Source organism: Macrotis lagotis, chromosome 1 (genome assembly GCF_037893015.1).
Source record: "Macrotis lagotis isolate mMagLag1 chromosome 1, bilby.v1.9.chrom.fasta, whole genome shotgun sequence".
NCBI classification, from domain to species: domain Eukaryota; kingdom Metazoa; phylum Chordata; class Mammalia; order Peramelemorphia; family Peramelidae; genus Macrotis; species Macrotis lagotis.
Window position 1 is genome coordinate 366,498,652 of NC_133658.1, and position 117,497 is coordinate 366,616,148.

Consider the following 117,497-nt stretch of genomic DNA (forward strand, 5'->3'; position numbering starts at 1 on the left):
AGTAAAGTGACTAGCCCTGGGTCACAAAACTCCCAAGTGTCTGAGACCAGATTTGAATTCAGAAAGATGAATCTTCCTAACTCCAAACTCAGTGCTCTATTCACTGTGCCTAGTTGTCCCTTAAAATGTTTTTTTAGTTTTTTTTTTGTTTTAGTTTTTGCAAGGCAATGGGGTTAAGTGGCTTGCCCAAGGTCACACAGCTATGTAATTGTTAAGTATCTGAGGCTGGATTTGAACTCAGGGACTCCTGACTTCAGGGCTGGTGCTGTATCCACTGCACCTCCTAGCTGTCTCTAAAACTGTTTTCTTAAAGCAATAATAGTATATCATGTTTAATACTTAGCAGTTTGCAAAGAACTCGTTCCTTCAGTTATCTAATTTGAGCTCCCAATAATCCTAGATGGGGCAATAATTATTATTCTTATCTTCAAAGGAAGAAAATGAAACCTAAGGTGGCACCTAGTAAATGTTAAAAGATCAGTTGAAGGGACGGCTAGATGGCATAGTAGATAGAGCACCAGCCCTGAAGTCAGGAGTCCCTGAGTTCAAATCCAGCCTGAGACACTTAATAATTACCTAGTTGTGTGGCCTTGGGCAAGCCACTTAACCCCATAGGCTTGCAATAACCTAAAAAACAAAAAAAAAACAAAAAAAAAAAAGAAAAAGCTAAGACAGCTTATAGAAAAGAAGCTATGATGGATGTTTTTAAATAAGATGGATGATACTTGTTCTTTTTACCTCCAGAGGACTGAACCAATGAGGAAATGTGCAGAGAGGTATATCTAGCTTTGATATAAGGAAAAACTCAACTAAATTCATTCACTATTTAAATGAGCTGCTCTTAATTCTCTGTCACTGTAGGTTTTCTATTGGAGGTAAGTTGTTAGGGATATTGTAGAGAGAATTGTACTAGATGCCCTTTAAACTGCCCTCCAATTCTGAAATTTTCTGATTTTAGGATTCTAGAGTTGAGACTTGAATTTGAAACTTCTGATTTCAAACCTATTGTTCTATGTTTCCTTTCCATTATATGATTATCCCTTAGAACAACAAATTAGAGTTGAACAAGTTATGGTTTTATTTTAATGAAGAGTTATATTTTAAAGAAAAAGTTTGCTTACCTCCTCTAAAAAGGATTTTTCAGACTATTAAAGACCTTCCCCTTGCAACTTCACAAAACATTTTCAAACCTCTCTGATTATCTACCATATGATATGATAGAGTACAATTATAGATTACAATTATCTATGTCTGTCAACCTCCTAATAGACTATAAACTCTGTGAGGATAGAAATTATATATCTCATCCAAACCTTTACTTTTCCCAATGAATGCTTGAAGAAAAGAAGGAAGGAAAGAAAAGAAGAAGGTGGGGAGTTGAAATTGAGAAACTGCTATTTCTCAAAATATGAAATAAAAACTCTAAGGGCTTCTAACAACATTTCAGGGAGTTTAGAAGGTCACAACTTCTTTCATTTGTATCACTAGCTATTTTCTATAATACTTTAAATTTCAATAGGTATAATTCACATAAACAAAAATTCTTTAGGGAGATCTTGGATAATTTTTAAGAGTGTAAAGTGGTTCTGAGACCAAATCAATTGAGAATCTCTTTCTAAAATATAATCTGCAGTCAACATGTTGCCTGGTGGCAATTTATTAGATTGTGGGCATGTTGATTTAGAACACAATTAGGCTCTGGCAAGCTAGCCCCACAAACCACCACATGTCCCCTGCCACAAAGAAAAGAACATGCCCCACCCTATTCATGCTGCTATGTCTTGAAAGGGTCAAACTGGGTAAGATCAATATTGTATCCCAATGAGCAAAGAAAAGTTGCCAAAGAACAAGGTGAACCAGAAATCAACCCTACTTGAGGATGTAAGGATGTATATCTGGAAAGGAAGGTAGTGTAGTGTAAAATTCTCCACCCAAAGGCAAGGTCAGTAGGGACGGAAGGAAATCATATTCAAAGGGTGGAAATAGAAATTAGATGGAATTGTGATTGAAAAGGGTTCAGAGTTTAATTAGCCAGAAAAGAAAAAAAAATTATAAAAGATAGACACAGCATGGTGCAGAGCCCCTGACTGAGAATCAGGAGTCTAGGATCAAATCACAGCATGCCTCAAAGTCCCTATATGATCTTGAACGAATTATTTCCTCTCTTGAGACCTTATTTCTTCATCCACAAAATACAAATAACAGTCCTTGTAACCACCACTCTCTCAAGTGTCCTATCAAAAGACATAATAGAAATGGTGTTCTTTGTAATCATAAAGAAAACAAATGTGAGCTACCCTAATGTCATATAGAGGGAAGGTCCTGATAGAGAACATACTGTTCCACTTTCAAGTCTCTTCTAGCTCTGACATGTTCTAAGAACCCATCCAATATTGACATTCTGTGTTCTATGTGTGTGACTCACTTCCACCATGAAATTCCATGTTCCAAAATCTTTTAGAGTTCTGACATTCTTAAATGTGATAATTGAAAGAAAAAGTGCTTTGTATAATAGTGAAATGCTAGAATTATATAGCTTTATTATTTCTATATAAATTTGTCACTTCAAAAATAGCACTTTGACATTGATTTAAAGGTTGAACTAGATATTTGGGAGTTTTTTGACCATGAATTTATGAGTATTAAAAAAGGTATTTAAAAAAAGAGATCATGCAGCTGTAATTTTTAGATGATATAAAATAGAAATTCTCAGTACCTTCCTCTCTTGTACCTTATTCTCCAATCAAACTAGTCTGCTTTCACTCCAAATATGTGCCTCATATCCTGCTTCTATTTCTTGACTTAAGCTGCTACTCACAACTGGAATGCACCCCACTCTCATCTCTTACTGTTAAAATCTTTCTCTCCTTTAGGCATAGCTCCAATGCCACTCCTTCCAGGAAGTTTCTCTAGCATGTCTACCTCTAAGTGACCTTTCTTTCCTAAGATTTTTCACAACGTTAGTTTTTGAACCATTCTTCTTTTCTTTCCATGTTAATAGTGTGTTAATATATTTGTGTTCCACTCCCTGACTGGATTGTATGCTCCTTCAGGATGAGAACTATGTATATTTGCATTGTTCAGTGATGAACAATTATGCTTCTCTTATTATATGCTAATTTGTCTTATAGTAACTAGAGTTAATGCTGAATGTTCATTAAATGAGTCAATGGGTGAATAAAGGAGAATTGAAATCAGAGATTCTGAGTTTGAATCTTGACTCTATTGTTTGCTATCTGCATGACTTTGAGCAAGTTGCTTCCTTGATCTGCACCTCAGTTTATTAATCTGTAAAATAAGTGAATTGAATTTGTTGATTGATAAGACCCCCTTCTAGTCTTAAATTCTTTGATCTGATAATTCCTACTAATCTATAAAATCTACATGATTAGAGGAACTGCTGTCTGGCAGTTAATTTTGACCAATGAAAGTAAGGATGGAGAAGCTTGAAGGAAGCTACCCATTCCATCCAAGAATATATAGAGAAAAAAATTAGTGTGACATATGCCCTAAATTTTCAGAAAATAGTTTTCAAAGTGTTCTGAGGAAGGTAAGAGTCCACAAACTAAGGTAATCAGGGTGATATAATGAAGAGAAGGCTGACTTTGGAAAAGGAGATTGTTGATATTCAATTGTTCATGCCTGATTCCTTGTGACTCTATCTGGGTCTTTTTGACAAAAAATGTTGGAATAGCTTGCCATTTCCTTCTCCAGTTCATTTTATAAATGAGGAAACTGAGCTAACTAGGGTTCAGTGACTTGCCTGGGATCATACAGCTAGTGAGTGTCTGAGGCCAGATTTGAACTCAGGAAGATGCGTCTTTATGACTCCAGGCCTAGCACTCTATCCACTATACCACTTAATTACCTGCAGCTAGAAGTCCTAGGTTTAAATCTAAGAGCTATGAGGTCTTACTATCTGTATGACCTGGTATAAGTGACTTAACCCTTCTGAGCCTGAGCATCCAAATATTTTAAATGAGGGGAACAGAGTAGATAGTCCCTTCTACCTCTAAATCTATTATCCTATGATTGATCTATGATCCTTTAAAATTCTTTGTGGGGGGGAGGCCTCCAGAATAAAATTGTAATGGAATGAAGTGAGGGCTGTGCCTCACATGTAGCACAGGGATGTATAATCAAATGTCTCAAAGTAAAGTAAAATAGGCTTCTTTGAACTTTTTCCTCTCTACCCTTCTCCAATGAAAAATTCTTTTCCTCCCAGAAGGAGGTATAGGAGGTGAGACCAGATGGTTAAACCACTCTGCTTTCTCCAGATAGTGGGGTACTGGGTTAGAATTATAACTATCTTCTCCCTTAAATATTATTATGGTAGGGGAATGTAATTTTCAGGTTTATGGCAAACATCTGAATATTATTTCATGGAAAGGGGATGGCTCAAGCTTTATACTCAAGACTTGATCCCATTGGATGCTAATTTCACAATGAACAAAGAAATCCACTTGTTCAAGTCAATGGCAAAATCAAATCAGGTCAAGTATACATGGGAGAACATATCCAGGCAATAGAGAGTGTAGAGGCTCACTCATTGAGAGTGAGGAAACTTTTCAATCAAGAGAAGGTATCTCAGTCTCAAGGAGAAGTTCCTGACATTTCTAGCATCACAAGCTAAGGGTAGGAACGTGATGGAAATTGATAAGCTCTTCTTATGTCAACTTTTTCCTAATCTTTTCCTTTAGCTATCTAAAGTGGACTTGATATTGTCCATATTTTCTCTCAAACTAGAGATCAGGAATATCCAATATTAGGCTGCAGAATCCTTAAGACACTGAAAAAACTTTAAGTTCTAAAGAGAATATAGCTCTCCTCTTTTCTTCTCTTGACAACTCAACTCTGCCCCCATGCAGGAATGGCCATTACTCTCCATCAATGAGAAAACTCTATATTAAAGAGTTTTGGGTCACAAGCTCAAACAGGAGGAAAAAATTATAATGAGGTTTAAAAAAATCAAAAAGTAGAGTGGAGGAATCTGCCTATGGAAACCAATGTGAATAATAGTAACTGGTCATAGGTAAATACTAACAACTGGTCATATAACCTGGTTTGGGAGGAAGTTACATATGGATTCAAGTTCTACTTCTGACACATCCTGGCTATGTAACACTGGTCAGGTCACATAACCTTTCAATGTCCTAAACAATTCTAAGACTATTACTGATATTTTACATTACCATTACTTACATTCATTGGTAAAGGAAATTGCCTTTTAATTTTAAATATAATATAACTTAAAATTTTTGGTCTGAACTTGCAATTTTCCTACCTCAGTGAAATCACAAGTCTAGACCAAAGATTTTAAATTACATCATATTTAGCATCCATGAGCTTACATAAGCATCCTAATGATATTATGTGATAAATGCTACATGTATTCACATACCCATATTACACATGAGGAAACTGAGTCTGAGAGGTGAAGTGATATGCCTGTGATCAAAGAGTTAATCTGTGTCAGAGATAGGATTTACATCCAGACTTTTCTGACACCTTTCTAGCACCCTATCAACTGTCATATTGATTCAGAAAACCAATTGACCTGTGTAGATTTTTTTTAAAAAAATACACATATTAAAGTTGAATTAAGAGCAAGTAGTAAGAGATGAATACAAAAGCAAGTTAATTCCTTTAAGAATATTGTTCAGAGGGCTAAAGCTCAGATTAAATTGAAGCTTGGCAACAAATAGTAAAGATTACAGAAAGGATTTTCATAGCTGCATTGAGCCAAGAGAAGAGTCAAAAAAGGGATAGGACTATTACCCTTCTCTCTCTCCATTTTCCCCTTAGAATAAATTATTTCAATTTTTCCCATAGGCTCAATTATCATTAATCCCTAATCTTTCTCCAGTATGTGAATCCCCAAGTCTCCAACCATTTGCTGGACAGCTCCACCTAAATGCCCTGCCTGTACCTCAAACTCAAAATAAAATACAATTCTTATTTCCCTGTTAAATGTGTATCTCCTCCCAACTTCTCTATTTCTGCTTATGGCACCTCTATCTTTTCAATTTCCCTTCATGCTGAGAATCTCAAGACTTTTGACAAAGAATCTTTGACTGTTCTAATTCCTTCATTTCTCATAATCTAATAAATGACAGGTTCTACTGCTACATGCAAGAGGATGCTCCAGCTCATGAGAGCATATTGTTAAATTTTTAGTGTAATTGTTCATACCTTAGAAATAAGCAAAAACTTAGAATTTATGACACATCCTGGCTATGTAACACTGGTCAGGTCAGCTACAGTGGTATTATTGTTTGATGATTGGTGAGACTTAAAGCAATGGACAAAATATTAATACACATTAATTTTATAGTATGCAAAATTAACTTTATTCCTTATTCACTATTCAGAATATTCTTATTATTTTCTCTGATAATACTTTCATATTCTGAAAATTATTGAGGTCCTCACAAAGTTGTTGATTGTGTGGATCATATTTACAATATTTACCATACTAAAAATTAAAATGATAAATTTTTAAACTTTTTATTAATTCATTTAAAATAACAAACTCATTATATATGAATATAAATAACATTTTGATGAAAAATGGCTATATTTTCCAAAAATATCAATAGGAAGAATGGTATTATTTGACTTTTTTTGGCAAATCTTATTAATATTTGGCTTAATAGAGTTACAGAATTCAATTTTCTTAGACATTTCTGTATTCAATACATAATTTTGGTTGAAGTATATAAAAAATGTTCAACCTCACACAAATGGAAAAGGAAGGAGAATCCCAATAGGTAAATAACATCATGGTATTTTGATTAAAATAGTTTTGACCTTGGAACCCTCTTGAAAGGGTTTTGGGGACCCCCAAGCATGTAAAGAACATACTTTAAGAACTGCTGCTGTATTCATAAAGTTATCACACTTCTTCATACTTCCATCACCATTCACCTGAACTGTAAATTGTCTCCCTCTCTAAATCATTCTTTAAATCTCCCTAATGAAATAGTCTAATCTTATCTCTCTTCTAACTCAAAAATCTTTGGTGACTTCTTGGTGTCTGTAGAATAAAATACAAACTTCTTAGCCTGACACTTAAGTGCCTACTCAATCTGGAGTCACTTATAATAACAATAACTATTATTTATAAAGCATTTCAATGTTTGCAAAACATTTCACAACTATTAACTCACTTTATCCTCACAACCATGGGAGATAGTTGTTTATTCTTACCCCCTTTTTGCATATTAGGAAACTAAAGCACAAAGAGGTTAAACGATTTCTACAGGATCATACGGCCACTGAAATGTTCAAAACTAGGTTAGAAATGAGATCTGTGGGGCGGCTAGGTGGTGCATTGGATAGAGCACCAGCCTTGGAGTCTGGAGTACCTGAGTTCAAAACTGGCCTCACACACTTAATAATTACCTAGCTGTGTGGCCTTGGGCAAGCCACTTAACCCCACTACCTTGAAAAATCTAAAAACAAAAAACAAAAAGCAAACAAACAAAAAACAAGAAATGAGATCTGCTTAATATCAGCTCCAGAATTCTTTCCCTTGGGCCACTAGGTTGACTTTTAATCTTTATTTCCCATTACCCCACTTCTCATTTCAGCCAAATTGGATGACTATTTTCCCAAACTCAGCATCCCATCCATCTCCAGCCTTTATACATTAATCCTAGTTGTCTCTATGACTGGAATACACTCCCTTTTCATCTCCACCTTTCAGAATCTTTACCACTATGGCTTCAGCCATGTTCTCTGTGAAGTTTTCTATGACTTCTCCAGTTAAAAAGTATTGTCTCCCTATTCAAATTTTCCTAGAATAGTTATCCATTCTGCATTCCCACTGCTGCAATCTGAAAAATTCGCATAACATTTTTTGGCCCTCCTTTCAAACCAAAGAAAAAGACTGAATTCTTCTTTTTCTTTTATGGGGTGTTTACAGTACCTTATTATAAAATTTGGGTTATATTTGATTACAGGCTCTGTGTAATCTGCTGGCCTTTGTATGCCATTTACAACTTCCACAAAACTCTCCCAAATTCTCATTTAATTTCTTCTGCCAACGTCTGCTAACTGTGATGAGAAAAGTTCCAATGTGGAAGATCTATCTGTACCTTCTCTAGATGTCTCCTCTGTTCCAACACTTGGAGTATATATAGATATAGATATACATATAAATATACACATACATACACATAGATATATATACATATATATATATATCATATACTGCCTTGTGGGCAAGAATGTGTTACATTTTCTCTTTGTATATATAGATCCTAATATAAATTTTTGCATTTAGTAAGCATTTGATATTTTATTGAACTGTACTAATAGGGACTGAGAAAAATCAATTAACATATTAGATGATAAGGTAAGGATCTTTAGAGGCTAAAATCATAAGTTGAATCTACAAGGATGTTTAAAAGTGATACAACTCTAGAAGTCAGATTGTTTAGTTTTTAAGAACAAAAAATGGAAATATTTTGGCCAGAGTACAATTCTCATGGAAATGCTCTAAGTCTTGTAGCAGAAGAGACACTTATTATGACACAACCACATGACCTAGAAGCCAATAAAGCTACAGTCATCTCTGACTGCATTGAGAGACATGATACATCGAGAAACATAGTGTATAGATTAAAAAAGGTGATAGTCCTGTTACCATATATTTTCATCACAGCTGCCTATCCTCTAATCATCTTACATTAGGAATCTGGGTTCCATTCTGGATGTCATATATTAGCAATGACATTGACAAGCTGAAAAGTGTCCAGAGGAGCAAAAGTTGGATGGTAAGAAACCGAGAATCTTGCAAAATGAAAAGTGCTAGGAAAAATGACCAGCGCATTAGATCTATAATCAGAAAACTTGGATCTGAATCCCCTCTCTACTATTTATTAGCAGTATATAACTTGGAACTGCAGAGTTTAGCCTGAAGAAGAAAAGACTTATCTGGGAACACCAATATTTGACAAATTATCACATGGAAGAAAGATTGTTCTGCTTTTCCCCTAAATAAGGAATAAAGGATGGAAACAACAAAGAAATAGATTTAGGTTCGATGTAAGGGATTGGGGGACTACCTAACCATTTTTGAACCAAACCTGTGATTTCATTGGTATAGGAAGACCCAATGAAGAAATTCCTTTTACCAATGTAATTAGTTACCAGCTTTTCAAGCCTTTGAGACTTAACTAGGGACACCAAGAAACTACAAATTATCTAAGATCACAATATAATCAGCATGTCTCAGAAGCAGCACTTGAATCCAGGTCTTCCTGTCTCTGAGTCCAGCTTGAGATAGAAATGGATCTGAACTTGCCCACTAGCTGTGTAATCCTGGGCAATTCATTTAACCTCTCTATACTTTAGTTTCCTCACTTGTAAAAAGAGGTGGTTAGACTTGATGTTTTTAAGGTAGCTTTTTTAGCAGCAGATAGAATACTGAGTTTGAAATCAGAAAGCTCTGAGACGTTAGCTTGTGTGACTCTAGGCAAATCACTCAATCCTTATTAACTTCAGTTCCTCATTTGCAAAATGAGAATACACTGGAGAAGGAAATGGCAAACTACTTCAATATCATTTCCAAGAAAAATTCTTGAGGTCACATAGAGTTGGACAAAAGTACAAGAAGTTATCTAGAGTTAGACATGACTGAACAACAACAAGGTGTTTTTCAACTCACCTTCACAACTTTTTTATCTCTCCACTTTGCACTCCTATTTATTAGAACTGTCAAAAAGTGAAATAAGCTGCTTCAGGAAGGGGAATGTTTATATTACTGGAAATTTCTTAAGATGTCCTGATAGAATCAGTATCTATCAGAGTCCCTCTCTTTCCCACAACATAGGTTAGGCTAGATTTTCTCATTAAAAAAATGACAAAATTGGGGAGGCTAGGTGGCACAGTGGCTAGAGCATGGGCCCTGGAGTCAGGAGTACCTGAGTTCAAATCTAGCCTCAGACACTTAATAATTACCTAACTGTGTGGCCTTGGGCAAGTCACTTAACCCCATTGCCTTGCAAATTAATTAATTAGTTAATTAGTTAGTTAATTAATTAATTAACAAAAGAGGACAAAAATGGTTCAAGAGGTCTCTCCCCTATTACTTCCTAATATCCATTGTTTATGTTGGTGGCTTCCTGGTTACCTTAGAGTAGAAAAGAGCCCTTCTATATGAGTTCAGGGCCTTCAGATTCTGTGAATGAAGAGCAAGGAAATCATCATATCCTACACCAATAATCAGATGTATTTTCAAAGGAAGAAGCTACTAATACTGAATCCTTCTTTCATATCCTTGCTATATTAGTGCTAAGTAAGCCTCCTTTGGTTAACTGTCGGGTGACCTCATTTGAGATTCCTCTTTTCATCTCAAAATCCAATCGGAAGTAATAGGTGGTCACTTCTAATAGAAACAGAGCCAGACAGAACAATGAAATTCTTGTAGCTGTATGCCTTTTTTTACAGACAGAGGAACTGAGGTTGAGAGAGATCAAGTGATTGTCCCAAGTCACAAATAGCTAAGACTAGAGAGGAGATTCAAACGTATATCTTCTGATTCATTTCTAATACTCTTGCCAGCACGAATGAAGGCTGGCTGAGCCATCAAAGTTGTTGTATAGGAGAAACATCAGGGAGGTGTGACAGTCCTTTAGCATTGTTTTGCTTCCTCTCCCTAGAGCTTAAATGCCTGTAGTGTAGAGACCCAAAGTCCTAGTCCATCAATCAAAGTCAAAACACACCTTAAGAAGAGACAGAGAAGAGTCCACTAAAATACCAGATTTCTAATCTCCAACTTGCACTCTGGGGAGGAGTAATTCTGTCAATCTAAATGGAGGGAGTATGCTGCAATCTAATCCATCTGGCCTCACCACCTTGGCTGCCAGGAATGTGCAGAAACAAAATTCTTACACTAATTATCCCCTCCTCTTCTCACCACTCATTGCTTAACTCCACTACTATTATCCACAAACTCCCCAATATCTTCAGAATTTTCAATCAATGTTTTTCACCCTTGCTCTTTAACACAAATTTGACCTTCCCTTGATGCCCTCCCACCTGATGGACTCTCCTCATACTTTTCTTGGCTCAAGGCATCAGGGACCATGTTTCTTATTTTCTGACATTCTCCTATAACCATCTCTTAGTGCATTCTCCTCGTTTAAGTTTTGTGTTACCATCCTAAGCTAACCAGAAAGAGAGAACAGAAATTTAACTGCCTGCTTCATAGAGAAGATTGAAGTCATATGATGAGAATTTCCACAGCTCCCCTTTGCCATTTTAACATCTTTTCAGTACTGACACCCTCTTTCTCCTCCTTCCTTCTGTCTAGAGAAGAAATGATAACTCTAATGACTAAAGCTTTCCATCTGTGACTGTTATATCACTTTTTCTTGCCTCTCTAGGTCCTTGGTATAGGTCATCCTCTCTTCTCTTCCTTTTCCACTGACTCCTTCTATATTTGCTCAGATCTACTCCTATCTAAAAACAAACAAACCAAGTCTCCTTGGTCCTTTTTACCCCAATTAACTTGCCTCATCTTTTTCTTCCCCTTCATTGCTTAACCATGGAAAGTTGCATATACTGACTGCCCCCAAGATCTTTTAGAGCTGACAAGTATCTTAGAAGTTTTCTAAATCTAATCCTTCCTTTAAAATGAGGAAGCTAAAACCAAGAAAGGTTAGATGACTTGCCTAGGTAATAAGGAACAGGGCAGAATTTTAATCCAGGTCATGCTATTCCAATCTAGGGCAATATTCATTATTCCAAATTTCCTTCACTTTCCACTATCTACTCTCTCCTGGACCCCTTACAATCAGGGTGTAGTCCCACAATTCAATTGATTGGACCATTATTGACCTCCTTATCAAACAAATTTCATGGACTTTTTTTTAAAGTTCATCTTTCTTGACTTCTCAACAGCTTCTGACACTATTGACCAACCCCTGCTCCTGGAATCTCTCTTCTTTCTGGTATAATGGATAGAGAGCTGACTTTAGCACACAAGAGACTGGGTTCAAGTTCTACTTTAAGTTGTTTGATATTGAGCAAGTCATTTAACTTCTCAGGGCCCCAAGGAAACTTCCTGACTCTGTCTACATTGGCAGAAGGGGTTTCCTCATCAAGAACTCCCTCTATGAATGAAATCACAAAGCTAGACTCCCCCAAAATGTATCTCCATTCAAGTCTAGATTGGAATAGATGGTCCCTGAGAATTCTGGTTCAGTTCTCATGGACAAGCATGCAGCCACTAGGTCTTAGGGAATGTTTACTGAAAGAAAGACTAAGACTGAAGAAAGATACCCAGTTCTACCTCTCTCTCACCTCATCCATGACTCCTACTTTCTCCCGAACTTCACAGTTTATCTAATTGTTGAAGCCTCAGGCAATGACTGCGTTTACAAATATTTCTAATTTAGGCAGTGGTGAAGAGATGTTTCACTGTCCAGCCTCAAGTTATTATGTAGGAGGGGGGTTAAAGGAAGGAGGGAGAGTCTCTGTCAGAGTGAGCCCAAAAAGGAGCATCTAATGCCTGATATGGGAGGGGCAGACAGTTCAGTCATAAAACCTGCCCATTGAAAGTACGGTGACTAATTTGCAGATGGTATCAGAGGGACTGCTACTGCAAATTGTTTTTGGAAAAATCACATCCACCATGGTCCAACCTCCTCTGAATCACAATCCAGTAGAATTTAATATAGACTAAGAAAGCAGGGAGGTGACGAGGTGGAGGGTGGAGGAGGTAACCCTCCCATCCCTATCTCTCTCACCCCCCACCCCCCTCAATGAAAGACTGATGGACTTCGAGTCAGCAGATCTGACTCCTTGGTCTGGTTGATTCGACTTGAGTCTCAATATGTTACTCTATAAAATGAGGATCATTCAACTTGTACTAGCTGTCTCATAGGAACAGAGAGAGTGAACTACTTTATTCACTTGTAGTTTGGAAGGGATGGGGATAAGGATTGCACCCTCAATTGCACTGATTTAGGGAGCTTCCTGGGGGAGGAAGCTTACTCAACCAATGTATCTTCTCTACAATTAATCTTAGAAACACTAAGGTAAAGTGATGCATTTGGGGTTATAGTACTTCTTCATCTTCCTGGAAATCAGGAAGATCTAGGTTCAAATTCTACCTCTGACATGCAGACATTGTTTGCCCTCAGTAAGTAATTTATGTTCTCTGTATCCCCTAGGAAACTTCCTCCAGGACAGGATTTGAACCTAGGTCTTCCTGGTTTAAAGGCCGATCCTCTCTCCAATGGGCCACAGAGGTAAAGTATTACATAAAAATGAGATGTTATGATCTGTACCCATGGGTTTGTTTGTGTGTTAGGGGGTGGCAGAGGTGGGGCATCCTCCTTCCTGCTACCAAGGCATTGTTTGGCCTTGAATAAACATTTCTAATCTCTGGTCCTTAGTTTTCTCTTCTGTAAAAGGAAGGAGTTTGGACTAGATTATCTCCTGAGCCCCTCTAGCTCTAACAATCAGTGCTGTATACTCTCCTGCTCAACTATTCCGAATTCCACAGTTTCAGGTCCCTCTCAGCTCTGACAATTTCAAGCCTAAATTCTTATCCATCTCCAGTATTTTGAAGTCCATGCTTTCTTCTGACTCTTACACTCATATTCTATGACCAAGGCATTTCCATATTTACTCCTAGGTAAACTAAGTGAAGGAAGCTAGATAGGAAAAAAGATCAAACCATTTTACAGAGAAAGAAATTAAGACTCAGAGAGGGAAAGCAACTCACCCAAGGTCACATAGCTACAAAGTGTAGAGAAACAGAGCAAGACTTGTTAACCAACCAAAGCTCCTGGCAGACCAGAGTCGGGGTTGGGGAGTAGGGTGGGAGGAGGGATGGGGGAGACCCGGAATATGCCTGACCAGCTCGGGAAAGGAAGGCTGCTGTTTACAGAAACAGCTGCCACTCCAACTGCTTTTGTTTCTGTCCCAGTCTTTATTTATTTCCACACCAGCGTAAGGTCTTTGGCTCCAGTTTGAAGGCAGAACACAGGAAAGGAGGCCCCTTTCCTTCTGAGGAATGGCCACCCACAGTTGGCTAGGGGAGACTTTCCGGAACCCTACAGAGTCAGGAGCCTCTGCCTCAGGAAGTTTGACATTGACAGCTCACTGGGGATGCTGAGGACCTTATCCTTCCCAAAGACCTACAGAGAAAAACTAGTCATCACAGGGTAGAGGCAAGAACATTGGACTGGAACTCAAGGCAGAAATTTGAATCCCTTCTTCCACTGATACATCACTCCCTGGGTGATCTTGAGTTAATCACTTTCTTTCTGGACTTCCACAATAAGAAGAGGTTAAATCATACAGTTTGAAATGTCTTTTCTAACTCCAAACCTATGGTCCACCTATGACATGCAGCTGGAGAAGTAATGAATTTGGATTTAGAAGATTTGGGTCTGACTGCCCTGCTCTGCCACTCATGACCTGTGTAATCAGGTTCTCTCTGGTCCTCAAGGTTGCCTCATCTATAAAATGAAAGAATTGAAATAGATGAAATCTGCCACTTTCAGCTCTAAGTCTGATTCCAAATCTTATCTTTGGGGTTGGACACTGCTCATTCAAAGCAGTCATTTCTTCCTATCTATTGCCTCCCTATAATGATGGAGACTCCCCAGCACCTGATCTTTTGTCTTTCCTCCTTTCCTCAGGTAGTATTGCCACACACTTCATGTTCCCTAAATGACACATGCAGCAGGGTGCAGTTCAAAGATCTAGCCTCACTGGTGAGAATTGTATTTATAGAGGGACTACTTGGGCTCAAATTCAAGTTCTGACCCTCACCAGCCCTGTGATCCTAGGCAAATGAAGTCATTTTCTGTAGCCTCAGTATTGTTTCTTGTAAAAATGGGAATCTTAATACTCTTAGTATCTACTTCACAATGCTGTTATGAGGAAAGTGCTTTGTAAACCTTGAAGTGCCACGTAAGTGTATTATTATTGTTGTTCAGTTATTTTTCAGCCATATCCAACTCTTTGGGATACTATTTTGGATTTCTTGGCAAAGATACTGGAGTAATTTGCCATTTCCTTCTCCAGTTCATTTTACAGATAAGAAAACTGAGGCAAACAGGGGTAAGTAACTTGCCTAGGGTCACATAGTAACCAATTGTCTGAATACATCTTTGAATTCAGGAAGATGAATTTTCCTGACTCAGGGCTCAGCACTCTATCCACTACACCATCTAGTTGCCACTGAATTAATATATGAGTACAAAAATTATTTCACTAATATCTCCTTTGGTGCTCCTTGGAGGAGACTTGCCATATCATCAGTCAGACCTTTAGGACATTTCGATAATTTCCAATGTCAGGAAGCCACAAGCTTATAGTGCATTTGAGAAAATTCTGGATTAGTAGTTAAATATCTTTTGAGTCCTGTCTAGACTTGACTACTCCCTTGTTGCCTGACTTTGGGTAAGTAGGGTACTTCCCCTGTTTAAGCTTCAGTATCTTCATCTATGAAGCAGAAATAATCATCTTATTTTGCCCTCTTGTCCTCACAGTGCTGCTGTCAAGAGGATTAATGAGATAATGGTTGGAAGTAGTATGCAACCATAAAATGATGTATAATTGTAAATTATTGAGTTGGGGAGATACAGGAAAAGAACATTGTATTGGGGACCAGAGACCTGGGTTCAGATTCCAGTTCTCCTTACTGTGTTACTTTGATTCTTTTATGTACTTGACACCTTCATGTAAGGTCATAACCTAATAAGGTAGGTGTAGATATTATCCCTATTTTAACAGTAAAGAAAGCTGAAAAAAGAGAAGTTAACCAACTTGTATATGATCCTAGTTATTAAATGCCTGTCGAGATTCAACTAAGCTATTTTTAATCCCAAATCCAGGAACTTTCCAACTATACCATGTTGCAAAATGAGGGGTTTGAATTAAATATCTATTTGGTGAGGTCCTTTCCAGTTCTGTAATGTAGAATGCAAGCTTTTGTAGAAAGACAGCTAGGTGAATGGTCAGAGTATCAAACCTGGAATAAGAAAGACTCATCTTCATGAGTTTAAAAACAGTTTCATATACTAGCTATGTGACCCTAGCCAAGACACTTAGCCCCATCTACCCCAGTTTCCTGTAAAATGAGCTAGAGAAGGAAATGGCAAACCACTTCAATATCTTTGCCAAAAATATTCAAATAAAATCATGAAGAGTCAGACGTGACGGAAAAAACAGCAAAAAAAGTTTTTGGAGAATAAAATTTTATGTTTCAATCCTTGTGCATAACACATTTCCTAACACATAAATGTTATTTAATAAATACTTTGGGGAAAGAAATTCAACTGTTGCCATTATCCTTTAAAATCAGTACCACAATCCACCTGGCGGTAGCATTGTCAAATTGAAGGAAATAAAGAGGAGCTTCAATACTCACCTAGCAACCCCAAACCACTAATCATGACAAATCCTGCAGGCCCACACCCAATCCCCTAAAGGTTGTCCCAAGAATCCCTCCCCCTGAGCTCACTGTGAAGTTTTTTAGAATGGCCTCACCCTGTCCCGGAACTTTTAAATCCTAGCCCCAGGGCTAGACTCAAGCCAATGCTGCTCACTCCTGGAAGAATGAGGGGCTCTGTACTCATTCTGGGTTGGGGTTCAGGACATCCTCAACCCTCCCTGTCTGGAAAGAAAAGGGAGGCACACTCTAGCTGACAACCTTGGTGAATCCATCTGGAGGCTGATAGTGTCAGAGAATTTATTGCAGCTAGGTGGAAGGCATCAGCACTGGAGTCAGGAGGACCAGAGTTCAAATTTGAAGGAAAAAGACACTTATCAACTGGGCAAGTTACTTAATCCTGATTGAGTCATATTTAGGACATCTCCAGTTGGCCTGATTTGTATCTGGCCACCCAGATGGCTATGGAGGAGAGAGTAAGGATGGTGACTTAGCATAGTATTCTCTCACTAAAACACAATTCACTTACTTGTCTTGGCATCACTCCCTGATGTCATGGTCTTTTTTGAGAATGAAGAACAAACATAACAACTCTTTCCCCCTGGATACTCCAACTCCAGACTTTATATCTATGCACTCTCTCTTCACATCTTATAGGTTACCTCAAATAAGCTCAAATCAAATTACTACTGAAGCTTTTCCTGATTTTCCCAATTGCTAGGTTTCTCCTTCCCAATCGTCCTGGTATGTAACTGATTTCTATTTCTTCTTCTAATTTTCAATCTTGCTGTTGTTCAGCTGTTTTTAGTCATGCTTGATTTTCTCTGACCTCATTTGGAGTTTTCTTGGCAAAGATAATAAAGTAGTTTGCCATTCCCTTCTCCAACTCATTTTACAGATGAGAAAACTGAGGCAAACAGGATTAAGTGACGTGCCAGGATTGTGGTTGTGCAGTTGTTTCCGATTCTTTGAAATCCTATTCAGTGTTTTCTAGGCAAAGATATTGAAATGGTTTTCCATTTTCTTCTTCAGCTCACTTTACATATAAAGAACTGAAGCAACAGGATTAAGTGATTCACCCAGGGTGACACAGCTACCAAGTGTTTGAGACCAGATTTGAACTCCTGATTCTAGGCCCAGGGCTCTATTCACCATGCCATGTTGCTTCTCTATTTTTATTCTGCATATACTTACATGTGTTCTTTTTGTTTACCTCATCAGAATATAAGTTCTTTGAGGGTGAGAGTTTCTTTCATTCTTTGTATTAGTAAATTCCCAGAACCCAGCCCAATGCCTGGAATTAGTAGATGTTTCATAACTGCTTGTTGATAGATGGTTTGATTTCCCCTAGACCCACCCACACAGTTTGAAAGTTGGAAAGGATGGAGCTCAAAAGATATCCCTAACTCTTACCTGAGCAAGAATTCCTTGCCCAACAGCTCCAACAAGTCGTCCCACAGCTTCCTTTTGATAGGCTAGCCTCTGCCATGATTGAATAACTAACTGTTAGCTAGCTTTCCCTATGAAGTCAATCAGACCAGGTCTTATCAGCCATTCTTATGAATGTCAGACAACCCAACCCAACCCAACAAGTACTCAATAAATTTCTTCCATATGTCTCAGTCACTAAGCCTTCATCCTGGCTTGCAGATTCAGCTAAAGTCCAATATCTTTATAGCTTAAGTAAAGTAAGCATGTTCTGCTGCCTTTTGTCCATGGCCATCTCCAGTCATCCTGATCCTTATCTGGATTCAGATGACTCTGGAGGAGAAAGTGAGACTGGAGACTTAGCACAGCACCCCCTCACTCAAATCCAATCCATGTGCTTGACAGGACATCACTTCCCTGACATCATGTATCATGTGCTCTCTCTCTCTCTCTCTCTCTCTCTCTCTCTCTCTCGTCTCTCTCTCTCTCTGTCTCTGTCTCTGTCTGTCTCTGTCTCTCTGTCTCTCTCTAGCTCGGTGTGCATCCATGCTCTTCCTCACTGAAAATGAAGGACAAGCATCTTTATAATGAGGGTTGTTATTGTTGTTATTGTTATATGTCCTTCAGATTTGACCTGAGTTCAAATCCTGTACCATATACTGACCACTTATGAAAGCCTGAGCAAATCAATTTTGCTTGACTTTGCTTGATTCAGATTCCCCATCTGTAAAATGAAGATTATAATATTAGCATCTGCTTCATGAGTTATTGTGAGGATTAAGTAAAGAAAGGAAACAAGCATTTATTAAGTTCCTATAAGGGACTAGTATTTTACAAATATTATCTCATTTGAGACTCTTCAAGGCAGGTGCTGTTCTAATTCCTATTTTAAAAGCTCAGGGTCACAAGGTTAAGTGGTATTTGAAGCTAGATTTGATCTTGAGTCTTCCTAACTCCAGGACTAGACCTCAATCCAATACCTGGCTGACATAACAAATGAACTTTAAAATGCTATGTAAGTACTAATTATTATTGTCTAACACTTTGCTTAGCCTAAATTTGAATGTTCATCAAGGCAGTGTCCTTAAAGATAGCCATCATGTCCCTCTTACCTCCCCTTCTAATCTTTTCAGTTCAATTTAATGTTTATTTAAGTCCTTATTATCTAAAAGCAAAAAAAAATAACTAGCTCCTGCAGGAGTTCGTCATGTCCTTGGTGTTCAGGTGTCTCATTTTATAGATCTATTTCTAGGAGAGAACTAGAAGAAAGCATCTAATACAAGACTATTATTTAATAGAAATTTAAGATACAGGAACCCTAGGTTATTTGTCATAGATCATACAACTGGTAGTAGAACTAAGGCTAGAACATAGCTTTCTCAACTCACAGGTCAGTATTATTTCTTCTCTACCACTTGCATTTTCTTTTGAAAATGAAAATTTTAGAGCCCCCATTTGAACCACATTATGATTCTGAAAGACAGGGAGTCATTTCAACCTAAAATATTGACTTTAAAGCTGGAATGAACTTTGAAAGATATCCAGTCTAATCCTTTAATTTTGTAGAAGAAGAAAATGAAGTCTAGAGATCTAAGTAATTTGGTCAATGTAGTAAGCAGCTGAGGCAAGAAATGAACCCAGGTTCTCTGACTATAAATCCAGGTCTCCTTCCACTAAACATATTCTATCCCCATATCTAGAACTGTCATTAAGCACAAGGGAACATAGTGGACTTCCTTTGCTAACACCCACAAATCTAAGATCTTACTCAGAACATCCAAATAAGATTCCTTATTGATACCCTGCTCCATTTGGGCATCTCCCAGTAGGTGTCTAGAAGCAAGTCCTTCAGGATGAAGCCACCCCTTTAAGGAATGTGAAAATGAAACTTTATTTCTTTCTCAAGGCTGGAGAATTTGGGTGATGGGAATGGGGTGGAGATCCTCCACCCTCAGATTTTGGGTCTAACCTGGAAATGACAGCACAGGACTGGGGGGGGGGGGGGGATGGGAGAAGTGTGTCACTCCTAGGTAGACATCCTCCAACTCTGGTTCAGCACAGAGCTCTCATAACCTCAAGGTAGCTATTCTCTGATCTTATCCTGCCCCCTCCTGCCTCTCCCTGCATTGCAGCAGGTCAAACCATCTCCAATGGTTAGAATAGAATGTTCTCTCTCTCTCTCTCTCTCTCTCTCTCTCTCTCTCTCTCTCTCTCTCTCTCTCTGTCTCTGTCTGTCTCTGTCTCTTTCCATGTCTTTTCATCTCTTGTCTGCCAATCTGTCTCTCTCTGTCTCTCTGTCTCTCTCTGTCTCTCTCTGTCTCTCTCTGTCTCTCTCTCTGTCTCTCTCTCTGTCTCTCTCTCTCCCCCTCCCTCCCTCTATCTCTATCTCTGTCTTTCTGTATCTCTATCTCTGTCTTTCTGTATCTCTGTCTCTGTCTTTCTGTGTATCTCTCTCCTCCCTGCCCCACCCTTTCTGTATGTCTGTCTCTCTTCTCTCCTCTCTCTGTTTGTCTCTGCATCTCTGTGAAAGGTTAGCCCATGATATAAAGAGGACATGACCAAGAGATATACAGAATAGTCACATTTATCAACAGTTTCTCAGAACAAAGTAGATGACAAACAAGAGGATAGCAAAAACAGAAGCACCAGGGGGAACTTATTGGAGGTCATCAAAAGCAGGTATTCTTTAGAAGAGAAATCCAAGATCTTCAACTTGTGCTCTTTTCCATGATACAATCAATCCAGAGTCCATTCTATTGGGACTTGATAATATGCATATAGCAATAGCAAAAAGGAAGAATAACAATACCAATACAGAGAAATGTGAATAAAGAAATAGCATTCCATGACTTTGGTAGTTGATAGTTGACTCAAAGTATCTAGCATATATCATGTGAGAGTTACCCAATCCAGGCAGCATTGGTCTTATCAGTATGTAAGGGAACACTATGTAGTATCACAGCATTTTGTGATACCCATGTTCTTTACTGGTTACTTGCTCTGATTGTAGAAATCTGTTAAAGAAAGGAAAAGGCTGGGACATGATTAAGGAAAACTCAAATTAGTCCTTGGTAACTTAACAGATAGACAGTAGGATCAATCATCCTTAGCTCTGTGACTTAAGTTAAATGTCACAATTAACAGTAAAACATGCAGTCATGACTCAGGAATAACCAGGAAGTAAACTCCTTTTCAAAGTTTCACAAAGGGAAACTGAGCCAGAACGAACCTATCTTGGACAGAGACCAAAAATTGCACTTTCATTCTGTTTCTGGGGAATTCCACTTATGACAGTTTAAGTTCACATTTTCTCTGAGTAGCTTGTGGCATTAGCTTGTAGCAATTTTTCCAAATGGTAAATTACTGACTTAAGGATCCATCAGGCAACAACACCTAAAGTCAAACCTTAGAATAAAATTTATCATAGTCCCAAAGTCTTTTACCCCAAATTACCAGTTACAATTTCAGGATAGATATAGTTGTTTTCACTCATGGATTGCTAAAAGCAATAAAAATTTACCAATATATGTATATCTCTTTGTCTCTCTGTGTCTGGGTCTCTCTGTCCTCCCTATCTCTCCCTCTGTCGCTCCATCTCTGAATTTCTGATCTTTCTCACTCTCTGAAGATACCTGTATTTGCCAAGGTTCACTTATAGAACTTTTTGCTGGGTAAGTTGGCAGAAGAGATCAGTCTGTTGATATAAGTTTGAATGTGAAAAGATCAGTCTGTTGATATGAGTTTGAATTCTACCATAAAATGGCAATAAATAAATAATAATTTTTTAAAAATCTTCAAGTTTAAAAACACACAAAAAATGACTTAGACTGTTTTACTTTGATCCAATTGTTTTTTAGAACCTTAAAACGACTAGGGAAACAGACAAACCCTGAGTTATTATTGATTGTTAGAAAGAACACACTTTAAAGACTATTTGCTCAATTCTCATTTTTTAGATAAGGAAACTAAGACCCATTTTTTTTAAATGAAGCTCACAGATTTTTAATGATCTCTTTGAAGTAGAGAAGGGCATGAATGACAATCTGGACATGACTGATTTTGTAATTAACGAAAGTATCCTAGAGAATTTTTCTTTTTTTTCTTTTTTCCCTGTCACAGATGCTGAAATTCTCAATATTACCACTAGGGAAAGAAGCAACACTAAGAAGGAATGAAGACCCAACGTTAAGTCCTAAAGAGCATATGGTAAGAGCATCAGATTCAGAGCTGGACAGAATCATTTAGTCCGATATCTGTTCCCTTATTCTACAGATATAAAAGCTGTGAGGGGGAGAGGGGAGGGGAGGGGAGAAGAGAGGAAAAGTAAGAATGTGTAAAACAACAGAAAGAGTGAATCTTCTAGCTTTGATACTTGGTTTTGCCACTAACTTGGTATGGGACCATAAGCATCTCACTTCCTCCCCAGACTCACCCCTGCCCTCGAACCTCAGTTTCCTTGTTTATTGAATGGGTTGGGGGAAATCATACTTGTGCTACCTATCAGGACTCTCTAATGAAAGTACTCTGAGATCTGTGCATTGTATACATTGCCATTTAAACACTGAATAAATGGGAGCTAGGAATTATTGCTCTGCCATCCACTAGCTTGAGGTTGTTAGATGGTGCAGAACAAGTTTGAATCTGGCCTCAGACATTTCCTAGTTGTGACCCTGGGAAAGTAGCTTAACCTCTCTCTGTCAATATTAGTTTCCTCATCTATATTATGAGAAGATCAAATGAGATATTTGTAATGTGTTTTGTAAATATCAAGAGTTATATAAATGCAGACTATTAATAAGTCATTGGCTGTGTGATGTCATAATAAAATCTGACATTTATATAGTTCTTTGGTTTCTCAAAAGCATTTTGAATACTTTAGCTCATAATATTATCTCATTTTATCCTCATAGGGAGGATGTAGAGTTTGAATTTGATCAAAGGCATTGGGGAGTCATGAAAGAGAATCATGGTCAAAATGAGGCCCTAGAAAGATGAGCCTGATGGTTTCAGGAGAAAGAATTATAAGGGAAAAAGATGGAGAAAGAGAGATAAATTTGATCTTTACAGAATACTATTATTGACTCCATTTTATGGTTGAAGGAAACTGAGACAAATGGAGATAAAGTGATCTGTCCAAGTTTATGCAGTAGGTATCTAAGAATAGATTTGAACGCTGGTTCTATCTGCCTCTAAAAACACTGTCAAGGACAACTTTGATCATACAAAATGCTGCATGATAGTCCAAATGTAAACTAGTTGGCTCTGATCTTCCTTTTTCAGTTCTGGGCTCAGCACATCATCCATTTACCATGACTAATACAGATAGATCTATATCCTGATAGACTGACTTATTGAACTGCCTATTTCAGAATCTAGTGAAGACAGATTTCCCCAGATGGATTACAAGCTTCGCTCTGTTGGTTAATACCCATGGGTCTCATTGAGGAAACCCAGAAGTGATCTGGGCCTTAATACAATCAGCACAATGTCAGCTGCAGGCAATTGTTATACCTGGGGGACTTAAATGTCATTTATTGATAATCCTTTGTCTATTTGGACTCTACACCAAGCAGCCTCCATGAGACTGACTACAGAAGGTACGATGGAAAAAATATTTAAAACTATCATTTGGTGTAAAGAAAGGGCCACAGATTTGTTGATCAATCCAAAGCTCAACACCACTATAGAATAAAAACTTTCTTCAAGAGTTAGAAGGCACTGAACATGTGGTGAATATAATGAAAAATAAAATCAGCTGAATCTATCTTGACCTTTGTGTGAGTCATCCTACCAACTACAGTGGTGACAGAGAAGCTTTGTATTGCTTGGTGTGCATAGAGGATCTCTCCTCTGCCCTAGAGAGATTTCCTAGAGGAAGAATAGAAAGAGGAGAGGTTGAGGGAGGTAGTAAGAGCTATTCTATGGTCTACTCATTTCTTAGTCAATCAATATATATATATATATATCAATATATCAATAAGTATTTATTAAATTCTTACCATGGGCCAGATGTTTGATAAAGGTGAGGGAATAACAACAAGGGAGATACAGAGACAATTTTAAAGCTTTTATCCTCAAAGAGCTTCAAGTCTAGGAGGAGAGAGAACATGCACATGGGGGATAGGGACTGGACTTAGAGAGTTCACTAGAAACACCTGGATGAGGATACTCCCTCTGCCATTACAGATTAGCACCTTCTTGGCAACATTTAGTTTTGGAGAGCTGCCTAAAGCATAGACAGTAAGGCTAGGGATATACAGTCATTTCTAGTCAGATACAGACTTGGATCTAGGTCACCCTGGCTCTTATTCCACTTATTTTATATTGTCTCTTAACATATACATATATGAGAATTTAAGTAGAAAATGCACAAAAGAAATACACAACAACGTTGGGAGGGAGAACCCTAGCAGTGGAGGTTATTAGGTAAAGCTTCCTATGGCTGAATTGGGGAGAACAGAGGTTGGTTCTATGAGGCACAAGTCACAGTATCATTGATTTAGAACTTGAGCATATGGAGGGGATAATGTGTAAGAAATCTGGAGAGGTAGGAAGGGACCAGGTTGTGATGTTTTAAATTCCAGACACAAGAATTTATATTTAATCTAAGAGCTAATAGGGATCCATTGGAGTTTATTAGGGTTGGAGGGGGACAAGTTGGGGGACAGATATGACTCATTCTTTGTGCTTTAGAAAAGTTACTTTGGGGAGTTATATTGCTGTTATTTGTCCTTTGTTCTCAAAAAGTAGTTAGTTGAGAAACTAAAAAAAAAAGCTATTGTGCCTCTGTATCTCAGCTTTCTTAAGTGTACAATAAGAGGGTTCTATGCAATTACTTCAAAGATCCATTCCAGTTCTAAATCTATTATCCTTAGTTCCAACATTTTATGTTCTCTAGTTCCATTCTCTTCTTACATTAATTTTTTTGTCATTCCAAAGTCCTTTCAAGCACTAACATTTTTTGTTCTAGGTTCAAATGTTCCTTTCATCTCTCACATTATATGTTCTGTGTTCTAAGATCTAAACTTCTTATTCTATGATTAAAAATTCTTCTCAGGTTTAATGTCCTAGAGAGTCTCCATCCTTCAGCCTCTTTTTATCTTTTTTCTTCCTAAACTCTGATCCTTTACCAACACAAGCTGCTCACATACCTTTTCAAACATGTTAAAACTCACAAATTTTACTTTCCAAGTACCAGAATCACCTACTGGATTAAAAAGCATCTTAGGAGACTTATAAACACAAAGAGGTAAATGTTCAGTTCAATGTAGTTTTCAGGCTATATTACCTGGAAGGCAGGGAAGGAAAGAGATAGGAAATGTATCATAAAGCTCCAAAGTTGTCTCATGGTACTGTTTTTAGATTAGATTTTATTATCATGCATTAAGGTCAGAGATGGTCTAAAAAATTTTAGCTAGCTTGTCTTTGGTTATGATACTACAGGTTGAAAGGGGGAAATTTTTCCTAAATAAATTAATGTCATAAAAAATATTAAGAGAAATATTTAACTGCTTTTAAGGAAAAAAACACTTTAAAATATTTTTCTTAAGAGTAATGAACTTTTGTTTAGTCCTTAAACCAAGAGAGGATATGCTAATTACAATGATTCATATCTCTTCATTAAGGTAGATCAGGCAATGCTTATTCTTAGTAAAACATGGTTGAAATTATTGAAAATCCTTAAAAGGAATAAAATAACATTAAAAATATGTATCAGTCTTTCCTTGAAAATAGGGATTACTTCATTTTTATCTTTGCATTTCTAGCACTTAGTATAATGTCTGGCATATAGCAGGGATTAAAAAGTGCTTATTGATTGATTGATTATATCTTCCTCTTTCCTGGCATAACAAAATGGGCTTTCTCAGGAAATGTGAGTTCCTTGACACTGAAATTCAAATATGGTCTGATGGGGCAGAAGAATTTTTATCTTCCTTTATAGACATTATGTACCCTAAGAACATGTTAGCTTTTCTGGCTGTTATGGTTCACTCTTGACTTGTACTGATTTTATATTCCACAAAGTCCAGTAGATATTTTTATCATGAATTGTATTCTAACCATCCATAACTTTCCCTTCTTATACTTATGGATCTGAATCTTGGAGAAGAGGGATTTCAACATATTTTAATGAAGATAAGAGGTAGCATCCACAGTGAAAAAGAATTCTGGGTTTGAAATCCAAGAATGTGAGAACAAGCTCCAACTTTGGAACTTATGGAAATGTCCTTGGGCAAGTCACTTAACCTCTGTGACTTCAGTTTCATCATATGAAAATTGAGAATGTAAAATAAGATGCCATCTGAGGTCCTTTCCAATTCTAAGTCTGTGGGATAAATCATTCCAGTCAAGAGACATGCAAAGGATCATGCATTTTTGTGCAAAATCATGGAGATGAGGGATAACAGAAGGCAAAGGTTCCTTGAACAAAATATGGATTTAACCTTTCTACAGAATCAGATTAAATTGAGCCATGTATGAATTTTTAGACCATAAGTTCATAAGAAACAGGGATCATCATTCCTTTAGATAAGACTTGTGAAGGCAGGAATGCTTCCCCCGCCCCAAAATTCTCCTCCAAGACTCTTTGCAGTATACAGGTGGGCCTGTATTCTCAAAAATTCTATCACCAGAGTGTAAGCCCAAGAAGGTCCTTAAACATGGGCCTGGTGATGGACTGTATGACTCTACCTCAAGGATTTGCTTAGTTTTATCTGCAAAAGAGGTTCATCACTAGAGGGCTGGCCACAAGGAAATGGATTTTTTTTTCAGTCACTACTCATCAATAACCTATACTAAGAATGGAGAAGAATAGAAGATCCTTGAGCTTAGGAGCTACTTTTTGTCCCATCTTCTCCCATCATTGTAGACAATGCCTCACATATGATGAATGCTCATTGAATTGAACTGTCAAATGGAAAGACTGTGAACTGCATTGATTAGCTGAAGCATCTCAACCATACACAAAGAAAGGAACTTCCAAGACTATCTAGTCTAGCCTGTCAATTTATAGATGAGAAAGCCAAGCCCAACAAGGTTAGATGACTTATCCAAGGATACATACAATGATTTGAACCTAGTCGATTGTACCACATGACAAGGGAAGCACTCACATCTTGATTCTTCAAGTATAAAGCAAAAACCCATGTGGATGTTTATTAAACAAATAGTAAAAATAGAAAATAGCAATGGAGGTGTGGAATGTAAGAGAGGGAGCTTCCTGTAATTAGATATAACCAGTGGCTAGATGACCACTTATTAGAGATCCTGTAGAACAGAACCATTCACATAAGGATTGAATAGAAAGCCTCAGTGAGTCCTTCCAATTCTGAGATACTGGGTTTCAGAGACAATTAGTCAACAAACCAATAATGTTAAAGAGGTAGAGCTCTGATGTGAGTAGAAGAGCAGAACAGTATATATTCTCTTCTCTGTCACAGAACTTCGAAAAAAAATACAAAACAACAAACCAGTAGTGGTCTTTCCCTGAGAAAAGTCCACAAAAGGGTCTTAGAAACTCCAAATTCCCTTCCCATTTGTCCATTAGAAATGGTGTCCTGGGCATAAAGGTCTTCCATTTCATAGTTCAAATAATTAAATCCAACAATAATTTATTAACCATCTACTAAATGTTCAAGGTGCTATAATCATAACAGCTAACATTTACACAGTGTTTTTAGGTTTGCAAAGTGTTTTACATATGTTAATTATTTTTAATCTCACAACTCCTGTGAGAATGGTGCTATTATCTTCATTTTACAGAGGAGGAAGCTGAGACACAGAGATGTTAAGTGACTTTCCTGGGATCAGGCAGCTAGTAAGGATCTGAGGCAATTTAAACTATAGAGAAAGGGCATGTACTAAAGAGACCCAGTCCAGGAATCAACAGTCTCAGTTTTGTATGATGATTTTGCTGATAAATGACAGTGTAACCTTGGACAAGTCATTTGTCTTTTCTGGGCTCCACCTTTCCTTAGATATGGATAGACTAGATGATCCACATGGTCTTTTTCAGATCTGACATTTTATGTTTTCTGTTCTAAAGTTTGATCCACCTCAAACATGTTATGTTCTAAAGTTCTTCCTGCTCTGTGTTCTCTGATCTCTTCTAGTCTTAATACTTCATGAATCTATTATGACTTTCGGTCAATCTATGATGGCTCCAGGTCAATCTGTGATGGCTCCAGGTCAAGGAAACTACCTTCAATTGACATGTGACAAAGCCTCAATAGCTTCTCAGAGAGCAGGTCCTCCTCCACTCAACCACCTGGCCCTCTCTGCAGACTGACCCCCTGGGCTGCTACACCACAGTGGGCTGTGAGTGATGGTCTTCAGTTTGCTCCGAATTGAGTCCTGTAGTTTTCTGTCACCCAATTGGATAGCTGCTGCTAGGGCCAACAGGAAGTAGTCAGTGGCATCATGGGCATCCTAATAGAAAAAAATATAGCAGTGAAGAGAAAGTCATTGAGCAGTATTCTTACTAGAGGAGGCCTGAGCTGTAAAGTCCCTCAAGCTTGTTTGGTCTTGGGGTCATATTGGAGGAGGTTTTGGAAGGGCATAGAGAAAAGACTGTGCAGATTGACTTCCTGACCTGTTATAATCATTAATGCTCAGAAACAGAGGGCAGGAAAAAAAAAGGAGCTACTTTGGATAAAAGAGTAATCTCTTCTTTTCATGAAATAGAAAATAATGTGGTATGTTAGAAATTAATGGTTTTAGTACTTTTTTTCTAATCCTTAATAGCCTTATAATCTAGGACAAATCATTTGTCCTTAATGTGCCACAGTTAAAGAGAGCAACACTAGTCAGACAAGGTTGCAGTAAGCAAAGTATTTCCAAATCTTCAAGTTATATGTATTTACTCTTACTCCTGTAGTTATTTCCATTTCTCCCATCCATACCCTTCTCTCTATACTGGTAGTCACTATGTTAGCTCAAGTTCCTGTCATCTCATCTATTTACAATAGATTATGATATTACAATTGTATTAGAATATTATTTGTATTACAAATTGCATTACAATTTGTATTACAATAATCAAATGGGTCTCCTTGCCACTAGTTTCTCCCTGCTCTAATGTTTCCTCCACAAAATTGTCAAATTTACCTACCTTAATCAATAAACTCCAGAGTCTTTATTATTCCAAGGATCAAATATTAAATCCTTTGTTAGACATTGGAAATCTTTTACAACTTGACATCAACCTAACTTTGTTCTATACATTATTTTCCAATTGGACATTTTTTTTCTGGCTGTCCCCTCTGTCTGCAATGTACACTCCCTTCTCAACTCTGCCTTTCCTCTTCAAGTGCTAATGCCTTCCTTCCCAAATTACTTTCTATCATTATATCCCCATGTGTCTATCCCCAATACCCAGCACAGAGTTCAAAGTAAATGCTTAATAAATACTTGATGATTTACTATTAACAAATGGTAAGAAACTATTTAAATATGATTTATTATGGAACATAAGCTCATTAAGAACTGAAACTATTTCTTCTTTATATTTATACATTCAGCCAAGTTCTTGGCATACAGTAAGTGCTTAATAAATGATTACTAACTGACCTAATGACTCTTTTTTTCCTTTTGACTGTTAATTTAAGTTAAGACTGCAATTTATGATGCAAGTTGCTATGCAGCCCAAATTTAGCCTATTTTAGGGATCTTTTAGGAAGACAATTCTGACCTTAAGCTGGTCAAGGGTCATGTGGCCCAAGCGACTGTACACCTTAACATAATACAGTGCCTCTTGAGAAGAGTACATCCAGGGTGGACAGAGACTCAGTGTCTTCAAATAGCAATCTTCAGCCATCTCGTACATATGCAGAGAGTAGTAGACTGTGGCCAGGCGATGAAAAGCCACCTGCTTTTGTAGTTGATCTCCTGAAAAGAGAAGGAACATAGTGGGATGATAGAGGAATGAAAGTTTCCCTAGAGACAGCTCTCCCCTTAATTTACAAGCAAATCAAATGAACAAGTAGCATTTCAAAGGGCAAAAAATTATAACAGGATAGAAAAGTGAATGGGGGAAAAACACAAATTAATTTTTGTAGGAAAAATTAACTGATTGCCAAGTTATCATCCTATCCCTTTTGATGCTTTTGCCCAACCTCTCCCTTCTCCTATAGTCAACAACAGGCAAGAAAGCCCTATAACCCTTGGGTTGGCTGCATTCTTTGTCACAGATATCTGGAACTATCCTCTTGGCAGTGTTCCATGAGAAAAATGTGTCCAAAGTAGGTTTATCCCTTAATTAGAACAGTTCTGGGTCTCAATAAAAAAGAAATGAGTCAGTTAAAGAAGAATATGAAGTATGGAAAGAAAGATTGAGGAGGAAAGAGAAGACCTGAAATTTTAATTGAATTCCATGTAGTTCAGAAGAAAATGAGAAACCAGTAGGAATACGAGAAAGGTAGAAAAGAGACCCTCTTGCAAAAGTCCTTATATATATATATATATATATATGTACATATGGGTACTGTCTCCTTCTTGGGAGAAAGTGTGGAAACTGGTAAGAATCACTTTCATAGAGGAGAGTAAACCCCAGTTTGAAGAATAGATCCAAATATAGTGACTGTGTCTGTGTGTGTGTGTGTGTGTGTGTGTAGGCATCCTACCCCAGTAGGATCACTGGTCAGTCTCACCTATTGAAAGAAACAGAGCTAATTCAATCTTCATATATTAAGAGAACAAGGACTTGCATAAAAAAATGGGGCAGGGAAAATGACAGTGCAGGGCTTCCAGAAGAGAAAGAACTGGTCATTAGAATGTTTTCAGGAAAGACATTTTTAAGTGGCATTTATTGATAATGATATATAAAAGTTAACTCAGGAGTTATGAATAAAAATTCAAAGAAAAGAGTTCTCTTGATAAACAAGTTACCTGTAACAAAGGTACTTGAGGCAAAATCCTCTGGGGAAGTTGAAAAATATTAAAGCTATGTAAGATTCTCTGAAATAACAAATGAAGTATCTCTAGTAGGTAGAGTACTGGACTAGAATCAGGAAGACCTGAGTTCAAATTCAGTCTCTGACACTTAGTAGCTATGTGATCCTGGGCAAGTCACTTAACCTCTTTGTCCTAGTTTTCTTATCTGTAAAATGGGAATCAAAAAAGCACCTACCATCTATGAGGACTGAATGAGATAATATTTATAAAGCATGATGCCTGGTACATAAATGTTTTCTCTTTAGAATCATTTTAAAAGTCAGTCAAAGAATCAAGTAAAAGATTCAAAGAAATAAAGACAAATCTTAGAGTTCTTGAAGAAACTGACAAATTTAACAAAATACTAGATAATGTAAAGCAAAAAACAAAGACACTTTTCACAGCAATAATTCTGTGAAATGGAATACATACAGAATGCCAAGGCAGAAGGAAAAATAAAAGAACTAAGTTTTTTTTAAGCAATATCTAAATACTGGAGAAACATTAAGACAACAAACAGAAAGACTTAACTTAAAAGATAAGACTTGAAAAGGTAATGTAGGTTTTTCAGGAAAAATATGTATTAAAAAAGAAAACCTCAATACCTTATTTCAGTAAGTCATATGTTGAGAAATTATAGGGGTAGGTAGTGAAAATATAGATCAAGAAAATCCAAGGAATACCAGAGAGAAAGTACAAGTTTTATTCATCGAAAGAGTAATGAAGTCAAATGTCAAAACTCCACCAGCAAAGAACAAAATTGCAGGTAATAAGGAAAAGACAACAATGAGAATTTCCAAGAATTAATACTGATAACATAAGATTATTCTGTGTATACAAGAACTCAAAGTAAAAAAAAATTAAAATGTTACTCCAAATAGCAAAGAAAATAGATTGTCAGCCTAAAGGAACATAAAACAATTAAGACTAAAGAGAGGAAAATAATTGACTATTTAGTAAAAGGAAGTAATTTGAGGTATTCTTCCAAAGAACTCAAGAGGTAAACAGGAAATTCACCTTGAAATTGATTAAATCCTAGAAAAATAATTTCATCTATATCAGCTGGAAACTGTGTATATACTAAGAAGTCAGTTTAGTTTGATTATAAAATGCATAAAGGGGAGTAGTATATAATTGGCAGCTAGATGGAACAGTTAATAGAGTGCTGAGCCTGGAGTTATGATGACTTGAGTTCAAATTTAACCTCAAATACAGTGTGACCCTGGGCAAGACACTTAACCCTGTTTACCTCAGTTTCCTCAGCTGTAAAGTGAAGTGGAAATGCCAAACCACTGCAGTAATTTTGACAAGAAAATTTCAAATGGTGTCATGAAGAGTCAGAAATTACTAAAATGACTGAACAAAAACAACCCCAAAACCCAATAACAATAAATGTATAATTAGGTAGTAACTCAGTTGTAAGGGGGTTAAGTGGCAAATGGGAGTTTATATGTGTTTTTATACACAATAGGGAGCCACTGGAGTTTATTAAACAGAAGATTGACATGGTTAGACTTTTGGAAGTTAGATGGAGGACAGGGAAGAGAGGGAAGTCATTTAGTCAAGGTGACCAGTTTTGAGGCTATAGTAGACTTGATGAGGCATGATAAAGGAAATAAAACTAGCAGAGAAACCCTGGGATTAAGTAGAGAAAAGAGAACAGATGGAAGAAACGTTAAAGAGGTAAATCCAAAAATTCTGCAACTTATTGAATATGATAGGGGATGTAGTAAGAGTCACTGTGGAAGGGACAGCTAGGTGGCACAGTGGATAGATCACTAACCCTGGAGTCAGGAGGACCTGATTCAAATCTGGCCTCAGATACTTAATAATTGCCTAGCTGTGTGATCTTTAAAAAAATTTAAAAAAGAGAGACTATGAAGTCCAGGATAACTCCAAGGATGTGACCCTTAGGGGGCTAGAAGGATGATGGTACCCTCAGCAGAAATGGATGGGAGGGATGGAGGAGTCCTTTTGTTTGTTGTTTGACTTTCTACTAAGCAAACAAGCAAAAAACCAACCTGCTCATTGTCTAAGAGACACTGAGAAGGCAAAGAGTCTTTAATGGGTTAAATAATCTAAGGAGAAAAATGTCTGATTAGAAAAAGTAGATGGAGAGCAATTAGAAAAAAATAACTAACCACTTCAGGGGGAAATTCATATTTTCTCATTTATAAGTCAATATTATATCTGGTAAGATAATGCCAATCAATGAATCAATCAACAAGCATTACTAAGAGTCAACTATGTACAAGGTCCTATGGGGATAAAAAGACAAAGTTCAAATAGCCTTTAATCTCAAATACCCTACTTTCTATGGCTTGAGACAACATGAACAGAGCTAAGTATGTATTTATAATAACAATATTAAAATAAGGAACTCACCTAAGATGAGAAGAGTGTAGTATTGGGTGTAGAATGAGGGGGAAAGCTAAAACAGGATCCTGATTTGAAAACAGAGGAAGATGAGAGATTTCCAATTTCTCCCATTGCCCTCAGGGTGGGATGTAATAGAGTTAAGGATATAATTTTGTGACTGTAAGGGCAGATCCTAAAGGAAGGAGTGGATACTGTTTGTCAGAGGATCCCACAAAGGTAGGAGGAGTAAGACTAGGGTCTTACAACAAATGCATAGGGAGGATTAGTTATTGTACTCACATGAACTGAGAAAAGGAAAGGTAAAGTAGTAAATAAAAGAGAACAGATACACACAGAGACAGCTGAAAGAGAGAAAGGGTGGGGGGAGAGAGAGAGAGAGAGAGAGAGAGAGAGAGAGAGAGAGAGAGAGAGAGCCAGAAACAGAGAGACAGAGACAGTGCCAGAAACAGAGAGACAACAGAGACAGAGATAGAGAGACAGAGAGTAGTAAAACAATAAAAAATATGTAGCTAGGGCAAGAGAATGAGAGATGGAGGGTGCTGGGGAGAGGAGATTGGGTTTAGATTATTTTAATCAAAACAACTCATGGAGACTATGTTCTGGCTTAAAAGAGGGAGAAATCCATGCATGTAAACTAAAGAAAGAAGACATAAACTTAACAATTATAATTATGAATATAAATGAATTAAATTTTCTAATTAAAAAAATAAGAATGGTTAAAAAAGACAAAACCAAAACATCTTACTGAATTCAAGAAACACATTTATGTTTAAGCATTTATGCATAAAAATTAAAATAAAGGAATGACAAAAACTATTATCCTTTAGATGACTTTAAAAAAGAAGTTGCAATTATGATATAAGTTAAAACAAAGACAAAATGATATTAAGAGCGAAAAACAGGGAAATGATATTTTGTTTAAAGGCCCATAGGCAAAGAAAAATACCAACACCGAATATATATTTACCAAATGGCATAACTGAAAAATTCTTAAATGTTAAGCAATTTATAAAAAGACATTAATATTAACACAATAATAATAATAATAATAATAGATTTTAAAACTTTTCCCTACCATATATATAGTTCCCTACTATATATATGTATACATACATAGTTCCCTACTATATATATATGTATATATACATATATATAGTAAAACAGGAAATAGAGAAGAAATAGAGAAATAGAAATAGAGAGCTAATCTAAGTATTGTAAAAGTTAAATTGACTGACCATCATGACTTCTAAATGAAAATATTAAAGAATACAATAATTTCTCAGTATCCTATGACATCTTTATAAAAAAGTGACGATGCTAGGTCTTAAAAAGAATAAGAAATAAATGTAAACATTTTTACTGAAATAATAAATATCATTTATAGAGTATAAGTCATAAAGTATTAATAAATAAAGGATGTATAATGAAAGATACAGACCTAAATAAAGAGTAAATAATGACAATCATTGACTGGAGAGTAAGTAATGTGAGAATCAAAGAAGAAATCAGTTGTTGATTGTATATTTCCAATGGATGCCCCATGAACATTTCATACCAACCGTGTCCAAAGAATAGATTATTTTTCCTCCCAAAACAATCACTATTTTTATTTTCTTACTTCTAACAAGGAACAAGTACCAATGTTTGCAACTTCTGAGCCATCTTCAACTCTTCACTCTTCAATCCTGTACTAATGCCACCACCTTATCCCCTATCCAGAATACTGGGTGGTACAATGAAAAGAATGGGGGGGGGGGGTCTGGAATCTGAAAGACGTGAGTTCAAATCTGTACTCAGACAGTTGTGTGACCTTGGGCAAGTCATAAAATCATTGTATGCCTCAATTTCTTTAACTGTAAAGTAGGGACGATAGTACCTTCCAGTGTTATCATGAGGATCAAATGACACAATATTTATAAAATGCTTGGCACAATATCTGGTACAGAGAAAGTACTTAATTTCCTTCCTTCCTTACCAAGACTCATCAATTCTAACTTCATAGAATCTTTAACATGCATCCCATTCTCACATGCTCAATTTACTCATCTTCAGAGCATTGAGTCATTTCTTGGTCTCCCCACCCTAAATTTCTCCTTACTCCAATTATACATCCCACAGCTTCCAAAGTGATATTATTAAAACACAGATCTGAACTGTCAGATCCCATCACATTCTGTTTCATTTCCTCAAAGAGCAAATACAAACTCCCTTGTCTGAAACTTAAAATCCTTAATATTGTGGTTTCATTCTATTTTTCCATTTCTATCATATTTTACTCCACTTTTTTGCATTCTCCAGGCTAACCAAACTAGTATGTATATATACATATGTGGATATATCTATGTGTATAATGTATTTATATACATATACATTCATGTATACAAACACACATAAATATGTGCATATAGAGATAGATATATGTGTATAGAGATAGATAGATATTTGCATCTTCTTATATATGTTTATGCTCTTTCCCCTAATAGAACAAAAACTCCATAAAAGGCAGGAACTATTTAATTTTTTTCTTCTCAAATTATTCTTCATTTAATTGATGTTTCTAATCCTTTTTTTGGTGCTTGTTAAATACTAATATTAATAATTAATTAATGATTAATTAGTGATTAATTAAATATTAATAAGTTATACTTTTTATCTATTTCCCCCTGAAAATTAAAAAAAGATACTATGTGATACTTTATGAGTCATTAATACAGAACCCTAATCAAACCATTAACTTAATAACATTAGGGTCAACATAAGTACAGCATATAAACACATTATTTTATACATAGTCTGAAATCTATATACATTGAATCATTTTTCCTGTCCTTCTTGGGTTTCCATGTGCTGTTTGTTTTATCATAGTTCTTCCTTTAATTCTTCCTTTATCTTGACAAGTTTCGATCATCAATTATGTTACTGATTTTTTAGACTCTCTGGTGACTTTTTAGAACACAATTTCCAAAGGAGGTATGATTAAAATCCCTAAAATGGTATAACTGACATAGAAGATATTAGGGTACCTGATTCTAAAAGTCAAGAAAATTGAAGCATTTGTAAACAACCTGTTTTTGCTTGCCATGGGGCTGAAAACAGCCTTCCCCACCCCATTATATTATAGCTGGAACTATGTCTTTTAAACTACCTGAGAACAGTTTTTATGTCTGAGAGTAAAGGATTCCTTCACTCCTGAATTATTTTATTTTTGTTTTCCTTAAATCCATAATGCTATGATCTTGTCCCTGATTTTCATCAACCTTCTTTCATTAATCTCCTTATTCCCCTTTCCTCACCAGAGGCTCTATTCCTGTCTCTGATCCTCAATACCATTTCTCACCCCACCACATTTTATTGCCAGGTATTATTTCTGCTCCTTATTCTTTCATCTGGCACCCTATTTTTCATTTCCCCCCATCCTCCTAGAGCTATACAACATATTTCCTTATGGCTTCTCTAGGTTAAATCTTGATTTCTTTAACTGACCTTCTTATGTCATGGCACATTCCCAATTTTTCTCTTTGTGGTTAACCAGAGTGAATCTAAATCTTCATCTATTTTATCAACTTTAACATACTAAAAGACAACTATATCTCTTCCTCCTCCTCTCTCACTAAGTATTCTCTTCTCAGGTCAAATACTCCCCCTGAATCTTCAATTTCTCCTTGTAATATGGTTTCTCATCTCTTTACCATCTTGGCACTGTCTTCTAGCTGTTCTCCATCCTGATCACTCTCCTCTGACTGTCCCTTAATAATCAATGTTATTCCTAAAATATGGCTGCCAAAATTCTCTAGACATGATTTGACCAGGCAGAGTACTTTCAAAGTGTTGGACTCTGTGTATCCTTCTCTTAATGCAATATGTTTGCATCATTTTTTTTGTCTGCTATCCAATTTGCTCCTATCTCATTCAACAAGTAGGAAGTACATGAAATACTTCATGAAAAATAAACCTTGGTCTCAAGGAAATTATATTCTTCTGTATATAACATGTAATCAGAAGACAGAACATCAACAACTAAGCTGATATGGAAAAACTGTCTTGGAGGTAGAAAGGGATTCTCAGAGTCTGAAGTTAGGAGAGGGTGAAAAAGATGAAGGTGGAGAGTGTTAAAGTCATCTTATGTTAATATATTAAATTTCAATTTCCTGAAGTTCCCAGATCTTCCAAAAGCTAACTATGAAGAAGCAACTTGGTATAGTAGCAAGAGCCTATGGTTTGGACCCAGAGACCCTAGGTTTAAATTCCAGCTCTGACTATCTACCTAATCTTGGACAAAGCAGTTCCTCTAGGACTCACTTTCCTCAACTGTAAAATAGGTATATAATAACAATAATTATTTGATACTTCTCTCACATGGACATTTGTGAAGAAAGTGGCTATAGGAATGCAAGCTATCTTTGCATGGAGGATGTTTCTGTGGGAAAATGCATGTTCCCAAATAAGAAATCAACTTTGGATTCCAGCCTTCTGCAGAGTGGGAACTCCCTGCACACACACAACAAAAGTCAGTTCCGTCACCAAAGACCTTGGACTGATACACTCTTGTGTGATAAAAAGGAATAGTAACATGATCTAGGTTCTTATAGGGTGGGCAGGGCCTGTGTCTTCTTTGTGTCTTCCCAGAATCAGAACAATGTGCCAGATAAAAACAATGTTCCATGGGATGAGTTCATACATTGTATGATTAAGAAGAAACCTCAAAATTTATCTAGCCTAATCCATTCCTGAATAGGAGACCGCCAAAATAGTGATCAGAATAGCTATATGGGTCATGCATTCCTGATCATATCTGAGTTTCTTTCTTTCTATTTTTCTTTTTATTTGGGGGAAAAACATAAGCAGGCAGAGACTAAGCTGTGAAGAAAATGTGGAGAGACTGGAGTGTCTGTTTAATAAAGCATAATAGCTAGTTTTTCTATCATGTTCTACAATTTAACAAAATACTTTACATATAATATGTCATTTGATCTTGTGTAACTGCTAGAGGTACTACAAATGAATTAAATTAGATGGATTAAAAAAATCAACTGATAACCAGGAGAATATTATAAACTTTAACATTAACATTGTATAATGATCAACCATAATTGACAACTCTTTTCAGGGATACAATGATCAAAGACAGTTCTAAAAGACCTGGGATAGAAAATGCCATCACATCCAGAGAAAGAACTAAGGAGTCTAAATGAAGATCAAAGAAACTATCTTCATTAAAAAAAAATGTTTTTTGCTTTATCTTTCATGTGGTTTTTCCCTTTTGTTCTGATTCTTCTTTCACAGCATGATTAATATGGAAATGATTGTGCATGTATAACATATTGGAATATTTCCCATCATATAGGGGAGAGAATGGTGAGAGAGAAAACTTTACAAAAATGAATGTTGAAAATTATCTTTACATATAATTGAAAAATAAATATTTTTAAAAAGAAAAAAACAGCTGATATTCAAAGAAGTTTATAAATATGCCAATGCCTTTAAGATAGTAAATAGAGAGTAAATAGAAATTTTACAGATAGTAAATAGAAAGCTAGGATGCAAGCCCATGTTTCTTTTAATCTCCAGAACTAGAGTTCCTTACATTGTAACATATTGCAAAGTTATGTTTGTTCTCAACAAATCATTCTCTAAAAATACTTCTAGATCTATCATTATTTTTGTAAACTTAAAGGGCTATAGGAATGCACCTAGGTTTGAATCATTACACTGCTAGTAGCCATGTGATCCAGGCCTCAATTTCTGGCTTTGTAAAATTCCCTACTTGTTGCTCAGACCTGTGATTTCATTAGTATAGAGCCCTCCCTTGTGTGGAAACTCTTTGTACTGAAGGAGATGGACAACTCATCAACACTAATAGTTTTAGGGATTTGTCTGAATTGAGAACTTAAGTGGTTTGTCCTTGGTCACTTAGTATATGTCAGAAACAGGATTCCAACCTGTATCATCCCAACTCCAAGGCCTGTTTTCTATGTACTCTGCCAGATGCACATGGTTACTCTCAAGTCCAACCCCTTCATTTTCTATATGAGGAAACTAAGCCTCAGAGAGGTTAAGTGACTTTTCCAGGGTCACATAGCTAATAAGTACCTAAAGAGAGGGATTTGAACTCACATCTTCGTGACTCAATTAATCCCTTAGATGTTGTATACAAAGTTTGTCCCTCTGACACATCAGCTTCCTCCAATGCCCTACCCCTCCTGGTATAGCAGTCCAAGTATAAATTTCCCACCTACCTGCAATGGTGCTGAGCCTAGCAGCCAATGTGGCAAATTCCAATGCCTTGTCATAACCCTGCAGGGTGAGTTGCAACTCAGTCAGTTTGTTGAATAGGCGGAGTTCTGTGCTGAAAGCCTTTATCCTTCTGGCGATGGGGACAGCTCCTCTCTAAAGATAAAGGCAAAATGGAGCCCTCAGCTTTCCCTCCTCCATGCCCATCTCTGCCATGTTTTCCTGCCCACCTCTTGCCAGGGAAGAAAGAAGGAACTCCATTTCCATCTATGCCTCTTTTCTCTAGAATATCTTTTCAGGTTGGCAGATAACTTTTGATTCAAAACTTTGAGATCTTCTTGGTTCATACCCTCATTTGATGAAGGAGGTTAAGGAACCTACTCAAGGTCACAGGAGGCAGAAGCAGGATTCAAAATCAGGTTTCCTGATATCATATTGGTTATCTTGTCCCTCATAGTAAGGTAATGGACAGTTAGTTCTAATCTTGAACCTTCTTTGGCAAGACCTTACTTTCTGAGCCTCAGGGTTTTCTTTAGGAAAATTTTCCCTTTTTAAAGGCAAATTCTCTGAGCTTTGAATTTCTGTTCTATAATATGGGGATAATAATCCTCCTCCATTTCTTCTGACCCTAAAGAATTGAGATTAAAAATGCTTTATAAATGCTTTACAGAAATGTGAATCATTTTTTTATGTTTTTGCAAGGCAAATGGGGTTAAGTGGCTTGCCCAAGGACACACAGCTAGGTGATTATTAAGTGTCTGAGACCGAATTTGAAGCTAGGTACTCCTGACTCCAGGGCTGGTGCTTTATCCACTGCGACACCTTGCCGCCCCAGAAATGTGAATTATTAAGGCTTTGATGTGATTCCTATCCCCATCTTTCACAAGTGTGCTATTAAAAAGTCAATGAAAATGATTCATAAAAAGACCAATTGAAATTCTCTTATAGAAGCCAAATGACCACCGTAGGCCTGCCTCTTCATTAAGAAGAAAGATCCCTAGACTGAAATGAAGTGACCAGTCAGGTTCCAGCTCTGTCACATACTCCATGTGTGTCTTTGGGTTAGTCATTGTCCTCTCTGGGCCTGAATTTCCTCCTCCATAAAAGGAGGGTGCTAAATTAGCTGACCTTTCATATCTTTACAGCTCTATCATACCATTCTAGATTTAGAGCTGAGAAGGAAAGTGATGAAGTCACCCAAGACTACATAAGTAGAAGTGGCGGACCCAGATTTAAATCCACATCATCTGACTTCAAACTTGTGGAAAGTCTTCCCAGTCTACTGTGCTTGTTCTCCTAATACCCATTCCTGCTGTCACCTTTTTATTGTCAGTCCCCACTAACTGACATTCTGTGATTCTGAAGATATTTGGGTGGCAGGAAGGAGGCACTATTAGGAGGAGCAGGGTGGCAATTAGGGATAGGTTTTAGAGCTCTTTTTCTTTAAGTTCTGGAAAAATCCATCAACATTAATGAATTTCTAGAAGTATGTCCTACATACATTAGGGGCTTCCATGTAGCCCCATGAGTTACCCTATAATATTCAGCTGCTTTGTATCTGTTGCGGTTTCCATTGAAGTATATATCTCCTGCTTGTTCATAGAGTCTTAGGACAAGGGAAGGCTCTTCTGTCTTCAGGGCATTCTGTATGGCAGCCTGTAAGGGAAAAGAAACAATAGTTTGGAAGAGGAAAAATGACTGTTCCTAATTTAGTATATTGCATGGGCTAACATAGGCTCAACATTTGCATTTTTGTGCCTGGAATCTACCTATTTGGTTCCAATTTTTGAGATTTTTTTTAAAAACTTAGGGATATTAAGGGTATGCCCTCATCATTTCAGTACTTGGGTCATTCATTCATTCAGTAACCATTTATTAAATGCCTGCTATTGGGCGACTGGGTTGTATAATAGAAAGAGCACTAGACTTAAAATCAGAAGGCTCAAATTCCAATTCTAATTCTGTCACTTATTATCCTTCAAATCCCAGATCAGGTGTTACCTTCTCTAGAAAGCTTACCCTGATTCTAATTCCTCCTTTGCTTCCTACTGATTATAGCAGTTCATCTGATCTCAGCAGTTGTTCACTAGTCTTTATTTGAGCCACTGTAAATGAGTCTCCCATCTATGTCTTAGGAGATACAATTACACCTCATTGCCTCTTTTTATCTGTATCTTTATCCTATCCTGGTTATAAGTTCTATCAAAGCAAGGACTGTATTATATTTCTTTTCTTCACACCTCAAGTTGTGTGCTTCCCCTGGGACCTTGGGATCCCCTGGGTGAGTTGTATCTTGCCCAAAGCAGGGACCATCAGACTACATTCCCAAACAAACTCTGCTACTTTATATTTAAGGAGCTTCCTTCCCTGGTCTAGGAAGCTGAGGCAGGCACCTACCTGAAAATACATGTCCACTAGTTCATCTTCCTGCAATAGGAACAATAGTTGCCCAGCCACCAGCCAGGTCTCAGCAGCCTTAGCCTGATACCCTAAGTCAATGAAGATTCTCAGGCTCTCCTTGATACAGGCAAGGGAACGACTTAGGGACCTGGAAGAGGAAAGATTTATGACTTAGAATAAAGAGAAAAATTTTGCTTCTAAATAAAGTGTGTGTGTTCGGTGAGGGAAATCCTTCAAAACAATAAAACTGTTTCCTAGTAGAATGGCTTGGAAAGTAGTGAGTTTCTCACCATCGGAGTTCTCTAAGTGAAGAAGAGGTGATCACTTTTTATGGATTATAAAGAGTATTCTCATTCTGGAAGGAGTTCTATTTCTTAACCTCTGAGGTCTTCAACTGCGAAATTCTGCTTCTGAGAGAAAAACCCTTACAACAAAGGATGTTAGAACAAAGAATGTGAGTTCTGGAAAGGACAATGGTCTCAGTGCAGAGCACATCGAAACCCAAAGTCATTCTATGTTCTCTTTTCAAAGGTCTTTTCCAGATCTGACATTTTGTATTCTATGTTTGGTAAGTCTTGCAAACTCAGACATTCTATCTTCTACTGTGCTTCACAGGAATTGCAAAGTAGTCAGGGCTTCCTTTCAATTCCTAGTAAAGGTAATGCCTGGAATTTGGTCCAGGCTAACCTATTGCAACTACCTGATTCCTTTGGGAATGATTTAGAAAAGACAGGGTCCATAAATCTCTCTTCCAATACTATTTCTTGTTCTGTTGTTATTCCTGTTTGGCCTCTCAAGAGACCTCTGAGATGTGGTTGTTCTGTCTGGGTCTCCAGGAGAGGATGGGTATAATTATAGACTGGTCAGTTCACAGAACTTGTCTTTGCTTCAGAGAGTCTTCATCTCTGAGTTCACTGTGCTTAATGTGGGAGTTTGGAGGATGGAGACATGTGTATGGATCCAGCCTCCATTCCTCAATGTGACACACTGAATGAAAGGTGTCAGGTCAGGAAAATGTCAGTCTACAAAAAGAAAGACCTGGAGAGGACCTTAGAATTTATTCAAATGACTTGTCCAAGGAAACACTCAGTTGCTCAGGCAACCTAGGTCTTCTTACTGAATGTCTAGTCCCCTTCCACTATAGTATACCATCCCCCAAAAGGATCAGATCAATTACCTAAAACAATTTTTAAAACATTGCATGTAAAATATTCAATGGGAGTGGAAGAGGGACAATATGTTCATAAATAATTAAATATGTATAATAATAAATAAGTAAAAATGTAAACAAGTAAATATGAATACAATTTCTGGAGGTAAGTAGGATAGTAGAGAAAGAACTCTCCCACTGGGTATTAATGGTTACAATGAACGAATGCCTCAGATGGTAAAGGAGTTTGCTAGAACCAGGTAGAAAGATGCCTCTTCATTCCATTCATCCTCTCTACCCAAATCCCAGTGATTGTTGGAGGTACCTCATCTATCTTCAGCAATCCCAGTAGGTTCCTGCCTACTTGAATTCTTCATAAGTGACTAAGGGCTTTGGGTATGAATCTTGCAGGTGATAATGATGTAGGGAAGAGTAATATAGATCCCATCCCTTGCAAATGGCATGTCAAGCATAATCTTTCATGAAAAGATAAAAGCAAGTGGTATGTACTCATCTCCAGAACCTATGAACAACAATTGATCTATTATTCCTAACAAGAAACATATGAACTAAAGAATAGTGAAACTGCAAGAGACTTTAAAAATTGGAATGTTAGACTCCAAATACAACATAGGACGTGGACTTTAATATCTGGAAAAGATTTTAGAATAGATTGAGTAGTGTCACAGGGGATCTTAGAGACCTTGGAATCTTACAGTATCAAACTAGAAAGTGAATTGAGTCTGATACTCATCCTACCTGATCCATGAATTCCTTCAACAATTTCACTAATAAGCAATAATCTAGATTCTTCATGAAGGAGGAATTCAATGAGTTTCAAAGTAGCCAATATAATTATGGAATATTTCAAAACAGTCTTGAAGTCAGAAGCCTATTTTCACAGACTCATAGGATATTAAGGTTATAATATAGAGGGGTGGAAATGACAAATGAGGCAATTAAATGGTACAGGGGAGTTTGCACTGGATTTGGAGTCACTATGACCTGTGTTCAAAACCTCACTCAGGAACTAATATGTGACCCCAGGCAAGTCACTTAATTTCTCATCCTCAATTTTCTAAGAAAAAAAATGAATATAGTACTTATTCTACAGTTGAGATATGTGTAGGAGTTTTTGAAGAGTATATAAATATTAGTTGTTGTTGTTTTGCCCAATCTCTTAATTTTTTAGAGGAAAAAATAGTCTGTCTCTATATGTTTCACCTTAAGAAAATCTCTTCATATGGAAAACAGAAAAATATAATACTTATATAACCTACTTCACAGAGTTGCTCTGATAAAAAAAATTGATAAGCCTTTAAATACTATAAGAATATGAATTCTCATAGTTATAAATATCATTCTTATTTTATGCATAACTCTACTTTCCTGTCACTTCCTCCCAGCTGGGTAAGTCTAATGTACTTTCCATTTAAAAAAACATCAGAGGCAAAGTAGATGAAACATCAACCCTGGAGACAGCAGGACCTGAGATCAAATGTGACTTCAGACACTTAATAATTGCCTAGCTGTGTGTCCTTGGGCAAGTCACTTAATCCCATTGCCATAAGTAAGTAAGTAAGTGAATGAATGAATGGATGAATGAATGGATGGATGAATAGATAGATAGACGGACGGATAGATAGATAGATAGATAGATAGATAGATAGATAGATAGATAGATAGATAGATAGATAGATAGGAAACAGCATCAGATATTTAAAGATACTGGTCAAGACCATCCCCAAGTTCAAGCTAGCTATCTCTAGTTCTTTCAACTGATTCTCATAGAACATAGTTTTGTCACAAACTCTGGATTCCAACATTTGCTTGCCTCCTAATTCTTGCTCTTGAATGCATGCTAAATGCCCTCATCAAAGTCATAGAAGCTACCAAAACACTGATGATTTATTTAGACTGCTATTCACAAAGAGTTAGTGAATAGATTTCAGGGAATCTGTGAACTTTGGATGGGAAAAAAATCCTTATTACAATATAATTGTTGGGGCGGCTAGGTGGCGTAGTGGATAAAGCACCGGCCTTGGAGTCAGGAGTACCTGGGTTCAAATCTGGTCTCAAACACTTAATAATTACCTAGCTGTGTGGCCCTGGGCAAGCCACTTAACCCCATTTGCCTTGCAAAATCCTAAAAAAAAAAACCCAATATAATTGGTTTCCTTCATTACTCCTATGTGCTTTTTTACTCATTTAAAAATATTATTCTGAGAAGTCCATAGGCTTCACCAAAATGCCAAAAGGGTCAAAGATACAAAAAAAACCCCAAAAGAAATCAAATTTAGATTGAATTCAACTAATATTTTAAAGTGCTTGCTATGTATAATATAATCAGTACTTGGCAAGATGCAAAAACATTTCTGACTTCAAAAATTTCAGTCTATAATGAGAGAAGTAATGTCCTTCAATTGGGCCACATTCAGAGTTCTGACTATCATGTTCAGTTCTGGTGCCACATTTTCTGAAGGACATTGATAAATAGGAGTGATTCAGGATGATGACTATAATAGGGCAGGGTCTGAACCACTAGCTATAAATATATCATTTGATAAAATGGTGACTATGGTAATGTAAATGAAAAGAACAAAAATAATAAACAAAACTGACCATTATGTTAAGTATAAAGAAAAAGCTTGGTTCTAGAAAAAAATTGAGAAAATAAATCTTCCTTCATTTTAGAGGCTGGAGATTATGGTGTTGATTATTGCCTATCGGGTCTGACAATGATGATGTAATAGTTGGTTTTCCTGAATTTCTTTCTTTCTTTTGTAATCTTTGTTAGGGATAGCTTACCAGAGTGAAGAGTAGAGGTATATGCATACATACACACAAATATACACATGTATGTACATGTGTGTTTATATGCATGTGTATGTTAATACAGAAGCACAAAAGAACTGAAAGATGGATATTTAGATTGTTGAAGAGAATACTTGGGGTAAATGATAAACATCTCCAAATTTCTAAAGGGCTAGAATATAGAAAAGGGATTATATTGTTCTGCTTGATTCCAGTAGGCAGAACTGGGAAGAGTTGGGAGAAACAGGGGGCATTGCAAATTTGAATGACTTCCTTAAAAAGTAGTGAGCAAGCCTTTAGACAAATGCTAGATGAACAATATTCAAGGATTTATTAGAGGAGATTCCTGTTCAGGCTTGGTCAAGAAATCTCTGAGATCCTTCCCAACTCTTAGATTTTAGGAATTCCACCAATAAAGGAAGTTTAATAATGGAAAGAACTATGAAGAAAATGGTGAACTCTATCTTCAAGGCGGGGGATGTCTAGATCAATGACAAGGATAATGTAGATGAAATCCATGCTTCAGGTGGGAGTTGGACCAGATTACCTGTGAGCTGGAGTGTTATAATAAATATTTACACACACATATATTATGTATATGTACATATATGTATATATATATATATATATATATTTATATATGGATCCATAACACACTTTTAAGTTAACCTGCATTTTTAACATTTTCTTCCATCACTTTTTAAAGTTTAGGCAAGTAAAACAATTAATAATATAACCTGATTTGTCATTTGCAGCTCACTAACAATTTAATAATCAGCTCTCCTAAGGAAGTTCAAGCTGACTACACAGTGTTCATAAGGTTACCAGAATGGAGAAGGAATTGAAAATGATGTCATAAGAATATCAAATAGTAATAATAATAATGATTATGATAACATAATATAAGAATTAATAAGTATATGTATTATTAATACATTGAAGAAACTAAGAATATTTAGCTTGGAAAAGAGATGACTTAAATGTGTGAAGTGATATTCAAGATAAGTGAAAGATTAACAGGATGAAGAGATTTTAGAATTAAAGAGTATTTGTCCTCAGAGCAATGGAAATAAGTAGCAGAAAGGAAGATTTCATCTTGACATAAGAAAAAACTCTCAAGACTTAGAACTGTCTATAACTTAAATATTCTATTTTAGAACTTCAAGTCATATCATAGGAGGTTTCCCTGTAGGATAGCTCTAAATTGCCACCTGCTGGGCCAACTCCCTGGATTAAGAATCTGGCCTATGTCAAATTCATAGAATCCTAGAATCTCAAAGCCATCAGGGAGTCTATATGCCATCCAGACTGAGCTCCATTTGAAGCAGGGATCACCACTATAAACTGAGCTTCCAGTTTCAACTTGGATCTCTACTTCCCAGTGTTAAGGAACCTTTTGCCTGAACAAGTAAACTCTCCCACTCTGAAACAACTGACATTGTTGGGATCTTTCAATCTTCAGGTAAGAGAAAAATTGTGTCCATGGAAATCCTTTTCTTGATTTAAAAAAAGAAGAGTAACAACAGAATTTTCACAGTATCAGAAAGTTTGCATAGACAAGAAAGTGAGCATTTAGCATTTAAAAAAGGACACTCAACAAAGTGTTCTTGGAATGTCCTTTTTAATCAAATTCAATCAACTATTTCAACCAGTTTTTGATACATGTGAAGATCAGGGAGAATGTCAGTTTGGCTAGACTGAAGAATGTGGGATGTGTCTAAGTGGTAGGTATTGTGCTAGGCACTGGAATATAAAGAAAAAGTAAAAAATCTTCTGTAAGCTCAAGTAGTCTACATTCTAATGGTAGCAGCAACATATAAATGAGAATAGAGAAGATAAGAATGGAATAAATAGAAGGGAGCTTTAAAGGGGAAGACATTGGCAGTTGGTTGAGGGAGGGAAGGAGGAGAAGGAGGGAGAAGGGGACAGAAAAGGCATTCTTGGAAAGGGTTGTTCTTGAACTGATTCTTAAAGAAAGTCAGAAGTTTTAAAACTTGGAATTTGGTAAGAAAAGAAAAGCAGATAGAAGATAATGCATCAGACACAAGAGGTAGCAGGTTCCTTTTGACTGGACTGTGGAGTACCTGGAAGGGAGTACAATATAAGAAAACTGAAAATGAAAGAAGGGACCAAGATGTGAAGAACATCAAATAACAAACAAAGGATGTGGGACAGCTAGGTGGTGCAGAGGATATACCAAAGGCCCAGGAGTCAGGAAGACCTGAGTTCAAATCTGAACTCAGACACTTAATAATTACCGAGCTGTGTGACTTTGAACAAGTCACTTAACCCCATTGCATTGCCAAAAAAAACCCAACCAAAAAAAAAATAAAGATCAAACAAAGGACTTTAAAATATTTGATTGTAACGAACCGCTGGGAGTTTATTAAGAAGGAGGAGGTGACATAGCAGTAAATGATACTTTAGGAAATCCTTTTGGATTGGAGAGATGTGAGGCAAGGAGATTTATCAGGAGAATATTATAATCCAGAGAAGAAGAATTAAGGACAGCAATGAGGATCTTGATTGTACAAGTGAAGCAAAGGGGATGTATTTGAAAGATGTTGGAAAGAAAGAAATGACAATTTCTGGGAAGTGACTGAATTTAGGGAGTAAGCAAATAAGAAGAGCCTAGGATAATACCTAGGTTATGAACCTGGGTGCTTAGAAGGATGGTGGTCCCCTGAATAGTAATAGGAAAGTTCAAAAGAGGGGAGGGTGTGGAGGAAAATATAATGAATTGTGAATTACTAGGACAATGGAGTGGGGGTGGTGGTAGGGATTTAAAATGTCTTTGGGAAATCCATTTCTAAATATCCAACATGTATGACTGTAGCTCAGGATAAAAATTGAAGCAAAATAAATAGATTTGGGAATCTTCTTCATAAACGTAATTCTTGAATCCATGATAGGTAGTGAGTTTCCCAAATGAGAGAGTCTGGAGTGAAAAGAAACGAAGATAGAGCATTGGGGATAGCTGTAGTTACTGGGCATTACTTGGAGGAAGATACAAAAAGAGTTGGAGAAAGAGTAGTCAGGCAGGTAGGAGAATCCAAAGAGGAGCAAGGACATTAAAACCTAGAGCAAAGAGAGTATACAGAAGTAGAGGATGCTCAACAGTGCCAAATGCTGCCAAAAGGTCAAGAAGGATAAGCTCTAATTAAAAAGCCATTAGATTTAGCAATTAAGAAATCATTATTATCTCTGGAAAGAGCAGAATCCATTAAAAATGAGATCAGCGGTCAAATTGTAGAGGGCTTGGAGAGAATGAGAGGAGAAAAAGACTTTGATTGTAGATTACTGAGAAATTTAGCTGGCAGGCATGATAAGATTAAATTGGATTTTACTGGATTTTTATTAGAGTTGGGGAGATTTGGTGGATAGAAAAGAAGGAGCCACTAGAGGGAGATATTAATTCATGGATGGGAGTGGGATTAAGGGTATATGTTGAGCAGTTGGCCTAGCCAAGCAGAAGGGACTCATTATCAGAGTGGAAGGAAGGAAAATATGACAGAGGATGGAGTCAGAGAGTTATTAGACATGGAGGAAAAGATAAAAGGCAAATCTTAGAGAATGGTCTCTATTTTTTTTTCAGTGGCATATAAATCAAGATCCTTAGCAGAGAAAATAGAGGAGGAAAGAAGTATTTGAGACAAGAAGAAAAAAGAAAAGTTTTGTAACAACTGCTGTGAATATGCAGATGAATAAATTAGGAAGGAGCAGCAGGATTAAGAAAGGACCTACCTAAAATCAGTTAGCATAAATTTTTAGCAAACCCAGTTAGCATAATTTGTAACTTCTTCCAGTTCCATTAAACAGTCTAGGAGTAGGAATAAAAGTCTGATAGTGGAGTAAGCCAGTATTAGGGTTTGACAAAATATAGTTGACAAAATGTTAAGAGTTCAAAGGATACAAGAGTAAAGGTTAATATATTGCTGAACTGATTTATCAAAAATTTTTTATCAAAATTTATCAAGTCTGGGAAGGAAGGAGCAGAGAAGAAGGACTGGAATAATACTGAGGAATGAATGAACTGGTGGTGATGGTGAGGGCAAAGAACAGGTTTCAGAAAAGTAAGGTATAGGGAAAGTTGGAAAGATGAAAGACTATGATCAATATATGGGAAAATCAAAGTTCTGAAATTTACAATTGTATTACTCTTCCATAAAAAATTTTCTCTCTCTCTCTCTCTCTCTCTCTCTCTCTCTCTCCTCCACCTTTCTCTGCAAGTTGCAACAAATAGACCTATTTTCTGAGTATCATTCACTTAAATAGAATATCCCAAGTGGCAAGATTTAGAACAACAGGGTTGCTGGAAGGGACTTCCAAGATCATCTCACTAGGGTGGCTAGGTGGTGCAGTAGATAGAGCACCGGCCCTGGAGTCAGGAGTACTTGCGTTCAAATCCGGTCTCGGAGGGTCTCAGACACTTAATAATTACCTAGCTGTTTGGCCTTGGGCAAGCCACGTAACCCCATTTGCCTTGGAAAAAAACAAACAAGATCATCTCACACGTTAGGACTGTCCAATCTTCTATATTCTTTACTGAGCTCTGACAATGACTCACATGGCTGTGTTTTGGTTCAAGTAGAGTTGGCTGAGTTCTTCTAGCAGTATCCCTTCCATTTCATGGTCTTGGAGTTGCTGAGTCAACCTTAGCCAATGCTCATGGTAGGTGATGCAGGCCTCAGAATTTGGAGACACCATTCTGTAAAAATGGCAGAGAGACTTGGTAGCTTGAAGCTGGGCTATGAACAGAGAGGAGATTCAACAAACAGCAATTAATTCAATAATTATGTATTCAATTCAATTCAATAAATATGTCTAATGGTAGCCAATTCTGGATGGGGGGAAGAGAAGAAAAAAAGGGTAAAAAAAAAATTTACATGATATATATTTAAAAGGAATAGTAAGTTATACATAATAGATTTGTATTTTCATGAGCAATCATTTTTTTATCATTTACTCCAGTAGAAGGCCTGTTTCATTTTTAAATTAAAAATAAAATAAATTCACAAAAAAGAAAGTTAAAGAGATAAATAAGCCAATTAAGTGTCTATTGTGTACAGAGCACATTATTTGGCATTAGGAAAATACAAAGATTAGACATCAACACAAATACTACAATACAAAATACATATGTGTAGAATTACAATAGAAAGTGCTTTGCGAATTTTGAGAGGAAAGTTCAATACCAACCTAGCAAATAAGGGAAGGCTTTTATGGAGAAGGTAGTACTTTAATTGGTTTTTAAAAGATGGTTAATGGGCAGCTAGGTGGCACAGTGGATCAGCCACTGGCCCTGAGTTCAAATGCAACCTCAGACACTTAATAATTACCTAGCTGTGTGACCTTGAGCCAAGTCACTTAACCTCATTGTCTAAAATAAAAAAGAAATTTTTTTAAAAAGGTGGTTAGTAATTCAATAGTGAATTCTTTTACTTAGATTCAATCTCTCCTTGATTGGCTACTTCTTTATTTCCTACTAACGAGTCCATCTCTCTCTCTTCTATCTTCAAAAACCTTTTTTTGATCCCTCCATCCCCACCTATTAGCTCGTCTCCATTTAGAAACTTATTTGGGAGGTCAGTGCTTCTATTTTTCTTTCCTCCCCTCTTTGTACCTCTACAATGTGACTTCCAATCTTGTAATTCAACTGAAATTTCTCTCTCTAAAGTTGCCAATGTTAAATTAATTGCTAAATTTCATAGCCATTCCTCAATCTTCATTCTTCTAGACCCTTCTGCCACCTTTGACCCTGTTGATCACCCTCTTTTCTTATATATTGTCTTATCTCTAAGTTTTCATGACCCCTCTTTCTGCGTTCTCCTCCTACTTCTCAAGACCATTTCTTCTCAGTATGCATTGCTGGATCATATTGACTGTAACTGTTGCCCAGAATTTCTTCTTATGTTCTTTTCCTTTCTCCTTTGATAGTATTTCACTTGGTGATCACAATGGCTCCCAAGGATTTGATTATTTTCTATCCTGATGATCCTCATATCTATCAAGTCCAAACTTTTCTCCTAATCTCCAGTCTCACATCTCCAGTTGTCTTTTAGAAATCTTGAAATGGGAGTCCCATATCCATTTCAAATTCAACATACCTAAAATAAAACTCATTTTCTTTCTTCTCCAAATCTTCCCCTCTCCCTAACTTTCCTATTATTCTGAGGGTATCATCATCATACTAGTGATCCAGGTTCATAATCTAGGCATCATCCTCTACCCTTCACTCTCTAACCCCCTCCTACCATCTTCAGTATATTGTCAAGTTCTATTGATTCAACCTTCAAAATGTCTCATGATTCCTTCTCCTCTCTGGCACTGTCACTACTATGGCCCAAAGTTTTATCACCTCATTCTTGAACTATTTCAGTAGTCTATTAGTTGGTGTTCTTACTTCAAGTTTTTCCCCACTTTAGTCCATCCAGCTATCAAAGTCATCTTCCTAAATAATAATTTCACCCACATACCCCAAAAACCCCACTAATTTTTTCCCTCTTACATTCAGGATCAAATATAAAATCTTCTATATGGCATTAGAAGTCTTTTATAATCTGCTTGCTTAAGTGGTGCAGTGGATAGTCAGGAAGACAAGTTCAAATCTGACCTGATTCTGAGCAAGTCATTTAACGCTTGTTGCTTTGGTTTCCTCAACTGCAAAATGGGAGTCATAATAGCAACAACTCACTAGATTGTTATAAAGATCATATAAGATAATGCCTGTAAAGCACTTAGATTGGTATATTGGAAAAGTTCAGTAAATAGTTGTTCCTTTCCCTTCTAGAAAGGTATGCTTTCCAATCTTTCTATATCTTAGTCTTCCCCTATTTATAGTCTGTGACTGAGATTCAATGACACTGACCCCCTTGTAGTCCCTCACATAAGACACTCATCCCCCAATTTTGGCATTTCCAAAAACTGTTTCCCATCCTTGGAATTTTCTCCCTCTGGATTTCCACTTCCTGGCCTCTCAACTTCCTTCAAGTTCCGGTTAAAATTTCCTCTTCTATAGGATACCTTTTCCAACCTCCTTCTCCAATTTATTCCTATATGTGTGAGTGTATGTGTATACATGGTCATTTGCATTCTATGTCTCCCATTAGGCTCTGAATGTTTTGGGGGTGGGGGAGTGCTTTTCTTTGCATCTCCAGAGCTTAGCACAATGCCTTACATCTGGTAGAAGCATAAAATCTACTTGTTGAGCTGACTCAAACTTGTTAAGAGCTTAAAAGAGCACATTTCAGACCCAGAGAATAATTAAGACACAGAAGGAAAAATGAAATTCAATTAAATTCAACAAACATGTATGCAGACCCTTTGCAGGGTGCCAGAGAAGCATCCTCACTGAAGATGACCATCTGGGAGTCTCTAATTACAAACACATAGCATCATGTCCAAAGAGTTGTACTCACTGGAATCAGTTTGCTTCTGTTTGAACACCAGCTGCATGGCTTACTTGTCTAGATAGGTCAGACAGTCCTTCCTACTTCAGTCAAATAAAGATTATCTGGGAAACTTTGGTCAAGTCACTGCTTATCTCTGAGTCTCAGTTTCCTCCTCTGAAAGATTGGAGTAATCATACTTACACTAACTACTTCACAGGATTGTTTGAAATATCAAATGAGATAATGGATTTGAAGAATTTAGGAAACATCAGAGCAATCATTGTTACAATCTAGCAGAAAGATAAAATGTCCACATAACCAGTAAAGAACAAAGAGTGATTTGAGTGGTATGAAATCACTTTAAGTTGGAAGGATCAGAAAGATGGAGAATGTGGTATCTGAATGGAGTCTTAAAGGGAAAACAAGGATTTTGAAAGGCAGGGGTGTGTGTATAGATCTATGTGTGTCTGTGTTGCAGAGGCATCATTCTAGGTATGGGTGTGAAGATGGAGGAGGGCAAGGGGTGATTGCTAAGAAATGGCACAGTCTGAAAGAATCATAGGGTATGCAAAGAGTCATAATATCAGAGAAGGTTGGAAAGGTGTGGATCCAAATTGAGCCAAGCCTTGACTGTCAGGATAACAAAGATTACTTAGCTTTCCATAGCATTTGAAGCTTGCAAAGCACTTTTCATATAATGCCTCTGTGAAGCAGTTAGTGTATTATTGTTCCTATTTTACAAAGTAGGCAACTGAATTTCAAAGTGATGATCTGGCCTGCCCAGAGACACAAATTAGAAAGTATTGGAGTCAGAATTTGAACCAAGGGCTCCCTGATTCTTCCCATAATACTTTAAAATGTAAAGCTAATCCCAAAGGCAATCCCAAAGATCCAAAGTTCTTCAAGGAAGGCAACAGGAGAAAAAGAGGTCACTGTCACTTGCTCTAGAGAATTTAGGAGACCTCCTAAACCATACTCACTCTTTATATGGTGGTGCTTCAAGCCAAACAGCAAGGTCATCTCATAGCAGAGACGGCCCTCATCTATCTTGTGCCTATCTACTAGGACTTGGGCCAGCCACAGCATCACATGTCCCATTTCTGTTTCTACATCTTTGTTGCTCTGGAGATTAGAGTACAGCTGAACAGCCTGGGTTAGGTAGCTCTCTGCCAGCTGCTGTTTCCGGAACCTGAAGATTAGGTGGCCCAGATTGGCCAAGGCCACTGCTTGGTTCCGAACATGGCCCATTTCCTCGGCCATCTCCAGGGCCCAGTGAAAGTTTTTGGTTGCCTGAGTCACCTGGCCTTCTGCTTCATGGGCAAGGCCTAGGAGATTATGTACTACTCCCTTCTGGAGAATGCTGTCTGTCTCTGACAGGGAGGAGAATAGGGGTTTCAAGATTTCCAAAGCCCTCCCTGCATAGTGAGCTGAGAGGTATGCCCAGACAAGGCAGAGGGAAGACTCAAAGGTGTCTTCCTCTCCCAACTGCTGCCCCAGACTCATGGCACGGGTCAGGTAATAAATGGCTCCATCAGATAAGCTATGGTGGAAATACATTTTGGCAAGGATGATACAGAGAATTCGCTGGGTTCTAATGTCTTCCTGCTCCTGAGAAGCTGCTAAAGCTTGTCTAAGGGAAGGGCAGGCCAAGGCAGAAATGTCACCACCACCTGAGGAGGAGGGGGACCTGAGGAGCTTTCCTGCATTCTGTAGGACCAGACTGACTAGCCAGAGAGATATGGTCATCCCTGGGGTCCTTCGGGAGCTATATTGCCTGGCTGAGGCTAATGCCAGATGGGGAAGATATTTCTTATCATATAAGAAGCTCAAAATGGCAGCAGGAGGTGGACCGGCAAGGAGATGCAGGCGCTCCACAAAGGGCAGGGCTTCTTCATACTGTCCCAAGCTGAGGAGCTGCCGGATGGCCAGGAAACAGGCCCGGGCCTCGAGGGCACTACTCCCTGAGGCAATGGCCTCCCTCAGGATGTGAGCCACCACTTCTAGTGCATTTTCAGTTCTCACTCCGCCAGTGGGAAGGCAGGCCAGTACAGAAGCCGCTTTCTCCAATAAAGGGGAGGAGGCTCGGGGCCTCAGTTTCTGTTTCAAGAAGATAGCTGCCAAATTAATGTAGAGAGCAGCAATCAGAGCTGGATCCCTGAAACCATGACTCAAGACATGGAGAGCTTCCTCAAAGTACACTCGGGCCTGGGAGAGCTTGACCTTCTTAACACTCAGACGTCCCAAGAGGAAACAGAGACGGGCTTGGGCCCAAGCCATGTGCTTACGCTTGGCATAATTCCTGGAGGTCACCAGGTAAGTGATGAGCTCATCCTCATCTGAGAAACCATAGAAGGAAGAAGCAGGAAGTGAGAAGGAAAGGTCATAGAGGCTCTCAAAGTGACCTGCATAGCCCTCCTGGTTCAGCAGGGTCAGAAAAGGGTAAAAAACTGCAGAAGTCTCATCCTCTTCCTCATGCCCACAGCTCAGGTCCATTAAGACCTCAGGATCATCAAGATCATCTGGCTCAGGCAGGTGATAGCTGCCTGAGGTTAGTGAAGATTCATCAGCGTCACTGCATTGTCTGGAGCTGGTAGATGTGTCCTCCTCCCAGGCTTCACCAGTCTGGTCTCCCTCCAAAACTTCTGCTAAGGACACTGTAGGAGAACAAAGATATCTTATGAACCTTTATACCTGGCCTATTGGTCATCAATCCCAAGATTAATAATGGGATTTAGGGATGAAAGACCCCTTAAATCTCCCATAACCCAGTCTCCTCATTTTTTTTAACCTCCTCATTTTTAAAGATGATAAAAGGGAAATCAAGGGAGTGGATTGTACAAAACCACATAACTAGTATGTAGCAAAGGATTTGTACTTGGTTTCTTGGATTTCATAGTGCTTTCTCCTTAAGACCATGACTGAGGATTGGGCTAAAGGCTGGGGAACTAGAATGGAAAAAACAAATAAAAACTATTACCTAAAAGAATTAGTTGAGGGAGGCTTATTATTATTGTTATTGTTATTGTTATTGTTATTGTTATTATTATTATTATTATTATTATTAGGGAGGCTTATCTTAGAAAAAAGGCTAAGGAGAAAGAGGATCACTGTCTTCCAATGCTTTCTACCATCATTCCCAGCCCTATATTCTATTATTCTAAGAATATCATATGGAAGAAAAATTAGTCTTGTTTTCTTTGACCCCAGAAGGTAGAAGAACAGTGAGAAGTAGTTGAAGAAAAACAAATTTCAACTCAATGTAGGGGGCAAAGGACGGGGTGGTGGGGGTAAATTCAAACAATCAGAACTGTCCCTAGGTAGAATGATAGATAGGCTAGGGCAACCAACCATCCCCCATCACCAGAGGTTTTCAAGAAAAAGCTCAATGGCCATTTGTTGCAGATAATGCAAAGGGGGTTCTTGTTCAGTGTTGGACTCCCTGATCCAAGAGTTTTTATCCAAGTCTGAGATTCTATGAGAAAAGTTAGGAACCTTGAGCATAAAAATTAAATTGAAATAAGGGAGGATTAAAGGCTTTTTGAGGAGTCAGGTCCATACTAGAAGTCCCCAATCATCTCCTATGATGTAGAGGTGAAGATTCTTTCTCCAGACTAAAACTAGAACTACTGCCTCAGAATCAGAAGCCACAAACAGACACCTCAGTGCTTCTGGGATGGCTCAAACCTATCTGGGAAACAAGACAGCAATGTGAGGACTCATAAGGTTCAGGAATCCAGTCTCTGTGCAGCCTTCCTCATCTCACTTCCTGGTATCATAAGCTCATAGATTCAGAGCTAGACAAGACATTTGCAAGTCTTCTAGTCCAATGATGCCAAACTCAAATAGAAATAGGTCTTTGTAGCCTCATATTGACTTAGAAAACTATTATCTATGTCTTATTGTATTTTTATTTATTTTGCCAAATGTTTCCTAATTATATTTTAATCTCATTTGGGATCTCAGAACATGAATTTGACATCTCCAATCTAATCCAATACCTTCATTTTGTAGATAAAAGCCTGGCATGGTCAAACATCTTTCTAGTCATACTGAACCAGAATTTGAACCTAGATAGGCTGACTTCACAACTAATACCCATTCTACTGTATTCTGTGTTTCAGATCTCAAACTTGTCTATCTTCTATTTGAACTCTAGCCATTTTGATACCATCTCTCAGGAGGCAAGGAAATTAATCTGTTCATTCTTTCACTGCCAAGTTTATATTGTTTACCAATTTGAACTTTAGTTTTCTCATTTATGAAGTATCGAGTGGGGGTGGGGGTGGGGGGCCTTTCTAAGGACCTTTTCAACACTAATATTCAGTGTTTCTATGATGGCCCTGGGTGGCTAGGTGGTGCCATAGTACATAAAAGGATTTGTAGTCAGGAAGACTCAACTTTTTGAGTTCAAATCTAACCTAAAACAACTCACCAACTGTGTGACCCTGTCACTTTTTATCTTTTTTTTTTTGCTTCTATTTTCTTCTCTGTGAAATGAATTGGAGGAGGAAATGGTAAACCATTCCAGTATTTTTGCCAATAAAATCCCAAATAGGGTCACAAAGAATCAGATAAAATGAAAACAACTGAATACAATTATGAACCTATCCTTCAAAGCACAGAACTTTAGAATTGAGAGAGCACTTAGAATTCATCTTCTCTAATACCCTCCCTTGAGAGATGAGAAAGTTCTCCACAAACATAAGGGTCACCCAACCCAAGCCCTAGGTCACACAACTGGTTAGTGGTAGAGATGGGTCTCAAACCTGAATCATCTTTTTCCCAGTCCAGGAGGTTTCTTCATATTTTTTCAAATTTCATCATATCAAATATATGTTTTGTTGTAATTGCTGTTTTGTCATTTTTCAGGTGTGTTCAACTCTTTGTGACTTATTTGGGGTTTTCTTAGTGGAGATACTAAAGTAATTTGCCACTTCCTTCTTCAGCTCATATTACAGATGAGGAAACTAGGGCAAACAGAATTAAATGACTTGCCTAGGGTCGCATAGCTAGTCAGTGTCTGAGAACAGATTTTAACTTAAGGAATCTTCCTGATTCTTAACCTGGCATTCTATCATCTGTACCACCTAGTTATATGTTTGTATGTATGTATGTATATATATATATATATATATATATGTATATATATATATATGTATATATATGTGGGGGGGATGTGTTTGTTTATGTGGTATATACACATGTATATATGTGCCTGTGTGCATTTATTGTGTTGCACATCGATAAGTACTAGAACTTTCATTTTATTGCTATGTAGGTAACATATCACATGAGGAAACTTTCTCTACCAATGCAATTTGAGAATAGTCTAAAACCTGGGATGTTCAGTGTCACAGTCAGAGTGTAGAGAATGGGTTTGCTAGTCTCTAAGGCTAATCTTCTAAACATTATACTTTGCTTCCCTCTAATAGATAGATAGATAGATAGATAGATAGATAGATAGATAGATAGATAGATAGATAGATGATAGATGATAGATAGATAGATAGATATACACATACACACATATATATATAGATATATACATACATAAAATCATGATCTGGGGCAGAATGCACAAGTTCTTAGACAAGTTCCTATTTTCAAAGTTCAGCTCTAGCAACAGGAAAAAGGACTGAAGGAGAGAAGTCTTAGGGGGGACACAATCCCTATCTTCAAGACTCTGAATTCAATTTTATCATTGAGAAGAGAAGGAAGATTTATTGTACCTTAGTCTAGATGACAGAATTAGACGCAAAGGTCAGGAAGGAAAAAATAGATTTAAGCTGGGGGGGCCGGGGGGGGGGGGGTAGGTAATCCAAACAGTTAAAGTTATCTAAAAATGGGAGTGTGCTCACTCTGGTGTGGCAGAGGGATGAGGTGGTGGAAGTCTTTAAGTGGAGGTTTGTTGGTCAAACTGTTGCAGGGGATTTTCTAATAAGGTATTTTTTACACTAGAGACTTCTATCCAGTTCTGACATTTTGATTCTGGAGATAAAGATATTTTTCCTACCTACCTTATTGAATTATTGGAAGGACATGCTTTGCAAAGAATTTAAGATCCTTTTCATGACATTCAAAGATTTCCCCTATACATTACCACACTGCCTTTCTAGATTTATCTCATTTTACTCCTTTCCAGACAAACAAGATTATTTTTTTTGTCTTTCAAACTTGTTGGCATTTTCCTGAATCAGTGTCTTTGATAACAGGATTTTGTAAGGTAAGAATGCCTTCTCTCTGCTCTTTGCCTCCTAAATATCTATTTATTATTTAAAATCCTAATCACAAGCCATCTTTTTAGAAAGCCCTTGTGCCTGCTGGTGGTAATGATCATGACCTTGGGTGTATGGCAAAGAACTTGAATTGATACCTCTCTAGTACACATATCTTATAATATTGTATATTAAAGTTATATTTACTTCTTAGCCTGTCATTATGTTAAGTTCCATGAAGATAGGGATCATACGTACTTTAAGCTGCATATTATCCTTTCTCCCAGAGGGTAGCATTCTATCAAAGTGCTTTTTTCACAAGAACTGAATTAAATAATTAATGAATTTTAAGGTCCTATAGAAATTTAAATTATTATTTGTAGTATTATTGTTATTATTATCATCATCATTATTATTATTATTACCTACAGAAAGGCTACTGAGCTACTGAGTCACTTTCAATTCCTTCACTAGGCTGTCTTTGATTCCTTGGTTCAGGAGACCTAATGTTGCCTGAAAGTTGGAATGAGGTACAGTATATTCTGGAATCCAAAAGTGGCAATTCCACTGGTTTTTAATGATAGAAAAGAGATTAACATAAAGAAAGTTTATAGATGATTTCCGTTTTCTATCTACAGAACTCCCAATTGCATCCCTAATACTCTCAGGGTTACTCTGGTAGTTGAATCTTTTGCCAAGCTTTTCTTAAACTTATTTTTTTTCCCTCCACTGTTCCATGAGGTAACATTTAATGCTAATAACCTTTTACCTCCTCCTCTGAATTTACAATATCATTTAAATTTTAAGTTGGAGTTGCCCTTGTTTGTCTTGTCTCACCTCTTGTCAAGGACATCAAGTATTTATTAGCTGAGGTAACTTCTCTTTCAACATAGAAAAAGCATAAAAATGAATTCCTAACATAACAATTGATTTCTATATGTTAAATTTCATTAGGAAATTGTATTAATCTTTGTCAATAACCATTCCTTAATCCATTTCTCAGTTTGGGGGAAAGATCACTTGTTAAGCACTCATTGTTTGCCAGGCACTGTTTTTCTTCCTGACTCTTAGGTCAATTCTCTAACTACTAAGACATGCTGCCAAATTAACTACAGGTGCTTAATCAATCAATCAATCAAGTTTTTATTAAACACTTATTATTTGCCAGGTAATATGTAGTGTACTGGGAAAACATGACAAAGAATAAAACAATCTTTACTCATAATAAACATATTCTAATGGAGAGATGGTACATATAAACAATATGTACAGCATAATTATGATGTTTATAAATATGAATATGTTCAAAGCAGTTAATAGAAGGGTGTATGGAAGGGGGAGCACTATCTCCACACCCCCACCAGGGGGAATCAGGAAGGACTTCATGCAGAAGATGGTATCTGAGCTGCAGTTTAAAGGAAGGGAAAAAAACTGTGAGATAGAAGTAAGGAGAGAATGTATTTTGGGCATGGGAAATAGCCATTGCAATGACAGGAGAGGGGAAATGATTGGCATGTGTGGGGAGCTGATAGAAGAGTAATTTGACTGGATTGCAAAGTAGAAGAGAGTGAATACAGTCCAACGAAGATGAAAAGATAGGACAAGTTGAATGGGGTTTTAGAAGCCAAACAGAAAAGTTTATATTTTATCTAATGACCAATAGAGATCCACCAGAGTTGGGAGAAAGCTAATAATTATGTGATCATATCATATCTGTGCTTACAGACAAATTACTGAAGTCTATAGGATAGACTAGATTGGTAAGAGAATTGAAACAAGAAAACCAATTAAGAGACAGCAGCATTAATATAGGTGAAAAGTACTAAAGACCTGAACTAAAAGAAGGCTTGGCTATGAGAAATTTATCCAATGATCACTGAATTGATAAATTATTTTTTAAATGGTCCACACCAACACTGACAAATGAAGCTACAAGCCAAAAGGAAGTTGCAGTTGAATAAAAGTACTACTTAAAGGGTTCCCTTGGAGAGATACAAAAAGGAATAGTATACCCAGGAGACAAAAGCAAATGTCTTTTCATTGGATATTTGATTATCTTGGTTTTTGATGCTTATATAAACAAAATGAGTACCATGGAGATAACTGCAACATATATGCCAATACCTATAACAGAGGATGAAAAGGTAGAGAAATGGCATGAACTTGGCAAAATCCTCCAAAAACAAATAAATGATATTGAATCTCAGTGATTTTTAATTTGCTAGTGGTCATATTCCTTTCCACCACCAACCCCTTCCCAAATCACAGTGGAAAGAGAAATAAATGAAAAAAAAAGACTTGTAGACTATTCAAGTCATGAATGTTTTCTTTCAAAAGAGAGTTGAAGGGGCGAGATTTAATGAACACCAAGCAACATTATGAAAAATGAATAGCTTCCTTTAAAGTTAAACGCTGTGGGAGTCATAAGAATCACTATCCATGTGTAGTCATACCATCAGCTAGTAAGGACAAAGGCAAAAAACCCCAAAACATTAAACAAGAAGGAAAGCTAAATATGAACCCATCCTGTGAACAACTGCAATAACTTCAAATAATTTGTCAATGTTAAAAAATAGGAAATAGAAAAAAAAAGGCAAAAATGTGATTCTTATCACCATTTTCTTGCAAAAATGTTATAAAGGCAATCACCATAACTAGAGGTCAAAAGAACTCAAAACTACCTTATCCAGTAAATATTTCCTAATGGAGCAGATTAAAAATAACAATCAAGGAAAATATGGGTCTTAAAAACTCAATTAATGAATCAATAAACATTTATTAAATATCTACTGTGTACTAAACCTTTTGCAAACTTATTTATAAAACACTATGGAAGGGAAAGAAAAAAAAAATCTTGTAAAACTATAAAAAAATAAGGGAAACAAAAACAAGTCTACAAAACCTTTGCCATAAGACTCAAATGCTTTACATCATCCTAAGGGGATTAATGATTAACAATTGCAGGAGGACACTAAATAAAAGGAAACTGAATGTATTTTCACTGTAAACAATAAGGGAACCACCAGGTTTGGATCTTAGCACCTCAGTCACCAATGTCTCTATGAGGAAGTTGAAATGACACTTAAGGAAACAAAGTTAGCAAGAGCATCTGGACCAGTTCAAATATAACTATCAACCCATATGCTTACCTTCTGGCTTTTATGCAGTCTTTATGAAGCTGATATACTCATGTATCTTAGATGCATCTTAGATGAACATATGAATAGTAAATAGACAGGTTTTAAAAATAATTTTTCTAGCAAACCACATGTATATAAACATAAAACTGATTGAAAAGTAAAGGAAATATGGAATCCCACTATACTTTTTTTCCTGACTATAATAAAGAGTTTGACTCACTAGAGGAAAATGCATCCTTAAAAGGCTTTCTCTCCAATTTGAAATTAAGAGCAATAAAAATGTGCATACCCTTTGATCCAGCAATACCACTATTGGGTCTATACCCTGAAGAGATCATGACAAAAGATAAAAACATCAGTTGTACAAAAATATTAATAGCAGCCCTGTTTATGGTGGCAAAGAATTGGAAATTGTGTGAATGTCCATCAATTGGGGAATGGTTGAATAAATTGTGTGTTATGGAACACTATTGTTCTATTAGAAACTAGGAGGGATGGGAATTCAGAGAAGCCTGGAAGGATTTGCATGAACTGGTGCTGAGTGAGATGAGCAGAACCAGAAGAACATTCTACACCCTAACAGCAACATGGGACTGATGATCAACCTTAATGGACTTGCTCATTCCATCAGCGCAACAATCAGAGACAATTTTAGGGTATCTGCAATGGAGAATACCATCCGTATCCAAAGAAAGAATTGTGAATCTTAAACAAAGACCTTTAATTTTTTTTAAAAAATGTATCTTATGTAGTTTTGCTATCTCGTATATTTTATTTTTTCCTTAAGGATATGATTTCTCTTTCAACACATTCAATTTTGATCAATGTATAGCATGGAAACAATGTAAAGACTATCAGACTGCCTTCTGTGGGGTGGGGGGGGGATGTAAGATTGGGGGAAAATGTAAAATTTAAAAAACAATTTAAAAAAAGGCTTTCCTCCTCTAACAAAAAATCTTATATGTGAAAATCATGTAAAATTTATTCATAAATCCAACCACAGAATTAATGGTGTTCACTGCCTTTCTGATTGTTAATTTCATGTAAGACATAAAATAGAGAGACTAAAAATGGGTGTTCTTCACTGTCCTGGATGATGTTCTGAGTGAGGGTCAAAAGAAAGAAGAATTTTAAATGGTGAGCCCCCACTTATGCCCCTTTATGTGGATGATTTTATGCTGATTGAATAATGTCACAAAACACAGCTGGTAATCCTGATTGAGAATAATGAGTATTCAAGAGATTGATAGAATAATACACAAAGGAAAAACTAATTGAATGGGAAAATGCCTTTAGTTCAGCCTGTGATATACAGTTGGATGGCCAACCTACTGAGTTAGCATATCTGTGTATAGAGGTACTGCATTTCTTACTGTATTACTCATGGTTTAGAAGTTGGATCTCAATTCAAATTGGAAGGAAAGATAAATTTAGCTTGAATTAGGGAAATGGTTCCAATGGTCCCAAGATGATCCTCAGTAAAAGCCCAATCTCTTTAAACACAATTGTTCTAACAGTATATTGTGTATGGTTATGAATCATATAATACCACAATCTCTGAAGAATAAAAGTTGTAGGGGAGAAATGATTGATGATAGTAGATAGTCTGAACTATATTTCTAATGATTACTTATGTTCAAGAAGTATAAAGATATCACCAAAGAAATGTATTTTCAGGGGAAAAAAAGAGACTGGTTATGGAAAAAGAGGATGGGATAACAGACACCTCAAGCTGTCTACCTGATGCTTCCAGGATGTTAAAAAAAAGGCGTATATAGCACTTTGGGTAGATTTCTATGATGGATCTATGGGAGAAGAAGGAAATTAATTTCATTTAATTAGAAGTTTGGCTGAAGTGTGTTCTGCACTTAAATAATGAATAACTGAATAATGCATAAAATTTTAACTTCTTAGATGGTTTTTCAAAGACTTCCATGCTCTGAACCCAATCTGTATTTCCTATTATTCTCCAGTCTAACCACATTACAATTACATTTCATAAGTGACCTCCTGCACTTCTATGATTCTCCTAAAAACACTTTCTGAGCTCAGAAAGCAACCCACTTTTTGTCACCTCTTGTTGAAATCCTGCCTATCTTTTGAGATCCAAATCTCATTTTTAAAAATTACATATATATATATATGTATATATATATATATATATATATACTTTCTTCATTTTGCAACACTTTGTTCCTTTCTGACTTTTTTCATTTTTTTTCTATTTTAATAGTAAGACTTCATAGCATAGTGGATTCAAGTCTCATATATGACTGCATAATCCTGCAGAAGTCATTGAGTCTCCCTCTCAGTGCTCCCGGAACTCACTCTGAGTTTCAATTGCAGATCGGGGGTGCTCTGCACTGGTAGAAGGAGTTTCATCACTGGAACTTTCTATTAGAGAAATTGCAGTTTCCTTCCAAAGAGAGGAAAATCCCTCTACCCAAGTAGAGGATCTAGGAGTCCTCTGAGGCATGGATAGGAAAACAAGCTCTAGTAGGTCCCAACAAGCTGGAAAGTCTTCAAATTGGGACCCATTAACAGACCAGTTAGGAAATTAGTTAGGTGACTAATTTGCTGATGAACATTTTTATCCACCTTAACCCAGGAAGATCTTGGTACTAAGCAAGGCCTGGAAAGGTTTTAGCTATCTCAACTCATGATCTTTCAGTATGTTTTTCCTTAAATAATAGCTAGTTTTGTCTGTATGCACTGTATCCCCACTACTGATTTCCTTGAGGAATTGCACATTTTACAGAACATTAAATTGAGGAAAAGAAGATTAAGTGACTTGACTAAGGTCACATAAGGTAGTATTGAAGGAAAAATATTAGAGAAATATTTATCTAGCCTTTCCTGTAGCATTAAGGAACTGTGTTTGACTTATATTTTCTGTGGGTTTCTGACTCCCTCTCCATGGTTCAGTTTAGCCCCCCTCTCAAATGTGAATTTACTAAAATAATAGAAAACAACCTCATTCCCTTCCCCCCTACTTCACTTCTATCTAGCCTTCTAAGATGAATACTTGACTCATCACTTCCAAGTGGGTCACTTCTTGATCCTTTCTCCTTGACTCCTCCTTGCATAGGAGGTGAGCTAGGCTCCCTATAAAAGTTTGGCCAACCCCCTTCTCCATGCTAGATCCATGTGGTCCCAGTTCCATGTAGTTGGATCCATGTTGATCTAAACCCAGTCATTGTCTTGTGACTGCTTTCTTTCCCCTTCCTTTTTTCCCCTTTCTTAACTCTGTCATATTCTCCCCCAGTTCAGCTTGTAGCTATCTCTTTTTGCTTAAACTTACTATTGTCTTAGGAACTCGCCTTCTTTACTTTGCTAAAGACCAAAACTTGATACTTGATATTCTCTCTCTCTCTCTGTCTCTCTCTCTGTCTCTCTGTCTCTCTCTCTGTCTCTCTCTCTGTCTCTCTCTCTCTCTCTCTCTCTCTGTCTCTCTCTCTCTCTCTCTCTCTCTCTCTCTCCTCTCCCTTTAGCTCACAGCAATACTGAAACTCTGCAAAGTTTGTGAAATTTTTCAGTATCTTGTAACTTTTTGTTTAAATTGTTATTTAAAGCCTAAATCTTTCTTATCTCCCTGAGTCAGAAAGTTTGGTGATTTTGTTACGCAAACCTACCATAGCTGTCCCTCTTGTATTTCCCCACCCCAGTTGCTCTGGCAGCAGTAGTGAATCTCAAAGTGTGGTCTGAAGATTACTAGAAGTCCCTGAGACTCTTTCAGTGAATCTCCAATGTCAAAACCTCTTTCATAATAATACAGAGATGGTATCTGCCTGTTAAAATAATCCTCCATTTTCCAACTACATATCTCTGTGCTTAGATTTTCTTCAATCAAAACAATATATTGCATCAGATTGAATGTAGGAGCAGATACAAGAATCCAATGTCTATTAAACCAGACATTAAAAAGATATGAAACTACATGCAAAATGTAATAATTTTCAGGAGTATTCTGAGACAAAAAATTTGAAAATTACTGACATAAGGGGTAAGCAATGGAGATGGGAAATAGAGCATATTCTTTCTTAGGTCAATGAAATTATCTTACCCAAGCCAGTCATTTGAGTTTCAAAGGGATCTTGGGAAGACTCCTTGAGCCGATAGATGGAAGATATGTCAGTGTGGGTTAGGGATCGTAGAAAGTCAGCGCAGGCTTTTTCCCTCTCATTTCCTGGGTCCCAAAAGGACAATCTCTCCTCATCACTAAGAAAAATGGTGGCTTTGTTCCTACATTGTGGTAACAGAGAGAAAAAATGATCATTTTTTAACAAAGTCACAAATCTTTGCATACCTGCCTGAGAAATGAGGACAGTCAGGGAAGCTTAATACCCCATGCCACTCACTGACCTCTTCAATCTAACACTTGATCTGGAGAATGAAGATGAAAGTAATTATTTCTCACCTCTGGAAAACTCTAAAGTAGGGTCTTCATTCCAGGACCTACATACTTACAATGGAATGTAAGAATCAGGAGCTACATGTTTGGTTTGGACAAAACCAATCTCCCCAGTTGCAGACAATTTTCCAATAAACCACCGAAGTCCTGATAGGAGAAAACCAAAGACCTCAATGCCATCTCCTTGACAGAAGGTCAGCTCATCTTTTTCCTCTCCTTGATAATCTCTCAAAGCTTTACATTTTCCTTTACCTGAGGAGAAGACCACACAGAAAAAAAATGGTTTAAAGTGTGAAAGGACTTAGAGCATGAAAAAGTAAAGTTTAGAATATTAGAGCTGGAAAAAGGCCTTAAAATATAGAACATCTGAGCTTAAAGGCAACATAATACATAGTTCAAATAACGTTCAAGCTGGAAGTTCTTAAAACAGAACATAATGTCAGATTTAGACAGTTTAGAATGTTAATGCTAAAAGTTATCTCAAAGATCATTTATTCCAATTTTTAATTTTAAAAATAAAATAAATAAAAGAAAATTATTATTTATTCTATCTCCTCATTTTACAAAGGATGAAACTCAGGCCCAGGTAGGGAGATTTACTTGCCCAGGGATACAAAGTACTTTGTTGAAACATATAATTAAATTTTCTTACTCCCTTCTAGGTATTTTTGTACTCCTTTCAATGACACTTTATAGTTTACAGAGAATTTTCCTACAGTAGTCTAAAAAAAAGGAAATATATGTATTGTTGACTTCATCTTATAGTCAGGGAAACAGAAACTCAGAAAGACAAAATGATTTTGCCTACAATCACATTATTTGGGTCTTCTAACTCCTAAGTCAATGTTCTTTTAAATACTTAATATACTGTGACTTAACATGGATTTTTCCAGGCTCACATATAGGGACCATTAGCAGGTTCTCTAATTATGAAAGAACATGCAGCATGAGGTCCCACTGATGCCTGAGCACAAAGCTTGAAGAGACAGAGTTTGAGAAAATATATAAATAAGGGTGGTCTTGGGGTAAGTGAAAGCATTGGGGAGGATACTGAGAGACCTTATTTCTACTATTGCCTCTGTTGCTGACTATCCACAGGTCCTTGGGAAAGTCATAATCCCTCTCTACTAATGGTTTGCTTAACTGTAAAGAGGAATCATTTTCATTGTCCTAGGAACCAACTGGACTAAGAAGATGAAGATTAAATGAGTTAATAAACATTAAAAGGCTTCATAAATAGTAAGACACTGTTCATACATGAGGGTATAGTTAAAAATTTTTTTAAATCTATAAAAGCACCCAGGGTTCCAGAATATACAAATTAGGATGCTACTTGAGCCTTGGAAGACTTGGAATTTAAAGGCATTATATATTTTCCTTTAGTGCCTCTAGTTTAAGATAGGTAGAAACCTAATAAGAATAAATCAGTACAAGAGTATTATAAGATTAGGGGCAGCTAGATGCTTCAGTGGATAGAGCACAGGTTCTGGAGTCAGGAGAACCTAAGCACAAATCTAGCCTCAGACACTTAATACTTGCTTAGCTTTGTGTCCTTAGGCAAGTCGCTTAACATCATTACCTTGCAAAAACCAAAAAAAAAAGTAGTAGAAGACTTTAGAAAAAAAGGAAGTTGATTGAGAACAGAGCTCATCATAGACCTGAAAGCTGTTAAGGAAAACCAGTTAGTGTGGGTAACATCCTTTTCTTCAGGTTTTCTTCTCACAGACCTCAAGCTAACCTCCCCCAATAAGTCTTTCAAGATTCATGCAGGTGATAAAATATTTGCTCAATTGGTCTCAGACATCTCAAATGACAGTGTCATATTTTGATGGGCATTAATACCAATTCTACTATTTGTTGGCTATTTGATCTTGGGGAAATAATTCTCCTCTATAAATTAAGGGGATTGGATGGGGGGACAATGTTGAGATGAATTTTCCCTAGGTTCCCACTGAGTTTTCAAATTCCCTTATCCTATGGTATCCACAATTCCCTTGACCCCTTCCCTCTCTCCTATGCCCCTCTTCATCTCACATAGCTTTGGTTATCCCTACTCAAAGCTTTATTTTTTTCTTATTAATTCCATCAATTTTCCTTGTCAATTTCTTACAGAATTAAACCCAGACATTTCAATGGCAAATGTATTTCTCATTTTAGAAAAAAAATTACTCAACAGAATTCCAAATTGAAGAATATTTATGAATTTAAAAATTCATTTTAAGGAATAGTGAATAGCATCTTGGTTGAGTTTGAGGATCATAGAGTACAAGAATAAAAAACAGACATTTACTTTTTTTTTTTTTTTAGGTTTCATGTTTAGCCATACAACTTTGTGTTTCCAGATTACTGACACTTTTGGTTACATTTTCACTCTCCTTGCTTTCTTCCTGAGTACACCTATTTCTCTCTCTCTCTCTCTCTCTCTCTCTCTCTCTCTCTCTCTCTCTCCCTCTTTCTTTCTCTCTCCCCCCCCCCTTTCCTTCTGACTTTTTTTTCAAATGAACCTTCTGAACTTGAAAAATAGACATTTATTAAGCATCTACCATGTACTAAACACCATGTTAGTTTCTGGAAGAAATACAATGATTTAAATAAAACAAGATCCCTGCCTAGTAGTGTGATAACATCTTACATTAGATTGCTAGAACAGATACTTTTACTATGATAAGCACATTGGAGAATGGGATAACAAAATACTAAGTGAAAATTTTGAGGAAAAAATATTGATTTGATTAGAAAGAACATGAAAAGCTTTGTGGTAGGATAATAGGACTTGAGACATTAAATACTATCTAGTTCAAGCCTTTCATTCAAGGTCTCAGAGAGATAAAAGCAATTGGCTTAAGAACACACAGGTATTAAGTAGCAAGAGCAAAGATTCAAACCTAATTCTTCTAACTATACCTGGGTCTTTTTTTTCCACTTACTAAACTATTATGTCACCTCCTTCCCTCTTCTTACTGTAAGTGTTAAGGTGAAATAACAGTTTAGGTGTTCAGTCTAATGAAGAGAAGATTCAGGGGAAAAATAATAGCTATCTTCAAATATTTTGAAGGACTGTCATATGAAAGAATGATTGCACTTGTTTAACTTCAGAAGACACAACCAGGAACCATAAGGGAAAGATGCAAAAAAGTACATATAGTCTTGTTGCTCTGATCAGACTTCCTTACAATTAGAGCCCCACAAGTGTGGAATGAATTGCCTTGGGAGGTAATGTTTTCTGCTTCCTTGAAGATCTTCAGCATTGGCTTAATGACCACCTCTCAGGAATGCTATAGGGAAGATGCCTTTTGAGTTTGGATTGTATGAGATGACCCCAGTGGTCTCACCCAACTCTCAAATTTTGGGATTCTGTGTTGTTCTTTTTTTGCAAGGCAATGGGGTTAAGTGGCTTGCCCAAGGCCACACAGCTAGGTAATTATTAAGTGTCTGAGGCTGGATTTGAACTCAGGTACTTCTGACTCCAGGTGCTCTATCCACTGCGCCACCTAGTTGCCCCAATTTTGTGTTATTCTAAAAAAAAACTGTTGGAGAGGATACCTGTTCCCCAATTTCAGGTCTATCCCTAATTTGTTCTATGTCCCAATAAGGTTATTTTTCTCACTAAACTTCAGTCTTTTCAATTGTAAAATTAATAGCTTAGAATAGATCTTGAATTGCAGAATTATAGGAGACTAAAATTTGAAAGGATCTGAGCACTCTATCTAGTCTAAACTGTGCCTGAAGAATGTGTCCTCTTTATGACATTGCTAAAAAGTGATTGAAATCTCTAAATTCCCTTCCAATCTTTACATTCTATATTCTGTGCTCAAAGGTCCCTTCCCACTGTACCAATTCCAGGCTTCCAGAAAACTCTGTTAACCAGTTAATTAATGTCTGATAGTTAACAGTACTTTGCCTACTCTGATGATTGACAATCTGTAATGAGAAGCTAAGCATTAGCTCAGGATCCAAAAAGTCAGCACAAACATAGTCTGCACAGTGTAGGGAAAAGAATGTCTGAACTCAGAAGACTCTGGCTCTGCCACTAACCACCTGAGGCAAATCACTTCAGTTTCCTCATCTGTAAAATATAGATAACAATATTTACAATTCCCCACATAGCAAGGGGAAGGCACTTTGTAAACTTGTAAAGCAGAATTGAACTGAGCACTTTATTATAGTTGTTTTCATCTGCAATCCCCACTATTTTAGTTTTGTTATATAATAACAGATGAACTAAGTTTGGACTTCTAAACAAGCACTCAATATTTTAGTTCTTGGCTATTTGTGTTGCTGCCTCCTCCCACCTAGTACAATGGGTACATGATAAAGACATTTGGGAAGAAGCCAATAAGTTCAAGTGATGGGGAAAGTACACACACATCTAAAAGAGAAGGCATTGTAATATAATAGATATCATTCTGGCCTGAGATCTGGAAGACCTAGATCTGCCCACTTTGTGATCTTGAGTCAAGTGATATAATCTTTCAGTTTTTTTCATCTACAAAATGAGACAGTTGGATTGGATGGACTTTGAGGATTCTTCTTTATAACATTCTTTATAACATGTTCTAAGTTCCCTTCCACCCTTGAAATATTGTGTCTATGAAAATTGTTAAAGAAATATGAACTTGGGAATAGTTTACTTGTCAGATCTAAAGAAGGGGGAGCAGTTTATGACTGCTATGAGATAGAGAACATTATAAAAAACAAACTCAATAATCTTGATTACATCAAATTAAAAAGGTTTTGCACAAACAAAACCACCACAACTAAGATTAAAAGGTAGTAAGATGGGAAACAATTTTTACAACTAGTGTTTCTGACATAGGACTCATTTGTAAAATATATAGAGAACTGAGTCAAATGTATAAAAAAAAACAAGTCATTGGGGGTGGCTAGGTGGCGTGATGGATAAAGCACTGGCCTTGGAGTCAGGAGTACCTGGGTTCAAATCCAGTCTCAGATACTTAATAATTACCTGGCTGTGTGGCCTTGGGCAAGCCACTTAACCCCTCTTGCCTTACAAAAAATCTAAAAAAACCCCACAAAAAACAAAAAAAACCCCCCAAAAAACAAGTCATTGACCAATTGATAAATAATCAAAGGGTATGGAAAGGCAATTCTCAGACAAAAAAATCAAAGTTATCTATAGTCTATGAAAATTTTCTCTAAATCATTATTGATTAGAGAAATAAATTAAAATATTTCTGAGGTATCACTTCATACCTCTCAGATTGGCCAATTAAAATAGAAAGGACAATGATCAACATGGGAAAGGATGTGGGAAATATGTAACACTAATGCTTTGTTGAAGGAGTTGTGAACTGATCCAACCTTTTTGGAGAACAATTTGGAATTATGCCCCAAGGGCAATAAAAATATGCATACCCTTTGATCCAGCAATACCATTACTGGGTCTGCAATCTGAAGAGATCATGAAAAAGGGTAAAAATCCTACATGTACAAAAATATTCACAGCAGTTCTTTTCGTAGTGGCAAAGAATTGGAAATTGAGGGGATGTCCATCAATTGGAGAATGGCTGAACAAATTGTGGTATATGTGTGTGATAGGACACTATTGTTATATAAGAAATCATGAGGGATTGGATTTCAGAAAAGCCTGGAAAGACTTGCATGAATTGATGCTGAGTGAAATGAGCAGAAACAGAAGAACATTATAGTCATTAACAACATCATTGTGTGATGATCAACCATGATGGACTTGTTCATTTCAGCCATACAATAATCAAAGACAATTTTAAAAGACTTATGATGGAAAATGCTATCCATATCCAGAGAAGGAACTGTGGAGTTCAAGAAGATCAAAGCTTATTAGCTTCCATTTTTAAAAGTTGTCATATGTATTATGTCAATTTTTTCTAATTTTTTTCTTCCATTTGGATCTGATTCTTCTCTTATAACATGTTCAATATTGATCTATGTTTATCATGGATATAAATATGGAGCTTATATCAGATTGCTTTCTGTCAGGGAAGAGGTAGAGAGGGAGGGAGAAAAATTGTAGTTGGAAAAACAAATAAATAAAATATTTAAATTAAGAAAAAAAAGAAATATGACCTTGGGTAATTCATCTACCTATACCTCATTTTTTTTCATCTCTAAAATGAAGGGGTTGGATTAAATGACCTCTGTTTTATTATCATCCATTTATTCATTCAATAAACATGTTGGTGCCTTGCAGAAGCTGACCCATCATTTTTATCAACTCCAACATACCGATTTGATAGGAGCTTGTCCAATCATTCTTCCTATAGATACCACAGGACCCCGGGTAGTTTTTTAGGAACCATCTGCCAATGGAGAAACAGTAAAGTCAAAAACCTCATCTTCTATTATCAACAAGCCTATATTCCAAAAAGAGCAATAAATAGGAAACTCGGAACCAATGGAGTTATTTTTTCAGTTGAACAGGTCACTGGTGAACTGAATCATTAAGGACCTCCTAGTATATATATATATATTGGCAATAGGGTTAAATGACTTTCCCAGTGTCACACAGCTAGGTAATTATTAAATGTCTGAGGCTGTATTTGAACTCAGATTCTCCTGATTCCAGAGCTGGTACTTTATCTACTGTGCCACTTAGCTTCCCCATAGTATAATCATGCTATTAAATTCCCCCAAGTCAAACACTGAGGGTGAATATCCTAAAGGTTCTTGATTTCTGAGCATAGTCTCCTATACTTATAAGATGGTATAAGCCTAACAAGGCCTACAAGATGGATGGCAACTTGATTATGTCCCTGATGTTTTCAGATTTAGTCACATTTATTAAGTGCATACTTTGTGCTAGGATCTAAAATTTAGAGGGAATCTAGTCCAACCCCCTCCTTTTAGAGTTGAGGAAACAGTAGGTGGTAGAGCTGGGATTTAAACTGAACTGGATAGCTCTGCTTTCCATATCTTCATACTTTAATATGCTATGGTTTTGTTTGTGCTGATTCTCCCTTTACTAGTTTAGATCATAACCCCCCCCCCCAATTTCAGAGATGAAATTATTATGAATGAAAAGCTCATCACCTATAGCCACCTTGGGTATGAATAGCTCTGAGCTTACCTAGGCTGGGCCCATAATAAAACATGGTAGAGCCTGCCAGAACTAAGTATCCAAATTTTCAAAGAAAGACAGAGTAACATGACCAGTGATTGAACTTGGAGTCAGGAAGACTGGGTTCAAATCCAGCTTCAGACATTTAATAATTAAGTGATCCTGGACAAGTCATTGAATCTTTCTGAGTCTCATATTTCTCATCTTTTAAAAAGAGATAACAATAGTATCCACCTCATATGTTTCTTGTAAAGATAATATGAAATAACATTTAAAGCTCTTCAAAAACATTAAGGTACAATATGAATGTCATCTATTATTCTTATTCAAGTTCTCAGGATCTCCTCTACCACATCATAAGGCATCAAAAGAAGTCCTGGACTTCCCAAAAATATGGTTAACTTAGGTTGGAATGTTTTTAAAAAAGGATTCAAGAAACATGTTATGGGGGAAAGAATATTTCATTAGGAATCAGAGTGCTAAATGAGAATCCTGGTTCCAATATTTCTTATTTGTAAGACAACTTACAAATCATTTTGTTTTTTCATCTATAAAAGAATGTTGATAATACTTTTCTTCCTAGTCTTGCAGGATGCTTTCAAGGGAAGGATTTTTAAAAATTTAAGGCACCTAAAAATGGGAAGTGTTGTAACTATCATCATCATCATCATCATTAAGAAATGTCAGGACATGAGATATTCTCTAAGTAAACAATTTGATCTAACATAAAGTTCTAAACATCTTATATCAATACCAGATGTGGCGGTATACAACTGTAATCCCTACTATCAGGGGAGGCTGAGGTACATGAATCACTTGATTTTGAGAGTCTTAATAAAGTTAGACCAAAGCAAATCTGGTACCATATTGGGTTCGAAATTAATTTAGTAAGATCCTGGGACTAGAAGACCACTAGGATGCCTAGAGAAGTATGAACCAGCTCACATTAGGAAAAAATGGAACAAATTAAAGCTTCCATACTCATCAACAGTTTGATCAGCCCCATGAATAAGTAGCTCTATACTTTCAGACTGGAATGAATAAGGAAACTATCTCAAAAAAAAACCCCATAACAAAACTCATACCCTTACTATTTTCCTGTTCATACAGACTTGAAATTTCAGTCATCTTTGATTTTTCTTTCTCCTTCAATCTACAAAAACCTCTCTACAATTTCTCTTATATTTCAAGCCCTCTTCTGAAAAACCATGACCCTAGTTCAAGTCCGCATCATCTGGAGTATTACTATAACTTCCTAATTGGTCTCTATTCTTCCCCACTCCAATTTGCCTACACATATGCTTCTATATAAACCTTCCTAAAGTAAGGATAACATCATTTTCACTTCTTTCCTCTAAAAACATTAATTGTTCCCCATCTTCTCCAGAATGAAAATTAAACCTCCCTTCCTGGCATTCAAGATTCACCACAATCTAGTTCTACCCTAATATTTGAACATTATGTTGTGATACTCCTCCACCATGTATCACACTTTCCCAACTAGTTGTGTGATTGGTCATTTATTCTCCTTATTTGAGTCTTCCTTTATAACCTCCTGGATCTGAATTCAAGTTTCCTTTCTAATATTTATCAGTCCTTTGACTTTGGGCAAATTATTTCCCCTCTAACATTCTGTGAGTCTAACTTAGTCATAGAAATTCAAATTGGAAGATACCTTAGAAATAATCTAGTCCAGATGCTATTTTTATGATTAATGAAAATAAAATTTAGACAAAAATTGATTTGCCTAAGGTCTCACATAGTCAGTGACAGAATTGGGACCAAACATGCACATCTCTCAAACCAAGATTCTTTCCATTATACCAAATTGATTTCCTTGATCTCCACCTTCCCTCTCATTTAGACAGCTCTTGTTTTTCCCTTTGAATTCTCATCAATCATTGCATCTCTCATTTATGGCTGTGATGGACTAGAAAAGATGTCATATTTAGTCAAAGGAAAATTCCCAGTTCTGTTAAATAACATCATTAGCCAGTGAATATGGAAGAGGTTAAGATGAACATCTTCCCAACCTTTGGTGGATCACACAACCATTTAGTCAATGTCATGTCCACCACTTGGAGACTATTTTTCTAGGACATCTGACACCACTTTTAGAGAAACAACCAGTGAATGGAAATGACCTGTCTAAAGTCACAAAAATCACTAGCTAATTATGATGCTTGTATACAACGTAACCACATCCACCTTGGACCTAATACAGCACAAAATTCACCCTCCCCCCACCACTGTTATATATTGCCAGCTTTCTATTTCTGAGTCAGACATTAGTTCCTCTAGGAAGTTATAAGCTAACTAATCCACCAGAATAGTTATGTAGTTACTTTTGAGATAATCCTCCGGCTACCACTACAACCATCAGCATATTCATTAGGAGAAAAAAAATAACAGTAGGCATGTATGATCAAATCATTTGGATATCCCTGGACTGGAGTGTATCTAATGTGAGACTATTCTAGCTAAATATTCTATGGTCCTTGCTATGCTTAAGATATTTTATGAATTATAGTTATTTGAGTATATTTATCTCTCTTTTGGAAACTCTATGAGGTCAGAGAATGGAATCTATTTATTTTTATTTACCTTTCTCCAAATCTGCTGAACAAAGGACTTCAAATAAAATGGGTACTTAATAAACTTTGATGAATTGCCCTGGACTGAGTTGTTGAACTGAAGACACCTAAGTCCATCACTGGAAAGAAGACACCACTGAGCAAGTCTAGCAAGACTCACAGACCTATGGACAAACTTCTCATTTAAAGACCTAAAGAGGCTCTGTAGCAAATGGAAAGATTGTTGGACCTGAAATAAGTAGATATGGCATCAAGTTCAAGGTCACATAGTTTACTAGACTTGGAATCAAAGGTTCAAATTCTAGAGGTGCCTATGTGGCCCTGGACAAGTCATTTATCCTCTCTGGGCTTCATTTTCTTCATCTGTCAGATTATTAATAACAATAATAATAACAATAAACAGATTTGTCATGAGGAAAAAATACTTGTGTTGTACAGAGGCAGCCTGTAAAGAATTTTGAATTTGAACCAGAAAGGCTAAATTCCAATTCTAGTACTGTCCTCTTAATAGCTATGTAACATATGAAACAAGTTGTGACTTTTTTTCTGGATCTCAGTTTCTAATCTATATAATGAGGGGTTGTCCAAGATGTCATTCCAATTCTGAATCCTATGAACACAAGTGTTCCATAGAAATGTGAATGATCATTATTTTGGTTTTGCTGCAAAGAACGACTTTGGAAGACTGGAAGAGGTTATTGATACCAGCAATAATTCTCTTTGCTCCCTAGATAACTAGTACTCCTGAGAAAGGAAGAGCTCATATTCTTCTCCCAGGGACCAGAACACAGAACTTGAAGATGGAATTTTCAAAGACATAGCTGATTTGTTCAGTCAGCCTACAAAAATATCTCTCACCATGCCTATTTACTCTCAAGATTCTGCTTTTCTGAATATTAGTTTCAGACTGGGACCACTCTAGGCAGTCTAGAGGCATCCATTCAGTCTAGCATCTCATTACTCACTGGTGGAAGGGGAGGGACAGTGGTTCTATAGCTGCAACAGGCACCAAGCCCCGAAGACCAGTCTGTAAGGAGGTGCCTTCACATTCTGTTTCTTCTTTGATGTTCTTGACATAGATCACTTCATTCTTGCAGAGCTTTAGGTACTCCCCACCTTCCTTCTCTCCTGAATGAAGGATAGTATGCAAAGTTCTGGAGAAATGACCTATAGATAATGTGATGAGACAAGTCAACAAATATGTTGCTACATAACAGACACTGCTCTGGGGATGAAAAGAAAGGCAAAAACAACCCCTGCCCTCAAGGAGTTCACAATCTAATAGTAGAGACAACATGTAAAGAACAGGATAAGTTGGAGTTATCAACAGGGGAAAAGACAGTAGCATTAAAGAGAATGGGGAAAGATAAACACAGAGTCTTTCATCTAAAAGGGACTTGAATAGCACCTAGTCAAACTCCTTCTCTGATTCTGGCATCCCTTCAATAGCTCTCAGAATTGGTCATCTATCCATAGTTTTCTCTTACATTGAGCCAACAACTTCCACCTTGTAAATTCCACCCACTACTCCTGCTTTTACCTCCTGGGACCCAACAAAATAAATCTAATCTAACTCCTGTGGGACTTGAAATATCTGAAGATAAGAGAAAACATGTTCCCCCAAAGTCATCTCTTCTTCACGGTGAACATTCCCAACTCCTTCAAATGATTCTCTTTATAATATAATTAGTTAGTTCTTTCATTATTCAAATTATCTCTTAATCACATCTTTGATTTTTTTAATGTCATTTTGAAAGCATTATAACTACAATTACTACTCCTCTAAGAACAGTCTTTAGACCTAAAAGAGACTTCAGAAATTATCTAATCCAAGACCTTCATTTTACACATGAGGAAACCCTGGCCCAGGGATGTCAAGTGAGTGAGTTTATTTGAATGAAATAGTAATAGAATTCTTCCCATTGTATCTTACTGGCTATTCCAGGAGACAAAGGCCTGGCCATCAGCATTACTACTAATGACTTACCTTCCTGCATTAGGAGACCTTGGTAGATGGCCTCTAGGTGTTCTTCATTGACTGTGACAAGAATCTTAGTGTCCTCCACTAATTTGCACTTAAGCCAATAGTTGTGGTCAAAGAGGAGTTGCTCCAGGCAAAGCGAAACATGGCCTGTGGAGAATCAACCCACAGAATGAAATGACAAGCTCATCTGGTTCTTAGCCAAGCTCCTTTGAAGTTTCTTCTTAACCTGGGGTTTCCTTCTATCCTAAATTATATCTGTCTCTCATGAATTTTGAAATGTGAGAAAGCAGAGGTTGGACCAGAAAATTCTAGATGGGGTTTGGAACAGCAACTGTCATACAATTTTACAGTGAGAGTAACTTAGTGGTCTCCCTGATTCCAAATGCTTCCCAACTACTCCATCTATCCCAATGTTATATTTTAACATTTAAAGCTGACAGTTATACAGCACTTTATGGTTTAGAAAGAGCTGTTCGAAGATCAGTTAATTTGTTGCTTAATACAACACTGTGAGGCACTTTCTGTAGTATCATTATCCTTATTTTACAGATTGGGAAACTGACTTCATAACAATAATCTACATTTATTTTGAGGCAGCTACCTCAAAATTACATTGACCTAAATGAGAACTAAACAAAATACTCAAAATGTCTTCTGATTAGGAAAAAAACAAGATATACTTTGGGAGTGGGGAAGAACTTTCACCTCCTCTTATTATAGTATCGCAACTGAATGTAGAAATAGCTTTTTAGCTGCTATATATCATATTATTTTTCAAATAAGGTTGTGCCTGTACATGTTACAATTTATATTTTACATTTCTCCCATTCTGTACTTAAAATAATGAGATCATGGGTCCAGAAAATAAGGCCTGAGTTCAAATCCTGCCTCAATCACCTATTAATAATGTGGCTTTAGACAAGTCATTTAACTTTTATCAACCTCCAGTTTCCTCATCTGTAAAATGGAAATGATAATAGTAGCTCCTTTCACAGATGATTTTATCCTTTTACAGAATTATAAGAATAAAAGTTTATAATTAGTATAAAACACTATAAATCTTAAAGTATAAATGTTAGCAATTGTTATTTATAGACCCTTTAAAGTTTTCAAAATTCTTTTCCCAAAACAACCTTGTGAAGGAGAGAGAACAAATATTATTTTCTCCTTTTGACAAATTTGACAAAGAATTGTCAAAGAAGTTAACTGATTATGCTCAATATTACAATTATTGTGTCAGAAAGGGAATTTGAACACAGATTTTAACTGACTCCCAAGTTGTACATTATTTCCACTACACTATACTGCCACCAATTTTCTTACTTTCATAAATCTGGTATTTCATGAAACTTGGAACTGTCCTTCAGAGACCTTAGAGGTGGATCATCTAATCATTTGAGTGTCAAACCTAAATAGAAACAAGAGCCACTAACCCACACATAAGGATTCCTGCAGGCCACATACTCACTTAATTTTAAAAGGCAATATTATCTTTAATCAATTAAATTAAACAGCAATTATGATTGTTATTGCTGCTGTTTTTAAATACTTCCCAATTCCATTTTAAAGTGATTAGGTCATACTTGGGAATACTGTGGGCTACCTGTTTGATGAGCTGAGATGTCTGCTCCTAGTCCAACCTATCTCATTTTATAGACAAAGAAACTCAATCTAAGAGAAGTTAAGTCATTATTAGTAAATCAAAGGTTACCCCTCATTCCATGATTCCAGATCTATTTCATATTACCTCCAAGAAATCAAGACCCAGAGAGATGCAATGATTTTTCCCAGTATCTCAGAGGGAATAAGGCATATACTTAAATAAACCAGATCCACTTATTTTAAACCATGTAAGCAGGATTTAAACATAAATTTCCTCCAACCTCAAGTCCAATATTATTTCCAGGGCTCCATGCTGCCTCTTCTAGGGGACAGTGGAATTTAAAGAGAAGAGAATTAAGAACAAAGATGAAAAAAAAAGAACAAAGATGGAAATTGCTTAGGTTGCCTGACTCAAATTCCATTGCATCAAACTAGACTATTTGCCATTTTCTTTCCATATTTTCCACTTTCTTTCCCACCTTGGAGTCTGGTAGCTTTGTGCCTTTGTCCAAAAATCTCTCAACTTATTATGCCCTATCTCTTCCCCAACTCCCTCCATTTCCCTCTATCTATCCTGTCTGTTCTTCAAGGCCCAGCTCATTAATTTTTCCCTGAACTCCTCCCTCCTCTCCCTGCATTCAAAAATGCTTTAAAGTAAAATCTTGGGGCGGCTAGGTGGTGCAGTGGATCGAACACTGGCCTTAGAGTCAGGAGTACCTGAGTTCAGATCCAGCCTCAGAAACTTAATAATTACCTAGCTGTGTGGCCTTGGGCAAGCCACTTAACCCCTATTGCCTTGCAAAAGCTAAAAAAAATGCTTTAAAGTGCCTTAAAGTGCCTTAAAAGGCACTTTCCATCCCTTGTGAGCATTTATCACCTCTTTTGTACTCTAATCTCCCTGCTATAAAATGGAATGCAAAATATAGATATATCCTGTACACGAAGAAAATGAATGATAATTCATGCAATATATACATTATAAGAATATATTTTATAAACTAAAGTATTTTTAGAAGAAAGTATTTTATAAACTAAAAAGTCTTCTAGAAATGTAAATTGTTTTCCATTCAATCTTTGCCTTACCTAGATTCAGATATGTAGAAAACTTCCATATTTCCTCAATAGTCTTGAAGGTGATAATAAACTGGTCTTTATCAACTTGTATAGAAACAAGCCGAGCTGAGAGTTCCTAAAAAACAAACAAACCAAAGAAAACAATAAGACAATAGAGAACATCACATCAGAAGGGCCTTGAGAGACAATTGAGTCCAATCCACTCATTTTACAAAAGAAAAAAATTAAGACCCACAGACAGGAGGTGACTTATGAAAAATAATGTGGCTAAATTTATTCTTTGAAGAATTTTGGTCTTTGCCTCTGATTTTGCATGAAGGGATTATAATTCCTTTCAATAAGAATAATAACTCCCATCTATATGACAATTTTATGTTTCCAAGGCACACTCTTCACAATGATTCTGTGAGATAAGTAGTACAAGCATTAGCATCCCCATTTTAAAGATGAGAAATTTGAAATTCAGAGAGATTAAGTGGTTTGCCCATGGTCACAGAGTTAGTTTGCACACTGGTCTTTATAATTCAACACAAGTTCCCTGACTTCAGACCTATCATTGGATTTTGTTGGGTTTTTCATTATACAACATGGTATCTGCAATGTCCTATGAATAGTATTAATAGTTCAGAATTCAATTACGTTGTAAAATGTTACATCATACATGTTGTAAAATGGTACATCTTACATGTAAAATGATACATCTTGTAAAATGATACATACGACAAAAAATTATAGGAAAATTGATGAGAAAGAGAGCTAAAAGAACATGAAGGACAACAAAAAAAGTTGTTTTTTTTTTTTTTAAATTGGTTTAAGAGATACAGAGAAATGAGTTGAGGCTTAACTTAAGGGAAAACTTCCCAACAATTGAAATTAGTCAAGGGTTGAATGAGTTACTTTGGAAAGCAATCAGTTTCTGCTCATTAGAGAACCTCTATAGAGGCCAGATAAATTACCCAGGGGGATTGTATAGCAGAGATTCTTGTATAGAGTTGGATTCCATGGGTGTTGAGGTTGATTTGAATTTTGGGATTTGGTCACCTAGGAAATTACTTTAATCTCTAATCTCTATTGCTAGCTCAAATGAATTATGTTTTAGGGTCCTGGAGGAATTATAGCATATGAGTCCTTGAACACTGTCAAGTAAATGTCTTGATTTTTAACTGAACTTGGAAAAGTAGAGTCTATAGACTATATCCCAGAGAAACTGACTTTTGTTTTGCTCTAGAAAGTGTTATTGAAGAGGTTGTCCCTGATCACCAAGAAAATAAAGTGATAAAAATCCAGAAAGGAGATGACTTCATCAAGAACAAATCATACTCTATCTTATTACCTAATATATATATAATATATATATGTGTGTGTATGTGTGTGTGTGTGTGTGTGTGTATACACACATATATATGTATAGATACATGTATATTAGACTAGTAAAAAGATTAGGTCAATGTAATAGATAATAGCTACCTAGATTTTGGCACAGTATTTATTAAACTTATGGACAAGATGTTAATATGTCTTTGATCATATTATAGCTATGTGACATGAAGTTGGAAGGGGCAGTTTATACATTAAATGACAGGATTAGGATCCTAGTAGACCTCAATAGACCAGAACAGATATGTCAAACACACCACCCATAGACTGCCTGCTGCCCAAAATAATCCCAAGAATGGTTGAACTAAGTTGAAATATAACTGGGAAATATTTAGAAAAATAAATAAAAATATATTAAAATAAGATAACATTACATTTTTAAATAAGATTATACATGGTCTGTAGGAATCATTACGTACAGTTTAGTGACCCCTGTTTCTGTTTGAGTTTGGCACCACTGAACTAGAGAGATGAACTGATTCAAACAAGATGAAATATAATAGAAACAAATGTAAAGTTTTACATTTGGGGCTCAAAAAATCAACTTACCAAGTAAAAAGTAAGAAAAGTGTGGCTAAACAATAGGTCCTAGAGATTTTAGTAGATGAAAAGACCAATGTCAATCAATAATACAACATAATAGTCAACAAATATAATATGTTTGGACTGCATTAAGAAAAGCATAGGGTGGGTGGCTAGGTGGCATAGTGGATAAAGCACAAGCCTTGGAGTCAGGAGTACCGGGATTCAAATCTGGTCTCAGACACCTAGCTGTGTGGCCTTGGGCAAGCCATTTAACCCCATTTGCCTTGCAAAAACCTAAAAAAAAAAAAGCATAGGGTGTAGGACACAAGAGGTGATAATCTTACTGAATTCTGCCATAATCAGACCACATCTACAGCTGAGCATAATATCAGTCCAACTGAGATCAGGAAAAGACCCAGGTCTCTCACTGCATCCAGGGTCATTTCCAGTCATCCTGATCTTTATCTTACCACTGGATCCAGATCACTCCAGAGGAGAGAGGCTGGTGATTTTGCATAGTCCTCCCTTATTTAAATCCAATTCATTTATAAGTTACAGCATCACCTTTCTGATGTCATAGTTCTCTTCAAAAAAAAAGAACAAGATCTGAAGTATCATAATATACTATATTTTAAGAAGGTTCCATATTTTAAGATACTATATTTTAAGAAGGTTCAGAGTATAATTATGACAATGAGGGGCTGACTACAAAACCATAGCATAGAATCAGTTGAGATAAAAAACTATGATGTTTAATAGAGAAGGACAAGATAGCTTATAGGTAACATGATAACTGTCTTCAAGCAGCTGAAGTAAGCTGTTGTGTGAAAGAGGTATTCCATTTTGTCCTGAGTGACTCCTAAATATGGAACTAGGAGCAGATAATACAATATAAGTTGTAGTAAGGCAGATTTTTGGCTCCATGAAAGAAAAACTCTCAAAATTGGATCTTGTGGATTCCTTATGACCAGGATACTTCAAATAATATTTTAACATTTACTCAACATAGTTGTTATGAGGGAACTAGTTGGTGAAAGGACATAATGTTGGACTTGATATTGGCAATTCTGATTCAAATACTTATTAACAGTATGACCCTGGTCAAGTCACTTGACCTCTCTGTCTCAGTTTCTTCACCTGTAAAATGGGGGTAATAAATAGCATTTACCAATAGGGTTGCTTTGTTTTGTTTTTATTTTTGTTTTTTGTAAGGCAATAGGGTTAAGTAACTTGTCCAAGGTCACACAGCTAGGTAATTAAGTCTCTGAAGTTGAATTTAACTCAGGTCCTCCTGACTCCAGGGCTGGTGCTCTATCCAGCTATAGATAACTACCCCAACAAGGTTGTTTTGAAAATCAAATGAAATAAAATACATAAAGGATTTTGAAAACCTTATTAAAGCATTGCTTGTGCTAGCTTTCATTCTTGTTGTTAAGGGCTGTCTTGTGAGGATAGATGATTTCTGATGTTCTATTCTACTCTGAATTCCTCTGAATAAGAGTCACTATGCTTTGAATGAAATACTGAACTTCAGGTCAGGAAGACTTGCTTTCAAACATTATATCAAACATTTCTTAGCTGTGTGATTCTGAGAAAGCTATTTAAACTCTCTGTCCCTCAGTCCCATCTATAAAATGAAGACTTTGGACAAAAATGGTCTCTAAGGTACCTTCTGGTTCTAATCTATGATATTGTGATTTTATGATGAAGAATTACTTTCTAACCACTGGTCCATGAGCTTGGGATTTGTTCTCATACTACTAATTGTCGGCCAGGACAATAGAGAAGCACATTCCTTATTTCCAGTTGACACTTCCAAAATACTTATCCCTCAATGATATTTCTTATCTAGAGTTTTATTCAATCCACCTGGACCACCTAATCACCATTGATGTTGTTGACTTCTATTCTATGTCATTCTTTCAACTTTTCTATGAGATTAGTATCTGGTACACAATCATCCTCCCTACTCTATCTTCTGTACTCATCTCCTGAGACTACAGGATTCCTGATGACAATGCCTCTAACAAATCTAACCTTAAAGTTATCTTAATCCTAAATCAAAGACTTCTCTACTATACTTTTAAACCATTATTGCTTTCCCTTTACTGAACAATGTTTTTTTTATTTTGCAGAGTTCTATATTTTTAGAGATCTTTACTTTCATCTTTTTCCCTTCCATTTTTCTTAAATTGAACATCTTTGGTGTTTTGCTTATAGTGCTATTCCTTCCCAATATATCCCTTTCTTGCAACTAAAAAGAACAGTTATGCAAAACAACTTAGCACTTTAACATTGTATGCCTCATGCTATCCCTGTAAGACTACTACCTTTCTACTAAGTTACAAGGACTATCTCTCATTCAAACTCAATCTCTTTCAGGATACTTTCCTTGGTATACCCCAATAATATATACTTTCCCTATCATTCTTTATATCACATTTTATTTTGTAATTTTCTAGTATGATTATCATGCTCTATATTAATGGAAGTTTTTGCATCTTTTTCCTTACAAAAGTATATGCTTCATGAAAGTTAGGCCTGTGCCTTATTCAAATTTTATATTTTCACCAATCCTTGGCACAATGCAGTGCTCTCCCCTAATGTTTGGTGCACACATGTTAAATCACACAATCATTCCACACCCATTGAAGAGTAGTTTGGAAGTTATCTATCTCCTCTCTCAATAGAGATGGGTTCTTACCTTGAACAATGCATTGACTTCCTTGTTATCACTCTCCATAGTCCACAACCTTTTTCTTGCAGCCTCTTGCAGTTGTTCATTGATTCCCCGCTCAGAGAGGCTATACACAGAGAAAGAGAGGGGGATCTCTGAAAAGAAATAGACATATAGGCATGTGCAATGTGGAAATAGAGTTGAAATGGGAATAACTATCTAGGCTTCCTAAATATGGTGACAGAATATTTTAGCTAGAATATACCATTTCATTCAATTTATTCATTTTGAAAAAAAAGAGGAAACTGAGGCTCAGAGGGGGAGAAGAGTGATTTTCCTAAGATCATTCAGAAAGTAAAAGGCAAGGTTGGGAACAAAATTTCATATTTACTTGCTGCATATTTCACCTAATAAGGAAATAGATGATAGGTTAACATCTTAAGTCCTCTATTTTGTTATCCTAACAAAAATATCCTTACTGAAATTATAAGAAAACAGGGCTGAGAGTCAGGGGACCTTGTTCTAGCCTTAGTTCTGTCATAAACTAGCTGTATGATTTATATGTCATTTCTTTTTTTCTGGGCCTCAATTACTTCATCCATTAATAGTGAGTGTGGCATTTATAATGTTTAAGGTCTCTTCCAGATCAGATATTTTTTGATATTAAAGCTTTTTGAAAACCTATTACAAGGCTAGCAATACGCTCAGTACTGAAGTTGGCTATGAAGAGAAATATAACATAGTTGCTTTAAAGAAATTTATAGTCTGATTGAGCCAAAAGGCATTGAGCAGAAAGTGCATACATAAGCCTTTCTCATCTAGAATGATCAATCAATAAAATAGTGACGATACCTGGGTCTAGTTCTCAGCTCTGCTACTTATTACCTTTATGACCTTGGGTAAGTCCCTTTCTCTCTCTGGTACTAACTCTTCATCTATAAAATGAGAGGATTGAATAAGATTACCTCCAAGGTACTTTCCAGCTCTTAGTGCCTAAGCAATCTATGATACACATAGTTTGGGGAAGGGAAACAGAAGAAGGATGGAGAGAGAGAACATTCAAAGTACAGAAAACAATATGAAATTTTCTCCCCTTATCCAGTCTTACCTCTTTTAGACCCTTCCTCTTTGTACACACTATCTGAGGTATCTTCCTAATGTATCACACAGTTCAAAGCATATACATACACATACAATTGCATTCATTTTCCCCCTCCCAGTTGAGACAAGGCTAATATATATATATATATATATATATATATATATATATATATATGTATATATATATATATATATATATGTATGTATGTATGTATATATACCAGAGTGGACTATATATATATATATATATATATATATATATATATATATATATGTATATATACATATACCAGAGTGGACTTAGTAGGCCTATGGGCCTATATGTGCAAAAATATTTATGGCAATTTTGTTATGAGAAAAGAATTTCCTCAAACTAGAAGCTAAAAGGTTGTTTATAAATTGGAAAATGGCTAGATAAATTCTGGTACATGAATGCAATAGAATATTACTGTGCTACGAGAAATGAAAGAAAAATAGTTTCAACAAGACATGAAATGACTTGCATAAATTATTGAAAAGAAAGTGAAACATTTCATACTATAGTATCAGTATTGTAAAAATGAATAATTTTGAATGAATTATGATCAATTAAATGTTCAGCTATAATTACAAAATACTACAGAGAGATGATAGATTGATATACAGAATGTGTATGAGTGTGTGTGTGTGTGTGTGTGTGTGTCTGTCTGTCTGTCTGTGAGTGTGTGTTTGTGGATGCATTGAACTGCATGATACATTTGGAAGATGCATGTGTGTACAAGAGGGATAATAGGGGCAAGACTGGGATATGAGGGTAATGTTACCAAAGTTCATGTAAAAAAGATGAAAAAGTCCACTCAAATATTCAGATACCTGATGTCATAGACTGTGACAAGAGACATTTTCCCTTGCTTTTTGTTGAGACTTTTGGTTGTCTGACTCCATTGGTTGGAGCTTGTGCATTGGAAGGAGCCTCTTTACCTGGAAGAAAAAAAAAGATTTAAAATTCAAAGTAAACAATTCTAGGTTAAGATCATAGATTGAGAGTTAGAAGGAACCTTGGAGGCAATTGAATCCAATCCCTTCAGTTTTACAGATAAGGAAACTGAGGTTGAGAGAGATTAACTTACTTGCTCAGAGTCACACAATAAATATCTATGGTAGAATTTGAACTCAGGTTTTTCTGCCTTTGAGTCCAGCAAATGGGACAGAAAGGGCATTTTTTAGTCAAAAATGTGTACAGGCAATTATTCCTTAGATTTGTTTAGATGGGAAGTGCTGAGAAAAGCTCACTGAGCACTAGGTCTTTAGATGAGACCTTGGAACTGAAAGGGATCTTAGGACATAGACTATTAGAAGTAGAAGAAACCTTACAACATAGATTGTCAGAGACCTGTAAGTGATCTTAGAATACAGAATATCAAATATGAACCTAGCAAAACTTTGGAATACCTTCATTTATCCCCATACCATTGGACTATCATCCCTTACCCTAAGGCTCTGTATAAACCAGACACAGTATGATGAAGGTACCTTCAAGATATACTTGAGTGAGAGTCTGTATGGTAAAGGGAAAAGAACAAGAATTTAAGGCTCTGAATTTGTGTTCCCACTGTCCCATTTATTAACCCTTTCCTGAGCTGCAGCTAATGCATCTATCCAATAGGGATAATAATCTTTACTTTGTCTGACATAATTGGTTGTTGTGAAATACAGTGAGAGAATGAACGAAATGAATTTTGGAAAAAATCTAAAGTTTGTCTATAAAGTTTGAGCTTGTATTACTGTTATTTTTATCATTATTATTATTATTACAGTAATAAGTGATAATGATGATGAGAAAGTATATTTCATTGGGAAAAGATAACCAACCAATCAGCAAACATTTGCTAAACACCCACTATGTACCTAGAAACTGGGAAAGTAATATAGATAGAAATGAAATAGTCACTGCCTTCAAAGAGCATGCATTCTATTGGGGAAGATAACACATACACACTCACAATACTGATATTGTTGCTGTTGATAATGTGCTTTACTCTAAAAGAGGACCATGACATTAAGGAAGTGATGTCATAACATGCACATGAATTGGATTTGAATGGGAGAAAGGATGCTGTACTCAGTCACCAACCTCACTTTCTCCTGTGGAGTCATTTGGGTCCAATAGCCAGATATGAATCAGGACAACTGGATACAAGACAATGAAGTTTAAGTGATTTGTCCAATGTCACATAGCTAGTAAGTGGCAAGTGTCTGAGACCACCAAAGGAGAGAGTATAGAGAGAGAAAAAAGAACCTTAGATTCTACCCAGAGATGATGATGAAGTGAGGGAACATCAAATAGATTGAAACATAATGGTCAAACAGTGAAGAGAGAATCAAGAAGCTGAAGTGTCACATAAATTCACAGAGAAGAGAGTTTTGAGAGAGAGTTTACAGTGTAAAATGCTTTCTTGAAGTCAAGAAGGGAAAAATATTGAGCAAAGCACCTCAGATTTGGTCACTGAAAGATCACTGGACTTTTTGGACCAAGAGAATATGGTTATTTAACAGCCAGTTATTATGAGAAGTTAGAAGTAGACAGAGTTAAGTCTAATGAGCTAGGACTCATTGGCTCAGAAACACAGAGCCAACATCCCCATTCTCATCATTAGATGCATCAAATATCACTAATGTTGGGAGGCTGTTATTATCTTCAAGTGACAGAAGAAACTCAGACACTGTTTTTGTTTTGTTGTTATTCAGTCATGTCTGATTTTTCATGATCCCATGGACCTATAATACACCAATACTGTTCATGAGGTTTTCTTGGCAAAGATACAGGAGTGATTTGCCACTTCCTTCTTCAGTGGATTAAGGCAAATAGAGATTGACTTGCCCAGGATCACACAGTTAGTAAATGTTTGAGGTAAAATATGAATTTAGGTCTAAGATTAATCAAAGCTATTAAAGAAATGATTCAAAAGAAGATCTTTGCAAAGGAAGTAGAAAACATAGATTCTTGGCTTCAAGAAGATAATTCTAGAATCTTTATCAATTTTGTGTAAACAGGGCATATTATGGGTAAAAGTAAAAGTCAATAGCCATGTTGTTCAATTACCAAATTTATGCTTGCTTAAGAGACTATTTTATGAAGAATTCACACAAAACAAGCACTCATATGATGATCAGAAAAAGCAAAAGAAGGACACTCTTAAGGTTTCCTTGAAGAACTTTGGGGTTGATTACATGACATGGAATTGCTTGCATGACTGACATAGGACCACCCAACAAGGCATGTCCTCATCAGAAAAAATGCTGTACACTCTGAGCAAAGCAGAATTGAAGTAGCTCAAACGAAATGAGGGCTGCCCAAATTTAGAGAATCCATGCCAGGTGTTCACATGCACTATTCGTATCCAACCTGTGGTAGAGCATTTCTAGCTCTTATTGGTTTGAACAGGCACAGTCAGACACACTGTAACTTGATTCTAACATAGTGATGTCATTTTGGTCCTTTTTAAGACCATTGATCTTTTCCACTCATGGAATGTAGAAGACTAGAAAATTGTGTCCATTGTTCCACTAAGCAGAGTTTCACTCTCTAACCATTCTGTGGGAAAAATCAATGGTACTGGTACAAACATGATGATTTTCATTTGTTCTACTTCAAAAAGTTGTATAATTTTAGAATAAGGTTTGTGCATAAATTGTATTTAATTCTGTTTAAGAAAATACTAAATGTGGGCCTATTAATGGATTTAAAAAAGAAGTCAAAGCAGACACGAGAAACTGCTAGTGATTAAGTCTTATAATGTGAGATAAGTGCTCTGTGGGGCAAAACTCAGTCTTTTGTATCAAACAAATGGACATGGATTCAACTGAGAATATCTTGCTAGTACTATCAGGATATTCTTTCCTTCAATCTAAATTTTATAAACTAAAAACTCCTCTTTTTCTCCTTGGAAGAAAAAAGCCTTCCCAGAAACCATAGACAACTACTATGAGACCAGCCACTATCACTAGAACAAAGCTTAAAGAAGATTTATCTAAAGAGGAAGAACACAAATGTTCAGGACCTTGAAGTGCCAAAACAGTCATTTTGATACAAAAATATCATGTGTGTGTGTGTGTGTGTGTGTGTGTGTGTGTGTGTGTCTTGACAGTGATAGTGACAGTGAGAAAGAAGAGAAGAAAGGCACTCTAAGCAAGGATCAAACACACATTTCTTTTTGATGTTTTTAATTTATCACACTAAATTTTTTCCCTATAATTTTCAGAATTGTCAACCTGAGAAGAATGGACAATGGCCAGAAAAAGGTTTGGATTTTCTTTTATTTGTTTAAATTTGTATTGATACCGTTAGAATTTCCTTCATTTATCCCCATATTATTGGACTATCAGCCCTGACCCTAAGGCTCTGGATAAACCAGACACAGTGAACGTTCCTTCCCACACCTAAAGTGTTTCTATGAGAGGGTTGGGATCAACTCTCCATTTTATAGATGGAAAAACCTAATTTCAGAAAGAGGAAGTCATATTACGAAGAAAATATAATATAGGGAAAAAAAGCATTTTGTTAACTATTTAATCAGCCTCAGTTACCACTTATGTAAAATGAAAATAAAAATCCTTGCACTACTAGCTCCCTGAGTCATGGTGGAGAATGTACTTTGTTACATTAAGTACAACAAATTAATTTAGTAAATTCATTGCTAAAATGATTTTTTTTTAGTTTTTTCAAGACAATGGGGTTAAGTGGCTTGCCCAAGGCCACACAGGTAGGTAATTATTAAGTGTCTGAGGCAGGATTTGAACTCAGGTACTCCTGACTCCAGGGCCAGTGCTTTATCTACTGCACCACCTAGCCGCCCCACTAAAATGATTTTTAAAAAATCATTAGTAACTTTGGAGAGAATAGCTTCATTTAAATGATGAGGTCAGAAGCTAAATACAAAGGTCTAAGATGAATGTTAGGGGAAAGAAAATGAAGGCAATGTGAGTAGATTTTTTTTCATTGTTTGTCATTAAATAGCAGAACTATAAAATGATAATAATCTCAAAGGTTAAGAAAGATTGCAGAAACTCACAAAATTTCTTTTCTCACCATTACTTGCAGTGTGGGAAAGAGATGTCAGAGGGGTGACTTACAGATTCAACAACTAAAGATCACTAATGTTAAAAGACTGTATTCAAGAGACCATGGTGGGCCCAAAGAAGGTCCTACTGGAAAAAAAATCATGGGGAGAAAGAGAGAAGGAGGGTTGGGTTTTCCCATAAAACATCAAGCAAAGCACTGCCCCCTCTCTGAATCTGGTTCCTCATGTGTCAAAGAAAGATAAGTCATACTTTTCTATCTCCCTCCAAGAGTTTATCACAAGAATCAGCAACAATGTTGGCTCCTACCTTTCTATATTGTGTTAATGTTACAAAAACCATATATATATATATATATATATATGTATGTATTAGAGATTTGGGGAGGCAAGATAGTTCAGAGGGGCAAGAACTGATGTTTGCAAGCAGAGAATCTAGATTCAGAACCTATTCTGCTATCTCAAGCAAATAAACTTCTTTGGGTCTCAGTTTCCTCATCTGTCAAATGAAGGGTTTGACTTAAAATGTTCTTGATGATCTATTAAGATCTTCACCAAAACAACCAGAGGAAACAAAGGAAGGTATAAGTGATTTTCTCAAGATTGCATAGTGGATTAATGACAAAGGCAAATAGATTTTGAATTCACATCTCTGGACTGATTTTTTTCCCTAGTGCAAAATGCATATCAACTATGATTAGGCAAAAAAGGATAGAGCCATAGGTTTCAAGGACAACAGGATCTTGCTCCAGATAGAAGACAAGTGCCAGTTTATGATCAAGATTGGTATGGTGATCAGATGATATAAGAGGCATAAAAAAATCTTTCCAAACCCTAAAGCACTAAATAAATGTCAGTTATTGCTATTACTGGGACAGTTAAATGGTACAGTGGATAAAGCACCAGATCTGAAGTCAGGAAGATTCCTCTTCCTGAATTCAAATCCAGCCTCAGTCACTTAACTAGCTGTGTGACCTTGTGCAAGTCATTTAATCCTGTTTGGCTGAATTTTCTCATCTGGAAAAAGAAATAGCAAAGCACTCTAGGTATCTTTGCCAAATGGGGGTCTTGAAGAATCAGATATAACTAATTGGGAAAAATATTACTAGCATTAGAGATAAGGAATGTAACTATGATTTCATTAATATAGGGAGGTCCCAGGTGAGGAAATGTCTTCTCACTTGTGAGGGGAAGCACTATGTCTGTAACATAGTCCAGACCAGAACATTGAAAAGTGCTTTGTATAGGGTTAGGTAAGGACTTGAATCCAAGTCTTCTTGACTCCAAGATTAGCTCTCCATCCACAATACCACATTGTTGCTTGTTGTTGTTATTATCATTCTATGTCATCTTTACCACTTATCCCATCAGAGTTCACACTCTGGACTTCAGGTATCTAACTCAATAGAGATTCAAAGCAACTTATACATTTTCCCTGCATTTTCCCTACTTTTGTCTAATAGACTTGTCCCATCTATGGTTACAACTCTGAGGCTGAACAAGGACTGCTGGCTGGGCCCAGAAGGCAGGACAACTAATGGGGTTAGAAGTAAGAGATCTAGATTTGAGTCTAACTCTGTTTATGAACTGGTTATATGATCTAAAATGAGACTGCTGAAAGTCTGTTTTCTCATCTGTACAATGGAGCTGATTAGACTGCAGGGGTAGCTAGGTGGGGTAGAACATAGAGCAGTGATCCTGGAGTCAGGAGTACCTAAGTTCAAAACTGCCTCAGACATGTAATGATTGCCTAATTATATGACCTTGGGCAAGTCACTTGACCCTATTGCCTTAAATAAATAAAAAAATTTTAAAAAGACTTGGACTACTTTATAAATAAACTGTAAAACTCTTTTATAAGGTAAGCTCATGTATAATCTATATCAAATTGCTTGTGTTTTCAATATGGGGGTGGGAGAAGAATGAGAAAATTTGGAGTACAAAATTTAAAAAATACATTAAATTTTTTTACATGTAATTGTGGAAAATTAATATATTAAATTAAAAAAATAAGAAGGTGCATTCATTGCCAGTTACATGACATTCCAAAGTTTACAAAGTGCTTTCATATGTATTAATGCTATTGGATACTCCAAATCCATTGTTAAGGAAGACAAAGCAAAGATTATCCTCATATTATAACCATTTGTGCAACATCTACTATGTGTAAGTGCTTTACAAATATTATATTATTTGAACCTCAAACACTGCTGTTATTATCTCCATTTTACAGATGAGAAAACTGAGGCAAACAGAGGTTAAGTGACTTGCCCGGGGTCATACCACTAGTAAATATTTGAGATAAAATTAAACTCAGATTTTCTTGTCTCCAAGTCTAGCCATCCACTCTGCTATCTAACTACCTAAAGATGGAAACCTGAGGTTCTGAGAATTAAAATAGCTAAATGGGAGATCATCAAGTCAAGGCAGGATTTGAAGCCAATTTCATTGGCAATGAGTCCAAAGATCATTATTAGAGTAATTAGAAGCTCTACTTATCATTTTGCTTCACCCCCATCATTTTTTTCAGATGAGGAACATAAAACTTAGAGTAGGGAAGACCCAGAGTTCAGTCAGTAGTACTGGATTAGGGGCTTAGATGATACTTGAACCCAGAGCTCCTGATTCATTGTGTTTAGCTGTCTCTCTCCTACCTTGTTCAATTCCCCCAGAACCTTTGGGAAGAGAGCCTCATCAAATGCTTAGAGAATGACATTGGGAGAGCTTCCGGAGAAGCTCTGAGTTCCCAGCTTTCATAGTGGGGAAAAGACCCCTTGATATGGAGGAGAGATAGGACTAGGTTTTATTCCCATTTCAACTAAAAATAGTTGTGTGGCCTTAGGCAAGTTACTTTACCACTCTGGACCTCAGTTTCCTTTTTTGTAAAATATCTGAGGTCTGGATTCCATGATCCTTAAGATCACTTCCAGCCCTAAAACCGATGAGCCTATGAACTGTTCCTTTGTGTTTGGCAATCTAGTCACCATAAACCACAGCCAGTCATGGCCTAGTGCCACAAGTCTCCAACCCCTCTTGAGACACTTGGCACTGGAGGCCAAGGGTTAGCAGGTCTATTCTGCTGCAGGCCCCAAATCCTGAAGATGGGGTAATGAGAAACTACTCACCTGAACCCCGACAAACTCTCCTCAGCCGGGGAATACTGAAGCAGCAGCCCATGTGTCCACCATCATCCGGGAGCCAGGCCCGGGGCCCCCAGGGAACACTCGTCAGGGCAGTCCTGGGGGAGGATGGAGATGGGGGGAGCCTTCCTAGCCTGCCTCCTCCTCCCAGGCACCAGAGAGCCTCTGGTCTGCTCAATGCACAATGCAGTCTTTGATTGTCCGGCCTACAGCTGGGAGGAGGCTAGAGGGAAGCGCGGGAGGGACCAGGCCGGCAATCCCAGGGCAGCCCCACAGCTCTTGCACCATCAGCCAGTTGACTTTAGAGGGAACTTTCTGGCCTATCAGGATGTGGGACATTCTTCACATTCTAAGATGGGAGAAAGCATATTTGCTACATGTGGGGGTGGCCTGAGTGGGAGTCTCAGGGAGGGATTCTTGCTTTCTTGCTGTTTGCCTTCCCACTCTCCCTCCCTAAATCAAGTGGGGGTTTGTTGTTATTCTTGTTTTTAAGGAAAGTTTTATGGTTCCCTGGAAAGAGGTCCCAAATTCTATTCCCTCTACAAATGCTTGTCACCTAACCTATACCTGACAACAGGCCCAGAATGTGGGGTGTGGGGGTGAGGGGAGAGAGAAGAAAATCTTTGGTCACAGCTCAACTCCCCACCCTGGCCAAGGCAGCTAAAATAAGTTACCTGGTTACATTCCTTCCCCAAGTCACAAAAATAAGCATGTTGGGGTTCGAAGGGGATTTATAATTAAAGTTGAGATTCATAAAGTCCTTTAAAGTGTAACAGTACTCTGCATACTTGATCTCCTTTGGTATAGCAACTCTGACAGAAAGACTACTGGCACTGATAACTCCTTTTTTACAGATGAGGAAACTGAGCCTCTAAGAGACTACGTGGTTTGCTCATAGTCATACAGCTGGGAAATGACAGAAGAAAGATGTGATTGTAGTAATGTCTTCATTCCAGGCCATTCCCACTATACAGTGTTTGTGTTAATCTCTTTTCTGCTTCTATATCTTGGTTGATAGAGCCTAGAAAGCCAAAGTTAATAGTATACTTTGAGTCTCCCTTATTTTACACAGAAGAAAACCAAGGCCAGGAGAGATGGCCTAATCTAATCGCATTAATCACACAGCTAATGATTGATTCCTTCATCAGACCTGAGTGTATATCTTAGATGCTTTTGAAAGGGATCCAGAAAATTTTCCTAAGGTAGCATTTAAGCTGATGGGTAAGTAGGGTTTCCACCAGCAGAGGATTAAAGGTAGGGAATTTGTGGTGGGGAAGAGAAGGGGAACACAAGGGGCAATGGAACAACCTTGACAGAGGAGCTAAGTACAAAAGGGTGGAGGGAGGGGAGCGCACAGTCTGGTGCAAGAAGAGTGGACTGTCCAGTGTAAGCAAATCACTTCTCTGGACATAGATTGCAATCTAGGGCTTTCTCTACCTGCATCTTCAGAATCATGAAAGAAAACTTTTTGAGGGCAGGAAATATTTTGGTTTTGGTTTTGAGTTTTGTTTTGTTTTTACCTTTTGCAAACCAAGTGCCTGGAGCTTGACAAACAGTAAGTACTTAATTTGTGCTTGTTGAGATGGATTTAATTGGACTTACAGAAACTTGTATCATATATTATCTCATTTAAGAATCCAGCAAAAGGGGGCGGCTAGGTGACGCAGTAGATAGAGTACCGGCCCTGGAGTCAGGAATACCTGAGTTCAAATCTGGCCTCAGACACTTAATTACCTAGCTGTGTGGGCTTGGGCAAGCCACTTAATCCCATTGCCTTGCATAAAAAAAAAAAAACCTAAAAAAGAATCCAGCAAAAGAATCACAGCAGGTAAATTTCCCAGACTTCATGCTAGGCCAATTGCAAACTTTCTATTAGATCCTGACAACTGAGATTGGGGAAACTGAGGCAGACAGAAGTTAAGGGACTTGCCCAGCATCACACAACTGATCAATGTGTGAGTCAGGGCCTAGTACTCTCTCCACTACGTCACCCACCTGTCTATAGGGACACAAGCCGTGCGTTGTTCTCCCCATTTTTTAGAGGGGAAAACTGAGACTTAGAAGTGACTTGATCTAATGCTCTTTCCTGGTGCTGTAACCTGGCCAAGCAAGCTGAAGGTATGGCACAGCAAACTTGTGACCTTGAGTCATGGTTCATTCTAAACCTTTGCCTGCAGTGACTTTCACTCATGTGAAAACACAAGCTTGCCAAGAACAGCAGAGCCAAAAGCAGGCCCAGCCAGGAAAGGGAAGGGAAGGGCGCTTACCAGAGCAGGGGTCATAAAGGCTGCCTGCACTGACCTCATCCAGGGGCCCTCCCCACCTTTTCCAAAACATCATTTCCCCATATCTTGGCTCCCACAGCAAAACAGGAGCCATGTGCTTCCTACCTGAGGAAACAGACTTTTAGAATCGCGGGGATCTGTGAAACACAGTTCTGAGAGGAAGGAGATTCCTCCTCAGAGATCACCTCACCTAGGGGTTCTTAGTCTTTGATGTATCCTGGACCCCACTGACTCTCTGAAGACCCCCTGAAATTGAAGACCCCCTTCTCAGAATAATCTTTTTATGTGAATAAAATAAAATAAGATTACCAATTACCAAGATTACATTCTGTTGAAATATAGATAACAAAATGTTTGTTTTTTCTTTTAAAGTTTTTGGATCTTAAGTGAAGACTCTCTGATTCTAGTCCAACTTGCTCATCTGACAGATGAGGAAACCTGCACCAAGAGAGGGTGGGGAAGATATGTCACACAATTGGTGACATATCTGAGTTTTGCCCCCAACCCTTTCCCCCCAGTCAGGGATTAGGTCCGCAATTATATTCTCTGGTATGGCTGTTTAGGAAGGCATTTTCTCATACAAAAAAATGCAAGAAAATAATTTGTGTGTGTGTCTGTGTGTCTGTGTGTGTGTGTGTGTGTGTGTGTGTAGGGGAGTGAGTGTTCACCAAGTACTCTGACACTCCTTCATATACACAGAGAAAAAGGAATTTATCCTCCCTATTCTGTATCTTTTTTAAGGAAGCTCATTTTTCAGGAGCCCAACCTTGAGAAGAGGCTGAAGATGATAATAATAACAATAATAACAGTAATACTACTACTAATAATAAGACTAACTAACATTTCTACTGTATTTTACAACAGAAACATAAACAGAAAGCATTTTATAAATATATATCTAATATACAAACATATATTTGATAAATATAAACATATATCTAAGCAACCTTGTGCTATAGATAGGTTGGAGTAGTAGCAGCTTTTTACAGCAAAATGAAGTAGTAGGTAGAGTGCTGACCCTCAAGTCAGAAGGACTGGAGTTCAAATCTGACCTCAGACATTTACTAAGTATATCACCCTGGGCAAGTCACTCAATCCTGATTGCCTCACATCCAGGGTCATCTCCAGTTGTCCTAATTCATATCTGGCCACTGAGCTAACTTGATTCTGAAGAAGAAAGTGAGGTTGTTGGTTTAGCACAGCACTGCCACTCAAATCCAATTCTTATGCTTGTCATGACATCACTTGCCTAATGTCAAGATCTTCTTGGAGAAAAAAGGAGAAACATCATCATTATCATTACCTTGAGGGGCCTGACCTTTTACTGGATTGCCATGTCTTCCCTTCTCAAGTGGATTGTTCTATGTGACTGTAACATAAGAGTTGGCATTTCTCGTGTGTGTGTGTGTGTGTGTGTGTGTGTGTGTGTGTGAGTGAGTGTTCACCAAGTCTCTCATCATTCCTCCTGACTCCCCACACACCCCTGCCTATTGCCTCCCACTGACCCCTCCCTGGGATTTCTCTGTATGTCTGAGCCCAATACAGCAGACAATCATTTGTGTCAACACCTCTCTCTGCTCTGCCCTATTCCATGCATTATGTGGTTAAATGATATCATATGCTCCCACCACTCTACTACTCTACTATTGAGTCCTCAGTGGGCTGTCCTGATACCCAACCATAGCACCTGACATGCCCACAATACTGTCTCCTTCGGGGGATAACCATTAGGACTGTACCCAACAAGGTCTTACTGTCCTCTCTGTACCACCACATCCTCCCCAACTTAGCCCTGGATACCATAATTACTAGCTTTGCCTCAGTATCATTACCTATTTTACAGCAACTAGGTGGCACAGTGGAGAGATTATTAGACCTGAAGTCAGGAAGACCTGAATTCAAATCCAATCTAGACATTTACTAATTGTGTGACCCATGAGAAAATTGTTTGCCCCAATTTCCTCATCTGTAAAATGGAGACAATAATAGCCCCTTATCTCCCAGGTCTATTGTGAGGATCAGAGATAATAATTATAAAGCACTTGGTCCAGTGTTTGACCCATTGTGTTATATAAATATGAGTTATTATCACAACAAAGTTGATGCCCAGAATGACAAAGTGACTAGTCCACAATCACACACAGCTGCTAAGTGTTATGATTAGCTGTCCTTTTGTTTTCTAACCCAAATCCCCTTCATCTATTTAACACTCCATCAGCCCTGATCTCAGATAACTATAACTTGAAAGAATTAACATTCAGTAAATGCCCCCAAAAAATTCATCTTCAGCCAGAAAGATGGTATATAAATAAAGGACCTTATTGATCATCTAATCCAATCCTCTTATGTTACAGAGGAAGAAACTGAGAGTCAGAGAGCTTAAGTGACTTGCCCAGAGTTGCACAGTTGTCTAAGTCTAGATTTGAACTCAGGTCTTGCTGTTTCTGAACCTAAATTTATCATCGGCTCTGCCAAACTATTTGGTATGTTAATTGAAGGAATAGGGAAGTCAAGAATGAATTTTTTTAGGGGCGGCTAGGTGGTGCAGTAGATAGAGCACTGGCCCTGGAGTCAGGAGTACTTGAGTTCAATTCTGGTCTCAGACACTTAATAATTACCTAGCTGTGTGGTCTTGGGCAAGCCACTTAACCTCATTGCCTTGCAAAAACTAAAAAAGAATGAAATTTTTGCTGGGTAGAAACCCTGGACTACATACTGTGCTGACCCCAGACCAAAAGAGATAAGTACAGGATGACACTCAATTTTCTTAAGTCATATAAGGCAGATTATAGAGGTAGAGGCAACACTTTAGATTGGGAAAGGATCTAGCCTGGGAATCAGGAGATTAGCTCTATCATTAATTTGGGTAGTTAAGTGACACAATGGATAGAGAGCCCAGAAGACTCGTTGTCCTGAGTTCTAATTTGACCTCGGACACTTACTAGCTATGTGACCCTGGACAAGTCACTTAATTCTGTTTGCCTCAGTTTCCTCATCTGTCAAATTTTATGGAGAAGAAAATGGCAAATAGTCCAGTATCCTTTTTCAAGAAAACTTTAAATGGGATCATGAAGAATCAGACCTGACTTCACAGCAACTAGCACTGATTGACCGTATGCCCATGCTCGACTGCTGTCCCTTCTCTGAACCTCTATAAAATGGAGGCATTGGAATAAGCTCTTCTCTAAGGTCCCTTTCAGTTCCGACATTCTAAACTATAAGAGTTTGGGTAGGAGCAGGAGGCAGGACCATTTTCTTATTCTCTTCTCTCTACAAGCCAGAATCCTTGCCCAACTTCAGCTAGAGGACACTAGCTCCCCCTACGGGCTGATATAGGGAATGTTTGCCTGCCTTCCCAGGTTTTTCACTACTTTTTAAGCTTCTGTGATCCCTCAAACACCACTTTGAGAGATGAAGTCTCCTGGACCTTCCTGGTCCTTGAACTTTCTTTGGTCCCTGGAAATCATGTTTCCATTCCTAAATACTTTTCCCACATTTTTCTGTTGCCACCATACCTTGATATCCATTTCTGGGATCCACATATGTCTTCTATTTAGAACATTCCAAGGAATGTTTCTAAAATCATTTTGCAAGTAGAAAAAGACTTTTCAAATTCAGAGACACTGCAACAGAGAAAGGTTACCTGATGTACTTACAAAAGAAAATTGTTTCAGAGGTCACTGCTATCCACAAAACATTCATAGACCCAGGGAAGGTCTCCAGTGTTTTGGGGGAGATCTTAAATGAAGGTACTATGGAAGAATGAGAAAGATTAGATGGATTGTGATGTTTGACAATGGAGGAAACACTCAGATTCAGAAGCTTTTAGAACTGCTGAAGTTTTGAAGAATAACAGAAAATGGTCCAGTTCTAAACTAAGTAACTCTCAAACTTCATAGAATCATAAAACTATAGATTTAGAGATGGAATAAAACAAAGAGTCTAACCCTGTCATTCCCCCTTTTATAGATGAGAAAGTGATTCTGAAGAGTTGAATGTACTATACTAACCAAAATTCCAAAAAATTACTTTAATGAGTTAGAAAAAAAATTGTAAGTAAATTCATATGGATAAATAAAAAGTAGAGAATTTCCAGGAATTTACTGGGGGGGGGGGGAGTGCAAAAGAAGGTGGCTTAGGCCTACTAGATCTAAAATTATACTATAAAGCATCAGTCATCAAAACTGTCTGTTATTGGCTAAAAAAATAGAGTGGTGGATCAGTGGAATAAATTAGGTGCAATAGCTGGAAATAACTGTAGTAATCTGCTGTTTGATAAACCTAAAGAGTCCAGCTATTGGAGTAAATCTCTCTCTTCCATAAAAACTGTTGGGAAAATTAGAAGTTAGTATGGCAGAAACTTGGTTTAGACCAATACCTCACACTCTATACCAAGAAAAGATCAAAACGGATACAGGATTTAGACATAAAAAAACAATATTATAAGCAAACTAGGAGATCAAGGAATAGTTTACCTCTCAGATTTATGGAAAAGGAAACAGTTTATGACCAGGGAAGAGACAGAGAACTTCAAAACAAACTAGATAATTTTGACTACATAAATTAAAAAGCTTTTGCACAAACAAAACCACTGTAACCAAGATCAAAAGAAATGTAGTAAATTGGGAAACAATTTTTGCAACTAGTATTTCTGACAAAGGACTCATTTCCAAAATGTACAGAGAACTGAGTCAAATACTGGGTCTATACCCTGAAGAGATTATGGAAAAGGGTAAAAACATTACTTGTACAAAAATATTCATAGTAGCCTTGTTTGTGCTGGCAAAGAATTGGAAATTGAATGAATGTCCATCAATTGGGGGATGGCTTAACAAACTGGGGTATATATTTGTGATGGAACACTATTCTTCTATTAGAAACCAGGAGGGATGGGAATTCAGGGCCTGGAAGGATTTGCATGAACTGATGCTGAATCAGAAGAATAAGAACCTAACAGCAACATGGCGGTGATGATCAACCTTGATGGACTCGCTCATTCCATCAGTGCAACAATCATGCACAATTTTGGGATATCTGCATTGGAGAATACCAGCTGTGTCCAGAGAAAGAATTGTGGAGTTTGAACAAAGACCAAAAAATTTGACCTTTAATTTTTTTTAAATTATCCTATTATGTAATTTTTCTATCTCTTATACTTTATTTTTCTTCCTTAAGGATATGATTTCTCTCTCATCACATTGAACTTAGATCAATGTATACCATGGAAACAATGTAAAGACTAACAGAGGGGGGCAGAGCCAAGATGTCGACAATAAAGGATAGAGTCTTAGGTGCTCTCTGATAAAACTTATAAACTAAGGACTCTAAACTTTTGAGAGATAGAACCCACAAAGGGACCCAGTGAGGCAGTTCTACTCAAGGTAACCCGGAAAAGAGCAGAAAGTCTCTGCTCCCTGGGGTCAGAGGGGCAACCCGCCAGAGGGGTGGCCCACCAGAGCAAAAGAACTTCAGCCTCCCGGAGGCAGCCCCAGGGTGCTGGGAGCCCCAGCTCATAGCAGCCAGGGAGTCTCCTGAGCTACACCCCAGGGAGCACCAAGCACAAAGTGGGGGAGCAGCAGGGGGACCTCTGCCAGAGCGAGCACACAGAGCCCAGCGCTCAGGGCACACAGCAAGCAGCTTGGTCTTTCTGCAGCCCAGATTCAGGAAACAGAAGCAGGCGGAGCCCCCAGGGCATGTACCCATTGAGCCCAGAGAGGAGAGTGAAGAGAGACTGCAGAGCTCTATCCTCTGCCCCTGGAACAGGACTCTGGGGCTCTGACCATATTCAGATCCTGATCGCAGTCTAAGCCCCTCATAGAACAGCAGGGGCCCCCTCCACCTCAGACCCATGGCAGAGGGGGGCGCATATGGTCATTCACAGACCAGGAGGGAGGACAGAGCCTCACACACTGAAACCCTTGTGGAAGTGTCCCAGAAGCTCAGGAAGCACCCCAAAACCAGGCTCAGGCTGGGAAAATGAGCAAGCAGAGAAACAAGAGGAAGACCATTGAGAAATATTTTGCATATGAGCCCAAGAAGGATCAAAATCCTCAGTCTGAAGATGAGGAAGCACAAGCTCCTGCATCTAAAGACTCCAAGAAAAACAGAAATTGGGCTCAGGCTATGACAGAGCTCAAAAAAGACTTTGAAAATCAAATGAGGGAGTTAAAAGAAAAACTGGGAAAAGAGATGAGAGAGATGCAGGAAAAACATGAAAATGAAGTCAGCAGCTTGGTCAAGGAAATCCAAAAAAATGCTGAAGACAATAGCATGCTAAAAATCAACTTAGGTCAAATGAATAAAACAGTTCAAAAAGTTATTGAGGAGGAGAATGCTTTAAAAAGAAAAATTGGGGGGCGGCTAGGTGGTGTAGTGGATAAAGCACCGGCCTTGGAGTCAGGAGTACCTGGGTTCAAATCTGGTCTCAGACACTTAATAATTACCTAGCTGTGTAGCCTTGGGCAAGCCACTTAACCCCATTTGCCTTGCAAAAAAACCTAAAAAAAAAAAAAAAAGAAAAATTGGCCAGATGGAAAAAGAGATAAGAAAACTCTCTGAGGAGAATAAATCCTTCAGACAAAGAATAGAATTCAGGGAGATTGATGAATTTACCAGAAATCAGGAATCAATACTTCAAAACCAAAAAAATGAAAAATTAGAAGAAAATGTGAAATATCTCATTGAAAAAACAACTGATATAGAAAATAGACTTAGGAAAGATAATTTTAAAATTATTGGAATACCTGAAAGTCATGATCAGGAAAAGAGCCTTGACATCATTTTCAAAGAATTACTACAGGAAAATTGCCCTGATATCCTAGAAGCAGAGGGCAAAATAGAAATGGAGAGAATGCACCGATCCCCCCGAGAAAGAGATCCCAAAAAACCAACCCCTAGGAATATTATAGCCAAGTTCCAGAACTCCCAAGTCAAAGAGAAAATATTACAAGCAGCCAGAAGGACACAGTTCAAATATCGTGGAGCTGCAGTCAGGATCACACAGGACTTAGCAGCAACTACATTGGAAGCTCGTAGGGCTTGGAATAGAATATACCAGAAGGCAAAAGAGCTTAGAATGCAGCCAAGAATGAACTACCCAGAAAGGCTGAATGTCCTCTTCCAGGGAAAAAGATGGACTTTCAATGAACCAGGGGAATTTCAAATGTTCCTTTTGGAATGGCCAGAGCTGAACAGAAGGTTTGATCTTCAGATACAGGACTCAGGTGAAGCATGGAGATTGGAGGAGAAGGGGAAAATATGAGGGACTTAATGATGATGAACTGCATGTATTCTTGTATAGAAAAATGACACTGATAATACTCATATGAACCTTCTTAGTTAATAGAGCAGGTAGAGGGAGCTTTTTATAGTTGAAGCACAGGAGAAAGCTGAATTCGAAGATAAAATATGGTGTAAAAATGGAGTCAATAGAAAAAAAGGGAAATGTAATGGGAGAAAGAAAAAGGAGAGGGGGGAATAGGCCAAGATATTTCATATAATAAGATTTTTCTTTATTACAATGAGCTATTGTAATGATATGGAAGGGGGAAGGCAAGGGGGAATGAGGGAACCTTTGCTCTCATCAGAGGTGACTAGGAGAGGAAACAGCATATATACTCAATGGGGTATAGACATCTGGAGTAAGAAGGATGGGGGAGCAGGGGAAAGGGGTGGGGATGTGAATAAAGGAGAGGATGGACCATGGGGGGAGAGTGGTCAGAGATAACACATTTTCTTTTTTACTTCTTGCAAGGGGCTGGGATTGGAAGGCCTGTCCAGGACCATAGGGCCAGGTGGATTCTGGGGCTAAGGGGTGGTATGGGGGCTCAGGGCCTCTTGGCCCCAGGGCCAGGGATCTGTCTGCTGTGCCACTCAGCGACCCTACAGCAGAGTCAGAGTGAAAGGAGAGAGAAAATATAGTACATAGTAGTGGAGAAATAAGAAAGGAGGGAGTTGCGATCAGCAATGGCAACGTTGGAAAAATATGGAAGTAACTTTTGCGATGGACTTATCATAAAGAATGTGATCCACCCACAGCAGAGTTGTCAGTGTCAGAACAAAGACTGAAGCACATTTTTTATTATTATTATTTGGGGGAGGGTGCAGGGCAAATGGGGCTGGGTGGCTTGCCTGGAGCCGAATAGCAGGGTGATCATTGGGTGTCTGAGGCCGTATTTGGACCCGGGTGCTCCTGGCTCAAGGGCCAATGCTCTGTCTGCCACCCAGCCACCCCTACTATTATTACTATTTTATTTTATTTTGGGTCTTTTTTTTCCCTTCTTTTTGGTTTTTGCAGGGCAGTGGGGATCAGGTTGCTTGCATGTCACATGGCTGGGTGACCGTTGGGTGTACGGAGCAGGATGTGGGCTCGGGTGCTCCTGGCTCCAGGGCTGGGGCTTCATCCATTGCACCACCTGGCCATACCTACAATTATTACTATTATTTTTTCTTAATTTTAATTTTTTTCTCTCTCCTTTACTTTATCACTCAAGCAAGTCTATATTTATGGGGGGAGGGGCATTTCATTTACTCTTAAACAAGAATATTTTATTAATGTAAATAAACATTTGTACAAAATGAGAATAAAAAAATAAAAAATAATAAAATAATAAAATAAACTTGCACTTTAGGGCAAGTGATGAAACAACTTGAAAATTATATATATATATGGGCCTCAAAATGTCAGTGGGAATTGTCAACCTGAATTTTAATAAAAACCAATCAATAAAGTAAAAAAAAGACTAACAGAATGCCTTTTGTGGGGATTGGGGGGAAAGAAGCAAGATTAGGGGGGAAATTGTAAAATTCAAAAAAACATATTTTTTTTAAAAAAAAGAGTTGAATGCATTTGCTTCTAAAATAATTAAGCTATTTTATCTAGCTAGTTGTCAGACCTAGCTAAAATTTCATGATTCTCTGTAGGTCTAAGGACATCCATCCCCCTCCTGGGATTAAGGGGAAAACATTTTAGGAAGTCACAGAATAAGAAAGGATCCTTAGAAGATCAGTTAATCCAAACTTTTAATTTAATTTACAATCTATGTTTTCTGAACTTAATTCAAATGAATGGATCACATTTTTGTAGCAGTTTACATTCTTACAGGCTGCTTTGAACACAAGATGTATAAATCCAAATAGCACAGTTTTAAGTTGTACTACATCTCCTTTCAATGTTCATTTATGAAAATTGACACACTCCCTGATCTTCACTCCCATTTACAATGGGCAGTTCATTTCTTTCCATTTTTGAGAACTTAGGCCAGCTCTGTTTGAGGAATAGCAATAGGCTACAGAGGTAGAATTATCCTCCTTGGTGAGATATTAAATCATTTCTCAGTACTAGTGTGTATTTTGGACTGTGACCAGCAAGGGGCAGCAACAACTCAGAATTTTCTGTTCTCACAAAAATAAAAGGCAGAAACCAAAACTCTCAATATTGCTGAATCAAAATCCTCTTTAAAATATCTCATTGACTAGTAACTATCCATATTCTACCAGGGATGATGAAATCACTACAAGATTGTTTTTTGTCTAGTTTTGGATCACTCTGATTATTAGATCTATGATGTCATTGATTGAGGGATTCTTTCCAATGATTAAGATTATAGATTATCCATACCCATCTTATCTGACTCTCATCCATGTTCTACACAGAATTGACCATAGGAGGTACACTCAAAATTCTGAAGGTATAACAACAATATAACGATAAACATTTAAACTAAACTGAACAAAGGGAAAGATGAGAAAGAACACTACAATTTGCATTAATGATTATCAGTGCAGAAATAACTAATAAAAATACTTGCCAATAGGATGCAGCATCATGTTGGGAGTGGGAGAGATTTATCTAATATGACCAAAAAGGATTGATAAGTGGAATTAAAGAATGTTTTAATACCTACCTAGTGAGCAAGCAATATAATAAACTATGTCAACAAAAGAAAGAATGCAAAATGTCATAATTATATAATTAGATGCAGAGAGGGTCTTGTTTATGCTGAAAACATTAAGAATTATAGGAATAGAATTTTTAATAATGTAATAAAAATAAATATTTGAAACTACTAGCTAAAATAATATGCAGTAGTAAAACATTTGAAACATTCTTATCTTTAAAATGTTAAACAAATCTCAATGATTAAACATAGTTTGGGGAATTTTAGAAATAGCAATAAAATATGAAAAACAAATTATAATTGGAGGGAGAGGAATGAGCAGTGATATCCTTAGAACAAGCTTGGATTTGCCTTCCTCATGGGCTATGCAGACATAGATATTTCCCAGCCTGCCTCAAATTCAAATATGTGTGGAGATATTCTAGGCATGAGTGACCATAAGAGGGAGGGGGAAGGGCATTGCTATATAGTGATAAGGAAATTTCAAGTTGGTTATAGAGCTAGAGGAACTGATGACTGAGGAGGCACTGACCTGGAATTGAATTTACATACAAAAGGACTAATATGTTTCTTCTTCAAGCCTTTGGTTCTTTTCCTTCCTAGCAAATGAGACAAGAACTTCTAGAAGCTGCCAAGTGGAGAAGGATCAGTAGTTGCCCTGTGTCACATCTGGGTGAAATATCTGTGATCATGTAGTCTCATTGGGTTGTTTTATTTTTGTTATTGTTGTTGTTTTTGCTTTTGTCTGTATGTGTGTGTATGTATGTATTTATTTGTTTGTTTGTTTGTTTGTTTATCTATTTTTGCCTAAACAATTATCCTGAAGAGGGAGTACCAAATGACCAGTAAGAACAAGTAATCCATAAAAACCTTCGAAAGTCCTACCAACAACCACAACCAGGAGCAGCAACAACAAAGATCGGTTTAAAACCCAGTGCATCAGCTGAACAATCTGCTTGACCCACAGGGGTGGATAGTCCCATTAGCTAAGAGTTAACCCACTGAACAAGAGAGCCACTTGCCACTGATGCCATTTACCTTAAGCAAATTTTGTAGGACTCTGCAGAGAGAGAAAGGAATCTAGGGCTGGGGAGTTATGAGTCTCCGCTGCCTTTATATTTTTTAGTTTGAACAACTCTCCCCAAGGATCATATGTATACAAAAAGGGAGTGTGGTCCCTAGCTAAAGGGGATTGTTTGGTGACTACTATTCTTAAATTTCCTTCTTAGTAAATCCATTTGTAAAATGCTAATAGTTTTCTGGTTGGTTGATATCTGGAAGTACATCAGATTAGGGTTTGTAAAAGTATTAGAAACCATAAACCTTTAGGATTATCCCTAGATTTTGAAAGGAGACTTAACTCTCTCCCCTTGGGAAGTCTAATCTGACAGTGCAGAATAAGTTAGAAAAGTGAATCCAGAAGTGTGACTATAAAAAGGAATAAACACCTATAATAAAGAAGTTAAAATTTATTTGCAAATGGCATGATGGTTTATCTGGAAAATCTAAAACAGTCAACAAAAATATTAATGGTGCAATAAAGGATTGAAAAAAACATTTAGTATATAAGGTAAACAAGGAAATATATATATATATGTGTATATACATATATATATATATACATCCTCTATGCCAGAGGTGTCAAACTCAGGCTACAATGAGAAATTCCCAAGATTCCCAAATATAAAGTCAGGTGAAAATGTAATTGGAAAATATTCAACAAAATATCTAAAAATACAATAAAATATACATCATGTTAATTTGTAATTTTCCAAGTTTATAGATGACCTACATGAATCCATTCTGAAGAAGCAAGAGCAGGAGAAATGAGGGGTTGGGGATGAGAATGGCTGAAGGATCAGACACTTGGGGTACACATGGAGACAAAGAACATAAACCAGAGAAGGTAGGTAACAGGCAGGAACTAGGGACAGCTATGCAGTACCTAAGTACAGATAAAATTCAGACAGATGGGGTAATCAAGTGTCCTCTCTAGGCATTGGAGATCTCAATCCAAACTCCTGATCTGAGGTGGCGGTGGTGGTCTCTCCATGCTTCCATTCTCCTGTTTTTACTCTTTTTTTGCTTTGTTTTGAAAAGGGGTGTGAAGTCATGGCATCCAAGCTGAGGAATAGGAGCAAAGAGTGAGAGCACAGTACTGTTCAATAAAGTTAACATAGGTATTTTTTTGGAATGCCAATTTCTTCCAGAATTCTTTATATAAAGTTGAAAGTATACTTGTTGCAAAATTTTTGTAAAGTGAGAACCATCTGTACAAGAAAGAATTCTTATAGACAAAAACCTTTTTAAATTTGATAAAAACACATCACATTATTCATATCCCACAGGTATCTTCTAGATACCAGGTGGTAGTTATGTGATATAGCCTGATTGAAGTCAGGAAGATTCATCTTCTTAAGTTCAAATATGACCTTAGCTATATGATACTGGCCAAGTCACTTAACTGTTTGCCTCTGTTTCCTCATCTGTAAAATGAGTTGGAAAAGGAAATGGCGAAACACTTTAGGATCTTTACCAAGAAAATGCCAAATGGGGTCATGAAGAGTCTGGCATGACTGAACAACACCAAGGAACTAAAGATACAAGGGCAAGAGGAAAAACAGACCCAGTTCTCAAGGAGTTCACATTTTGTTGATGGAATATAATAGTTGGTTGGTTGGTTCTTGTCCATCATTCTTGAAAAGAACCAAAATGGCAGCACTAGGTTAGAGTCAAGCTGCAGTGTGTCTGACTGTGATTGATCAGACCAATATGAGATGGGATTACTCTACAACAGCCTGGGCACAAATAATCCATATGAACACTTCTCTAAACTTTCAAGTCCATATTTCCTTTGAACTACTTCAATTCTACTTTGTTCATAGACATCCTCCTCTCTAGATTGGGGGAACAACATGTAGGGAGGTCCTGTTCCAGTATCTCCTTTTCTGTGCAATCAATTCCAAAATTCTTTTTTATCTATTTTTTTTATTTTTTTAATTCCAAAATTCTTAAGAGAGACCTTGAGAGTATCTTTGTATCACTTTTTATGACTTCCCCCCCAACCGGTGAGTGCCTGCCCAGTGTGAGTTCCCCATAAAATAGTCTTTTCGGTACATTTGACATCCAAACAACATGATCAACCAAGCATTGAATGCTTGGCAATTTAGCTCAAGAAAGGACTTTGTTGTCACTGTATCTTATCCTACCAAGTGATTTTTCAGAATCTTCCTAAGACAATTTAAATGGAAATGATTCAGTTTCCTGAGATGGCACGGGTAGACTGTCCAAGTTTCATGGCCTACAACAATGAAGTCAGCATAATGACTCTGCAGGTCTTCAATTTGGTAGTCGGTCTAATCATTACTCCTCTTTCCCACACTTTCTTTTAGAACCTCGCAAACACCGAGCTAGTTCTAACAAGGCATTTGTCAACCACATTATCAACATGTACCTTCCAAGATATGTGAATTTATCCATAATATTCAAAACTTCTCCATTTGTTGTAAATGCTGATTCCACACATGGATTGTGTGATGCTGGCTCATTAAGCACCTGTGTTTTATCAGTGTTGTTAGGCCAAAGTTAGTTTAAGTAGCAGAGAACTGATTCATGCTTTGTTGCATTTCAGCTTCAGAGGCTTCACTGAGTGCACAATCATCTGCAAACAGAAGAACATGCACCAACCCTCCCTCCACTTTTGTCTGATTTTCAAATTGAAGATTTTTAGCATCAGTGTGGTTGCTGACCTTGATGCTATTTTCATCCTCAGGGAAGACATTTAATAACACAGATTAAAACCATGCTAATAAGTATAGGAGCAAGAACATATTCCTGTTTCACTCCATTGGTGACCAAAGAATCACAAGAGCCTCGTCCACTATCCAGAACTGGGCGAGCATGTTGTCATGAAATTGATGTACAATACAGATGAACTGCTCTGAGCAAACCAATTTTGACATAATTTTCCATAAGCCTTCACGACTGATGGTACCAAAGACCTTGGTTAGATCTACAAATATTGTGTACAGACCTCTGTTCTACTCTTGACATTTTTCCTAGAGTTGTTGGGCAACAAACACTATATCATCTATACTTCAGCCTTTCTGAAGCCACACTGGGTCTCAGGAAGTGGACTATCTTTCAGGTGAAGGATCAGCCTATTAAGAAGAACTCTGGCAAGAATCTTCCCAGCAATGACTAAGAGAAACACACTTGTGATTGTCACAGGACAGTCTATTCTCTTCACCTTTATAGAAATGAACAATATAAATGTAAAAGAAGCATCTTTGATTTCCTGGGCATTGACCCCTTCATGTGATGCAAACTGGAAAATTTCAGTCAGTTTTTATGTGAATAATGGACCTACTATGATAAATCTGGTAAATCTGAGTTGGGGGCGGCTAAGTGGCGTAGTGGATAAAGCACCGGCCCTGGAGTCAGGAGTACCTGGGTTCAAATCCAGTCTCAGACATTTGATAATTACCTGGCTGTGTGGCCTCGGGCAAGCCACTCAACCCCATTTGCCTTTCAAAAACCTAAAAATAAAATCTGAGTTGGAATATATCAGCACCAGGTGCTTTGCCACTTGAAAGGAGGCTTAGAGCATTCAAAACTTTTTCTTCTATTAGAATTTCAGCTAGGGACAGATAAACTTCACCTTAAGCTAACTGATCAATGGCTTTTTGCATTGACTGATGATGGTCTGTTAAGAACACCATGGAAGCATTCTAGGATCATGTCCCTATCACTAATCAATCTGACGCCATCTGCACTGAATATTTGAAATGCACTTTATGCTTTGACCTTCAGGGCATTATAAAAGCACTTTGGATTGTGACTATCTGTTTATAACTGAATTTCTTCCACCTTCTTATTGAGCCAAGAATCCTGCATCACTCTAAGCTTCCCTTATACTGATTCATCTTCCTTAGTTTAAATCTGGCTGCAGATATTTATCTGTGTGATCCTAGACAAGTCACTTAATCCTGCTTGCCTCTGTTTCCTCATCTGCAAAATCAGTTGGAGAAGGAAATGGCAAACCACTCTAGGATCTTTACCAAGAATACCCCAAATGAAATCATGAAGAGTATGGAATGACTGAACATTTACAACAATGCTCCAATAGTACTTAGGAAATAATTGAGGTAGCACAAGGTGCCATGGAAATAACTTTGACATGGAAATCAGTTCCTAGATTCAAAACCTACCTCTGGCACTATATGTTTAACTTTGGGGAAGTCATTTAGCCTTCCTAGTTCTCAAATTCCTACCTATAAAATAAAGAAGTTAGAGGAGATATCCTGTGGGGTCCCTTTGGTCTCTGAATTCTATGATTCTAAATAGAAACTTAATTTGATACAAGAGAGATTATTAATTAGGAAGGTGTAGAACAGGTACTAATGCTGGAGTCAGAGAACTTGGGTCTCAGTAACCTTCTAGCTCTAGTTACATGATTCTATTGCTGGGGAGCTAGTAAAGCCTGCCCAGAGACTTATATGAAAATGATTCCAAAATAATATTGAAATAAATCAAGCAACAATTGAACAAATGGAAGGAAACCTAGCTAATGTGATAGAAATATCAATCTTACCTAATCAATTTACATAGTCAATATTATACAAACAAAATATCATTAAATTATTACATAAAATTAGATACAATCACAAAAACATATAAAAACAGGTCTAGATACCAACAAAAGAATTATAAAGAAGAAAGCAGAAGGAAACTAGCCCTACCAGATAGCTGTCAAAATATACTATGAAGCAATAATAATTTTATTTTAATTTCTGATCCTGGAAATAGAATGAAGAATAGCTTAGTGGAATAGAATAAAGAAGATAGAAATAAAATGCCTGTAGATAAAAGCTTAATGTCTGATAAACTAACACTTTAAAAACTCTAGGGAATGGAATCATTATTCTCCTGGGGAAATTAAAAAGATGCATGGATTTTTAAAAATGGAGTTGAATTCATACCTCATTCCATATACCACAATAAATGCTAACTGGATCGGTAGTTTAATTATTCCTTAATTATGAAAAATTAGAACATTGTCTCAGTAATAGATATGAGGTTCAATGAAACAAACAAGAAATTATTGAAGACAAAATTAACAAATAAGATTTTATAAAAGCAAAAGGATTTTGCCCCCAGAAAGAAATATCCCCAATGAAAAGAAAAACATATTAGAATAATATTTATATTAAATAAGGCAGAAAATAGTCTAGTATTCAGAATTTATTAGGAATGAATACAAATCTAAAAGATTAATCATCCATACTCTACAATGGAACAAACAGACGATAGCCAAAAACTGATGATTTTTTTCAAAATTGCATTTTCTTTATATTCTCTATGTTTTGAAATCAACTTTATTTATGAAGATACACTCTCATCCAGTAAAATCTGCCTTAAAATGAAGATTAATGAAAGATAGAAGTGTGAAAAGCAATTTAGCAAAAATAGTCAACACATGTCTGATAATAAATAAGCAAAATTACACATTCAAAGCCTCAAAGTCCATAAAGTGGAGATAGAGGTATATTTTCTGAACTTGTTTTGGGGCCAAACCTGGTCATCACAGGGTCTTGTTTCATCTTTGTTTGTTGTTGTTTTCTTTGCTGTTATTCTTTTCATTTATCCTGATAGCCAGACAATAGCAGGTCAAGAATAATAAAATTACAGAATAAGAATGTCAAAAAAAGTACTCCCATATCCCCTAATTATAAGAAGAACTCAAATCAAGACAGTCTTAAAATATTACTTTACACTAGACTAGCTTTGCCAATAGCAAAAAGGATAAAATTCAACAGTGTTGCACTATAAGAAGATTAGTACTATAATGCATTGTAAATGTAAATGTAGATTTGTGCAAACATTTTATTAAATGATATGGCAATATGCAATGAGTCACAAAATTGGCAATCCTTTCAACCCATTGGTATGACTTATGTTTTAAAAAAATCTATTTGCATAAAAATTTTATACTCTTTTTATAATAGCAAAAACCCTGCAACAAGCTATGTGGCCAATAACTAAAAAACAGCTAAATAAATTATGGCATATTGATCTCTAATAGAATGCTTTAATGCCATAAAATTATAAATATGACCCATATGAGGACATTTATAGATACCATTAATAAATGATGTAAAGTGAGATCAGCAAAACCAAAACTACAGGCATTTTTACTATAATAAAGAAAGAAAGGCATACACAAGTTATTAAATATTGACTGAGGCATTGGGTTAATAATTGGAGATAGAAAGGCAAAAGTGAAACAATACCTACCCTCAAGAAGCTCACCTTCTAATGGGGAAGACAGCATTTACATGTATGATTTACCTGGTCATTATGGACCATGTATGTACAGAATGGACTGGTATGTATATACAGATTATGAGAAAAATTAAAAACAATGTAGAAAAAGACAAGAAGGAAAGGAAAGAGAAAGAAAGAAAAAAGGAAGGAAGGAAGAAAAAAGAAGGAAAGAAAGAAGGAAGGAAGAGGGAAAGGAAAGGAGAGGGAAGAAAGAAAGAGAAAGAAATGGAGAGGAGGGAGGAAAGCTAAAAGTAGTAGAAGTACATATAAACTTGAAAAAGAGTTTTAATGTGCTGCTTGTTCATTTAGTTCTTTAATAAATGCTATTTTCTGAATTAGAATTTGTTGTTTATTTGCTTGTTTTATTGCTTTTGTTAAAAATTATTGTTTTTGTTATAAACTTATTAAAATATATTGTATAATGACCCATTTTACAGAAGAACCTGAAATTCAGATAAAAGTGACTTACCCAAGGTCACACAGTAAATGTTGAAAATAATTCTAAAACCCATTTCTTGATTAAGTTCAATACACTTTCAACTACACAAATTTCTAATCTTTGCACTAGAAGAAATCTCACTGTTCATCTAGTTTGATACAAAAATTCTATCACATCCCTCATTAATAATCCTTTAGCCTCTATTTAAATATATCCAAAAAAGAAACCTCCTTCTCTCTCCAGTAGATTGCATAAAAAAATTTATACTGTTTTTGTAATAACAAAAACATTGACACAAGCTATGTGACCAATAACTAAAAAACACCTAAATAAATTATAGCATATTGCTCAACCACATATATTTAATTTTATTAATGTCATTTGCTTTTACATCACATTCACTTTTAGAAATATATGACTATCAGCATCATTTTGATAAACCACTTTCTGCTGCAACAACCAAAAAACTGTTAAACAAAAATAATTGATAATAGTGATTGCATCTAATTATGTATGTAAGACTGCACCTGCTGTCTCCCATTTCTCTTACAAGAGGAGGGGGACATATTTATCTGTTTTCTGAGATCAAGATTAGCCATTACAAATAGATTTCTTTGCTTCCTTTTGATATTTTTAAAAAATTTACATGATTGTAATCTTGAGAGTCCCTTGGACTATCAAGAGATCAAATCAGTAAATACTTAAATTAATTCAGACTATTCACTAGAAGGTCGAATACTGAGCAGAAGCTTAAATACTCTGGCCACATATTGAGAAAAGAGGACTCACTAGAAAAGCACCACTGCTAAAATCAAAAGGAGAAGATGATAGCAGAGGATGAGATGGATAGTCACAAAAGAAACAAACATGAGCTTGGACAGACTTCGGGAGATGTAATAGAATGGAAGGGCTTGCTGTGCCATAGTTCATGAGATCATGAAGAGTTGGGCACAACTGAATGACTGAATAACAACAAAAATCATCATGTTAACATGCTCTATTTCACAGAAGAGGAGCCTGACATCCTAAGAGGGGAAATGAACCCCCTAAGGTCAAGCAGAGATGAGTCTCAAATCCAGGTCTTCTGACTCCCAGTCTCATTCCCCGGCCCCCACTATGCCATGCTGTCTTTTCAGATGGACAGCCCTATCATTCCATATTTCATTTTGAGCTGACATGAAAACTAGTCCAACTAGTCTAAGTTTTTAGAAGCTCATTTATACAGGGTTGGCTATCAGATGACATGCATTTTTTTTAATTCCAACAAGTCATTCAGAATAAAATGCTAAAGAGTGATGAGTTTTTAATCTACATTAATGAAGAAAGCAACTACACCAATGAGCTAGAAGATTTTTAGAAGTGAAATTATCAGGACAAGAAAGAAGATGAGAGGTCAATGTCATCACTGACAGTCAGGGATGACATGAAAGCAACATGATATAGTAGAATCAAGAGACGGATTTCAGTACTCACTCTCCTATAAACTATGTGACCCATTTACTTCATTACTTTAGGTCTCAGATTTCTCTTCTTAAAATGATGAAAGTGGTAGAAATGACCTTTCAGTTCCAATCTTCTATGTTTCAAGGTTCCTCCTAGTTCTGACATTCTATAATTTGTTGATTCTGGTCCAAAGAAAGTTTGTACCGGATCCATTGCATCTTCCCTTGGAGGGAGAATCCAACTTGCCCAAAATGACCCAAGATGTTTCCACATGGTTTTCTAACTAATCTAAGATTATGGGTAGATTGACTTGTGTATTTCCTGAGTAATCACCATTCCAGGTGGCTTAAACAGAGTTTGGACAAAGGGATCTTCTGCTCTACAATTCTGAAACCCATTGTCTAACTTAGCCTGAGCCAAATTTGTTTTTTACTGATGACTTTCCCAGCCTAACCACATAGAGTATCCCACCCACAACTTCCTGCCTCTTTTGCAAGCTACCACTGGATGTTTCTCACCATTTCCAAGGCCATGGGGTCATTAAATTATTTTAGCCTCCTTCCTGGCTTTATATCCAGGAATATGTTAGGTTTTGTTCATGGAAAATGTCTCTTCATTTAATGTAACTCAAAAGGAATCATTTGGGACTTTCAAAGTAGTTTCTACAACTCCATCTTGACTCTCAAGGGCTGTATCCATCAACATCCATGCATGCTTTGCTCATGTCAATGACCTTCCTTCTCTGTGCCTCTGACCTCATATGTTGACCAGCTGTGTAACCCTGAGCAAGTCACTTAATCCTGTTTACTCCAGATTCTTCATCAGTAATATGGGAATAATAATAGCACCTACTTGTTGGGGTTGTTGTCAAATATAAAAAAAAATAAATGAGTTTAATAAAATATATGCAAATGATATGCGAATGAAAAATTTACATATGACTCTTTGTGACCCCATTTTGATATTCTCTTGACATAAATACTGGAGTTGTTTGGCATTTCCTTCTCC

At 36.9% G+C, this 117,497-nt stretch overlaps 1 protein-coding gene across 3 annotated transcripts; it reads right to left on the reverse strand.

Moving 5' to 3' along the window:
• Positions 1–20,416: 20,416 nt before the first annotated feature.
• On the reverse strand, positions 20,417–116,648 carry SH3TC2 (SH3 domain and tetratricopeptide repeats 2). Of its 3 annotated transcripts, none has more exons than XM_074212365.1 (16): positions 116,520–116,648; positions 87,753–87,860; positions 85,827–85,926; positions 81,230–81,335; positions 78,548–78,691; positions 77,526–77,727; positions 73,135–73,208; positions 66,966–67,161; positions 66,562–66,740; positions 54,124–55,797; positions 50,320–50,500; positions 41,786–41,936; positions 40,922–41,044; positions 39,394–39,544; positions 29,538–29,734; positions 20,417–28,276 (listed from the first exon to the last, which is right to left on the reverse strand). In XM_074212365.1, the coding sequence occupies exons 2-16, from the start codon at positions 87,779–87,781 to the stop codon at positions 28,085–28,087; spliced, it is 3,699 nt and encodes a 1,232-aa protein (XP_074068466.1). In that variant the 5' UTR covers positions 87,782–87,860; positions 116,520–116,648; the 3' UTR covers positions 20,417–28,084. The 3 variants fall into 3 exon arrangements, with proteins under 3 accessions (XP_074068466.1, XP_074068465.1, XP_074068464.1); XM_074212364.1 differs by having other exon boundaries at positions 85,827–85,954; XM_074212363.1 differs by lacking the exon at positions 116,520–116,648 and adding an exon at positions 95,083–95,374 and having other exon boundaries at positions 85,827–85,954.
• Positions 116,649–117,497: the final 849 nt, after the last annotated feature.

What these genes read in the sequence shown, in the direction of transcription:
- SH3TC2 (XM_074212363.1), bottom strand. Translation starts at nt 95,134, where the DNA reads ATGGGCTGCTGCTTCAGTATTCCCCGGCTGAGGAGAGTTTGTCGGGGT. An exon ending in GACAAGCTCCTATCAAATCG is followed by an intron (nt 67,162 to 73,134) that starts GTATGTTGGAGT and finishes TCTTCTCCTCAG; the next exon opens with GTAAAGGAAAATGTAAAGCT. An exon ending in GAAGCACCACCATATAAAGA is followed by an intron (nt 50,501 to 54,123) that starts GTGAGTATGGTT and finishes CTCTGTTCATAG; the next exon opens with CCCAGCTTCAAGCTACCAAG.